The sequence below is a fragment of the Trichoplusia ni genome, chromosome 15, assembly GCF_003590095.1.
Source record: "Trichoplusia ni isolate ovarian cell line Hi5 chromosome 15, tn1, whole genome shotgun sequence".
NCBI lineage: Eukaryota > Metazoa > Arthropoda > Insecta > Lepidoptera > Noctuidae > Trichoplusia > Trichoplusia ni.
In genome coordinates this window covers 5,232,046-5,354,941 of record NC_039492.1, presented here as the reverse complement: position 1 = coordinate 5,354,941, position 122,896 = coordinate 5,232,046, and the positions used below count along the sequence as shown (strand labels likewise).

General features: G+C 35.9%; 8 protein-coding genes and 1 non-coding gene across 13 annotated transcripts; 6 read left to right on the top strand and 3 right to left on the bottom strand.

The window, feature by feature from the left end:
- Positions 1 to 12,351: 12,351 nt before the first annotated feature.
- Positions 12,352 to 46,807, top strand: LOC113501201 (tyrosine-protein kinase transmembrane receptor Ror-like). 2 transcript variants are annotated; one of them, XM_026882269.1, is made up of 9 exons: positions 12,352 to 12,649; positions 12,906 to 13,338; positions 41,099 to 41,180; positions 42,131 to 42,274; positions 42,653 to 42,750; positions 43,817 to 44,008; positions 44,236 to 44,446; positions 44,559 to 44,717; positions 44,800 to 46,807. In XM_026882269.1, exons 2-9 carry the CDS (start codon positions 13,261 to 13,263, stop codon positions 45,594 to 45,596), a joined length of 1,761 nt encoding a protein of 586 aa, XP_026738070.1. In that variant the 5' UTR covers positions 12,352 to 12,649; positions 12,906 to 13,260; the 3' UTR covers positions 45,597 to 46,807. The 2 variants fall into 2 exon arrangements, with proteins under 2 accessions (XP_026738070.1, XP_026738071.1); XM_026882270.1 differs by lacking the exon at positions 12,352 to 12,649 and having other exon boundaries at positions 12,741 to 13,338; positions 44,290 to 44,446.
- A 288-nt stretch (positions 46,808 to 47,095) lies between these two features.
- LOC113501430 lies at positions 47,096 to 49,147 on the top strand. 2 transcript variants are annotated; one of them, XM_026882559.1, is made up of 2 exons: positions 47,096 to 47,500; positions 48,035 to 49,147. In XM_026882559.1, the coding sequence occupies exons 1-2, from the start codon at positions 47,320 to 47,322 to the stop codon at positions 48,778 to 48,780; spliced, it is 927 nt and encodes a 308-aa protein (XP_026738360.1). In that variant the 5' UTR covers positions 47,096 to 47,319; the 3' UTR covers positions 48,781 to 49,147. The 2 variants fall into 2 exon arrangements, with proteins under 2 accessions (XP_026738360.1, XP_026738359.1); XM_026882558.1 differs by having other exon boundaries at positions 47,096 to 47,536.
- A 617-nt stretch (positions 49,148 to 49,764) lies between these two features.
- Positions 49,765 to 88,568, top strand: LOC113501518 (dedicator of cytokinesis protein 9). 2 transcript variants are annotated; one of them, XM_026882700.1, is made up of 34 exons: positions 49,765 to 50,033; positions 51,077 to 51,196; positions 51,478 to 51,650; positions 52,729 to 53,026; positions 53,214 to 53,388; positions 53,874 to 54,081; positions 54,278 to 54,581; positions 54,706 to 54,923; positions 55,150 to 55,340; positions 55,762 to 56,006; positions 56,089 to 56,288; positions 56,847 to 56,967; positions 57,047 to 57,319; positions 57,522 to 57,638; positions 57,821 to 58,003; positions 58,701 to 58,838; positions 59,195 to 59,390; positions 60,609 to 60,679; positions 60,791 to 60,950; positions 61,092 to 61,334; positions 61,639 to 61,759; positions 61,835 to 61,978; positions 62,399 to 62,616; positions 62,758 to 62,994; positions 63,301 to 63,461; positions 65,185 to 65,305; positions 65,467 to 65,562; positions 65,772 to 65,902; positions 66,216 to 66,357; positions 79,754 to 80,166; positions 81,501 to 81,714; positions 83,218 to 83,383; positions 83,649 to 83,774; positions 84,450 to 88,568. In XM_026882700.1, exons 1-34 carry the CDS (start codon positions 49,986 to 49,988, stop codon positions 84,661 to 84,663), a joined length of 6,186 nt encoding a protein of 2,061 aa, XP_026738501.1. In that variant the 5' UTR covers positions 49,765 to 49,985; the 3' UTR covers positions 84,664 to 88,568. The 2 variants fall into 2 exon arrangements, with proteins under 2 accessions (XP_026738501.1, XP_026738500.1); XM_026882699.1 differs by lacking the exons at positions 65,467 to 65,562; positions 65,772 to 65,902; positions 66,216 to 66,357; ... (3 more) ...; positions 83,649 to 83,774; positions 84,450 to 88,568 and having other exon boundaries at positions 63,301 to 64,749; positions 65,185 to 65,299.
- Positions 66,376 to 73,453, bottom strand: LOC113501520 (venom acid phosphatase Acph-1-like). 2 transcript variants are annotated; one of them, XM_026882702.1, is made up of 10 exons: positions 73,256 to 73,453; positions 71,628 to 71,749; positions 71,133 to 71,200; positions 70,682 to 70,789; positions 69,833 to 69,914; positions 69,456 to 69,613; positions 68,831 to 69,013; positions 68,271 to 68,391; positions 67,407 to 67,654; positions 66,376 to 66,650 (listed from the first exon to the last, which is right to left on the bottom strand). In XM_026882702.1, exons 1-10 carry the CDS (start codon positions 73,285 to 73,287, stop codon positions 66,498 to 66,500), a joined length of 1,275 nt encoding a protein of 424 aa, XP_026738503.1. In that variant the 5' UTR covers positions 73,288 to 73,453; the 3' UTR covers positions 66,376 to 66,497. The 2 variants fall into 2 exon arrangements, with proteins under 2 accessions (XP_026738503.1, XP_026738504.1); XM_026882703.1 differs by lacking the exon at positions 73,256 to 73,453 and adding an exon at positions 71,941 to 72,602.
- On the bottom strand, positions 74,365 to 78,777 carry LOC113501521 (venom acid phosphatase Acph-1-like). Its single transcript, XM_026882704.1, has 7 exons — positions 78,541 to 78,777; positions 78,156 to 78,269; positions 76,824 to 77,063; positions 76,033 to 76,215; positions 75,748 to 75,868; positions 75,092 to 75,306; positions 74,365 to 74,591 (listed from the first exon to the last, which is right to left on the bottom strand). Exons 1-7 carry the CDS (start codon positions 78,676 to 78,678, stop codon positions 74,433 to 74,435), a joined length of 1,170 nt encoding a protein of 389 aa, XP_026738505.1. The 5' UTR covers positions 78,679 to 78,777; the 3' UTR covers positions 74,365 to 74,432.
- A 2,190-nt stretch (positions 88,569 to 90,758) lies between the features above and the next one.
- On the top strand, positions 90,759 to 94,369 carry LOC113501519 (protein phosphatase 1L). Its single transcript, XM_026882701.1, has 2 exons — positions 90,759 to 91,903; positions 92,192 to 94,369. The coding sequence occupies exons 1-2, from the start codon at positions 90,899 to 90,901 to the stop codon at positions 92,573 to 92,575; spliced, it is 1,389 nt and encodes a 462-aa protein (XP_026738502.1). The 5' UTR covers positions 90,759 to 90,898; the 3' UTR covers positions 92,576 to 94,369.
- Positions 94,370 to 96,547: 2,178 nt separating this feature from the next.
- On the top strand, positions 96,548 to 96,621 carry Trnai-aau. The gene has a single exon. It is a non-coding gene; the product is annotated as a tRNA-Ile (tRNA).
- Positions 96,622 to 96,750: 129 nt separating this feature from the next.
- On the bottom strand, positions 96,751 to 103,139 carry LOC113500967 (cysteine protease ATG4B). Its single transcript, XM_026881925.1, has 9 exons — positions 102,893 to 103,139; positions 102,626 to 102,821; positions 102,018 to 102,164; positions 100,818 to 100,897; positions 100,157 to 100,302; positions 99,727 to 99,861; positions 99,395 to 99,493; positions 98,958 to 99,123; positions 96,751 to 98,279 (listed from the first exon to the last, which is right to left on the bottom strand). The coding sequence occupies exons 1-9, from the start codon at positions 103,011 to 103,013 to the stop codon at positions 98,221 to 98,223; spliced, it is 1,149 nt and encodes a 382-aa protein (XP_026737726.1). The 5' UTR covers positions 103,014 to 103,139; the 3' UTR covers positions 96,751 to 98,220.
- Positions 103,140 to 103,393: 254 nt separating this feature from the next.
- On the top strand, positions 103,394 to 119,781 carry LOC113501394 (large subunit GTPase 1 homolog). Its single transcript, XM_026882524.1, has 14 exons — positions 103,394 to 103,682; positions 103,980 to 104,146; positions 104,296 to 104,455; positions 105,473 to 105,651; positions 106,074 to 106,221; positions 106,515 to 106,707; positions 111,684 to 111,800; positions 112,397 to 112,622; positions 113,432 to 113,929; positions 114,282 to 114,434; positions 114,950 to 115,088; positions 115,738 to 115,937; positions 117,506 to 117,594; positions 119,410 to 119,781. Exons 1-14 carry the CDS (start codon positions 103,526 to 103,528, stop codon positions 119,531 to 119,533), a joined length of 2,550 nt encoding a protein of 849 aa, XP_026738325.1. The 5' UTR covers positions 103,394 to 103,525; the 3' UTR covers positions 119,534 to 119,781.
- Positions 119,782 to 122,896: the final 3,115 nt, after the last annotated feature.

The window sequence follows — 122,896 nt, the reverse complement described above, 5'->3', positions numbered from 1 at the left end:
ATCTTCTGTCAAGACGAACACCATCTCAGTCTGCCCGTGACCATGATACCTGCAAAGGTTTCGAAACGTCGGGAACTAAAATCTAAAATTAAACCGCGATAAAATCCGTAAAAGTAGTTTCATTTCAATATCTCTGATAGATAATGACAGATCCATTGTTTTTGGAAAAGGTTTTGTAATAACGATTCATCCGTTTCAATATCAAATAAGTCAGCAAAACAATTTGTCAAAAAGCCTTAATGGACTAGAAAAACTATAATCTGGTTCAAACTGTCATACATAAATCGTCTTATTTTCTTTAAAAAAAATAAGCTTGATGCACTGAGGAGTTTAATACATGTAGATACGTAAAAAGAAACACAAACACGAAAATGTTTTGCGGACATTCCACAAACATTTAAGTCACACGAACAAAAGACACCCAGACTCAGGACAAACATTCGTGGGTCACACAAACATTTGTCCTACGCGGAGATCTTCTAACCCGAGACCCGTTGCACACAGAGGGTTTCGCGTGGTGACTCAACCCTACTATCCGTGAAGTCAAAAGTCAAACTATTTTCCTAACAAACTTAACTTATCTAAACGCATGTTTTCATCGCATGCTTACGTACTTATTATAAATTAAATAGGTACGAATATATCGTCGTGTGTGGTCAAAAAGTAATGCCGCCACGATTAATAACGTAATGTCCACCGAAAATGGTTGCTAATTTATTTATGTCATCATTTGCGTCATAGTGCCAAACATACATTGTGTTGCGGCTAATAATGACTTTACTAAAATATGGATGAGTTCCGGGTATCAGCTGGTATCAGTTTCTTGAGAGGTAGGTGAATGTCCCCGAGGCGCCAAAATGTCAGTATCAAGACAATAATATGAACTTTGTGACCCTTAGTTGTAGCTTCGACAAAGGTATGACTGCTATGTATATATTTTTATCCTACACATATAAATATATTAAATATAGCTTTTAATATAAAAATATTCTAAATACACAGTACCTGCCAATGTAATCCTATAATTATGATCCATGCTGTTATTGCTTCACCTAGCTTTAAAATTCGTAAAAAAAAACTTTTTCTAAATCTATTATCGCGTAGTTACCTTTGCCTATCATAATTTTAAAATATGAAATTTAGTAATTTTTACCTTTGAGGTTGGTAATTTTTAATTCGCAATTTATCATTTAAATCTTATACGAAGATACAAATAGCTTGAACACATGCAACAAGATGGTAATTTCGATTGCTTACTTCATCCAGAGCATAGATAACAGGCTTCTCCTAAAGCTTTGTCTATGATCGTATTCAGATAACCATTTCCGTACTTGGCTTTAAGTTGTTCGATTACTCACTTATTAACATTTCATCTGTTTGTATAATAGGAATCCTTTACCACCGATTACATAGACATCTATAAATTAAATCTGAATTATAGATACTCAGCTCTTAAAACTCCTTGCCTAATTTTCATTGTATTTTTAATGAATCCATGATTACGATGTTACGAAAAATCAAATTATGGTGGTGTAGGCAGGGCCAGATCTAGGGGCCCAGGGGCCCCGAGGCCTCGGGCAACAAAGGAGCCAGCTTGGTTCAAGTTATTTTCTTTCAGTGGAAAATTTATCGAGCTTTTTAACCGACTTCAAAAATAACTGATTTTAAAATGTAAATAGTATGCATAAGTATCAATAATTTCGTTGATTTTCCTTTAGTGTTCTTTGGCTTGTAATTAAAATATTATTTTATACTTTTTAGTTCAATTGTATATATTGTTAGTGTAGTCTTGAAGATGGTTTTTATTTTTTTCAAAAATTAATTTTATTGTTCACTTTTAGATGCATAGTGTCAATAATGTGGGCTTCTACCGTGGTTTCAAATTTTTGTTTTATTTCATCGGGAGTGTTGGGCCCCTAGTCATAGTGGTGGGCCCCTGGTCGTAGGGGGCCCTTGGCACTGGCCTAAAGTGCCTTATGGATTATACGGCACTGGGTGTTCGCTTACAATCTGAATCGGAATGAACGCAGCGACTGTATGAATGAACTGTACATGATTACCGATAGTATAATAGCCCTCTCGCCAAGTGGTAATCTAAAATCGTTAATAAAAAAAAACCAAATGTATGGACAGTCCAAAGTCACGTTACTTATCGACATGAACAGTCATTTCCATACTTTTGAACGTCACCTGGCAACAGGGACTAGTCAGAATTGTAATGAGTTATCAATTGTATATGGCTGTCAAAAAATCATTTTTATTTATCTCTCTCTCTTTTTTTTCATCGGTCAGTATTTTCGTCTATTATTGGCTTAGATATCAATTGTATAAGGCTGTCAAGAATTTTTTTTTCTCTCTTTCTTTTTTTATCCTGTCAGTATTTTCGTCTATCATACATTATTATAATCAAAGTTCAGCCAGTTATAAAACAAGGACAGCAACCCCTTGTTTCATTGTCTCGGTCATCAACCCCGTCTCATTCTTTTATGTTGGTACTCCTATGGACATAACGACCTTTCTTTTAGTAAACACGTCGTTTTAGATAAGCCTCAAAAATGTTAATTAATGGTCATAAAATCGTTAAAAATTCATTGTCATAATTTGTAGTACCCTAACTCAAAATACTTAAACGTGTCTTTAGAATACTAAAATGCTTGTCTTTTCATATTTATTATTTTATACCTTGGGATGTGACAAACTACTACACATACTATTGAATTTGCTTTATCCGTTTTGTAATTCTAAAATATGCAGTGCTGAAAAAACTTTAAAAATATTTATAAATCGTAAAACTGGGTGAAGTAACACACCATTGAAAAGTTTATTTATTGGCAATTATCTTGTCTCTCAGTTAAATCAGGTTGAGTTTGTAGAAATCACTCCCACATTGTGTTGCCGAATTCTATGTGTGACCTATATTCAACAATGAGGTGGCTGTCTGTAAACCTTACAGTCTGTTTTGATTAAAATACGTAATCTGTTCCATGTTCAAATTCAAAATCTATCGTTTGTTATTTTTATTTTGTAAATAATCGAATTTTAAATTTAAATCTGAGTAAGACTTTATTATTTTGGATTAAGAACTATGTTCAATTGTGAATTATTCTTGCATTTGACGAAGAGGTTTATACATAGCTTTAATTCTTGTCATTGAGATGAATGAGAAAACAACACCTACCATCACCTCTTAAAGCAAAACATCTGCAGTAACAAAAGCGGGACAGCGCTCTACAAGCAGTAGAGCGGCATCTCCTTTTCACTACGACAGCATTCTTACTTTACACTGTAGACGTCAATTTTGTAGTATGCAGAAAACCTTATAACATACTTACCTAACAACATTACTCCATAATGAAGACCTCATTCGTGATCGATTAACCTAAACATGCAGTAGTTTTGTTTACATACGGGTTAATGAATTACCATTACAACTTTTGCTGGATCATTAGTACGAGTTCAATTACCAATTTATCTTAACTACCTCGTAACTATATTATGCTAATAGATCGTAATGTTTGACATTCTATCATTTACTTTACACTAATAGAGATTCGTAATGAACAGTTTCTATGTTCTTAAGGTACGATGGAAAGTTTTAAAAATGGAAACAGAAACTGCTGAGAATTTGGGGAAATAAATCGTTTTTTAAGGATATTATTTTGTTTACCTTTAATTTAAGACTGCTTCTCACCACGTTATTATTTTATATTAGCCAGAGTTGCGTAGGGCATGAACGAGTTATCCCGTGACTCAGGCTCAATCAGCTGAATGGGTTGTAGTAAGGTAAAAAGGTAATGAAAGGATTCTAGATTTCTAGTACATGAGGATTCGACAAATGCCAACGCCGTGCCCTCGACGGGGGTTGAAGATATTATAGATTCATCCCGAAAGAAGATTGGGATTACTAACATAAGGCTACCGTGTTCAGGGAAGCTTAGTCCCCAGGAAAAGCTTAAACAAATGAAGACAACATTATGAAATGTTCATCAATTTTGAAAACAAAATATAATACGGGATTTTACTGAATTTAGCATATTTACTTCAAAAGAGAAGAACATTTTACATAAATATGTATGACGGAAGATTTTCGTAGAAATTTGAAGATGTCTTTATAGGATAATTGAAAGTACTTTGAATCTTTGCATGATTAATGTGAACGACGACATGACAGGATAAGAGGCACACGGCATTATATATTTACCTTTTAAAATCATAAGAAACGTTAGCAATAAAAGTACCTACTGAGTCCGTAGAGATCTTAAAGAGGAAAATGAATCTGGAATGAGGAAGTTTGTTCCCATTTCTCATATTGCAAGCTATTTGCCGACCTACCATCCCTAGCGAAGGTTCATGAGCCGAATAAGTACGCGGCTATCGAGGTTTCCATGTGAAGTTATATATACCTGCACTAAAGATATTCAGGAGAAAAGACAATATATAATTAAATGATATAAAAATAATAGTCTTAAATAAAACGCAAATTGTCGTAGTCATAATTAAATGACGTTTATTTAAAAAAAATAACGACTTTAATGAAAGAATCTACGGTAAATTATATGTTTGTTCACAGACGTTTGACCCTCGAGAGTCGCATTATTATTTCATGTCAGAACTTTAAGGACTCTTGCACGTAGGACAATTCATGTCAAACAATCCTGTGATAATAAAAATAGATACTTGAGAACCCATACAATAAAACAATATAACAAAAAAAACTGACGTTAAACGTCAACGTATTGTTAGAATAAGAAAAAAAACTTTTGTAGATTTTCGAGGAAAATGAAAAGATATATTTTATCTTGTACAGCCTGAAGCCAGACATAGCGAGGAAAATGAAATTACAATCCAAGATTAGTAACTCAGCTTTCCTCTCGATGTTCTCCTTCTACATTTATGAGTGACGTAAAAAAGTTACATTGATTCATACCTACTTTTGCAGGTACAGAACCTGAACCACGAGCGTAAAAATCCTTACGCAGAGTCACAGACCCGCAATTCCACATTGAACAACACGAAAAAAACTTGATATTATACTGTTCAAAAATTACCAGAGCTTAACAGCGAGTGTAAATTAGCGTTTGTCTTCAAAGTGAGGCTAAGGAGGCATTAGTGTGAAGTAAATAAAGGGATGTCGAACAATAGTAACAGACCGTGTCGTTAAGAGCGAGGATCGGAGATATGGAAGCGTTTGCGTGCGTGCGTGCGTGACGGGCCCGACCTACATGCGCGAGCCAAACGCCTGCCGCCACTTGACTATTCAAACCACGGATAGTTCGGAATCTAATTACCATTATTTACCTACTTGATGCTGCGAAGGGATCGCACATCTGCGAGCCTTTTGTGGACGACGATCGTTCTCGAGATAGCTTCGGTTTTCTGTGAACGGAGTAAACAATGCCTACACTATGAGCTGGACCCCAATTCCGCTATTTACAATGGCCGATGAACCTTAAGCATTTTTCCGACATGCATATAATTGGAAACTCAGTACGAGGCTGAACACTCTCGGTCAATACAAAGAATTTCCAATTATTGTGTGGCCAAAATGCTTACGAGAATACGAATAATGTCAAATTAAATCCAATTGCCATTCATTCATCAGCCATTGTAAATAGCGGAATTGAGGACCTGTTAAAAGACCTTCATTATCAAAGTGAGACCGCAAGCTAAACTCGATAAAGCAGTGTCTCTCTTTCACATCAGCAATAATCCATTAGGGGTTCAGAGTAAAACCTCTGAAGCATCATTATACGTCATTGACTTGTTTATCACAATGAAGGTTAACGAGCTTGTAATTAACAGATCATACATAATTAAGGGCGTTATTACTTGGTGTTAAAATATCTTAGTTATGTGTAGGCATCAAATACTTTACTTAGACCACGCATCTGTATTTCTTCTGTTTATAAATCAAAGCTAATTGCAATACTCAAACTTACCCTGACGATTAACATAGACTTTCTTATTAATATTGAGTAAGTAGATTCCTTCGTAGAGTATTGGTTGATCAATGAATTAATGAAGTAATCACAACGTTGACTGAGATGAAATATTTGATTTGGAAAATCTAGGATTTATGGAAAATAGAGTAAGGCGTTCTTAGAATTATGTAGAATTAACAAAACTCTTATCGATGTACCTCATTCTTCAACCAGGACTCCCAACCAACGTCCACGACGTATTGCAAATAGGAATGATGACTGGGTATAGTGGGTATAAAGAAAAAAAAGAAGGGAAAAGAAAAATCTATTTAATCCTCAGTGAGACAAAAAATATTACACACTTTCCATTCACTGAAATTTGATAAATTAATGATTGCGGGACAAAAAAAAAACAGCTTTTATTATGGATTTAGCTCCAAGTATTATCGTCCAATTAGTGGGAGCAGGACGCCGCGTCAACAGCTGCAACAACTGCCTTTAAGTGTTAAGCTCGTAGGCTTCACAAATGAAACCATTTTCAAGTCCGGCACACTTCTTCTACTTTACATTTCTCTTGTAGGTACTTGTATTTACAACTTTGTCGTAAATACTGAGAAAGGAAATAGAGAACAAAAGGTTTTCACACCATTCTGTAATGGTAATTGTTATAGATAAGTAAAAGTTTATTTCACTGTAAGTTTCCAGTTGCTACACCGTGGTTCTAATCAGTACTCATAAATAAAGTTAAAGGGTTAAATTGAACTGTATGTTTTAAAGTAAATAACAATGAAATTAGGACGAAAAATTGATGGGGATAAACTTCGGGACTTAAATAGTAAAAATTGCAAATTTTTTAGTAGTTGGGTCCCGCGGTTTTAGCCCCGATGCAAAAAGAGGTTTGTTACAAGTTGAATCTGTCTGTTTGTAGCATAATAGCTCCCGATCAGATTGAGTAATTAATATCTAATTTTGTATTAAAGGTACATTATAACGTGCAAGTGTTTTAAGACATGTATGATAAAAATTGGTCGAACTATGAATTCGATTATGAGTATTAAATGTGGCCCTAGGCAGAACAACTAGGGCTATATTTACTGGCTAAATGTTAGTTTCAATTTTTGGCTAAACTAGTTTGATCTTTTAACTTTCTCGATCAAAGCAATACTACGGGGCATTGAAAATACAATCGCCCGAATCGGCAGAATCAAATCGACTACTTACAATTTTGAATATTTGAATATCGGGTGCGCCGAAATCCCCCGTTTTTAAATTAATTTTTAGTATAAATTTTTAATAGTTTCAGGCGAATCTACCCCTAAAAATATTCAAAATTGAAAGCAGTCTCAGAAAGGCTTAGAAGTTTTCAATTTGTTTTTCTGTACCATATTGATGCAGAACTCTCAAAGGCAAAATCGAATCGCACGTGACCGTTTATTATAATTCTTAGGTACCATATTTTTAAGGAAAAACGTCAGAAACAATAAAGATAATATTAAAGAAAAAAAAATATAGAGAAGAATCTAATTTCGGTTTAATTAAGTTAACAGAACACACAAAGTAAAATATCATAAACTTTATCTTTACATAAAACTAACAGCTTGTAAACGTATTAATTAAGGCAACACGTGTAAGCCGAGAATTATTCAAATTATTCACATGTTCCATAAACGTTTCCAAAAACTATTTAATTTATGGCTCAGTCTTCAATACTACAAATGGATCTAAACATTGCGACCTACATACTAAGTGATACACTGACCAAAAAAATTAAAACAACGTCACAAACTACATGTAGAAAGCATAACTCAAAAGTAATAAAATTAAATACGTATTGTTACAGTTCTAATTTGCTTTCCTGTTACGTACTAAAACTATCAAATAAATCAGTTTGAATAATCGCCGAAAGCTCGCGGTCGCGGCTACACAAGAGGCCTACCAAGACTCGAAGTCAAACTACTGATAAAGAGCGTGACGGAGTACTATACCGCATAGAGTGCCATCTCTTTTCCACAACTGAGCTAACGTCAGTTTAAGGCGTGTTGGTAGCCCTCCAAGTATTCTACTTATTCTAGTATGCGTTGCATACTTATCAGATGCACCGTAATATTTTAATTTGTTACACGAATACACGTCGTTAAGGTTTGTGGGAAACAAGCGAGCTTGCTTGTCACGAAGCGAAGGACTCGTGTAAATCTATTTGTAATACCAAACATTTCTAATTAAAAACACATTAAATCACTTACAATTTCTATGAAGTGATGTCAAATTAGTCTCGCCTAGTTTATATTATTATCTGTTCTGCTGAGTAAAGTAAATACTTTTGGGCTTTGGGATTCAATATTTTGTTTATTAGGACGATATTGCGGTATTTTTGTGCATTCGCGAGTTGAGAATGTTCTTTAACATAGTACATAATTATGTCTAAACGGTATATTTAAAAAATTGTGAATATCATCATTTCTATAATATTTTTTTTCGTGGAATTGTGTTTTGAAATTGTTTTTTTTTCACTTTACCACCAAATAAAATACGTGTACAATTGTTAATATGACATATCCAAATCTTTAATCCAAAAATAAACAATATCTTGGTAACGATTAAAGGCTAGTCGTAAAAATAATTCAATTATGGATTATTTAAGAAGAAACTTAGTGGTTAATTAAATTTAAAACTTATAAGTGTAGTAAATCTTATAAGCTTTGTTACAAGTCTGCCTTTAATGCTTAAAGGCAGACTTGGCTACTCGGCGTAGTAAATACAAATTATAATTAATTACATTACTGACGAATCCCGTTTCCATTAATCACTGTCCGTCGTTTTATCAATTTGTATGGTAATGAAATCCATTTTCAATTTTGACATCACTATTGACTATGTCCAAGCAAAAGCTGCAAGAACAAGTCACAGTAATAACAGCAGTATTTGACACAAATACTCGACATAACTCTTCATTACGATGATAAATAGTCTATATCGATTCGGCTGGCTCATGGTAGTGGCCAGTAATGGCACTTCTTGGTCACCGCAGTGGCCACCATTCAACCGATTTATGGTCAAAATGTATTGAACATTGCGTTTACAGTAAGTAATTCTAACAAATGACAGTTAACTGCCCGTTGCATAATTGATTAAATAGCTTTCCAGCGAGCCTGTTCAGACGATTAGTTATTCGTACCCGTTGTATAAAAGTCTGGAGTTGAAGATTGATTATAATAATTCCTTTGCCTTATGGGTCCTATTCAAAATACTTGAAGGAAATTCTTTTGCGAGGCACTATAAGTTAGCAATCTCTCTCGCCTCGGGAGTTATTGAAAGGATAATCTTTACAATGTGCAATCTATCGTTAAAATATGCAAATGGTATGATAATTCATTTTAAATATGGAGGTATCAGCGGCGAGATCGGGCCCACGATCCTAATTAGCTATCCTATTCTGGATGTAGGGATGCATGCAGACTGCATTATGTAAACATTCAGCAAGAGTCCTGACACTACGCGGAATAGACACGACCGGCTCGTTTACAAGTAACGCATACACTGAAATAAAACAGATATCAGAAGCAGATATGTAACACTTCTATCTCATTACGACAATTTATGCTATAGACTAAACTTTAACTGATATTTTGGCGAGAGGAGTCATGGTGTGGAACACAACTAGAACTTGGTGAATAACAATTTGTTTCCAAGTCTAAGTAATGGACTTCCTTATATCTAAGTAATCGTGATAAATAAATTGTCTGTTGGTTTGTCTTCCTTTTCATTAACCTACTGCCCACTAATATCACCTATCTAATTCATACTGGTCTTTCCTATTCGCAAGGACAGTCGGGCGGACAATGAAGCCTCAGTAACAGAGTTCAGTTTTTACCACTTGGGTAAAGAACCTTCAAACAACCCTATGGCTGTATGTAATTATTCTGTTAAAATAAAATAAATAGGAACAAATCGTCAAAAGATTTTCATTTGGGAATCAGATTTCAATCGAGCAAGGTTTCCGGGTTCGGGTTTGGCAGAGCATACATAATTGTTATCATTAATTATATACGCGTCCAATTATCGTATATACAGTTATTATAACTTTAGAAATATGATAAAAAAACGTAACGACTTATTTTTGTTCACCGTTCATTGTTCATTTTTAATTGTGAACGTATTTATTTTCTTGATAAATGGTTTTTCCCGAGCAACGAAAATATGACAAACCTTTTCTATTGTATTTCCACATTGACATTCAATTATTTATTTACATTTTATTAAATTCTATCTATTCATACATTCATTATAGGAATGGCAATTTTTCTAGAGCTGTCTGATAAATTTTATTTGCGTTAAATAATATGCGGTTCCATACGTGACGAATTAAGTACCTAGGTTGAAACATTTGTGCGAAACACACTTATGAAATTCGCATCTATGGATAATTTTAAAGTTAATATTTAAATTAGAGTGTTTATTTTGTTTCAAGTCAGTCAATTTAAAATATATTTAGCATTATTCTATAATAATCCTCGGATGACGATTAATCAACTCGTTTTCGTAACATTCACATCACAAGTGTTTTGAGAAAAAAAAAATTGTCATCCGTATTCGTATTACCTATTCGAACCACCATTTTAAAAGTAAAGAGACACGCCGCTCTACCCAGTATAGTAAGCTGTCTCCTTTACACAATGGCAATTATTTTAAAAGGTGGTCGTACTCCACCTTTGGTAAACACAGCTTATTATATTCATAACTCTTCATGAAAACTAGTGGAAAGTCCTACTTTCACATATTCTGGTAAAGATAGTTCCTGAATAACTTCAGTATATGCAAATACTCTTACAGTCTACATACATACCTATATATATATATACACGTAGCAAGCGTAGATAATAAACGGCGTTCCGATAAAAAATAGCTCTAACTCTGAGACTACAGTTGAATGCATCCTCAAGCGAACCGTGAGTGTGGATACGTCACAGATTATAAAAGCACGATCGTTAAAAATATTGCAGAGCGTAGCTGGTCGCATAGCTAAAACTAAAATTATTTGTGTTCTAGAAACAAAATTTGAAATGAGTGAATTACGCTACAATTTTTCTGAGTTATTAAAAATGAGAGTAATTATAGTTGAGATCAATCGGTATCGTGATAAAATCTGTTTTGTTTATTGAATAATTTTTATCTTTCATATCTTATTTATCTTTCACCCTATTCAGGCTCATTTGAGTTTTCTAAAAGATAAATTTATATGCCAAGAAAGTAGACAATTGAATTAATATAAAGCGTTGATTTGTATTTCGAAAACTGATTATTGTACAATCTAATAGCAAATTTTCTGAAGAAAACTCGTTAAGTAAGATAAGTATTTTTACAATTTTAGTTTAGAGATAATGTAATACAGTCTCGTTTCAAATACATAACAAGCTTAATCTTTCCATATCTACGTACTTACTTTTTACCAATTGATATCCGTCCTCATACATACATAATATATATCGATAAATCAGTGTGCCCACGCCCTATAATCCTGCGTAATTTACATAGTGTTCCATAAATCAGAGCATCGCGATCACTGGGATAGACAAGTATTTTAATACTATCCGCGTATTTGACGTACATACCACTCAATCTGTGAGCTTTGCGTCAGAGCTGACATCACGAAATTTTCCACAGGCTTTCAGTTACATTGAGAAATAATAAAACCTTTTTGGGTCATGTTGATAAAATGTTTGCTACCGTGTTTCGGAAGGCACTTTGAATTGTGGGTTCTGCCTGTTATTTACACATCTTTGACAGTCGTTACGGGTAGTCAGAGGCTGGAAAATCTGACAACCAGTCTAACCAAGGGGTATCGTGTTGCCCAGGTAACTGGGTTTAGGAGGTCAGATAGGCAATCGCTCCTTGCAAAACACTCGTATTTTGCTGCATCAGGTTAGACTGAACTGCGTCTGGGAAAAGGCTAGGGTTATGAAATTGATGTTAAAGTATAAAACTTAATTGCCAAGATGAGTTCATTAAGCTCGTATAGATGTACAAATGTTTTTGCTAGAGTATCCACCACCTTCCTTTAACACTTTCGATGCAACTCTTCTACACCCGCAATAATAGAACTTTAAAATATGTCAGGCCTCTGGGCATAAGAAATGTCACTTGGATAACAAGTCAAGTGATATTTCTGCAACCGTGAAGAGGTATGGAAATTACAATAAGTCGTGTGATTTATGTCATTATTCACTGTCGCAACACGACTCGACAGGCTTGTCATTTAAACATTGTTTAAGTCTGATAAACTAAAAAAGTAACGGCATATAGCCGTTGCAACAATCAGTGAAGACGTAACTTATCGTTAACATAACTACCTAAGTAATAGTCAACGTGATATGAAGCCTGGCAACACAGACCGATAAAATTCCAAATTCAAACGATTATAATAACGATGGCTGATGTTTATGTCAAATAGCATATTAAAATTTTGCACTTAGAGCTACGGTAAGCAAATATCCATAATGTCCTATAAAATGACTTTTCAACTTATACGTTAAAAGCTTAGGTAATTTGTATTCGATGTCGATGCCAGCCGACGTTTATTACAACCTCACAGTGGAATCATTAGATGTTTGCGAACGGTGCATGCGACACTAAAGTGGTTACAGCCTACCTCACTTTCATTATGAACAATTAACATCTAAATCTGCTGATTCATTTGAATATAGGGCAATACTCCGGCAAATTATGCGAATGTAATTATAACTCTATTTACATAGCAACATAGATGCAATCGCGACTTGTAAACTTTGAGATAAGTGAATTAAAAGTTATGCCTTGCCATTTAGTGATTACGTGAAAGCAAACGTTAACCCAATGAGTTCATAATTCAAGTGAAGTCAGTGAGGATTATGATTATCACTTATGGGGTCGTTATCTTAAGTTTTAATTAGGGGTGAGTTACTAAGGGTATTGTTATCTCAGAAAGAATTTTGTTTACTTATTTTGTAGCGGGGCGAGTGGGCGGCGGCGGGACGCGGCACGACGGCGTGCGCTCGGAGGCGGGAGCGACCGCGGAGGATCCCACTTCACGTCAAGTTGGCACCGTAGCGGACGCCTCACGCGACCCGGCGCCGCTCCTACACGCACCGCGCGGGAAAATACGCGTACAGTATCTACTACACACTCTGAAAAACAGTGAAAACTGATACCCAAACCTGGATCCCATCCCACCCCCTTGGATTTCTATACGTTCAGTGTTTGTGATAATTCGAACATACAACGTTTAAAGGATGTGTGTTGGGGACACTATAGTGTTATTGAGTGAAAGTATTTTGCAGTCGTATAATAAAATGCTAGTTCAATAATGAGGGAATTTAAAGCTGGTAATATGAAGAGGAGAAATCATAGTCAGACGTCGGAAAAGCCGAAAGGAAAACGAAGGGTAAGTTTGTAGAGTCGAATGAACTCTGTTAATACCTAGAAGTACCAAGAGGCTGAATGGCTAGTTTTTTAGACCGCAATCTTTCAATGACAAGTTCTTTTTAAATTATATTTACCGGTATTGAATCAATAATCGAAAACATGTTGAAGTCTCTAACGCTGTTAGAAGATAATCGCTGCATTTTGTACATAAATATTTATTTTATAACATTCCTCAATACCAAGTCGATAATAGAACATAATTTTGACTTAGTCCTTAGTAACTACACGTACGAAATTAAACAAGATTTCGACTCGTAATTGTAATGAAACGAGCCTTCATTGAACGTCTGCACTAACTTATAGAATAAACAAATAACATAAAACAAAATATGATCGAACTTTTGCTGTTAAATGGAAGTAGCAATTTTTATTTTTATTTAAAACACGTGACTATAATACCTATAGGTATCTGAGTAAAAATAAAACCGAAAGATAACAAAACACAGTAGGTATGTGGATAAGTGCTAGTATTATCTTCAGACCACACAAGAAGATCATTATTCTGAATTAATTAACTAACGTTGATAGTTGTACAGTTTCAAGGGAAATACTCTAGTATTCGCTACAGACACTATACCTACTTTATTTCTATATACTATATATTATTTTCTTATAATAACACCACCGTCCTACTATATGCGTTCCACTGCTTGGCATACAGAAAGTCTCATCTCCTCCCATACAGGAAAAGTACGAATTTTTGATCTATCATGCTAGCTCACTGCACACTGGCGCACATCACTGCAAGTATTTAAATTTGAAGATTTTTATAGATGATGAAATATCTTCAATCAACTCAGCCTAGACAGCCAAAAGTTACTAAATATCTCTGTATTTAATAAGTTATATGACGCACATATTATAATAATGACAATGCAATAAGTTTTATGATGAAGTACATAAAGGGTTTTAATTTAAGTTGCGAAAGAATAAAATTATCTCCCTTATTTCAAGTACAATGCAGGAGTTACCGTTTGTTTATTGTTAACGTTTGGTTGACTGGACCGCAAAATGGTTTAAGATCTAACTATCTTAGTTCCTACTGATGCACCAATTCAACAAAGCGAAATACTATTAATTATTGCAATTACACTGATTTTTCAACTCCATTTACTGTTTTAAGAACTTAAAATACTAAAAACTTTAAATTCATTTTGTGTTTTTATTAATAAATTAGTAATTACGTTGAATGTATGTCTATTTATTTATTTAAACTTTTACATGATCAGTTAACAACGGCGGACATAATGCCTGAGGCATTCTCTATCTGTCAACATCTAAAATTCAAAATATGATTATGATAAAATACAATGCATTATTCTAATATGTTTGTTTCTAAAAGGCAAAGTCTAGCAAGAAGGGATGTATGCGCTCTCTCGCAGCTTTTCCACATGGTTCATTGTAAAATGGTTTTATTCATTGTTGATTTTGTTCGGTTCTTGATTCGGTCCTGAAATGATACCTGAACCAAACTAACATAGAGTGTTATCAGTCATTAGCCGTCAATAAAGTGTAGTTCCAAATTGAACCACTAATTGGCGCTAGTGTCCGGTTCCGGAGTATAAACTCAATCTCAATTTGATTGACACAGAACTCCATTCGGTCCGCAGAAGCCTATTCGCTTCATTATCAGACCACTATTTATTGTTATTGTTACTGACTAACACTGACTTTCAATCAGGTATCATGACGTTCCCATTCGACTTGCCAAACTTCTCAATATACGTATAAACGAAAAAAACACTTTTAAAAAGTATTGTATTAGCCGAAAAGAAACAGCCAGTAACTGATATTTTGATCGGACTGCACTGACAAGAGAATAGCTCTTAAATCTTAAATTAGATGATGATGATGTAATCTATTTCAGTACAAGTATCTACTTATATCTGTAGTTGAATCTGTTCTATGTAATAGGTTTTTTTCGTACACAAGGAAAATGCGTAAAACAGACAGTTTAAGGGGTGAATTAGCACCTCTTTAAGTAGTTATTTTTCGTGATTTAATGTTTGTTTCCGCGGACGACAATCAAGTCACATCCACAAGACACCCAGACTCAGAACAAACATTCGTGGATCGCATAAACGCTTTTCGTACGCGGAGATCAAACTGACCCTTACCACTCGGTTAACCGTTAAAAATATATTATTGCAGTTGTGGAAGAGAAAATACACTACATTAGATTCTTGCTCTGTCTCGCTTCCACAAGACAAGCCGCGAGGTATATCGCTTGATTTCTTTCTGTTCATGTATTTTCATGCCATAAATATATGGGAGAGAGAATAGAGTATCCAATCTCACTTTGTCACAGGAATCCGCAAGTCGGCCTTTGTAAAAGCATGACCAATCTTGGACTACGCGATGACGAGTAACAATACGGTTACATCAATCAAACAATAATGTACACATTCCGTTAAGACGGTCTACAATAACTTATAACATAATATCAAGTTGTCTCAAGAATAGAGGCTCAACATTAGATCAAAATGCCTAGTATATGAGGTCACTTATATTACTTTAAGTACAAGAAGCGTAGTGAAGTCCAAGTAATTTTTTGTTCTCTTTATTCTTAGAAATAAGAAACAAATAAAAGACAATAAAAAGTTAATAAACATAGATAAAACGAGATTTCACGTGGGAGTAATATTGAAAACAATTGACAGTCACATTCAATAATAAAATATTTTATGTTTGACACATGAACAAAATAAAAAACTTTGATAAATCGTTACAAAAATTACTGAATAATAAATTAAATCTATATTTAATAAAATATTATCTGACACTACAGCACAATGTCTTGTTAACGCACAATTTAAATAGACATACTTGTCTGTTTACCATAATATATTAATGTGACAACATATTTTAAAAACACGGGGACATGTAGCTCTCCTTACAAGCAATGTTGTGTAACAACATTGTATGGCGTGTATCTTAGTATATGGTGATACCTCGCGTCATGATGAACAAAAATACTTGGATACATTACGTTTTTCTGTAAACTTAAAGCGTGTAATATGTTAAGTTTGTTTCTTTGTTGCGTGGAGCAAGATGAAGACAACGCTCTACGTATTTTTTTTAACGGCCAGTTATTACACAATTTGAAAATAATACAATCGGTGTATGTTGAATATTCATCGTAGCTAATCGTATAGCTTTATCAGAATAGTTAGATAAATGCGTGAAACTTACGTATCTGCGGAACATGTAAAAATATGTTCACCTATTATATCTACATGAACGATAAAACATGCTTTTGTTTTGATGTTTTTTCTCACTTTCGCATTGAATCTGTAAAACAAATGCGTAAGCTCTTTCTCATTTACACGATTTTTGGATCTCTACTAGGAAACTTTCAAAATCATTGTAATTAAATAATATACATGTATACAGTAGTTATCCATGCACCCCGCTCTTTTTAGTATAAGGGCCACAATTCTGCTATTTACAATGGCCGATGAATTAATGAAATTTCTCTTAAAATGACAATTTTCGTTTTATCTTAATAATTTTTCTGCACAATAATTTCAAATTCAGTATGGGACGGTACACTCAAGGTCAATACAATTAACTTCCAATTATTGTATTGGCAAAATGCTTAAGAGAATGGGAATAATTTCAAATTTAATACAATTGCCATTCATTCATCGGCCATTGTAAAATAGCAGAATCGGGGCCCTGCACTTATCTTCTTTTGCCTCGATGACGGTCAGCGTGGAAAAATGCAGTGTGTTACCATTCTTGAGGTTCAAGCTATCCTCTTACCAAATTTATAACAATATTTAGTGTGATTTTAGTCGTGAAAGCTAACATAGGACAACCACAGTAACAACATGAATAGTTATGGACAGGGCAGTATGTTATTGTGTATCATTAAATGCCACTTGTTGACAAATAAATGAGCTAAAATATTTTATTACTAGGGAATGTTTTTGCATATATATGATAATTTCTAATGTAGAAAGTTAGTCACAGAACATTTTATACTTTTACACAGGTTCGTCTAAATGTAGACGCTCACAAGTATTAGGTATTGTCGTTGCAGGTAGTCAGAAGAAAGGAAGTCTGACAACCAGTCTGACTATGGGCTATCATGTTGCCCAAGTAACTGGGTTGAGGAGGTCAGATAAGCAGTCGCTCCTTGTAAAACTCTGGGACTTAGCTGAATCCGGTTAGACTGGAAACTTACAACATATTTGGGAAACAGCTGATGATGTGAAGAACTCCAGTGTCTCGAATCGAATTTAATGAACCGATCCTAACATCAAATTATCTATTTTCGCCAGTTTGTATAATCAACTCTTTTCTCGCCGTCGACTGATTCGGTTATTAAAGAGTATTCTGATGAAATAACTGGCTAAGCTGCAACAGCACCAGTTGATCGATCAATGGTTAAGCGACGCTTGATGCGGTCGATACTTGGATGGTATCGAAATGTTGAAAGTACTGGCCATTCCCGATTGACTTAAAATAGCTAGAATGGTTGCCATGAGAACGCGACCACTGCTCCACGGTATCCCGGCAGTAAAGGGGGTTTCTAAGGGTATCTATTTCTTGTCGCTACGAAAAAAATAACAACGAGAATTTATGAAACGCCTAGCGCTTGGATGAGAACAAAAGTCACAGCCTGGTGTATATACGCTGACAGTAGTAAGAAAATAAAATAATACAGGTCTTTCAAATATTTTTTAAAATACCTGGTAAAGTATGGTTGTTGCTATTGCACGCGGTATAATATTGAGTTCTACTCTAGCCGAGGAAAAGAATCAACTTCGCTTGCTTCAAGCTAAATCTATCACTAACATTATCATCAGCCTTGAATAACCCACAGCTGAGCATAACACATAGATAATCAGATTTACTTTCTCATACAAGATATCAAGTTGGTATTGATTGCTTTTTCCAATAAACAACTATGTTTAATTATTTGTTATTGTTTCGTGATCGCTCTACCAAAACAAACCTACTAATTGGATGTCTATTTGTGTTATTAGTAATTAAGTAAGTATAGAAGGTACAGGGGGCCTTCCATGTCAGTTATATTATGGCGTGTGTGGAAAGGAGATGCCACTCTACACCATGTATCGTGCTATCACGTTTCCACAATCATAATATAAAAGGCTTTAAGAGATAGTGGTAGAGTTTCAGTTTCCTGTTGATGAAAAGTTTCTTATTATGTCTGTTATTTCTTCAGAAGGATAGATAAGTAATAAATGTTAATACTGCTTACTATTGTACTCATAAACGGTTTGCCGTCGAGTGCATTCCGGATCTTAATAGCCAATTAAAGGATAGGATTACAATTAGATTCCATAGAGACTGGAGATAGTATCTGACTATAGCAAGAATTAATTATCGATATGAATGTTTGTAAGCATGTTTGATGTTCTTGATACTTTAAACAAATGAAATTGGAAGAATGTGGTCTTTTTTATGAAATGATGAAAGATTTTTACTTAAGGTTAAGGAAAAAAATAGCTGTTACATATAATATTTCAAGTTACGGATCGTTTTGTACAGTTATATTTTTGGTATTTATTTGTCTTTCAGTCATTTAGCTATGCATCATGCGATCGAATTATTTGAAGGCCTAGAGTGGGATATAAAAAAAAACACGTAAATAAGTACCTCATTAAACTAAAATCATTAACATAGAGCAACTTAAAACTATCCCGTACAAACAAAACAACTAATTAGACTTGTACCACAAAAATCCCACAACATAATGAGTACACAGCCAACGATAATGCTCCCATTCAAATTAAGCTAACATAAATAACAATAGTCATTCAAGTTTAGTTGAAATTACAAATAATATTATCGACCTACGACCCTTGGATTCGATAACTTAACGAATTCAGCGTTACAGTTCGCAATCGTCACATGACGTAATATTACTTCAAAGAATACCGACTCTACATCTTGCTTAATAACAATTTAAAAGCCACAACTGTTTTCATTCATTTCCTGTTCTTAACAACGTAATTAAAGATGGTTTTCAATGAATAAGTACGGTTTTAAATATCGCGGTTTGGTGGTTTTGCATAGATTTACATAAAATTTCAATTGCATGCTGTTGATTGATCGTCGCGGTACACTTACCTGCTCTAGTGCTTTAAATTCGTAGTTGAGATTAAGAAAATCGAATCGAAGTACCAGTCAAAATATGTATGATTGTTCCCTTAAGGTGTTGCCAAGATGAGTCAAAGGGTTATCAGAACACATAGACAGGCATCTAACGTCTACGTGCCTTTAATTGATGAGCTCTACAACTTAACCGAAATGCATTGCTTAGATGTTTTATTGCCGAAAAGTTCACCCACTCTTTATTCCTTTTAAATATTTTAGTTCTGTAGTACCGAATCAGCCAAACAGCGTATTTCGACTAAAATATAGAGTCTGAGATTTGAAAATAACTTGTTTGTGATATAAAGTAGTCATATAAAGTTTTTTTTTTAATGCTAATGAACCGACAATTCATACAGTACTTGCTAATGAGAGTAAATGATCCCTACTTAAGTACATTTTTCTTAAATACCAAGAAGCGCATCTGAGTGAGAGAAATTTAATATTACAGCTGGAGTATTTGCAGTCAATGAGTTGCACTTACAGTCCAGTGCATTTTAGTTGGGTACATTAACACATACGTTATATCTATTTGCATAATAAGATACTTGGCTACGCAACCTTATGTGTGAAAAGTTAATAGTTTCCAAGATTAAGTACGAGACGGACGGTGTTCCTGCTAATTAGCCTTTATACTAGATAAATGTTATTTTTTTAACAAAATGTTTAAATCATTCGTTACACTTCGTTTGCAATATAAAATACAATTATACCGGTGTAAATTGTGTTTACAAAAGCTTTTCCAAAAATGTAGTATTTATTAAAATGTAACATGAATGGATTATTTCTTCTAAAACAAATGACGTTCGGAATGACGTAGACAATAAACATGAGTTGTAGAAGTAGCAGAGGAATAAACAAAATACTTTTCTTTATTTTCAATCGACCTATAGATCGGTTTTGGAAGTCGAAAAACAGAGATCAGAGGTCAGTGATACTGGGGGCAAATATCAAAGGAGTCTTCTGATCCACAACAGGTGTCTAGGGACGTTCAAAGACTTGTTGAATACGGTTGATGAGGGATCGTTCAAAAAGTGTATACAAAGGCACAAGTGCGGAGATGAACCGATGTGCGGGCACAGTGGGCCCCAGTCGAACACGCGATGCGTCAGATCCCTATGTCCGGTGACCACGCGTCACTTTATTACCACTTGATTTATTTCGGGAACAAGTTCCTGTTCTAATATCGGATACGAATCGAAATAATCGACAACCAGCACTTTAAGGAAAGAAAATCAAACCGTGTAATCGCTAACTGCAAAGCTTATCATACGATCAATTAATTACACGGACAAGGTGGTCCGAATCGATGATCATAAACAATCGTACGACAGATCGGCATTTCTAAATTAATGGGTTTTGTAAAATACTCGGCCGATATTTATTTGCGTTGGAGAGAAGAAGTGTCCGGGTAAGATGGGCGGGCGGTGGCGGCGGAGAGCGCGCCAGATAGCGGGGTCACGTTCCCGAGATAAAACCAGAGATAACAGACGTCTTCTGTACGCGATTGTCTTTGCGCCGTGTATCGAAACGCACTCAAGTATTCGTTATTGACTACGACTTACGTCCTCCCTAACGATCTTGATAAACGGCTTAAATATGTGCTAATTACATAGATCAATGAACATATGACCGTCAATATAAACACGACACCCCGTTGCGTGGGTTTTAAGAGAGCCGTTGTTATAATAAGCGGTCTTATACGCAACGCGTCTCGAGTAACGTGAAATTGTAAATTATACAAATGTTGCCACGATATATTTTAATTATATGGCGTTATCCGCATGTTTTATAATGGTTAGCGTTGTTATGTTACAGCGTGAATAAATTTTACTGTCTACTACGATCTAAGGAGTTATCCAAACAAATACTAGTATGTAAGATGCTATAATAAGAATTTTACAATTTGTAAAGAACCACAAACTGTAAAGATTGTAGATTTTTATACAGCGTTGTGTATTGATTTCGTTTTCAGTGTGCAAAGTTCGCAATCAGATTGCAATCTTTTAACAGCTTTATTGCACGTAATTGTAGTCTATATTTTTTTATTTCTATTAAAACAAAGACGACATTATAAAGTTAACATTTTCATAGGTACCGTGCGATCAGAGTTATCGCTCCCCGTGTGAAGTTTTACATGCGAAAATATCTAATCTCCGGTTGTTAGCAGCACGGAGACCAAGGAGATTGCATAATCCGTTAATTTATCAAATAAAAGTATTTATAAGAATCGTATGTTGAGGTGTCGGGACCCGTTGTATCCCGTTTTTCAAAGAGAACGTATTGAATTATTTTGACCCTAGGTCAATGTTATTTATTGGAAGTAGAGAATACAACCTTTGAACCGAGAGAACAATATTTCCGAGATTAATGATTAGTGCATCTTGTTAATCTTTGTGTAGGAAAAGCTTGGTTTAATCTGTGGCTTTGCTTGTTTAAATTCCGATACTAATTGGCGGGCGTTGCTTTTTCATCTTCATGTGCATTGACGGTCATCGCGGACCCTGAGTCAGAGTATAAGGTCTTAAGAACCCAAACTTTGAGTACAACTCCTATAATTGGTTAGTCGACCGTAGTCAGAACAGCTGTACGCTGTTTATGGTAATTTGATTTCAGACAGAATATTGTTGAACATTCATCTAATATTTCAATTTGCTTCAACAATTTTGTTTTTTATTATAACATGTTAAACTGTTTATCATTCTTGTCGTACTAATCAGTTTATGGAGCCAATTAGGACAGAATTCCTTAGCAACATAATCCGAAAACGGAGACACCGGTAGCAAATTACAAAGATATAAATTTAACAACAACCTTAAAAAAACCTATGAATATTTCAATTTAAATTTTCCTGGTAGATATAAAATTGCAAAAGCTACGTTTTATTTAATCTAAACATGTATACATATTTTAGCGGCTGACAGTGGTCGTAAAAGCTTTTTATCACCATCATAGTATAAGGTTTTCGTAGACTTTCAACGTACGGACGGTGTGTTTAGATTTATAATAGGTATGCCGACAGCCATGTAGGGTGTTGAATCGTAATAAATCATGTCGCTAGATTGGATTGATGACGTAAAAGATACCTCTCTAATAAATCTTGACGCGAGGTGTCGTCGTGTGTACCGTCATTAAAATTCTGAATCTGACATACATTTTTGTTTGATAATGTTTTCATTATAAGCTGTACATTGTGTGCTTTTGGATTTTATCATTAATAAACCTTATTTTTTGAAATAAATTGTAGATAAACTCACCTAGTCACATTACATGGTATGTTTTCAGAAGCTCGCATTAGCCTTTGCACAATTCTTATGCGGAAGAATGAAATACGACGCAAACGTCAGAAAATCAATAAATGTAATCATCTTCAATGTTGCCTTGGATACCCATGTACTGTTTTCGTTTCTTCTTACTATAGAGATTAGATTACTATAGCCAATTAGAAGATATCACAACAAAATAACCTCAAAACATAACGCATAAACAAAAGACTCGCAACATCACGAGAAAAATTGCAAATATTCTATACGTAATTAAGTTTATTGCTTAACTTAATTAAGCAAATGGCATTTCGTCTGCAATTATTGAATTGCTATTGCAACTTCGTCGCAAGTAACGACTATATTGCACCCGTGAATACAGCGTTTACGATTGACGACGTTTTGTTGCATGAACAGCCATAAAATAATTGAATAACACTTTAAAAGGCTTTAAATTTATTAGAAAATCAAAATTTACCTCTTAAACATAATCTTCTTAATTAATTTGAGAAAATCTCTAGGTACTAACTTGGGAAATCTTAATACTTAACTTAATACATATCTACTTTTCACCAGGAACATTTTTACAGTTTTAAACGGGAAGAGTCGTGTGCTCAGCAATTGTATTGAAATGTTATATCTCTATTAACCAACAAAGCGTTTTTGCGATAGTTTTTACAAAATAAGAGGAGATAATTAGGCATTTTTGCCCCAGGAGTTTTCCTTAAAAAGGTTTTCGTCGTAAAAATCTTTTGATGGACTTCAGTTTTCTCGAGACTTAACTACTAATTTTCTAAGATTTCAGATTGTAGAAGAAGAAATTTTTGCCTCAATAAATTAGAACGAAAGCTGTTGTTCTGAACTATTCTTAAATCTCACTTTAAGAGTATCTAAAGGTACGCCGTTGGCATTAATTTTTTTATCTTCCTTAAAATTGTCGAAAAGGTTTCGTTCGATTCCAAAGAACTTACGTTACGATGTTTAGTTTTGCGCTTTCCCAGTAGAAGGCTTTGGGTAAGACAGGTGAACGAAAATGCGAAATGAATAATACCGAGGAAATATATCCTGGAAAAATACCGATATACCGACAACTTTGCAAGGAAAATATCATTAAAAAGACATATCATAAAACTGGGTAAGAAATAAAATAAATAAAACAATGAACAGAAATGAAATAAAAATATTGAAGAAAAGTAACCCCTTTATTTCCATTCTTGTGGTCCTTGTCTTGTTAAGCGACTTCCGTGACATTAGATAGAAGAATTCTTTCGTTTTTAAGAAAGGTATTTAGTACCTTAATGCCTATAAAATATCAATATGGCATTAATTTTACACTCAATGCAATCTCTTGGTCGGTAGCGACACGGCACCGGCTAAAGGCTCGACAAGTTTTGCTCACAATGTAGCGAAAAAAAACTTGCTTTTACATATTTGTTTGAGGGCCTACTCCAACGTCTTAAAGTTTATAACACAGATGTCGAAGGGAGAGAGCACGCTATAAGTCGTAGGTTGTCTCTCTTTCACAAAGGCAGTAACACTAAGCTATAGTAGTAAAACTTTGAGTCTTATATTGAAAAGGGAATTGCGACTTGCCTCCAAAGGTAACTAGTTTCTCTATAAGACAAAAAATCGTGTCAAATAACCTTTAAACGCCAAGAAATCATTTGATCCAGTCAAGACAAACCATTTTTAGGTATCATTAAAACTTTATTAAATACTACAGAACTGCTTTATAACTGAAGCTAGTTGCAAAGGAAATGGTTGTTTGATAAACGACAACTAATAAGGCTCAAGATTTCTAATTTTGATGTGAGTTATATATATCACAAAATAAATGTGTACTTTTAGCTAAATACGGTTGATTGAGTCATTAAGTTGCGTTGATAGGCGATAGTCGTTAAAAGCAGTAAATTTGTTGATCATAATGTTCAAGTTAGTAATCGGACAAATACTGTAATGTAGTGAAATTAGATTTTCCAAAGCCGGAAGGTTTACTATCACTTAATGGAGATCTATTCGGGGTGTGGGAGCAAGATGGAACGTAGAGCTACGTAGAGCGCTGTCTCTCCTCCACCGTTTTCTTCTATCGGAAGGTAATGGCAGCCAAAAAGGTTTCGTACAGCCTGTGTTAGTCGACTGTAGCTCTAAAGCGACCTCTGATAAGATAGGAATAATGATATAAAGGTCAACATTGAGATCCAAGAATGTTACGAGGTAAATGTTGCATTCAATTTCATTTCGAAGAAAAAGACATCCAAAAAGTGCCTTGAGTTTAAATTTCGTGGTTTTTGCAACAGAGGTTTTGAGAAATTAAGTTCGACAGTAGAAAATTTTATTTGATATATTTTTAATCAGTTTTAAAATTTAAGATTGAGCAACGGGCCACATTGCGGAACCCGGGAAGGTGATTTGCAATGTAGGTATGTCACCCGGAAAGCAAAAAAAAATATACATTAAAAACAAGTTTGCGATTATTTATTTATTTATGCGGCGCACGTACCGTGATCACTTGTCGTTTAAGACCGTAAAATTATAACGATCTTTAACGATAATTGTGGACATAAAATAAATTTATTTATGCTTCAGTTTGCCCATTAATTTGCAAAAGTACTTAACAAACAAAACGCATTAAAAGTGCTGGGAGTGATTTCCGACGTTTAATATTTACTAGGGCCATAACATTTTGTCTAAGGCGTATTGACACATGATAATGAATTGTTAAACAAACTCTACGCACATATATTTGTTCTATTGTCATTGCGTATCAATTTGACAGGGAATATAGCTTTCTAATAGGTACGAAATGCATTCACAATCGATTGTTCTTTAGCAGTGTTGATGAACGCACCTCAGAAGCTTAAGTAGTAATTAATAACAGAAAACAGGATTTGTTTAGGAGGAGACGATACCTAGTTGAACCCAGCGCAGTAAGAGTGCTAAAGGACCGCTGTACACAGGCGTCCTGGGTGTGTTAGTTAGAAGCCTAATTTGATATCAGTGACAAATAATTAATTTGACGCTTGTCATTGTACGATATAGGTACTTATTCAGTATAAAGGGAGAAGATTAAAACGTCAGTTTTAATTCACTGTTAATTATCGATCAAACTAGTAATACGCAGCCATTTAACAACATGCAGACATTAAAGAAGGTGCGACTGGCAGTCATTTAAAATCTTAATAGCTAAATTGTACTCAGCTATATTTTTCTGTATTTGGTTCTTAGTTCCTTACCTTTTTTCTGTCTAAGTAGCACGAGATAGCTGTAAATGGCTTACATGAATAAAACAACTGTTAACGTTAGTTCCTTATCAGGGATTACGCTAAGCAATTAAAGTGCCACACGGGTGCAGCACATCACTAGGGTCTTGTAAACAGATTAGACGTGTTTACTAAAACCTACGTGCTGGTGGTCTGAGGAAATTAAAAAAAAGTTTTCATTAAAAAAGGCTCTTTCCTGGCTTCTTTTGGTTGAACCTAAATGACATAAGTTGTATATTTACTAACATTTTAATTTACACGATATTTATTTGTTTATCAAATATACATACTTACAATACGATTATACTGCAGCCAAAAATATTTAGATGGATGACCGTAGAGTACGAGAAAACTCCGACGACACTCGTAAGAAATTTAGAAAATAAGAAAATAATTATTGTCATTAAAATAATATTCTCAGTTGCGATCTGAAAGTCGCCTCCAACGCAATTTGTAAAGGGCCAGGCAGAAACCGAAATGTAGAGCTTTAAACGATTTATCATGTTCTTCTTTTTTCAAAAACTTTATGAAGACAATATGGTTCACAAAAATAAAACTACAATTTTACTGTCACCGTCGTTTCATTCAGATGTCGTACAATAAATAAAATTGTATTCGGGCTCGTTCCTCGAAATGTTACCACCTTATACCGCCCACTCTCTTCGAATCATTTCAATTACGAACAAGATTATATTTTCGAGTAAATCCATTGTTCTTTTGTCATTCAAGGTGATATATTACAAAATAGTTTCATCAAGAACTCCTTTTTAAACACATATAAATATAAAAATAAAAGAAAGCCGTATGACTTGATCTTGTACGAAACAAGAGCTTTCTAATTTAGCAACGCTACGTTGTTACATTTAAATGTATAGAAGTGGATAAAAACCCCTTAAATATAAATAAAAATTACAAAAAAAAAAACTATAGAGCTAGTGTTCTTGTATTGTAAGTCAGTGTCATTTACTTTATAAAATTAAACGCCATCTGGAGATAGGTTTTGTACAACAGGACGGACTAAATGGTTAGAAGTCAGGGCCCCGATTCTGCTATTTTGCAATGGCCGACGAATGAATGGCATTTGGATTAAATTTGAAATTGTTCCTATTCCCTTAAGCATTTTGCCAATACAATAATTGGAAGTTAATTGTATTGACCTTGAGTGTACGATCCCGTACTGAATTTACAATTACCTATTGTGTAGAAAAATGTTTAAGAGAAAACGAAAAATTACATTTTAAGCCAAATTTCATTTATTCATCGGCCGTTGTAAATAGCAGAATTGGGGCCCTGGAAAGTGGAAGCGATTTGCGCTATAAAGCGTAGAAAGACGTCCTCAGTTCATGTTACCGTGAAGGTCTATGTAAGCAGTTTGTAAACAGATTCATAAAAAGAAACAAAACAATTATTTCTGAATTGAAAAGCTAAGCAATTATTGTAAGTCGCCAGTATTTGTTGTGATTATAGCTTTAGCGGTTAAAGTCAAGAAAACTTTTTAGTATTCGTACGTTGTTGTTTATTGACATTAAATATTTTTCTCTCGCCGAGTCAACGTTAAGGCAAAGTTCATGATGGGTAAATACTATTAAATTTACCGTTTTCGTACTTTTAATAGTTACCTTTAACCTGTCCTAGATGTGACAACTGAACGAGGAAATATCTAGCCATGTTTTACTATAATGAAAAATACAATGTACCTAACTCTGGAACGTACTATTACAGCGCTCTTACCAACTACCATCTACGACTTACAATTTCTACTAGATAATCGATCAAATCCGTAGTAGAGACATTTTTGGGTAAAGGTCTCCCCAAATCTAAGAAGATTTCTCTATCCTGAGCCACATGGAATCAGCCCACGCGGTATGCTTTTAGATCTCTTCCTATTCCGGCTACGGTGGCGCCGTACGAGTAAATCCACTAACTCCACTAACCCTTTTTTTGTTAAGGCTGGGGAATACTCATGGACACCCACTCCCTTGAGGAAGGAAATGGGTAGTGTCAGGCTTTTACTGACTAAACCTGAACCGCCGTGCTACGTCATCCGCGTTTTTATTTCGGTGTATGGCAATGCGCTGCAATCCTTCATACACCGACCGCGCTTGATATACCCTGCCCAATCAACTGTAAACCTGGCAGCCTTTTAAGCAACCTTCATTATAAACCGCAATTAATTAAAGCATAGACATAAAATTATAAGTGCCTCCTGCCCACTTGCACGTCATGTCCCGAGACTATTTCGACACAAACCAATAAAATATAAACGGCAGATAATGTAAATAACAATCATTAATTACTGGTTCCTAACTAACGTAGACAGGGGGACAGTGGCAAAACTTTGTGTATTAATTATTTCAACACTATCGTTGAAACTATACATCGAGTAAGGGGAGTCCTAAGGATCAACACAGTTAAAGAAGTTAAAGTTAGTGTGCGAGCGAGATGGCGCTCTACTTCATTTAGAGTTCCGTCTCGCTTTCTTCAGGAGGTGGTGGTAGTTGAGTGATGTCACTCGGGCACAACTTAAAGCTATATAATTTAAGGGAATTAAACTGTGAACATGGATAAAGGCTAGTCGGGTTTTCTATTTTTGATATAAAGTGCTTAGAAGAAGAGCATCAGTTATCAAAAGAAGACAACTGATGCTCTTCAGACAATCAGTTCGTGAATAATATAATATATTTTTCCACTCTTATCTAAAATCTAACTTTTCCATATCCGGATTAAATAGGAATTAGTTGCATAGGACAGATTTCATAACTTTTGTTATATAATATGGAAATATTAAATGGAAGTGTCTAAACCGACAAGTATTTACTATCACAATGATGAAATAGTTGCCTGCACATCCTCTTTATAAATAGTCAAGTGCTCGTGACTCGTGACACTGAGGGATCAATAAAAAAAAACTATTCGTTTTTTATTTTTAGGAACGTGTCACACCAGCATCAGAAATACATAATCTGTGCAAGTGTCACGGTTCTTGAGATACAACTTGGTGAAAAACGGACAGATAGTGATCCATCAGTAACAGGGTTCTATAAAACAAAAATCCTCTTTTAAATCTATTTAAAGTTGTAGACCATGAAGGCAGATTAATAACTTAAATGTTAAAGATACAGGAAACGGGAAAAATTTAATATTTATGCTGGGTCATAAAAATCAATCGGTTCTCATAAGCTAAGGCTTTATTTATCATGACTAAGGTAAATGAAATAGGCGTGTTGAAAAAAAATACAGTGTAAATATAAAACACAACAAAGTTACTTATATTAAATTATTAAAAATGCTTAAACAATATTACTTAGTAACTGATATCAAAGTCACGTAAAGGTTACAATCACAAAAATAGAATCATGTGATAAAAGTAATACCTAATGAAACTTTACATAATGGATATGGAAATTTAAACCTCAATTGTAAAAATGCCTAAAAAGACTTCGACTCTCTACATGACAATAAACTTTTTATTATAATGCCTGCCTTCATTCCTGATTCAGCCCTTTAGCCAAGTAAGATTTACACAATTGTTAGCGGCCATAGCAACCGCTAAAATCTATACTCTATACTAATATAAAAAGCTGAAAAGTTTTTTTGTTTGTTGGTTCAAATTGAAAAAATCTGTTTTGTGTTCAATAGTTCATTCATCGAGGAAGGTTTTAGGCTATAAACCATCACGCTGCGACTGACAGGAGCAAAGATACAATGGATAATGTGAAAAAAAAACAGGGTAGATATTAATCATAACTTATATCTTCTAACCACGCGGACGAAGTCGCGGGCAACAGCTAGTGTATGGATGTGACATTTCGTTTCGATAAGTCACGTAACTTTGGCTTGTCATTTTCATAGTTTTCTGAGGGTTATGAAGCGGAATCATTTGTGTTTTGTTTTACAATTGACTTATAGGTAAAGTAATTTTCTAAATTCAAATCCAAGTTAATTTAAATTTCTTTTTTATGTAGCCTGCGGTAAACATTGATGAGTTTTAAGTTACAATATATCTAAAGAATGTCGTCCGTCTACAAGAACGTTAAAAGATGATGCAAAAGCGACTTCATGTACCTGATTGTACTCTTACATTTTATAACTTCTTACATCAAATTCCATACGTACTCAACCCAATACAAACTTGACAGTTGAATGACTACGATAATTAATTTAGTACTTAATTAAATTAACTTCGCAACTCCAACTAACTAAAATAATAAGCATTGATGGAATTCTCAGGATTTATTACTAAGCGAATAAAATTTTGTTTTGTAACGAAACGATCAAGGAGTCGTAAAGAGCTGTGTTGAGAAAATTAAAAACACGAGTTTTTCAAGCGTAATTCTCAATAGATAAACCGATACCGCACTTGTTTTTTGTATTCGATAAATAATAGTGAAATAATCAATAACAAATATACTATCGTACACTCTAAAACGTACTCAATGTTTTCGAGAAGATTCCACAGAATGCTCAGTAGACTTGAAAATGGAGAATAATTTTCCAGAGAGTGGATTTTTCGTATCGCGCAAAAATAGCAAATATCGACGTCGGCGTTAAGTGCTAGACGACAGTCGAATAAACAGAGCGGCCAGCTCAAGGGCGCTCGTTTTTGTAACCAGTGCTTGTAGCCCACGCGGATAGTACGGTGAGTCGTCCATGCCGCCCCGCTAGCGCCCCTGCCGACACTCCGGCTGTCCGGCTGCCCGTGCCTCACCAAAATGCCATTGAGTAACCTATAAAGTTCTGCAATACCGACATTTTATGTTCAGAATGATCGAACACAAACTATCTTACGACCGTAGCATCTGCTCTCCTTAATCCAGAACGAATAATGTGTTAACGCACAATACATGATATACGCTTCAATATTACAGATAATATTTACTTAAGATTAATACGATCCATTTTTTTCGAGATTGCCCTGTTTTTTATGAGCAGAATAACGAAGCGATTACTATTAGAATAACCCACACTAAATTGAATCTATATAATCGAATACCATCTTTCCGTTCACGTAAAAAATTACGTTCAAGTAATCAATCAAGCGGATTTAGTAGAGATTGAAACCCGCTTTCTAATATAAATCGTTTTATGAAATTACAGCTTATTGGAAAGTCAAGTTACTCCTATAACATCAACTTAATTACCAATTTAGGTTCAGAATGGATGCAGATCTAAGAAACTTAATAGTAACATGATCTTGATTGTAATTAGTTATTCCAAGTAAGTTAATGTTGTTACACAAACAAATATATTATTAACTCTTTAGAAATCGATCTCGATTTTATTTATAAGTTGCGACCGATACAGATTTAAATATGTACGCTCTGGAATTCCCAGTGGTTTACATGCGTAATGAAGAGATTGACCGAACTCCTGAAGTTCAAGTTTACCAACTACCAGTTCTATAAATCTGTTTCAAGAATGTTATAGTTCAGAAAAGCTAGCATCATTGTTATAAGTAAGTATATCGGTAAATTGAAGTTTGGAAAGTTGTGTATAGTTTCATAAATCGTCATCTCGACAAGGTCACGGAAAAATTGCACGCCAAGTCTGGAGCAGACAAAACTGAGTGGTTTATGTTACAAACAAAAGCTGCACGCCAACAGGTGCGTCGATACACAAAATAGAGCATTGCGTAAACGAGTCATGCAACATTAGAGCACGGTGCAACGTCTAATTAAAGGATCATTGTTCGTAGAATGTGGGTCGGGCCGGGTCTTGCAACTGGGACGTAGTTCCGAACGCACCGTGGCCAACAATTCGCGTGCCCCAAATGCACATTTCCGCATTAAGGCCCCGTGACACTGGCTGTGTGTGACAGGTGACAACGACCGACGATCGCAGTTTCACATTGTGATCTGTAACTATTAGTCATTGCGTTGGTAAGGGAAATGGTACTGTTGCCGGTGTTTAGGTGATGTTAAGGTCTCTCAGAAAAAGAATTTCAATGTCTTAGGAGTTTTTGAAGATGACCATTGCTTTCTTCTTCAATTCAAGGTAGCTTACATTATTTTTGAGTAAAGAAAATCCTTTGTTTTCATTTTTTTTGTATGTTTTTTTGCTGACGGCATAACGCAAGACTCTTGGAAACTGGCCTTAGATATGGCATTTGATATCGAGACATTGACATTTTTCTTCTAAATGAGACGCGATTGTCGATTGAATTCCTGTGCATCCTCTCGCCTCAACGCTTTCACTCGAATGGCGTGAAAGCAAAACCCTTATAAGTGCGAACACACATTCACACATACACATTCGTGTAATTTTCTCCTCATACGAGCGTCCATTGCTATTGAATTACCTTTTCGCTGATTTACGATGGCTCATTACTGTATATTGCAGGTATTACACATTATATGCACTATCATTACTGGAATGGTTTTCCAAGTACTGATAGATCTGTCAGTCTATTTTAGATACGCTTGACCTACCTTTGATTAGGTGTACCGCTTACATTACGATAGAATAAACAAACCTACCGAAAATTGAGAACAGTACTAAACACTAAAACACTGCCTAATTACATTGTTTTATTGCATCTGCTTCTGGTTTAAAAGTACCATTAAAATGCTTAAACAGTGTTACAATTGTAAATCGAATCGCAATTGAATAAATTTGTAAATTTTGTGGATGTTATCAAAGTAGTTTTGTTCGGTACATCAAAGTCAGTTCCGACCTTCGCGGAAGATTTAATAAAAATAAACACAGGATTGAGGGCTTACGGGCTGATGGTGTCATAAAAAGTGTTCTTTTTGACACCAATCTGGTGTTTATTATTTAGGACAAATGTGACCCGCCGGCCGTAACCCGACACCGCGCCGTCTGTCGACCGACACCACTCGTCTTGTTTGATCTACTGAGAGCTTTTTAAACTTTTTATGTCATAGTTTAGTGCGTTTTAGGCGCCTTTATTGCTGAGTAAACATTTCAGGATTATACGTCGCAGCCGCAGCACGAGCTTAATGAACTTTTACATTTCGTCACTTTCAGCCGCGCCTGTGTCCATACGTACCGTATAGACACGTATGTCTATAAGTAGGCACTTACAGACATAGAACTAGTTGGAATTGTATTAGTATCGCTATTTGTTAATATTATTCCCCGAACAGCCTAAGATTATTTTGACAACATCCGAGTACATTGCGCAACGCCCATGAACACTCTAAATAAAAATTATCCTTGGAATTTTTCGAATGTAATCAGAATCTGTTGAAAGTTATAATAACACAAATAAATATTAAGCTTTGTTTTCGTTTATATCTGGTAATGCGTTCATTGATATGTTGTTGATGTTTCAGGAAGAGTCTTGTTTTGTTAAAAAGCACCGTCTAAGCGGTGAAGAGGCCGCAGCCCGCCCGACACATTAGGAAAATAGACAGACCGATTGTAGACATCGGATTTGGTTATGCACGAGTACATGCGCCGTCGTGTACCTTCCTACGCGCACTTAAAAATTTAGATTTATGATTGACGCAAAAATATTGTACGTAGGTTTGTTGCTACATAATACAAATTTGTTGCTAACATGCTTAGTGTTGCGGGAAACTAATTTGATATCATTTATAATTAAAACATTAACTTATAGCTTATAACGTTTAATTCAATTATTGATAACTTATTCAATTACAAATTAGTTAACATGCGTGTTGTGACTGCTAATATTAATTAATGTGTTTAGTAATCACTTAAGAAAATATTTATAATGTCGATGTAATAAACACAATGAGATTTAATGATTCCCAACCGAAATGGTTCAGTTTCGTGGAGTGCCGGCCGACGTTAAGCGGTCGGATTTTTAAATAAACATTTTTAATGATCGCGTGCGCTTGCGCCGCCAGGTGTACGCAGACGGTGCGTCTTCTCCTCCCCTAGTGTACTACTTCTTTTGTTCCAAAAACAGTAACCCATTTATTTTGAAAAGGCTTGATTTTTGGAAACCGACAAATCATTTTAGTAAACAAATTCTTAGAATACAACTTTTGATGCTAGGTAACACCTACCATTGCTAAGCAGCTCACCAATGGAAAAGTTTACGTAGACGAGGAAATTGAATATTTCCACCCCAATGAGGAAAAGGGGCCATTTAATTGTAACAAAGCGATTTCCCGTCGTAAACAATAAAAAAAAAAACGGAAGACGATTCCCGTCAATAGCTAATTAATTGATCTAAAGTGAACCAAAAATTCGATTCCACTAAAGTGTTTGTGATAGACCAAGCGTAGTCCGGTAATTGTTTTATTTCCTTTATATTTATTTATAGTAAGATCCTTCCTCTTCCGACAGCTGTGGAACAACAACTGCGACTATTTCTAGAATGATTAAACATCCTACTCGTTGCGTGTCACTGAAATTAGATAAACGGACGATGATATAAGTATGTTCTCATACCCATGCTTTATTTGTTCATTTCTTCGTAATGTGGTAAAGCTTTGATTGGATGGTTCTGTGAGTCTTAGTAGAAGCGACTATAGACTGAAACAATTTTGTAAAGGCAAAACAAAAAAGAAATAGATCACCTCATGTAATAGATATCTATTTTGCTTTCTGATGTGGTTCGAGCTTTAATTTAATTGTAGTATATTATTAGTGTTCAAATTTGGAAGATATAAGAATAGAACAGATATTTATTTAGAAGAATATTTCTACTATAAGCGTTAGATAATAAATAAATAAAAGAAGGTCGAAGGAAAGGTACTTTATTCCAGTAATTTCTTGATGAAAGTAGAAAGCTTCTAGAAGAGGCAAAATTGTGAATTTAGTTTAATTTAATATAATATTTTAGTAAAGGTTAAAAGGAATAGGTAAATAAAAACTCAGTCCTCTAGACGGGGCAAGTTCACCGATGACATAGACTATATGTCATCGGTGAGGATTTTGTTTCAAAGAACTAATTTGTGTTCAATATTGGATTTGCTGATATTAAACGAGACGTTTGAAGGACAATATTTGTTTACTAAGAGAATTTAACTCCTATTCGAATGTAATAAAACACTGGGTAGCTCTACTTTTTAGTGGGATACACAGCAGCTCGATCACTGGTTAAGCTTCACTTGATACGGTCGGTCCTTGGATGGAGTCCATGCTGTTATTAATACATCGGTGACGGTTGTTACGGTAAGTTAGGATGCTAGAAAGTCTGACAACCAGTCTGACTAAGGGGTATCGTGTTGTCCAAGTAACTGGGTTGAGGAGATCAGATAGGCAGTCGCTCTTTGTATAGCACTAGTGCTTAGCTGCATCAGGTAGGAAGGAAGGAAGCCGACATCAAAAAAGTTCGGAAATAGGCTAGGATGATGATAATGATTCAAGTTTTTTTTTATCAACAACTAATCTGTTTGACCGATTTGGCTAATTGTAATTCGGAAACCTTTCAAAAATCAGAAGAAGGCTACGCGAAAAGACCTTTGTAATGATATTGTTTATACAAATATCTAAAGGAAGATGAACTCGGTTGTTAATCGCCGCGGGCAGAGGTGTACTTCTGCACACCCACCTTGTGCCAGACCAGACATTTCAAATCTTATACGTTGAAGTTTAAATGTAGGGGCGGGACTATTCACATTTATCTATCGGACACAATTCAGAATTAGTTTGTGCTTATTGAACCTTTGTTTTCACAAGTAAACAACAATAAGGTGTATGATTGCCACCTACTTCCACTGTGGGTGTCAGGGTAAATACAGAATTAATTAAAACCGGTTAATTAACTCTGATTTTTAGATTAAAATCTATGACACTCTTTTTGATTTTAGTGATTTTATTTATTACTTTATTTATATTTCTTAATTTACAGTTGTCTAGAGCATCAACGACAGGCATCCGAAAAGTTAATTCATAAAATATTTAATGTCTAAGCTAACAAAGTAAGGATTGATAATAGCTACCTAAAATTGTTTCAAAACAGCTTTCCAATAATTACTATTTTACTACAACATTTTAAACAAAAGTTTACGTTGAAATATTTAAGTAAAATCGAATGAAAATCATTGACCAAACAGTTCAAACACCAACATTTTTCTCCGACAATTTATTTACAAGAAAAAATATAAATCATTTACAAATGTACAATAGTTCTAATTCCATATATTCGAGCGCGCCTACATAGAATTTGTACGTAGGTGTGGGTGATGTAAGAAGTTAACAATAGTGTTTGTAATTTGTTGTATTGTTTTGCCATCAGGACGGGACGAGTCGAGCGTGGCTCTAAGCTACGGCTTGTCCGGTTATTTATAGGTACCGTAATCTATCAACGAAACTGTCACGTGGGTGCTTGGTCCGCTAACAAACCAATAGTTGTCCGAAGCGGGGAACAGAAGAACTACTAATCACTGATTACTGTAGCCTGATTTGCTATTAGTAGTAGCAAATCAGGGATCTAATTGATGTAATGGAAATTGAATTAATTTTGATATGAATTCTGCTTAGAATTTTCCCAACACAAAAATTGGAAATTCAGTACGGGGCAGTTCGACTCGCGATCCCGCCGCGTCTGCTCATGATTAAGGACTCCAGTTGGGTCCGAAACTAGTCGGGCTACCCCGATAAATAATCGTGAGTAAACCGTTACATCATTTAATAAAGAATATCCGCTGTCAATTTAATTATTTAGTAAAATTTAGTCCAATTCCCATTCATTCATCGGCAAATGTCAATAGCGGGTCCCAGTAATAAGAAAATGTTCTTCGAGTAGTGCATTTCCCTATACGTAATAATGGCCCAACAGGCTACACCACAACACAACTTGGCCTTATTAAAGCGTATCATTATGAATCATAAGCTAATGAATTATAATTTCTCCGCGTATAAGATTACCAATACAAAAAGAAGTCTTCAGTGGTTCTAAGTATAGATTGTTGCATTGAAACGAAAGCGAATCGATTTAATCCCGGACTAAACTACTGGGTAAAACTGTTTTGTTGAGACTGCTTACATTGGACGGTAATGAATATTATTGTTAAGGGCACACGTAAAGCGGCGGTCAGGCGCGTGGATATCGTTATCTCAATGGCTCAATAAAATACATTTTATCGTTTGACATTTCTGAATTTCTCATTCGCGTTTTAAACATTGGAAACGTACACGATCGCGAGATAATGATATCCGTGAGGCCTGTTATAACTGAGGTAAAATATTGTCTATCTTCTTGAAGTGAATAGTCGTAGCCTGGCGTAAGCGATGCGGACTCAGGGAGTGGTCACTCTCGGACCCTGAAGTGTCGGTATGGCAACTGTCATACACTCATATAGATAAGCTGCCGACAAATAAAGTAAACCTTTTTACGGCTGAATAATTCGCATCTCATTCTCACTTACAATATTTTAGTTACATACTTTCATCATATTTTCCGTTGAATATGAATATATAGTATATTTATTGTATATATATTGAATATTAAGTATTCCAGGAAAGTTTAAGTACAACAATAACGTTTTTTGGTAGCATAGCTACTGTAGCAACAAAGAGGTTTAAAATGTAAATCTCGAAAATATTTCAGAACAATTACGTAGCAATTTACAGTAGTTTTGAATAACAACAAATTAAATTTCATTCCACTACGAAACTATTAAATTCCTTGAATGTTACAAATGAGCACTGCTAACACCTTTTGTGTCTACAAATTAAACAAGATGAATGTGGAAGGCATCTCGTTCGTCGGCGATGTCAAAACATTCTAAAGACGGAAATAATAGACTCGGAAATATTCTCACGAACAGCGGAATCTTTTGGAGGCAATCATTCTAAACAGAGTGATTTTAAGCCACAAAGTATTTAGGTCAAGTTATAATGCTACTAAGATTTTTATTGCAAGGATCACGCTATTTATTCCTGGTTTCGAGATTCTGTATTCACATACTATTTAACTCGTCGCATCTACTTTGTTGGTCCCATGTTAAAATCGTCTTTACTTTGACCGAAAGGGGCGAATATCCTGGCAAAGAAAGAAATTTTCGTCCAATTTTTGCCTCAAGCTTACTACCAAGACACTGACGCCACCTCTTATGATACTATTAATGCAGCTGTGGAAACGTGACGCGGCGTAGAATTCTACAAGTGCATGTGATACTTTAATGTTCATGGTAGAAAGCCGTGAAAACGTAACTGACAAGACAAGTCAAAGTACAATATTATGACATAGAATCAAAATAATTTGTCATAAAAATTAATGAATTATAATTATTTCGTAAAAGCTTACCTTTATACCGATCATAACAATATGTCCGCTTAAACTGTCCTAAACGGGAATCGATTCTGTAACCATAATAGGAACTGCATATTCAACGCTTACTAGGTTACCGGCATAAAAGTCCAAATTCAAAAGCTACACAATTTACAACTGATAAAACATTTCAAACAATTATATTACGCCACATAATACTCAATCAATTTGTTTATTTGACGATTGTTGCGACTTGATTGTAGCAAGCTTGTTTACAAATAGTAAGCGATCCATTGCATTGTTTATATGAGTAAGGAACCTACATGTATATGCAAAGAAGGTGATGGACATTAAACACTTGAAGGTTACGAAACCTATACGCACTTCCGTGGTCCAATCTCGGGTTACAAAAGTACAATGAAACGGTTTCTTAAGATAAATGGGTGTCCACTGATTGTGCAAGAACCGCAATGCACCAACATGGATATTGTTACACGTATTACAAATTGATGATCGTAAATCCGTATTAACGCATTGCTTGTGTGACTATGAAGAATGGATGTGTGGGTTAACGTAATTAGTTTGTATTAAATAAGATTTTTTTTAAACGTGGTTATAGAGTGATTTGTAATACTGCAACAAAAAGAAATATAGATATAAGAAATATAAATGAAAATCTGCTTTAAGAATTTGTTTTTAATGAAGATTAAAAACAAATTCTTATACATACCGAAGGCTAAGTACATATGACCACATAAAGATTTTACGTACTTTTAATAAGGCTTTCTATGGATTTCAATCAAAATTTTGTTTGAACGAGCTCTGTTCGCAGATACAGAGACAATTTGAAACAGATAATGAGATTTGTGAGAACAAACAAGTTTTGATTTCCCGTTGGTGATGTTTGTCCTGTTACTCCTGTTTGTCCTACTGTTTACTAACAGTCAACAAAGTTACATGTGTGCTTTGCTGATTGCGTTGAGAATTAGTGATTTTCTCTACTGCATAAGTTTTAGAACTGTATGTCCATTAAAAACGATGTTTTTCTAAAAACACAAAACAAAATCTGGCTAGCTGGCTCTTTAAAGTCGAGAGTAAATCGTAGAATTGTTAAAGTTACCTATAGGTACCGGGTATTTAGCACTTGAGTTACATTGGCTGTAAAAAACGTAGGCCATTGAAATGAACAAAAAAAAAACAAAGCAGATGTAGACGTAGGTTAGGTTTATTTCTTACTAAGGCTTAAGCTGATTTGAGGCCCGACTGGTTTCCTTATTTTTCCTGAACATTTAAGGTGCAAGGCTCTTATATCTATAAGTATAGTACATTTTTTTGCGCTTGATACATCAGTGAAAATTAAAAACTTTCAACAACTAAGTTGATAAAAGCTTCACAAAATCCTTGAAACCACAAAGTCCTACTATACAAAAAGCATATGTTCCCGTTTGTGAAACATTGATTTAATTTTGTGAAACGGAAACCATATTCTCCTCTCCCAGTTGGAGAAAAGCCTATAGGTATTTCAAAGTTATTCTAAGGTAAGTATGCACAGATGGAGAAATAGAAATTCCAATTAATTTATGTGGGTAAGTGGATCAATACCACATCTGGAACACTTTTAGCTGTGAGCAATGCTATTAATGCACCGACTATTAATATTAATAGACGCTTACATATCAAAAGAAATAAGAGGTATTCCTAGGTACGTGCAAAAGAATGAAAAATGTTTTATTCAATGACACAGTTGGATAAACAATATAGAGGTTCAAATGTAGAGAAATATGACAGTAAATAATATAATTTAATATTTATATTTATTCACGTACAAATAGAGCAGGGAAATTGTCAAATGACCGTTTACTAATAGATAGTTATCTGGTACAGAACATGGTTACGCTGTATGACAGACAAACAGCCTAGCCTGGAGGTAATTGCGCAGCACGATCGTTAAGTTCGTTCCTATTAACGATAACAAATAGGCATAAAATGTAAAATATCGATAATTCACTTAGGTACATGATATTATTGATTTATCGTAACCCCAGGGCATGCCGGAGTGCAGCCACTCTCCACGATAAGGTGGCCAAAATAACTCCACGTCGAGCATCTCAAACGGTCCACAGATAACAAAACGCGGCCCATATCGTTTCATACTTTTATATTATAACTTATAATAAATTCCGAAGAAACCTGTGCTAAACCGAATTATAAGTGGAAAATGAATGTAAATCTTCTAGATACGGTTTAGCTTGAATGTGGAGCGCGCACGCAAAACGATCTGCAGATATTACGAGATCGTGGTTCGATTACAATAGCTAAAGGGCTCGAATGCATCCCGATGGTAATTAGCGATCTTATGCATGCTGCGCGTTAGTCAATTATCGTGAAAACGCATTCTAATTTAAGTTAATTGTTTAATTATGAGCTGTTTGACATGAGCGGTGTGTAGCGAGAGATCCAAGAACCCATGTTTGTAACTGTTGTTTTGTTTTTAGCTTACCATTGTTGTTGTAAGCCCTGAGTCTTATTTTTAGTCGTATTCTATTTAATTGCAGAGCTGCCCGTGTCATTTGCAAAAGGTTTTCAGGTACGAAATGGCGCCAGACCAGATCCAATTAAAATGAAATTGTTTTCTGAGTGATTCCAATCAATAGTGCAAGGAGGGTGCTTTTAAATATGATTTAGTGTAGCTCGTAATTAAAAGTTGTGGGCGTGGCTGGCTGTCAATCGGATATTGCTACGCATATCAAGGCGAAGCTGAGGGCCTGAGGGCAGAAATAAAAATGTCAATACGTCGGCCGTGCTTGTTGATACTTGAGTGCGAACTGAACTTCTAACAAGAACATAAATCGCACCTGCTCATACCTATTGTAATTATTTATATAAATTACTTATCTTTGTATTTCCTTTTTGCAGCGTTTCCGAGAAAATGCTGAAAGATTGGCGAGGGTAGCACGGGAGGAGTCCAGGTCGGAACTAGCGCAAGAACCGCCTCCAAGTAAGTACCTTTACAATAATTGTATTCTACGTACATAATTGTGAGAGAAAAAGCTTTTACATACTTAAAGTCCAAAGAAACTCAGTGAATTACCAAACAAGCATTTCAACTTAAGTGTACATTTAAAAAAAGTCGATTTAGTAGTTTGAATGCCTCTAAATACGTAATCCAAAATAAACGCATTTTTAGAGTTCCGTACAAAAATGTCCTTCCGCCGATGTCTGTCACCAAGCCAGACCAATTAGTATAAGGGTACCCATACCTATATTTATTTGTCTCCCAACAGATTTCATTATCTCTGGCCTATTTGTACTAAACTCTCAGTGCCACTAGTCTGACTCGCAATTGACCAGTTTTTATTTACATTAAACTGCACCGCATTTAACAAATAGGAGAAAACATTTACCTAATTTAACTTTACAATGAAAACGGTTCGTATTTAAATTGCAAGTATCGTGAGACTGCGTTTGACATGAATTTCTATTAGATACCCGTGTTCGTTTCAATTTGAGGACTTTAATTAAAACCGGTCAAGTGCGAGTCAAGTTAATGTCAGTTGTATTCGAATGAGCTTTCGCGAACTATTCAAATCTGTATGAAGGTTATTGTTAATTTACTTACGAACGATATTTTTTCTCAGTTCTAATGGGATTTTTTAATATACTTTATTGCTTAACATATGTAATCCATCTGTGTAAATACTTACTTAGAAAAAGGCAAATCTTCATGACGCGGCTTTTTCTACAATCAAATGTTAAATAAATAAACAACTAATATATTAGTTGTTTTGTTACATTAACCAATTTTGATTTTTCTCAATACCATGTACCTACCTATAGAGAAAGGTCTCATCTTGGCATATTTGTATCAATATCTAATCTCCCTGTTTTTCGAGTGAGTATACAAAAAGTTGCTAGTCTTATACTAAAAAATAAATTTATAATTTCCAGCGAAATACTTCCTGGGTAGCTGTAGCCTGCACTCGTGCGGTAAAGAGGCCGCATGCATGCCGTACAACAGTACCATGCACTTCTGCCGATGCACGTCGACCGGCCAGCCAGTGACCGAAGACTTCAAATGCCCCAGAAGCACAGGTATTTATTAATAACTCCAAAACAAAGCTTGATTGATCGTAATTCGTACAGTTTATTGAACCTGCTGTGTCTGTATCGATTCAGTTCGTACACAACTATCGATATGTTATTTTATTACACGTTTTAAGTGTTGAAAATATATTTTACCTGGTTACATAAATTTACAAGTGTTGATATTTAGTACGAATATAATATCTGCTTCTTTACTCGGGGCTTGTGTAACGGATTAAACAAAATTTATTAACACTTGAACTTTTCCCTATAGCAGACTGTCTTGATGTCATAATACGCACCTACGATTGCCTTTAAAAAAAAAAACAGTAATATGAAATTTATGTCAGTGGAGGTCTAACAGTAAAATGTCTTCATTAATTCCAGTTCCCGTGACTCTGAAACCCATTTACAACGTGATCCCGCCGAGAACATCGAACGTCTCCGCCGACGGCAGATACGCGCCATCACCGCCCACCGCACAAGTGAGACCATCCATCTTAATTAAGAGCCCTTTTATCGGCTTATCACTGTGTCCTACTGCTGACTGCGGCACTGATTAAAAATATTAGCCCTCAGATTGCGTTGGACTTGCATCGCTTAAAGTATTTAAATTAAGTAAGAAAAATCACACATATTTTGTTGTCTATAAGACGCTTTCCTACATTTGAGGTATTTCCTACTTCAATTAATATTATAAACGGGAAAGTATGTATGTTTGGATATTCGTAACTCTTTCACGCAAAAACCACTGAACGGATTTAGACAAAACTTGGTACACATAATTACACAGGTACACAGATTAAATAGTCAAAAATTGTTGCCTGTCAGAATGCCGTTGCTATGGTGATTACAGTTAATTAACAGGTGTTTTCATGGTTTGTTGAGTACATTACAATTTATGTATTTTTGCCTGTAGGTATTGTTATCATTGATTAAAAGAAGGACCCGTTTATATACACCGCAGGGGCACAGCTAGTACATACATACGTTGTATGTCAACTGCCAGTAATTTGTGAAAATTCAACACAAAACAATGAACATAATGAAAATAACAACCATGGAGTTTATCAATGAAAGTATTGATTATGATCGGCTCTGCTAAAATATATGGGATGGAAAATGAAATCAGTGTTTTTCCATACTAACTGATAAATATTCATGTTAGGTCAGCCCGATAACGAGCGATGTCACCCAAATTGTTAGAGTATTTCATTTAGGAACGTGATAACTCTGTAGTTACATGAAATATAACGCAATTTATAAAGGTAACATATTTATTTTTAAATAGGATTAGGTATCGGTCTGTTGATCTCAATAAATGAGCATAAGTCATTATGGTACATTTTTTTGAAATCTTTAAATCTGAAGTGAAAGTCAGATCAAGTACATCTCTTATTATAGTCAACACCTTATTCTCTAAACTTTGCATACTGTCTAACCATCTGCCTCCGACAGTCATATGTCTACATATTATTTTTTTCCAATAAAGAAGCTTATATACCAGCATTTAATTAAATACCAGTTTGAACCGGAAACTTTTGTTTGCAGGTATCCAGTGGAGAGATCATAGCGGAATCTACAACTGGAAACGGTTCCTTGTTACAGTCCGGCATGAGCCCCAGCGTGGGCACCCTCATAGCTGTCTCAATATCTGGTGCTGCAGTGCTCATACTATTGGTCTCAGTCATCTTCCTATACCTCAAAAAAAGGATTTGCCATGTGGATGGGAAAACGCAACCTGTAAGTATTTTATTGTATCGTAAACGCAAGCTTGATCCATACTAAAGCTTCCACACATACTAATAGCTACGAACACGCAACAAAACATATTCATGCATTATTACTTACGTTTTTATTGGTTCTAAAAACTTTACTACTTGCTTTCCAATTGCTTGTTTTCTTCCCAATTCCTGTTGCACACAGTGGTTTCGATCAATCGCAAGTAAATGTATTGGCTTGGTTTTTAGCGTGTGCGACCAGGAGAGCCTCTGCTTGCTGAACGGTATATAACGAACCCTCAGTATGGTGTCTACGGAGCTGGCAGCGCGCCGGTGCCCGGCACGCCTGGCGACATGGACGCCGACGACACCAACAAGTCACAAGTTCAGCTTCTTGACAGAAACGCTCTTACATTCCTCGAAGAAGTCGGAGAAGGATGCTTTGGAAAAGTTCATAAAGGTAACTAATACAAGTACCTACACATATCTTTTTGTTTTACAGAGCATGTTTTATAAGGACTTCATTTTCATTTTCACCAGCAATTAATTTAATTAATCATCGTTTATTATAGGACTACTTAAGACCACAACAGACGAACAAGTAGTAGCAATAAAGGTGCTGAAAGAAAGTGCTGGTCGCAACGCTGAAGAAGACTTCGTACGGGAAGTGTCGATAATGTCTGCATTCCGACATCCCAATATTCTTGCTCTTGTTGGCGTCGTGTACAGAGGTATGATAACATTTTTCCAACTATTTGTATATCCTGTGATAATAATATTTGTGCTTAGTAAATGTTTTTTATTCCTGTACAGATGACATCAGCGCCAGTCCTTGGATGGTATTTGAATATATGGAATGGGGAGACTTGGCCGGAGTTTTACGAGGCTCCCGTGGCGGAGGCAGACCAGGGCCTCTGTTGGACGAGCCTGCTTTATTACACGTAGCTTTGCAAATAGCCCGTGGGATGCAATATCTGGCCTCCCGAAGATTTGTTCATCGAGACCTTGCAGCAAGAAATTGTCTGGTTGGCGCTAACCTCACTGTAAAGATAGCAGACTTTGGAATGTCCCGTGATGTTTACACATGTGATTATTACAAAATGGGCGGCGAGCGGCCAATGCCCGTCCGGTGGATGTCTCCAGAAAGTATTGTGTACGCTAGATTTACACACGAATCAGACGTTTGGTCCTACGGTGTAGTTTTATGGGAAATCTATAGTAGAGGCAAACAACCCTTTTACGGACAGAATAACGATGGTGCCACAAAGCTTATTTTACGAGGCATTGTACTGGTACCTCCCGAAGACTGCCCACGTTTTGCCGGGGACTTGATGCGTGCCTGCTGGAAGGCTGATCCTCGCGACAGAATAGGGTTTGATGAAATTTGTAGAAAATTAGAGGATGCAGCAGCAGGAGGTGGTACAGTCATGCAAATGAGGCTACCGCGACCTCCACCACCACCACAGGACTCAACAGGGTATTTGATTCCGAAAGAACAGCTGCCCGTTGACTACCTTAAATTGACTTTACCGTCGCCTGAAGACAGTGCTGATATGGAAGCGGCATTTGACTCTAGTGATGAGGAAGAGGACGATGAGGAGTACACCTGACAGCCCGCGCTGGTGCCGGCCTCGCAATACGTGCCGCGCTCCTCGCCCTCGGCCACCGCCGCCGCCATGGCTCTCACCTGCACATTCCGATCTCAAGGCAGCGTCTTCTCTCAATTTCAGTGTTAACTAATGCAGACGTTCAGCAGCAACTTCAAACAGGAATGTAATTTCGACATAATAGAGTCAATACTCAACTCAACAATTACCTACCTAAGTGTGATATTTTTTTCATAATAATTCATAAGTAAATTTTTACATGGACAATTCTTGTTATAGGTAGATATGTCAATGTATTTGATATTTAAAAAAGTGTGTTGTGTATTTAATAAATACCTTAGTGTATAATTACGTAATCTATGTGCCATATGCCAAAAATAAAAGTACCTAAAATATAAGACGATAGATCAATTTACAAGTACAATATTATGTATTGAAACAAGCCATTGTGGACTTACACCTACATACCTAAATGTACATGGTTTAAGAGTAAGTATGACTGAACTTTGTATTTGTCGATAAGATGTATGTTTATAGTATAAAACGATACAATCAATGACGTAGTAATATAGATAGACATTTTATCCTAGTCTTAGGCTACGTTTCTAAAGTTGTTACGGACATCTGATGCAGAGCTTCTAGGGATCACGCTCAACTAAGTTGCAATAAATCTCATAATCGTATTAATTGCAATGTACGCCTAATAGCCTTGGCCTTTGTTCAACCACTCATTCTACCGTATTTTCTGTTGTGTAAATTTTCCCATAAGAGAAAGACACGTAGCAAAAAATGCATATATTACATTTAAAATACATCATCATCATCTCTGTCTACTTCTGGTAAAAGGCCTCCTAAAATATGTACCTCGACATATTAATGTACTCTAATGCATTTCTCTATAATACTAATTTAATGTTCAATAATATGGACAATGAAATCGGGTATTCCCATTAAATGCAAAAAAGTGTACCTATAGCTACGCCATGGCACACGAAGTGTCACAGTGATTCGCAAAAGCAAGGCGTAATCTGGTTACAGACAAAACTTGAAAATACGGTTGTAGCAGCGGACGTTAGTAGCAGCTATTTATGACTCCGGCAGCGGGCAGTGATAACTGTCAACTAATAAATAAATACATTTTAAAGAGCGTATTTGAAGTACCGATATAAGTATAATGTTGTGAATATGTATGTAAATAAAGTTAACAGTGATGACATGTGTTTATATTTATTATTCCGTGAAAAAAATATTTCGCAAATAGGCTCCGTCGCTGCAGTAGGCATGATTAAGCAATATTTTGAACACGATACGCTACAAAATATGTTTAGTCTACTATTCTACTAGTCTATTATTATCATTCTCCTGCCCTTATCCTAATTACTATTTGGGGTCGGCGCAACATGTCTACGCTACGTTAATCTTAAAAATATATTAGCTTTCACAAATGCACCGATAAAGAAACAATTTTTTTTTAGTGTTACTACAAGAATTGTTAAAAAACATTACTTAACATTATTAATTTTCAAAATTTTTATTTTTATTTTTTGCAAAAAGAAGCAAAGTGTAGGATTTTTCAATTTACGCATTGGTGAACGGTCTTTTGACAAGTTGACAGCAGTCTGTCAAAATTTCTAATGCTTGTTTTGACATTTTCGTCAGTCTGTTCTGTTGACTTGACGTCAGTTTATTATCTATCATATTATTATTTGTAAGCCTCTATTTAGAGATGCTTGAAATTGAGGAAGTTGGTATACAAATAAACTGGCCGCCAAACTACTTGAAACTTATAAATTTAATCAAAGAAAACCCGGTTATTTACACCCTGGGCGATTACCCAAAAACAAAGGCAGACAGGCAAAACGAAATATATGCTTGGGAAAACATTGAAAGGATTATGCAATGTTCACGTGCGTGCTGTGTATTTGCTGATTTCATTTGCTTTGGTTTGCATATTCCATCAGTTGTTATACAGCTATTCTTAACCAAAAGTTATATGTTTTACAATGTTTGAGCATTGATCATCATTCCAATGTTTAAAATCTGGGTTACCTCACGATGGTTTCATTCACCATTTGGCATAGGTTACATAGAAAAATTAAGGAAGTAGCCATTGGTACTCTACCTGCCTCGGGACCAAACCTGCACCTCCTGCATAACCGCCCATGCACAAAAACGCAAGACTACCCCTATGACTGTCTTTTGAATTTGTTTTAAATGAAGATCATTAGTTTACATCCTCACACCATATAAAGCACTGCTAGGGATAGAGGCAGTACCAGCTATTAACAACATAAGATAACTTTCTTTTAAGTGTATATTTAATCTAGTTTGTTAATATAATATTAGCTATATTTGTATTTAAATAAAACTAGATGAGATTTATTTATTTTCCAAATTTGGTATAATAAAATGTTGTAGTATTGAAATCTTTTTTTTTTCAGGTTATACCCTGCATAAAGTATGGAATGTAATAAAATTGCAGTACTTAAAGTTAAACATATTGATTGAAGCTGGAACACTGTCAAGAGGAATCATTAAAGAACATGCTATTGCAAATAAGTATTTTGATGGGTCTCTTAGTTTTTTAGATTCATATTTAGATGACTTGACTAACTTAAATATATTAAAAAATCCAACAAACAAAGCATTTGATTATTTTTTAGCAAGATTATGTAAAGGCAGTTCTAACCAGAGCTGTACAAAAAAAGAAAACAAAGTAAAAAAGTCTGATTTAGATCCTGATGATTTAAAGTACATAATGAATGTAGTTTCTGTTGCTGTACAAAGCAGATTTAATGCAATGTTCCTAGCTGAGGAAACTATGAATAAGGAGATGTCCTTCACCCTTGAGTCGAAGTTAGAAGTTGATAAGAGTCTAGGACCACAGTTACTGTCTACAGTTGGTAAAGACATTTTGACTGATCATAATAATGCTGATGTTAATAACATAGAAAGAGAGAAAGAAAAAGTTTTTAATGTACACACAATGATTCCTAATGATAATGAATGTAGAAAAGATGATCAATTGACTATTGATGATGCCACCAATTTGGGTGTGAGTGATGACAAAATTAGAGAATATTTTAGAAAACTAGGACTCGTGCTGAGTCAAGGAGTATCATTAGAAAAGCAAAAAAAGTTACAAATTAGAATTAACACTTTAATTAAAGGTGAATTAAGTTTGTGACCTTAATTGTGTTCTAAAAAAATATTACTTACTATAAAAATTATCACTGGTTTATTTTTTATATACCTGCTCTCTTAATCTTTTAAATGGTTATGTGGTGTTACAGACCTGACACATAAAAGCCACCTAGACTCTGAAATATTATGCGACAGGCATTTACCCCTCCATCTGCTCCTAATGGAAAAATACATTAACAATACAAAGTTGATGCATATCGTTAGTGTTTCGTGCGCTCCCGGCTACCGTGCGGTCGGGTACATTAACCGTGTCGGGCCTGCGGGTGGCGGGGAGGGCACCCTGTCACTCGATCAGCCAGCAGGCCAAGAAGGAGACGGGCGCGTCGTCCTGCGCTCCCGTTCTTATGAGGAGTGAGGAGTGGGCTTTTTACACCTATCCCTTGAGAAGGAGTCCAAAGGACTAGAGCCAGCCAGAGTCGCGCAGAGCATGTGCGAGCGATCCCATGACTCTGGCTAAAGCAGTAGAAGAGGCCCGGGGTGTTTTTAGTCGGTGTAAGTCCAACATATCCCCACGCCGTGTCCTCGACGTGGGTTGAAGACATTAGCATTTCACCCCGGAAAAAAAGAGTACATTAACCGTAGGTATAATAAATTTATAACGCAAAACGGTAAAAAAGTTAAATTTACAATTACACCGTACATCAGATGCTATTAAAACAGTTCGTGCAGCTTTTGTAGACACTGCAAGACCTGATCCTACTAAACTATAGGACATAAGTCACTTCCACAAGCAAATATGTACCTCTTGCTGCCCCTTAAATACCTTAACCTTACCATAGCCAGCCAGGTAAAGCAAGAAATATATTGTAATATAATAAAATAATGAGACTTTTGTATGATAGCATTATTTGCATTTAATAAAAAATCACATACTTTGCGCTTTTCAAGCTAAAAAGACTAGAAGTGAAAAATGTCGTTGCCAGTTTAAAAATGTAAAAGATTTGTAGAAAAATAGCAACACCATAGATCAGTGATAGCGAGCGAGTATTGAGAGATTTGCAAGCTCAATGAAATTTGTCGGCCTTGCCTGTCATAGTGTCAATATACGTCCGTGTTGCGCTTCACTCTTGTTGCGGCTTTCGGCGTTTTGTTGTGAATGAGAAATGATACTTTTTTTCCGCAATGTAAATATAAGTAGACATTACATGTAACTGCCTCAATATTGTTTGTGCAAAAGGTTTTAACGCGATGCCTCCTGTCAATTCAAAGGTAAAAAAGAGCGGCGCTGAATATGAGGTAAATAAAACAAGTTAATCCGTATTTAAATACGTTACAGTACTTTGCCTGGTTATACATATAACATGTTTACCAATTGCGAAAGTTTTTTATTCTTACTAGAAATTTTTCATTACTTTCTATTTGCATTAGAAACCCTTATAATCAACTCGAATGCACATTCATGAGTCTTTATGCAAGAATGGATATGTTAATGTGGTGTACTTATCTTCAATCTTAAAGAAAATTTCCATTTAAATATCTGTCGCATTAATAATTGACTTGCCTGTTAAAACATATTTACATAACATTAGCTGTTGAAAATTGTAAACATCGTAGGACGACATTGGGCATAGTATCTAAACACACTAAATAGTATGTTCATGACTACTGTCTCTATTTCATGCTTATATATATGAATTACTGCCAGTAGTCCATCAAATAAGTTCACCATTTTCATTAAATTATTATTAAATTATTAAAAAGCATGTTTTTAATAATTTGTGTTAAATGCATGAATTAAAAAAAAAAACAAATTCTGTGGCAGTGCAAGGAACCTTGCCATTGCCTATTTACTTCTTTTGATAATCCAAATGCAAGGCAAAAAAACAGACAGCCAGTTGAGCAGAATATTTCACATTTCAATTTATTTATAGTTCTTGTATCAAAAACTTGCATTACATAAACATTATTGGAATATGAATGTGTAAACACGTATCTACAATGACCATAAGAATTTTTATCTAAGAACAACTGAATTGGGGTTGTACAATCACAACAACAAGGATAGTATATAAACAAATGTATTTAAATGTAAAGGAAAGAATGTTTACAAACTCATACTAGTCATTTTCTTTTAATGATATGCACATGACACAAGGGAATGTATATGTAATTTTGACTTAACAATATGCAGTTATTTTTATTACCAGCCTGGAAAGTACTCTTCTACGAATAGTCCCTGAAGAGCTGCTAGTGACCAGTTTGATATGATTGTATCTCGGTCATCCTCCTGGATTTGACCCCGGATGTCATATGTAATTGGCTATTTAAATTTGTTTCAGAACATCATTGCTAAGAAGTGTACGGCACTGGATTTCGAGCAATACATTCAGGATAATAAGACCTTATTACTGAATGATCCCCTCAGGGACATTCTCTTGTATCCAACAGATGATGTGTCTGTAAGTTTAATTGTTTGTTTTTTTTTTTACAAAGTAAGAATACACTCAGGATATGGTTACAAAAAAAGTTGCATATAATCTGATAAAATGGAGTAAAGTTAATATATTGAAGCAATTTTTAACATCTTATTTCAAACAATGTTGTCTGCTTTCACTTATTACATAAAAGTTATAGAGGCAATAGATTCACTTTTGCTTTCAAAGTCTGCATGCCTTGCAACCTTGCATTCCTTGATCAAAACTATCCCTTTTAAACCAATGTTAATTAATTTGGTATACAGAGTGTTGTTCTTCCTCGACGCTGGAGGACAGTGACTACAGCAGTTCCAGATGTCAGGACGGCTGCGACCTGTCCTCTCCTCACCAGACAAGCCCTACTCAGCTATGCATCTAGTTGGAACCTCATACATTATAAATTTAGCAATTACTCGGGCACTTACCTCAACTTACCCAGGTCAGTTATTATAAATTTGAAGAGCTTTTTTACTGAACTTTTCTTCTTATGTTGGATAGTTCATTTATCATCATGGTACAATCGTTTGGAGATGGGTAAAGATGCCAGGCTAATTAGCATTAGAAAGTTGTCAATTAGTAGGAATAGTGTCATAAGCAAAGGTTTTACTGTAAGCATTTCACTGCAGCACCTATCAATAAATAAATACTTGTTTGCATCCAGTATTGGCAGTGTTGTGTAAACTATCTAAGATTAGAAAGTAAAACCTATAAAAGACATCGAAGAATCTGTCAACTCGTCGTATTTCAACACGATAAATTAATAAATATTTATGTGATATTAAAAATACATTTGAATGTAACAGCATATTGCATTGGTTTATCGGTTTCGCATCTAAACGAATGAAATGCGGTTGCAATGTGTTAAATTCGTGGCAAACAGTTGGGGTCTCATTAGCGGTTATAATTAACATACTTTGCATGGCCGTGAACATTGTATGCCCAACAAAATGTTAGCTGTATTGCCAAGGCCGGTACTTTATTTTCTCATATCTGATCCATGCGTCATATCCTAGCGACTGCAGATAAAACAATATAATTTTGTAAATATTTATTGCTTAAAATGCATTGTTATAAGTCTATAAAATGCTAATAGGACTACGACAGAAGATTTTATTGGTCATAATTACATGAAATTAGAATACTAAAATAAATTAAATACTAATATAATACTTATGAAGTTAATTTAGTTGTGTGTGTAGTTTGTTCATATTACACAACTGCCAGCTTAAAGGTGGGGTGGCCTACTGAGTTAGTTTTGATATTGAGTAATTCTTAACTATGCGCATTTTTACTTTACAAAGCTCTTAGCTTTTATGATGAGTGAATAAATGACGAGTTTGATTCCACCAAACAAATATGTTACGACATAATCTTATAGGTATTATTAAATGCTTCATCGTAAAATTGCATTACACAACTCATATGACAAAGATTTTCCTGTTCAATATTTCAAAGAAACGCATTGAATGCGTAAATACAAACAAAAAGTTATCTATTCCATTATCTTTCTTGTACAGGCCTATTGAGAACAAATTTCCGGAAGAGGTGTATGATATCGACGCCGAAACGGAGAGCGATAATGAGACTCAAGCCGCGAAGTTGGACCTCGGTACCAAAGAAGGGCACTTGCTCAAGGGACCCGAAATCGGCTCAGATAGAATATTCAGTAACCTTGCTTCAAAATCATTTAAGAAACGTTATTGCTCAATGCTTAGAGAGGCCGATGGCACGTATATACTTGAAGTGTATAAGGACGAGAAGAAAATTGATACAAAGCTAACCATCGTCATGGATTTTTGCTCAGATGTTGTCAGGGTAAGTGGTATTTAGATTAAGAAAAAAACGCAGTCCCCGAAATATAGTTCCGTCAATAAGGCAAACGTTAAAGGGTAAAATGACTAGTTATAACGACGTAAATAAATCACATTCAGATCATATATGTGTTTGTGTATTGTTTAATTTTAAAACCCATTGATAGTTAATTGTTTGATGTTTTTCACAGAACCCGAAACGGGGAAAGTATTGTTTTGAACTACGAATGTCCGGTGGCAAGGGTTATACGTTTGCAGCTGAAAATGAGGACGAAGTAACTGAATGGATTAACGCCTTTAAGGCGGCATTGAAGAAGAGCCAAGACAGCCAGGAAACACACCAAAGCGATGAAGCTTTAGATAAAGGTATGACTTAATCTTATCGTTTTAGGAACAATGCGATTGCCAATTAGTTATCGGTTGGTAAAAGTGATCTTAGCGCAAAACCATGTCTAATTGTAAATAGTCATTATTTATGATGCTATCGAATTACGCCTACTGCTTTCAGATTTTATTCCAATGAGAAATACTCGAATTTAAAATGTTAAGATTTCAAAACCAATAATTTATATAACTATCTAGAATTTTAGATAAACCAGGTATGATGTTGTCATAACAAGATTCATTGCAGAAGAGAAGTGTGAACTCATATTTCGTTATATGTAATGTAGCAATACACCAAGCATATTTCCTTAATCGATTTAATTATGACTCCATTGTGTAACCAGACGAACCAGGATTGGATACCACTGTTATTATCGAAATTATGAATAGAACTTTATAGTCGTGAATACATGGTTTAGTTTACTTTATGTCTCCTACCATCTCCATTTCTCATTACCTTTGTCCAGATGCCGACGTGTCGTTAACAGCCGAGCCTCCGCCCCCGACATACGGCACTCTGAAAGGCCTGGAGCACAGCATGAACCCGCTGCTCATGCGGTACTCCCGCGAGACAGACATGTCTATAGCCGCCGCTCGCAACGAGTGCCGTTACAATATCTTCAGCATGCCGTATAAAAGGGCGCCTTCCCCTGAACCTCAGCTCGAACCATTCAAGTAGGTGTTGTTTTTAATCTCATACCCATTATTACTATACTTTAAATCAAAATGATGCTTTTGGTGTAAACTGCAAACTGATACCGTGCACTTAAAAAAATATTTATATTTTCTTATATTGGGGCATTCTCGCACTACGTAAATAACTTATTTGAGAACTTATAAACTATTTTTGTTACCAATTTCATTGTTACAGAGAACATTTTGGCCAAAGAATCTTGCTCAAATGTGAAAGCTTAAAGTTTAGGTTACAAGCGCCGATAGATGGCGATAAAGAGCTTTTATGTCAAGTAGAGCCATATTACACGTACCTTGCGTTGTACGACGCGAGGAGTGGAAGGAAACTCACGGAGAATTTCCACTTCGACCTCAACCATGATGCTGTTAAGGATCTAGTCAAGGAGACGGAGTGCACCAAGTCATTAGTAGAAAATTTTAGTTACGATGTTAAGTTAGACGTTAAACAAATACCCGAGGAGTGGTTTCGGTCGAAGAGACAGGTATTATTTGATCTTTTATCTAATTTATTTTTGGCATTATCACTTATACTGTTATATGTCATACGTCACCAAAGGTCCTGTTTTTTTTATATTTTTACGTTAATAAAGGTAAGGTTTTTTTCAGGTTATGCTATCCGTTAACAATCCGCACCCAGATTTGTTTCTGGTTGTGAAGATAGATAAGATCCTCCAAGGTCACGTGAGCCAAGTATTAGAGCCTTATCTCAAAGCCACTAAAGACCCAAGGCTTGGCCTCAAAGTCCATAAAACTGTTCAGGCGTATGCGAACCGCGTTGGCACCTACAGAATGCCGTTTGCTTGGGCAGCGAAACCTTTATACAAGTAAGATCCAATAACATTTCCATGAATATAGAATCTATACTCGTTTTGATATTCACATTATCGTAAAGTGTTGTTTATTTAAATCAACTTAATATAATGCGATTAGTGACATTTTATCCGCGACAAATACTTTGTTTGCCTTTGTCATAAGTCACTGAAACAAGTTTATGTTAACATGTTATATATCCCACGATTGTATTATGTTATATTTCTTGCATTGTTACAGAATGTACAGCAACGATCTTGATCTGACGCCTGAATTCCCAACCATATACCGCCAAGAACCAAACAAAATGTCAGACGATGATCTGCTAAAAATATTGTCTGACTACCGCAAATCGGAGAAAATGGCAAAACTTACTGTGATACCCGGATGGCTAAGCATTAATATCCAGCAAAGCACTGAACAAGTACCAAGTAAGATAATAATACTTTTATTACGAAAGTCCATCCTTCGATAGCAAATTAGATTATCATTTAGATTTCATATTACGATCGATTCTATCAGCCCGCCCCACCCTCCACCTACATTCTCAAGCAGCGAGAGTGGGTGGGCTGGATAGATTGTCTCAAAAGTATGATGATGATGATGATGCAATGCTGTTATCCCTCATCAGGGACATAGGGTTCGCAGAAGCTTTTTCCACTCTTTTCGATCGATTCGATGTCTTCCCAGCCTAGACCAGTTGAGGCAGCCTCCTTCTCAACTGAACGCTTCCATGTGGTACGGGGGCCACCCGGCCGTCGCTTTCCATACGCTTGCCATCTCTCAAAAGTATAAATTTAAAATTAGTGTTAAAAAGATAATTCTCAAAGTAATTAAGTGGTTCACTTGCAGATTGTATGACGAACTCATACGCGGCTTTGAAGCCGTTCCCGCTCCCCCCTGCAATGCCGCTCACGGTCGAGCTGGCGACGCTGAACGTGGAACCCGAGCAGCCGTACGCGGCGTACATACATCATCTGTACGTCCGGCCGTTGTCTTTGAATTTTGAATCTCAGAAAATGTTTGCAAGAGCCAGAAATATTGCTTGTTCTATCGAATTGAGGGATAACGATACTGGGGACAATAAAGCGCTGCAGGTAATTCACAAAACTATCAAATTACAATCTTCGTCTATTTTAATAAGGTTTAGAATCGGTTGATTGAGTTACTTGTGTTCAGGCGGTGTACGGGAGATTCGGGATGACGTCACAGTACAGATGTTCTGTTCTTCACCACAACGCAAATCCTTCTTGGTCGGATGAAGCCAAGATCCGACTACCAGCTACTTTGACGCCCCAGCATCATTTGTTATTTACTTTCCATCATATATCCTGCGATCTTGCAAAGAAAAATGACACTAATGTTGAAACTTGTATTGGGTGAGTATTTCTGTTAGTTACCTATGTACCTACTACAACGTCTTAAATTGTGGAAGGGAGATGTCGCTATACAGCGTTTATTGTGCTGTCACGCTTCTACAACTGCAAAATGTATTTTTATTTTAAGTACATTGGTATTATTATCATTATGAAACGTCTAATATATGGAGAGAAAATGTTCCCGTTTGTTTATACCTCTAAATATTATACTAATGACCGACATCCGATTCTTTATCTTCAAGGCAGTATGCCATATTTGGTTGTGATAATAGTGTCGGCCCGATTGTTTATTGTATACAATACAACATAGGGACCGCTAAGTGTAGTCGCTCATAAAGGGCTATTAGTGGTTAGTGTCATTAAATACGTGTCCAATATGTTTGTCACATAACACTATCTATGAATTTCTTCAAGGCGAAATGCTATTCTCACACAAGGCTAGAAATTGTATTTAAAAATCTTTTTAGGAACTTAAAACTATTGTTTTTATGTCATTAAAAGACGATTTAGCGATTATGAAAAATAATTCAATTAATCACTATTATCATTACTTTTTAGGTACGCCTGGGTGCCATTGATCAAAAATGATAAGCTGGCGGATGAAATCGTAAACTTGCCTATAGCCACACACTTACCTTCTGGTTACTTATCTATTCAGCCGCTTGGACTCGGTAGAGGGGTAAGTCTTACTCTTTTTCGCCCATACCACAAAATAAACTACAAATCTGAAATTAATCTTTTTTATTCTCAATCCTCAGAACGCTGGTCCCGAAGTAGTGTGGGTGGAAGGGGAGAAACAGCTCTTCCGCTGCCAACTGGTTCTCGACTCAACAGTAGCAACGAGAGACATACATCTGCACAACTTGTTCAATCAAGCTGAGAGGCTGATCAAGTCCAGTTCGCCCCCCACGTCCCCCTCCCCGCCGCCTTGGAATGACGTGTGTAACGCGCTCAAAGCTGCGCACGCGATCAAATTGAACTCGCTGGTTGCGTTCTTGCCAACTATCTTGAACCAGCTGTTTGAATTGATGGTAAATATTGATTGAAGCTTATCTATCATATGGTACTAAGTTGTTTAAGAAATAACAAAATCTCATGGTTTATCTAAACATAAACCTCTATGAGGCTTAAAATCATTATGTTTAATGAGACTTAAAAATATGCACAAACAGATCCTGTTTTTTTCAAATTGTACTTTTATGCCACTTACTAATGTTTAAACTTTAATTACAGACCGTCGAAAAAAGTTACACACAGGACATGGGTTATCAGATTGTGAAGTTGATAGTACATTTTGTTCACATGATACATGACTACGGTCGCAAGGATCTACTTGATAGCTATGTAAAGGTAATAGAACATTAATCTTAGTTTTCTATAAAAATAGCCCAAATACTTACTAATTTTCTCTGAATCGACCCCACAAAGTTTCTAAGGAAAAATAATAATCCAAAATAAGTTTATTTACATATACACTCAGACTATATGTTCTTTTTTTATAATTAGAATGAAAACATACTTTCTCTTTTCAGTACGTATTCAACTGCGTGGAATTCAAACTGCATACAATGCTGACAGCCCCACTACACATGTTCGTCGACCCCAACCAGCCAGACTTTCTATTGGGTAACAAATTCATGCAATACTCTGGATTCTTCTTCGATATTATTACGAAAAGTATGGCCCAGTATCTAATCAATACCGGAAGAATTAAAGTAAGTATTTCCTTCATTATTTTTAGTTGAGAAGGAAAATAAACCAACATTAATATTTTTGCAATGTTATTTTCCTTACACGTGTAACACACGTGTACACATGTGCTATTTATGCAGAATGCATTGATACATAATTTGAAATGCATTGATTTAGGGAATTTTAGAGTAAGCTTAATACCTTTTCCCAATATGGATGATATTATAAAACCTGAAGTATCAACTCGTGCCTTTTCCTCCCGTACTAAGGTATTGAGTAGGTTTTTAATCTTTCTTGATAAGTTTTAATATCGACCCAAAGCTGGACAAACACCGTGACCGACGACCTCCGTGGTCGAGTGGCGTACGCACCGGTTTCAAGGTGTCGCTATCTCTGAGGTCCCGGGTTCGATCCCCGGTCGGGTCAATGTAAAAATTCACATTTCTACATTGTCTCGGGTCTGGGTGTTTGTGGTACCTTCGTTGTATCTGAATTCCATAACACAAGTGCTTTAGCAACTTACTTTGGGTTCAGAACAATGTATGTGATGTTGTCCGCATTTATTAAAAAAAAAAACATGTTTTTTGTTTATTCATTTAATAACGGCTACCGCATCAGCTTATGATTAAGGACTCCGGTTGGGTCCTAACTACCAGCCTAACTATTCCGATATAAACGCGTGAAAACATCATTTTAATTAACGCTTCGTATTTGTTTTAGATGTCACGACACGAAAGATTTCACGGTGATTTATTGGAAAATATTGAGAAATTAGTTTCAACGGTAGAGCCTTCATACATATTACAACAACCGATGCAAACCCATATATTTAATAAGAATCTTGCCACGTTTCTAAAGGTAAGGCGCAAACACTTTATTTTTATATGTTGTAAAAGTACTATAGACGCCTCGCCTCCTGTCTTGACTTCACTATTCTTATGTGAATTTACAAAGCAGTGTGCGAATACGGCTCACACAGACCAAAGATCGCAACTATTGGTGGACAATGTCCAACAGTTTATACAATTTTCTACAAGTGGTTACTTGAAAATTGTGTGAACAATTTGTTGCTGGGCACTGGACACTGGGTTAGATGGTCCAACATACAGCAATGCAGCCGTACAACCCCCCCCCCTCTCTCCCGCGAATTTACGTCATTAATGTCACCATTGTAGCACCACGCTGTATATACAACCTTTTTTATGTTATTTCAGTCTTGCCTATCATTTATGGATCGAGGGTTTGTGTTCCGGCAAATAAAGAAATATCTCGACAAGTTCAAAGCGTGTGACCCAAAAGCTCTCTTCGACTTCAAATTCACGTTCCTACAAACAATTTGTTCTCACGAGCACTTTGTGCCTTTCAATCTACCGTTACACGCTAATAAATTGTCGAAAGATGGCGATGAAGGTATAGTAATGATTAGAGATGCGCCGAATAGTGGTTTTACCGAATAACCGAATGCCGAATACTATTCGGTTTAAAATTTACCGAACCGAATATTCGGCCGAACTATTCGGTTCAATTTTTTTTTGCCTCGTTGCTTAAACAGGTTTTAACATGTCCTTACTTGCTGCCCGCAAGATTAAACATTTTGAAAACTGTTATTTTTTAAGTGTTAACTGTTTAGTTTCAGAAATAAATATTACTAGCTTTTCGCCCGCGGCTTCGCCCGTGTCGAGGACGGTTATATCACGTTTCCAAGAGAACTCTTCAAAAGTCCGGGATAAAAACTATCCTATATTCTTTCTCAAGGTCAACTCTATCTCTGTACCAAATTTCAATAAAATCAGTTCAGTGCTTTAGACGTGAAAGCGTAACAGACAGACAGACAGAGTTACTTTCGCATTTATAATATTAGTAGGGATTATTATCTTGTCCTATGGTTGAAATATCTTTTTTAAATAAATATTGACTAGAAAGTTGTAAGTAAAATGTTGTTGTTTAAGAAAGAAACATGTTGATTTTTGGTTAAAAATTAACACTGAGTTAAAGTTATTTGCTTTTATTTTATTATCTTAATTCAACATTTTTTTCATAGTATTCCGTAGACTTAAAATAGAATAAGTTATATCTTTTAGTTCTACATCGGGTAATGTGGCGGAGAAAAAAAGAACCGAATATATTCGGCACCAAACCGAATAATTCGGCCGAATACGAATAGTGAAAAAATTGCCGAATACGCCGAATACCGAATACCGAATAGTTATTCGGCGCATCTCTAGTAATGATTTAATTACTGAAGAATATACTTTGCTAACTTTTTTGGGTTTTCGCTAATACGACGCATCTTTATGGTCCTGCGGATAAATTATCTTCAAAATAAATTACTAACAAAAAAAATACTGTAAGTCAATTATTATTAACTGAGCAATGTGTCTATGATTCTACTCTTAAACCAAGTAGCTGTGGCATGTAGCTGACGATATAACTAAAGAAAATTATTAAAATGATATTTTGTCACTGCCCTAAACCTACCATCCAATGCCTCCATTGATAAGATACCTATCTAATATAAAAACGAAAATATACAACGTTTTTGCTAAGAATACCCAACACGTATATAACATGCGTCATTTAGCGACAGCCCACAAACCCTTCATCTAAACGTATGTTACTTTCACACAGATCCTGCGCAGCTGAAACTCTGCGAAGAGTTTATAATGCGACACTTTCTTGCGGGAACCCTACTCAATCAAGTATTCCCTTGTTTCCAAATACATTGCTAGCAAGCTTTGAAGCATGACACATGCTTTTATTAATTGTTAATTATCCTCCTTACAAGTTCACTTAAAGTTTTCTCTGTTTAGGTTGAGCAGTCGTTACGTGAAGCGCCGTTAAAGCGTAAAGCTGCTTTAAGTGTCTTGCGGGCGTTGTTGACTAAACATGAACATGATGACCGGTATAGAAGCCGGCAGTGCCGAGCTAGGCTTGCGTATTTGTACTCTCCGTGGCTTACTATTGTTCTTGGTGAGTATTTTTGTCTAATCGTATTTCCACTTTGTAAAATAATTTGAGTAACTAAGGTGAGGTCACGTAACTTAAGCCATGTTACAGTAGAAAATATTGATAGGTATTCAGCAAATATCTTACCGATAATTTATTTTTTAGAAAACGCCCATCGTCTTATTACAAAGAGTCTGGCTAGTCCTCTAGTTGAGAATGGGCATGACAAAGTAGATGGCGATGGTACTGTGAACCCAGTGTTAAACAGTACGCAGAAGGAAGCGGCGTCAGCTAACAGTACGCCGAGACGGAATCGGCTGACTCTACACTTTGAACATACGCCGGTCAGGAATTCTGCGCATTTTAAAGAACCGCCGTCTATACCATTGAATAATATGTATGGAAAAGGTGAGTGGGAGACTAGATGGCGCTATGGCCTTATCCAGCCACTATTTTTAATAAGTATCTATAGGTATCTATTGCCAGTTAGCTATTTGGATTCTAAACTCACTCGTGTACTGATCTTTTTATTTTGATAAATGGCACTTTCGCTTGAAACATGTTAGTTGTGAGAGAAATATTTTTTTGTTTTATAATTCTCAATTACAAAAAACTTCAACAAGCAAGCTTTGTTAATTTTACTATTAATAATCTTTAAAAGTCGTAATTTAAATATTATATCGAGAAAATAAATAATGTTTTTTGCCATTAGATCACGCCAGCAACATGTCGCAAAGCTCTTTAGAATCCGTTTCTACAATGTCCGGTGGTGACTCTCTACCTAGAAATATGGGCCGTCTAGACTTGAGTGAACTTGGCGATCAAGTTAATAGGTAAGTACTCCCAGATTTTGAACATTTAAAAATTAATCTTATTGCTCGGTTCATAACGATCATTTTCGTATGAAGGTTTGGCGTAATGTCGGCTGAAGAAGTTCGAGACGTGCTGTTGTGTTTCCTCTTCGTGTTGAAGTATTTGGACGATGAAAGACTTGTTGATTGGTGGAAGTCTCTATCTCAGGCACAGCAACAGTCGTTCTTCAATGTTTTAGAGTAAGTTTATTTTCAATTCTGTACTAATGTTATATATAGGCTATAGACATACACCACGCTATGATTAATAGGGACAGGGCACTAATTAAACATGTTTAAAAAAACGGGGAAAAGTTGCGTGCCTTCTACGACGAAGGCACGCTCAACAGCTAGTTATTTATACGTAGACTACCCGTTTTGTTTTTCAAGTCAATATACAAGTAAAGTGTGCTTGGTAAAATTCCAAGCACACTGTATATTGATAATAATCTACTTAACAAATTCGTTTCAATGATAGTATGAATATTAATAACGCAATATAAATTTTGGGTCACTAAGCAATAGCTAGCAGCAAAGAAGGAAATACAGGCATCCAATTATTTAAAACTTTACGCATCAACATCAAAAAACTAATTGACATTTCCACTTATTCAATTACAGAATATGCGCCGAACAATTCCAATATACTGGTAGAAAGAAAATACTTTCAGAAATGAAAGCAACAACTCCTGATTGTAACGGCAAACCTAAACCTATGAAAGCGCGAACTTTACCCGCTAGGATGAGCCCGCCAGACTTCTCCAAGGAACCTCCCATCGTTGTGGAGAAGAATAATACGGTCAATAGAGAAAACCTTGTGAATCCGTCAGTTACTACTGGTGAGTTTTGAACCTTATAACAATAGCGGAAGGTGCAGTTTTGTATGGTTTTAGTAACAATAATGTTACTGTCAATCAAAATTAAACCTTATGAACTTTAAACAAAGTTCATATTTGAATATCAGGTACATCTTTCCACAGAATTGGAAGCTATAGCAGAACACACAGTGCTTTCAGCGAGTTTTCTCGCTACAGAGGTTGGTCTCATACTAATTGATCGCGCCTGTCTCTTTATGAAGAACTTGGGAGCAGCTGACGGTGTCGCCGCGAAGCCTTATCTGAAACTACTGCAATACCCGCAGAGCGAGACTTTATATAAACACTTGTTTGCCGCATTGAGAGCGTATATAAATCAGTTCTCTGAAACGTTATTCGAGGGTAAGTCATTGTATTAATTGAGATGTATTTTATATCATTTTAGTTTAATTTCAGCAATTACAATTTGTATCGTATTAAAATTGCTTGTAATAAAAATTGGTGATTCAGGGTGCCTATGGACTAAAATTGAATTTATCGATACATTAATTTAGCTGCTATATCAAGCCACTAATCTCTTTGTAAGGTAGGATAGTCGTGTGGACATTTATCGTCAAGCCCAACCATAAAATGTTACTTTAAGATGGGGTTGCTAGGACCTCCTCTTTTTTTCGTAATTACTCCTGAATAGCTGTGTTGTCCCGGCAGGCGGCAGCTCGGTGTGCTCAGGCGTGGTGGCGGCTGTGGTGCGGCTGTGCGAGGCGCGCGCCGGCTGGCTGCGGAGGGAGGCCGCCGCCGCGCTCTACCTGCTCATGCGGGCCAACTTCCAGCACGCCACCGGCGGGGACCTCACCAGGGTGCATCTGCAGGTACACTACACGCCGCCGCCGCGCTCTACCTGCTCATGCGGGCCAACTTCCAGCACGCCACCGGCGGGGACCTCACCAGGGTGCATCTGCAGGTACACTACACGCCGCCGCCGCGCTCTACCTGCTCATGCGGGCCAACTTCCAGCACGCCACCGGCGGGGACCTCACCAGGGTGCATCTGCAGGTACACTACACGCCGCCGCCGCGCTCTACCTGCTCATGCGGGCCAACTTCCAGCACGCCACCGGCGGGGACCTCACCAGGGTGCATCTGCAGGTACACTACACGCCGCCGCCGCGCTCTACCTGCTCATGCGGGCCAACTTCCAGCACGCCACCGGCGGGGACCTCACCAGGGTGCATCTGCAGGTACACTACACGCCGCCGCCGCGCTCTACCTGCTCATGCGGGCCAACTTCCAGCACGCCACCGGCGGGGACCTCACCAGGGTGCATCTGCAGGTACACTACACGCCGCCGCCGCGCTCTACCTGCTCATGCGGGCCAACTTCCAGCACGCCACCGGCGGGGACCTCACCAGGGTGCATCTGCAGGTACACTACACGCCGCCGCCGCGCTCTACCTGCTCATGCGGGCCAACTTCCAGCACGCCACCGGCGGGGACCTCACCAGGGTGCATCTGCAGGTACACTACACGCCGCCGCCGCGCTCTACCTGCTCATGCGGGCCAACTTCCAGCACGCCACCGGCGGGGACCTCACCAGGGTGCATCTGCAGGTACACTACACGCCGCCGCCGCGCTCTACCTGCTCATGCGGGCCAACTTCCAGCACGCCACCGGCGGGGACCTCACCAGGGTGCATCTGCAGGTACACTACACGCCGCCGCCGCGCTCTACCTGCTCATGCGGGCCAACTTCCAGCACGCCACCGGCGGGGCCCTCACCAGGGTGCATCTGCAGGTACACTACACGCCGCCGCCGCGCTCTACCTGCTCATGCGGGCCAACTTCCAGCACGCCACCGGCGGGGACCTCACCAGGGTGCATCTGCAGGTACACTACACGCCGCCGCCGCGCTCTACCTGCTCATGCGGGCCAACTTCCAGCACGCCACCGGCGGGGACCTCACCAGGGTGCATCTGCAGGTACACTACACGCCGCCGCCGCGCTCTACCTGCTCATGCGGGCCAACTTCCAGCACGCCACCGGCGGGGACCTCACCAGGGTGCATCTGCAGGTACACTACACGCCGCCGCCGCGCTCTACCTGCTCATGCGGGCCAACTTCCAGCACGCCACCGGCGGGGACCTCACCAGGGTGCATCTGCAGGTACACTACACGCCGCCGCCGCGCTCTACCTGCCCTGGGACTCGATCTACCGTAATGTCTAGGGAAAGGCTCGGCTCAGTCAGTAACAAGCAGTACATCCGCCTGCGGCCACACAAGTTGAGCTTCAAGTATGAAAATGTAAAGAAAAAACCTGAAGACCTAAGACTTTTTGTTGATAGAGTCTGGTGATTATGCTTAGTTGCCAGTTTTCACTAATCCTTACAGTGTAGACAAATGAGGTAAAAAAATATGAGTAAAATGTTTTATAATCATTCCCTCCCATGGTCAGCGTCGACAGCAACATCCGTCGTCCGAGTCTCCCTACGTTTAGAACTTTGTTTTCCAATGATCTGACAAACCTTACATTTATTTATTAACGTGTAAATTTTGTAACATTTTTGTCTTTCCTTCCTTGAATGTCATATTTCTGTTCAGGTTATAATGGCTGTCTCAAAACTGCTCGATAACTCTACGGCACTGAACTGCAAACGCTTCCAAGAATCTCTTTCAGTGATCAACTGTTTTGCGACCGGTGATAAAGCCATGAAAGGGACTGGTAAGCACTATAAATCATATCTTAAGTTTTCCTATCATACCGAAAGTTAATGTAAAGCTAACCTGCCAGCTATATTTTTGGCCAAGAGGTATCAGACTAATAGTTTTAATTAAGGTTTGAAGTTTTGTTATATTTAGATTTCTGTATAATTTGTCTCACAGGTTTGTCAAGTGAAGTAGCGGAGCTGATGCGTCGAGTGCGTACTGTCGTCGGAGCGCGGGCTCGTCTCGCTGGAGTAGGAGGAGCGGGGGCATCAGGTAATAAACCTTACATATTTACTTGCTTTAGCTTTGAAGGTGTTGGCCAATGGTGACCGACAGATAGAATATGAGAACCTGCGTTCGATTTGTTTATTTCAGCAAAAAATCAGATAAATCAATGAATGAAAGATCTACTTTATATTAGTGTCAGTGTTATCTCTGTATCTATAGGTTATCTAAATATGTACGTCTGTATCTATTATTAGGTGCTGGCAGCATTCAGTTAGCAGAGTTACAACACGCGCTGGCCGCGTCTTGTCGCGCCACACCGCGACTTAGACACGCGTGGCTGTCAAATCTTGCCGAACATAACGCCCGACAAGGGGACTATGATGAGGTAGGTACTTTTTTCCAACCAACATCGTGTAATCCAATCCCATTTTGTATCTTTGAGCCATAGCCATTAAATTAACTAGGTAGATTAAAATTACTGCGTAATATAGTGGAAATACATTGTATCATCCAAATCCTTAATGATGACATCACTGATGTCACCATAGCAGCGACACTCTGTATACAAAAAGTCTTCAAACAAGACTAGACTTCAAAAAAGGTGCTAGACTAGTTGTACTAAAAACGTGCATTTCTTACAGAAGTAAACAAAGTCATTCATTTTCCTCAGTTTGACTAATCAAATCCTATTATAACAGGCTATGTGCTGCCAACTACATATTGCTGCGCTGATAGCAGAATACCTAAAACTAAGAGGAACGCAACAGTGGGGCGCCGACGAATTCGCCGAGATATCACTCAACATACCTCGAGACGAAACCGGCCTCAAAATCGACGAGGGTAAGTAAAACACCACTAGCACAATAACAATAATATACTTTAATTTCAGCGACCTAAAGTCCATTTTTAAATACCACAGCCTAATCCATCGATTTGTCGAAACTCGAAAGCACTAAATCCTATTTTCCACTATCGTATGTCTATGTATTAGGAACAAGTTTGCAGTCTTTGTTATAGTTGTGTGACACTATATATTTGGTTAGTTCCTTGAACGTCTCGAGAGCGCAGAAGGCATTGCACCCGGGCACTTCCATGAGGCGTGGTTCGGCCGAGTCATCGTCCCAGTAATATATCTGAAAAAATACATTCGCAAGAGTAACTGACATTTTGTTGGAATAAAAATTGTGATTTGGAATCAATCAAGCAGAAACATCATAGGACCAAGCTGTTTACTGGGAATGACGAACAAAAAACTATTTCAATTGGGGAAACACATTTTGTACTTTTCAGGGTTTTTAATGTTATGCGTTTCATTTAGTCGTAAACTTTTCCCGGTTATTACAAATATTACAAGTATTTAGTCTGTGTTATATTACAAACCGATTTTAAAATAGAGAAATATATAAAAAAATAAGATAATTAGTGAATGGTATACATAAAAAGAAGTCCTTCGAATTAGTTTTGCAGTCTTAAGTCATTAACATATCGGTCACGTTTCATTCGGTCGAGTTCATGGCCAGTTTTCTTACAAAACTCCTTCGACGGGTCATTAATTATGTTTACATTTCAAGATATTGTCTAACGTTATTTTGTATTTATGGTATTTATCCAATTTGCCTTGACGGAAAAGTCTTTAATACTGTCAAATTCGTTTCGCAAAGCATAGCTAAACATAGTAAGTTGGTAACGAGAGGATCTCTTTTGATTAATATCTAGCCTACAATCGGACACTAGTTTACAAATCTATTACAGCGGGAGTAGGAACGCGTCTTAAAAAATATATATTGTCAGGAATCAGTACCGTCCTTAACAAGCAGTCAATATTCTACACAGTTTCTTTATGAATTCTAACACCGTCACACAAAACCAAAAAGTTAAACATACGTTACCTTAAATCCATACCGCTGTCCATCAGCCAAAACCTTCTGTTCCTTACTCGCCTGAGGCGATGGTCTTCTCTCATGTAGTTCAAACAGTAACGCGGCTCCCGGGTCGGGCAGGCGAGGGGGCGGGGCCACGCATGCGCCCAACAACGCCGCCACGGACACGGGCGTGCCCGTACGCACAACTAAACGAAGCTGGGACTCCCCTGCTATGTTGCTATCTGCTTCCTTTATTATTTGCTGGAGCAGTGCACCTGCATATACAAGAAAAAATAAATGGTTTTTTATGAAACATGTCTAAGAACACTCGCAGAGTACTAAAGAAACTTTATTGTAATCGCTGTAATGTAATATCTATTCAGGACTTCTGATGCCACATTCAGTCAGGTCGACAGATACGTCAAACTTAAAACGTCTTTCTTTTTCGTGATGGATTAAAAATATTGTATTTAAGTAAAAAAAACGACAAGGTTACCGATCCAGTATTATAATATAATAGGCATAGAAATAATAAAATGAAACTGCAGAGGATTAAAAAACTTATGGAATATGTTGTTAAACGAGTTTACAGAGATTAGGTTTTGATTTAGCGTCTCAAGGTCACCTTAGTGAACCTACATATCGAGGGGTCATGACATTAGAACATCACGTGTCTAGGCGCCTCTTAAAAAACTGATCAATATGCAAATATCCAAACTGTGTTTCCATTCAAAAACGTGGCATCGAGAAAATTGTCTATCGATACAATATTTTTTGGAACATTAACTGTAGACCTTTTTTGCCAGTACGTTGACATCTTTTTAACGTTAGGCGTACGTGCGACTGGGACTAGCTCTTGTGATTTTTATTCAAAATGCATAAAAAACTTACCGCCGCTCAGTTTCCTTAGCAGATTGTTGTGGAACATCATTGAATACTCCAGTCGGGCAATATCCATCAGTTTTCTTTTCACGTGTTTCGCCCATTTCGGATTCGCTACTTTGATGTCGTCCTAAAAAAAAAAACCTCTTACTATAAACAATAAGAACACCGCATTCGACATTCATTTTATATCTTTATTAATATTACCGTTAATTATCCTTAATGTCAGTATCAACCCATCAGAGCATTTCATTACATCCCAAATTCAATGATTAGGTAAGCAAGTAAGAAAAGACTATACCGATGAACACACACTTAAAGGCCAAAATTAACATGCAACCATACGTATACTAGCTGTTGCCCGCGACTTCCTCCTCGTGATAGGCAGGTAGAGTAAGTAGGTAATAGATAATTAATTTACAAGAAAATAATATTGCGACTATTAAGACTAAGCTATCTTATATGTCAATTTGAATTAAGCCGGCTACCCACGGTGTAAGTTCAGTAGTTTACCGACATACAACGTGACACGTAAATATCATTATAAGCATAGTAGAAAAAAAAGTTACCTGTATCAAGAATAAGTTGTTTAGATAGTAGGCTTCCTGTGGCGTGCTGAAGTTCGTGTTCGTCATTTGCGCGATCTTATGGAAGAGGTCGCGGTACGGCAACAACAAGCCTTCGTCGGTAAACGCTTTAAGTATCCTCTCCTTCTCTTGTTTGTAACGAGGACAGTTTTCTTCGTATAGTAACTACAAATAAATATCTATTGTTTAGAATTAATAACAGTATTGTTGCTAAAGTTCCTCAAATCAATGTAATATGATGATTAGAGAATGTTTTAAGGATGGGCAAACCTCGAATACTTATTTATGATATGTTGACATTGAAAAATTAAAAGAAACGATTTAATTAAAAAGAAGCCAACGTATAACGTACAACGTCAAATGTATGAAGGGTAGGGTAAGTCGTATTGGCATTTTCTTTTGGTTCTCAGTTCTTCCCTTGTCCCTTCTCTTATCCCTATGTAGATCAATATGGCTTAAGGAGACAAACTTGAAGTTCATCTACGTTTTATAATAGCTATTAACAACCACAATAAACAGGTAGCATTGAACTTCAATTTAGCATAATGTATTCTAAATTAAACGTTTTTAAAGCTATTAAAAGATAATTATTATAAATACCACTCACAAAGTCTTGTTGTCGCGGTGGATATTTATAAGGCACGGGTTGCCATGGTAACGTCTCGTTCCAAGCTTGCTCCGGCGACGGCGGCCAAAGACCCGCCGATATCAACAGAGCAGTCATCTTACTCAGTGCTGTATCCGATGATATTACGATGTTGTTCTCTATAATAAAAAAAAGTAATAAAATAGTTTTAAAATGAAAAAAAAAACATTGGATGAGCCGTTGATGGATATGAGCTGGCTCGTTTCTTTTTTCCCTGTCCTCTCTCTCTTGACTTAAAAAGTGAGTGACAGTACTATAGTCAACACCTTCTTTTGTTCATCAATCAACAGGCTTACAGACTTCCAAAAAAAATGTCACGTCGTTATTTGAATAATTACCACTCTGATAGATAGGTCCCAAAAACTCGTCATATCTCTTCCTAAGTAATGCGCCCATTTCGAATGTCAACATTTTGCCCTCCTGCAACAAAAAGAAAATATACACAGATGTCTCGATTAATAAAGTCCGCTCCCCTCGCAAATGCTTTTCTATTAGAGCTGGGTGACGTGCGACAAGCAATAAATCATTATTAGTGGTCGACAGCAATCTGCGTCTCTGCCGACACCTCGTTCCCGTTTAGAGCAGTCTGCGACCTTCGGCTATCGGGACTGCGGACTACCTCTCGCATTCGGACCGGGAAGCGGACGCTTCGTTATAAAATCATTAGTCTTCGGCCGTCCTTCTGGTCTGACCCTTGACTATAGTTCCGGAGATTCATTGCCACGGCCTCAACAAATAGATGTCACTCATCACGCTAACTATATTACGTGTCAAATAACACCATTTACCATTTCCGATGGAATAATCTCGCTTTAACTTAGGCTCGTTTTGTTCATAATATACGTAATATAGATTGGTAGTTACTGATATTTAACCATAGTTAATATAACTCAGTTATGGGTGACCTACAAGGACGAAGTAACAAGTGTTCTTTTGTGGTGGTACCAGTATTGTATGAGTACGATAGAGGAGTGCCACCGCGTATGATGTATGTATATGCAGATCATCATTGACAAAAACGAGAGCCTCGGTTATGGTTTACGTCATAATCCATTCGTTACGGTCAGCGGATACCTAATTTAATATATCGAGGTACTACGGCAAAAAATCCATTGCAAATAATATGCTGCTCTTGTAGTTCCCATGAGTAGGTTTGTAAAGTGTTCAGGCATAAAGTAAAAACTTACGTTTGTCATAGCGCCGGCCCCGTAGGGTGCAAACACGTGGTCTGATGGAGGCGTCCCGAGCATTTCTAGCTCGCCCTCGCTGGGAGTACGTTCCCCATGTGACATAAGCTGCAATAACATAAAACATATTATTTAAGGTATTTAAGCCGACTTTTTACGCTGTTATGCTTTCATACCAAGCATAATTACACTGTTATTTTATGTAATCGATCATGTAGCAGTTAATGAAAAAGAGGAGCATCCTAATCAACTAATTTTATCAAAGGCTTCGATTTTGCTCTTTAAGACAATTCCAAAGACCAAATTATTATTTTTTACTTTTGAAATTCACTATTAGGCGACTTAATGCTATTAAACGCACGTTTCGTCCAGATAGATAACGTAATGAGTACTTTATATGTTTATAACGATTTATAATTTTACTGATAATATTACATTTTAATGGTCTTACCACGTGCACTTGTCGGAGTACAGTCACTTCAACAGTGGTGTCTTTCATCAGGATCACTGCTACGAGGGCTAGTCATAAATAATGCTAAAATTACTATCTTATATATTTATAACGTAAAGCAAATAATTCTAACCATTTGTACCATTAAACTGGTTGTATCTAAAAGCGTACCATGTCTAGTTATTAGGATGTCAGTCGGAGTCATTAACTATTCCCCTTTTCATTTAATGACAATCACGTTTTCCAGTATCTCACACATGCTTACATTCTGGGAATGTTCACTATACGTGTCAGTTCTCCGAAAACTTGACAATTTCTGCAAGAACCGAAACTGACTAGTGGGAAGTTTTTTAATCGGAAATTTGGGCTACTTTTTTACCAATATACTTAGGTCGGCTCATAATTTTCAGACTCAAAAGATCTTTTAAAATTCCGGTCATTTTAGTTACACCATCATGAAATTATTAAGAAAGATCTATAAATTATCATGCATACCGGCGATGAGCGAGATGCCCACCAACACGCCGAGGCAGCAGCAGGTATGTTCGATGCGCATGCCCTGCGCCGGCGCCGCTTCTGCCGCGTTGGTCGGCTCCTCCTCGCGACCGCCCTCTTTCCTACGCAAATTAAACCACACAAAGCCACTCAATAAATCACCTAGAGGGATTTCAGTAATTATACACAGATTGCTAATGAGGATTTCACATTTCAAAGAACAAGCCAATTCCATTTATTACCTGTGCCATACAGATACAACATTTGACAAAAACATCCGCTGTATTGAATGATGTATCAAAATGTCACTTACATTTTTCTCCGCCTCGTCGGCAGTTCTACATTTTAATCCGATCTCAATCGCGCTGGAGACACTTACGGTAAATCATAATTCATACTGTTTACTGTTGACACGAAACACAAAACTGTTCTGGCATGCACTGTATGAGGGTTTGATAGGATAGACGTTAGCAGTGCGGCGTCGAGGCAGGAAGCGCTCGGTGTGCGAGGCGAGGTCCCACTGAGATCCGCACGGGACGCTAGCCATGCGAGATTCACGGTCGCGGCGACCTGTGCCCGCAGATGATTAACTTTGTCCAATCGATTGTACGACGGTGCCTATTTACACATGCGTGCTCGCATCGTCCGATGTTGATAATATATTTAGATGACGATCCGACGCCCTTGTTAACCTTAACATCAATGAAAATTCTGATTTGGTCACACAATGTGTGCTTACCGAGTATTCAGCTTAACAATTGACCATACAAAGTAGTTGTTCATTCATACCTATGTTACCGGTTATATGGTAAATTTCAAAATAGAAACAATTTAAACTTAACGTAAATCCTGATATGTAATGAAATTCTCTAAAATCCGAAATTAGTTCCCAGATTACTTTTGTTGCAGGGAATCTCCAATTAGAACAACCCTGTACTTTTTTAATCGAATGTTTGTTGGTGTTTTCATTACATTCTTTAGACGTTCTGTCGACTTATTATCAGTGGTACATTTTAAACTTCCAAAAACGCTTAAGAGGACATACCTAGCTATAGAAAAAAAAAATTGTAAACTTCACCAGTAACATACCAAGTTCTAGTTAATTTCCGGCTATATTGTGCACATGCAGTAAAACAAAGAGTATGAATAGCACGGTTACATGACAGTTTTATTCTGCATGAGGGTGCTTTGATTCGCTGATAGTGTAAATTAAAAGATTGCGCGCGCGCTGCCGTGCGAACGTACAATGCCTTCCGCCTGCCCTATCCTGGTGGGGGGGCTACTAAAAGACAATTTTGCTAAAGCGTCCTCGCATTCTTTAAGATATCTACTATTGTAACAAATGTTCTTACTTGACAGAATGAGAAAATTCGCTTCAGGACTAAGGTAACATCTTAATTTTTAAGTGGTCGTTATTGACGTCTTTGTTTTAAGACCGAATCTGAGCCAAACCCAAGGTAGTACAAAATCTAATTCTCCTGTCACACTAAGCGATAAATTAATGTAAATGGAGGAAAATAAAATCCTTATTTACGCAGAAAACATTTACATAAATTATCAGCTGGTTAACAAAACATCGCAAGATGAGTAAGTAGGTACAACAATAAATAATAATGAGGGATACTCACTTGACACATAATATATCCGTTAAAACCACCATTATACACTAAACAGAGTTAAATTATTTTTAATTTGTTTTTGTATTTTTGCTCAGCCTGTCTGCGCTAACCTCACAAATAAGATGTTAACTATGTTCTCATAATTCAATGGCCGGCTTGCTGCGAATGATAATTATCTAATCAAATTGTAAGTAAGGCAGCTTCGCGTTTTATGACATCGTTATTATTAAACTAGCATCTTTGTTTTACGTCTGTGTACTATTAGTAATAATGATAATTTCGTTTTCATTGCCTTTTAGTCGGTACTTCCCTTTCCGTGCATATACAGGTATAAGGAACTGGTACTGTTTACTTAGGTTTAATATTTTGATCTATAGAAGTAGTAGTCTCATTTTAACCCGTTTCTAGTTGGAGATGCCATCGATAACTAAAATCCTACATGATTTCTGTTTCCAAAACCATTACAAATCAAGCAAAATGCAACATAAAAAATTAGCAGAACTTTTTTATTTAGATTTTTTATACCGTTAAAACTTTATTAAAAATTCCGCTTTGAATGAATTGAATGATTAGCAGGTATTTAGTCAATTACTCAAGGTCAGATATCACGTTCGACATGACAATGTACATTCAGGAGGTGACGTCAGCATCGACACGCATGCTCAAACCCGCAAATTCATCAATGGTTTGTCCCCTGAGCCCTGTAGTGACTTTGGTAATTTATATCTACTGTTTTTCCTGAATTATTTTAGTGCGGGTTTTGTTAAATTTCTTCTGACAATTATATTTGAATTTCGCTTCGTATAAGCATTTGTGTCATGCGATTTATTTTATTAAATTGAGTAGGTTTTAATTAAGCTTTTTATATTCTTCATTGAAATAGCTATATACAGGACTCATGGGTTGAAAGTTGGTATTTGGTAGAGAAAGGGAACCTGAAGGCAATGTCTCAACTCGTTTTCTTGTTATAATAATCATAATAATAGCCTATATACTTCCCACTGCTGGGCACAGGCCTCTTCCCATATTCGGAAGATTCCAGATTTGTCATTATAAATAAAAATATGTTTCGCATATTGCATATAGGGTTTATAATTTCATTGAAATAAAACAATACATACTAATAATCACAGCCACTTTATTCGTGTCAACTATCTACATCTAAAAATGTGTAACGCCTTATGTACTATAATGGGGCCCTGCATGCTTTGTCCATGTCCGCTTGTGTCCATATCACGTCTTGCATGAGAGCAGCAAACTTATCAAACTCGCAGAACACCTGATCTTGACAACCTTCAATCGGTAGAGCCAATCCTGGACCGCCGGCATCGGGGGCGTACACAGCCTACGCAAAAAAAACCAGTTAACAAGTTAGTTACGCAGAAGCTAAATCATTAGAAAAATACAAGAAAATGGGACAAAGTAGTTTGAGAAACCCAAATGATCGAATTAAGTATCCTGAAATTAAAGTTCGAAGCCCAAGATAAAGGAAATTGTCGCCATGTTTGGACAGCAATTTTAACCAATAATTAATATTAACAAATATTTTTCTGTATGCATTCTGTTAAACTTGTTTGAATGCTATTGACATATAGTAGAGCAATAACCTGAAAAGTTTATATGTCCTCTAAACCCGCATTTCAAATACATTTTTTCTGACATTTTAGCACAGTATTATACTGTAGCGACTGTATAAATAATTCATGATTTGTCCCAAATTTTCGCTTAAAATTAATTGCATGCACTGTTTAGAAATATGGTTATATGGCTATGGAATATAGAGAGCAAATATCTATGTTGGTTAGTATTTACGCTTGTCGTTTCCTATGTAAAGGTAAACCTTACCGAAATTCCAAAATCTCCAGTTGTCTTGTTTCTTCTTAGTTCTAAAGAGAAGGTGGCTCCGTAACTGGGCTGGTGTGTCTGGTAGACTCTCGATGCTGACATAAGGGCCGCGACGTTATTTTCGTGCGCAGAATACAAGTAAAGCTTCGGCTCTCTTTCCTTATTGTCGTAAACAACACCACTTGTGATGTTCAGGATATCTTGCATTAGTACACCTTTAGGCAAGAAAATAATTATCAGTTATAATTTAAAGAATTATAGGAAGTAAAATAGGGAAACTTAAATTCGTCATAAATTGTTTTTACCCGTTCCCTATTAATTTTTTGGCAAATAATTACAACGGGCCTACTACATGTACATATTAGTATCCCACTGCAGGGCAGAAGTATCCCTTTGATCCTTTCATTCATCACAGCCTATGAAGTTTTTTGCAAAATTGTCTTGTTCGCCACGCCATCTTCTTCTGGGCATTTTTTCCTTATACCTCGGCCTGAGGAAAGGTGGTAAAATGAGCGTACCGAACTCCTACTAGCAAAACCACCCCGGTGTGTCTAATCGCACGTCTGCGCAGTACTGCGGGAACACAAACTCTTCCGCAGCACCTTCTTCTGAAACTGCCGTCTGGTCTCCTCTTGAAACTATATTAATAACCTCACCTGTCGCTATCCTGACCAGATCAGCATTATGAAATTGCGTTGCGTATTCAAGTCTTGTCACCTCTCTTATTTGCGGCATCACTTCTTGTGCCCATTTTGGAGGGTCGACACCCACATTACTCTGCAAAAAACAATTTTACCCACATTCCAAGTAAATAAACAGTATGATAGGACAGTAGTTAAGCTGTCAATGATCACTTTTGAACAACGAGAGACTTGAGGAAAGTAAACACGAAGTCAATTAAAAACAAAATAACAATAAGAACACATCCAAAAGCTACATACCAATGTTTGGAATAAGTTATCTATAAAGAAAACTTCTTCGGGTTTCGTAACATTTGTTCCAGTTTTGTTACTCAGGAATTCGAACAGGGGCCTGTATGGATCTATCTGTTTCTTGACATTTGGCAGCTCGTATGATTTGTCTCTCAACTTGAGGTATACCGGACAGTTGTACCAGTAGAGCAGCTGAAATAGATGTCTGTTGTTACTAAGTGCGCTTAAGGAGAAATCTATATGCAATATACATATCTTATCATTTTGAGAATTTGATGGCGATGACGTGCCTTATCTTAAGTCTACTGGCAAAAGAAATTTATACGTCATAGCACTGTTATAGAAAATAAATTATCCGCTTGTTTATAAGTTTGTTTCTTTGATATATTATGATGGAACTTAGTGTATTAACGTAGTCACTAAGTTCCATCATAATCGTTAATTTGTTTTTATTTATGACGTTTAGGATAACCCTTATTAAAACCAAAGAACAAGGTACAAATATACGAAATATTTGTAATTGTACCTAGTGAGTGCAAAAACTAACTGTTTCTTATATTTGCAAGTAAATTATTTTTGTACCTACACAAGAACATAAACCCCTATTGTATAAATTATTCTTAAAATTCGCGTATTTATCGGTTTTGCCTGACTAGTTTCGGATCCGAATGCAGTACTTAATCATGGCCGCGAGTCGAAACTACTGGTTTGGACACAGTTTGGGTAGACTAGTCGGGGAATCCCTACAAAAACGATTATCAAACCGTTCTTAAATAACATTATTCTTGTTAATAACTCACGTCGTCTCTATCTGCCGGTGGCGTATCATACGGTATCGGTTGCCAGTCCAAGCTCGGGTGCCACTGTTGAGCTGGTGAGGGAGGGTACAATCCTGCCAATGCAGCCAGGGCTGTCATCTGGGTCCTCTCATAATCCGTAGTACGTACCGTAATCTCGTCAGGGAGGTATAACTTGGAAATCAATCCATCGTACCTCTCCCTAAGATACTTACCCACTAAATAGGCTCGTTGTTTTCCTTTCTGTTGAAATAATAATTTATCATTCTTATTAGTAAAAGATAAAAAAATTGGCATGATATATTAACTCTACAGAATTCAGATTAAATGCGATTTTTTTTAGTAACCTAAATTGTGAGCTATTTTAATGATGGCAATTAAATCTGAGATCGTGATAGACAAAATGACCGCTAAGGTAATTTGAGAATCTTGGTATTGAACCGGTAAAGTAATAATGAAATTATAATGTAAAACGAAAACTTGCTCAGGTTTACCTAATATAATTAGGTAGTATAAAACCTTTTCATTATCCTTATGAGAGGCAAATAAACAAAAGGGGTAAATTTCTGTGACATTTCCTCGACAGCTTATATCCTACGTAATACTTATACACTTTGCAGAAAAAAAACAGCCTTTTTAAATGGTGGGCAACTCTATGTAGAAATATACTACTCTGACTAATACTGCAAGTGAAAAATAGGGGTGAAGATACAAAATATTATCAGCTGTCCAAATATTGTACTAAAAGATCGACACTGTTTCGAATGTATTGTACAGAATTATTTTTTTCCAAGCATTCAAATTTTGTTTGGAATGTCACTTTAAACATGTTTTCTTTAATAATATATTCAAACAAGTAATAGTAAATTAACGTAATAGACAAATAAATGTATGAATAAAAAAAAGCTACTGAGTGTCCACTCACAATTTCTAAAGCTAAAATCAAGAGCCCAGTTAAATGTAACATCATACTTAGATTTATAAGAATCTATTTTACCATTTCATATCGAATCAGTATAATGAACAAATTCCGGTTTCAATTTTATGACACTTCGACATAACATAAATATCAAAGGTTGTTTTAATATACACTAGATATTACAATTTGTGTCTGACTTGACAACTAATAAATTTAGTAGTACTATTTCTTGTAGAAAGGTTGTATTGCCATGCACAATGGCTCGTATGATTTATAGATCAAGAAATATAGGATATACACATTTTGAAATGTCTAAAGATAAATAGCTGTTGTCAATCTCCCTAGACCATTTTGATTACAGGAGTGGAATTAAAGAGAAAGAGGAAATGATAAATGTGTTTCTAGCATAAACTTACGTTAGTGAGAGCCTTCTTCCCGAAGGGGAAAAAAATGTTGCTGCTGACATGCTTGTCAGATGGAAATAGATCCAATTCTTCTTGGTCCGGTGTTCGGTCCCCGTGACGGAATATCTGTTTGATATCAAGTCTTATATCAGTTATAAAAGAAGCATAAAATCTGCATGATGATTGACTGATGCATTTGAATTTGTAGAGAATATTTTAATATCTAGCATATCAATAAGTTTTTTGCATGCATTTGAGAAACAAAACCGGTATCATAACTAGAATGCTATTTATTATCAAACTAACAATAATTATCTGCGATTCTTATTCGGATACCGGGAGCACGATTGTATATCGTGACAGCCTTGTTCAACACATGTATATTATTATAACATACCACAAAAGCCAGGAGTATTTCTGTGTCCGCTAGGGGATTTTCGTCAGGTAGCTGAACGGGTTCAGCTCGAACCGGGGGTTGATCCTCCCCCCACACTCCCCCCACCAGTGCAACTACCAACACTAACACCAACTCCATGATACAATCGTATTTTCCCGCCGAACAGACGCGCCGGTCTCTTATCGGCGGTCGGTACGTACGCGCGTTCGCGAACACTTTTCGACTGCAATACACAGAGCCTCTGCTCCATTTATATAGAGATACATAGAATAGTATTTCAAGAGGGCCGGCGGCGGGACAATATCGCTTCAATAGCTCTGCGAATCTCAAACGACGTAATCTATATAGCTCTCGACTATAAATATCAAAAACTACATCTTTGCGTTACCTGCACACGTCTCAAATATTAAACAAATTACAATAGTCTTGTACTTAATTATGGCTAATGTATGAGACATGGATGCGGAAAAACTACTAATTACGAGTAGGTAGGCGTTTTCAGGGTCACGATTTTATTCATTGAGTTTTTCACAATATTTTCAGTGTTTGATATACATAAACTTGGTTTATCATTGTTATCGGGATAAATAGATTATTCATGTAAATAATAAAATAGCACGGATGTGGTGTGGAAAAAATATTTTTAAAGAGAACAATGACATGGAACTAATTTATTATCAGGTACTGGGTGTCGTTTGACAAAAATAAGTAGGTATTTTAATTGATTGAGCTTGATAAATCGTATAAAATAAATAAGTAAATATTTTACCATATCTATGACAAATCATATTTGCTTCAAATTGTACAAACTATGTTCTGTGACGAATATAGTTAGAAAAATATTTTAATACTCCCGATTGGAGCGATCGAATAGTAATCACAAAGCGAAATCCGAACATTGTCTCTTTGGTATCGAATGACCATAAGCAAAAATTACAATTTGATTGATGCATCAATTGATACGTCCCGACCGATTTCGGCCTCGGCGCAAGATACCACTGTAATATTATAATGGACAAGCATGTGCGCAAACACAGGTAACCTCTCTGTTCCTTAGTCTCATAGCTCGATGGGATGGCAATCCGACACAAGCTGAGAGAGATCAGGAAGACGCACACAATATTTGATAAATTGTTGCGTGCCTTAGGACGTACGTTCTAACAATATAATTACATCAGAGTAATAATAATGGACGAAAATGTTCTCATTCCAGGTATGACAGACGTCCACTACAACGAGCAAGCCCTCCTCGACCAGCTCATGGTTTGTACGGAAGCCGTCGACAAGGCAGAGAGATATGAACTCTTGGGACCCTTATACAGGCTCATAATACCGATCTACGAACGGCGTAAGGACTACCAAGCTCTTCTCACCTGTTACCAACACCTAACCAAAGCGTATGCCAAAGTGATCGAAGTCACGAACTCGGGGAAACGACTCCTCGGTAGATTCTATCGCGTTGCTTTCTTTGGGAAAGCACATTTTGGAGAAGATGAGGAAGGCATAGAGTTTATATACAAAGAGCCGAAGCTGACCTCTCTAAGTGAAATCTCAGAGAAGCTGCAAAACTTTTATGAACAGAAGTTTGGTTCAGGAAACGTGAAAATGATTATGGACTCAGCACCTGTAAGTATATTCCTAAAATATTTATATCTAATTATTCTCCGGCAATGAGTTTGTACTATAAAAAAAAATGGCGGCTTTATTTAGCTAAGTACTTAATTGTACCTTATCACTAATAAATTAGTGTGTAGGTAAATTAGGATTGTTATACGCTATTTATTTTTATATTAATATTCGTAATTGCAGAAATTTCACACAAATTAGTTTTACGTAGAAACTTACATATAATATAAATTAATTATGCCATGAAACGATAAACTGGTTTCGATACAATTAGTTAACGAATTATAATTAAAAAAAAATACATTTGATTCAATTTGCGCAGCGACAAATGTAGCGATACGCCAAGGGAATTGCCAATATATACATTCATTAGGTTAGGATAGAATTTCTTCACCAATAAATACATACATATATTACTTTATTGGCTTTTCCTCATCTTCATAAATTGAACTTTCAGCAATCGTAGATTTAGATTTTATGCAATTTTAAATGAACTGACTATATTCCTAAGGCCCATTCATATCAGCTTAATAAGGCATGTAGAGGCTAACTGCACTGATAGCCGAGTGTCTATCCGTCGTGTCGTGTCGCGGGTTCGATCCCATCGTATTCAAGGATTTGTATGGTCCAGGATTTCTCGTCTCCGAGTCTGGATGTCTTGTGCAACCTTCTGATGACTTTTTGGGAAACATAAAAGTCGCATTGTCTAAAAAAAAAATCGAATAATTATTTAGGTTTTGATGACATGAAATTAAGACTGCGTTCAGACGTCATGCATCTCGGCACCTGCGTCCTACGCTTAGCTTTTATTTGTTAAAAGTTGAGTCTTATGACACATCAATAGATCTCAAATTACATTAAGCAAACCTCACCGTACGTGGCACGAGCTCTCGCCGTAATGCTTTGGTGATAATAACAATTTATAACGTACCATAAGATAAAGATAGATTAGAAACTAAATTGTTTTAAATATAATGAAGCCAGAAGTCACACGAAAGAGGTTAAAGGAAAAATATATATAGAAGAAAAAACATAGTTACCCATTATGAATCCCATACTCCACGGTGGGCCGATTTGGAGCCTTTTTTTGCAAACCGGAGGAATCCCCATGGACACTGGACGCTCCTTCGGGGAGGGTACGGAAGTGTCAGACTCTTACTAAGTAAAACTGAACCGCCGTGCTGCGTCATCCTTGTTTTTATGTCGGTGTATGGCAATGAGTTGCAAATTGCAATCCTTTAGATGCCGATTTGGAGCCTATGTGTGGAAAAAGGGAGCCATTTAACCCTCCTCGACTTTGCATACACTAATTATACTCTTAATATTATTAAAAGGTAAATCGCGAGGAACTGGACAGTAAACTAGCATACATCCAAGTGACGTGGGTCCGGTCGGCGGGCGAGGGCGTGGCGGCCGCCGGGAGCGGGCAGGGCTCGTTCGAGCGCGCGCATAACGTGCGTCGCTTCGTGTACGAGACGCCCTTCACCAGGGACGGCGCGGCGCGCGGGCCCGTGCATCATCAGCGGCTCAGACTTTCTCATCTTACTGGTAAGTCTGCTGACCTCAACTCAAACTGTTGCCCACCTTAAGAGTGTTGCATATCTGATAGGCAAAACAGGAGAGACCACTAAGCCTTGCTTGTTAACGAAACAAAAAAAAAACTAGTAACTAGTATTGATTTATTTAATACTTATAAGTACAATAGCGGACAGAAAACCAGAGGCATTCTTTACCAGTTAAACAAGAGGTGCTGCAGGTTCAAAGATTCATGAGCCCATGAACTTAGACCAGTGCAAAACTCAGGCACTATCAGTATCTGTAAACATAATCTAGCAAAATCAAACTCAAAAGCTTAATATTTCAGCATTTACAGTAATGCGATTGCGAAAGTGTTTTGTTTTCCTTTCACACAAAATCATGGATCCTTTTATGAATTCCGAGGTTATTCGAATAACTTATTATATGTTTTGACGCATAGGCATAACTTGCTTCGTCCTAAGAAAAATGCATTTAAATGATGGTGATGTCTAATTAAGCAATCGCGTCAATTATATTCGTAGTCTACGTCATAAAAATTATATAATTAAAAATCAACACTTCTACCGTAACCTCTACTAATTTTATCCGAGTATTGTTTTAAGAAACAGTTTTATGGATATTACGTTATCGCATATTATCTAACTATAATTTAATCGAGCACTTCTTTGACTTGTCCCTGACGGTTCTAACTCTCATGGTTATGATATATTATATACGAAGTACGTGACGACGTAGGTTCTTTGATTTTACGCTAATCTGATCATAATAAACCATAAATATTTATCGCACGTGTTCCTTTGTGTTCTACTTGCAATACTTTCTCTATAAAATACTAGGTGACCCAGCAAACGTAATGACATGTGAGAAAAAAACAGATATTCCCTTTCTGACAGGAAGTTCAATTTTTTCCCGTCATTCTTATTTTTTCATAGTGTTTATTTAAAAATAAAACGATATTAAAATAAAATGAGATTGACAGGAAAAAATTGGTTAACCTTTATATAAAAAAAATGGTATAAATGCAGACATTAGTTACTCTTACGCTTATCAGCAGTAATCATCACTCGAGCATCTCTGCTATATAATAAACTTTCCTTGAGCATGAGCCAGCTATACTATTAGAAGAAGGCCAGCTAGTTCAATAGTTCCTGTGATTACCCCTACAACGTCACTAACTTTCTGTGTAAAATATTAGTACAGATCATGGCATCACATAATAACTATTAATTATTTTGATTGCACGCATAGCCGAGTGGTTGAGGTCGCCACGCCAAACCGACTGCGCGCGTCGTTTCGCGGGTTCGATCCCCGCGTAGGACAAGCATTTGTGTGATCTACGAATTCTTGTTCTGAGTCTGGGTGTCTTTGCGCACGTGATTTGTATGTTTGTGAAACCTCCCGCGACACAAGGATTAAAAAATCATTTATGCGGGAGTCGTTTTTTTTAAAAGAAAGAATAAAAAGTAGAAAAGAAAGAATAATAATAAATTAACATTTCTTTTCTATTTACAGCGGAATCTTGGTTCCCGTACGTGAAGCGCCGCGTCCCCGTCATCGACACGCAAGTTGAGGAGAAGAGCCCGATAGAGGTCGCTGTATCAGAGATGGAGTCCCAAGTCACAGAACTAACAGAGATCGTCAACGCTAAAGCTCCTGATATAAAGAAACTGCAACTTAGGTATTATACTTATTTATGTATGTATTTAAAATATGGTAAAGGATTTGACTAGTTTGGGACCGGAAGGCCGTTATTTTAAAAATATGTATATTCCTAAGATAACTTGAGTACATTTTGCAAGAAATTAATCGTAATTTCCTGACTTTAGATTTAAAAATGTCTTATACAAATAGATGGATTACAATTAAAACAATTTAAGATTTTTTATTATTGAAATTACGAAAATAAATATATTTTGTTATAATATTTGTGTGGTCAATTATAGGTTACAAGGCAGCATATGCGTGCAAGTGAATGCCGGCCCGCTCGCATATGCTAACGCGTTCTTAGACCCGACACTATCACCGATGTATCCAGACGATATGGTTGATAAACTGAAGGCGATTTTCAAGTAAGCAATTAATTCTATTTTTAGAACACTGGTCACTGTTGTTAAATTTACGATAGTAATAGCCATAAAATAAAGTTGCTGTTTTTTTTGTGGATATTTATTCGATTAATCGGCATACCTTTAGCTGCTTCTTAACTGTCTCTTTCTGCACAAAGCTTTTTAACGTCACGTATCTATTGCGAATATTGCCGGTACAGATATGACTATTATTTTAAACAACCAGAATGAACATAGTAAATCAATTAGACTCGATCAACGCTCGATGTCTTATGTTATCAGTTAGTAAAATTATTAGTTACACTTAATTGATAAGAGTAGGCGTAATACTACTTTCCTTCCATGAGTAGCACTATCAATGTAACAAAAATTACTTGAGATTTAATTTATAGAATTATATTCGTTTGAATTAACTGAAAACTTTGTGTGGAAGCTACTTCGTTAAGGCTTGTGATCAAAACGGGGTTGTTATAAGTTAATATGACGCGTTATCAAAAGCGCTTGACTTGTAGTCTAACTTGAGTAAGTTTCTCTGCAAAGTTAACACCGAAATTATATAAATAATTCCTGCCTTTATACGTCTTACAGCTGCGCACAGCTTTCTTCACAGGGAACAGATGAACATTAACCATGGTCTGATAACATACATCTTAATAAAAATATTTCTGCATCTTTCAGAGAGTTCCTCACGGTATGCCATTCAGCGCTGCAACTGAACGCGAAGCTTATCAGCTCGGACCAGGTGTCCTATCACGAAGCCCTAGAGACGAACTACTACAAGCTGAGCCACTCTCTCTCAGGAATGCTCGGACAAGACCTACACGATATACTTCTCAACGGAAACCTCAGTACTACAGTCACCGGTGTCGAGTTAGAATCGAGTAATGCTTGAACTATGACGTCACGCGGTGCCATGTACTATCTGATTTGGTATTACTATATTATTTGGTCAAAGATACCTTTACACCTCACACTTTTTGAGCTATACCTCAAGTTTCTCAAAGGCTCCTGAACTCTTTCTTTTTTTGACATTCTCCAGCCATGCGAATCATAGATGGCGCCACGGTAGTCATCGCTTCAACATACATAACATATTCATAGGAGAGGACTATTGCTGGACCTAGAAATAATAGTCATACTCCTTCAAAACAAATATGGCACCGTCTATATTCCAATTTATTCGTAAAAAGTATGACTGCTGTACAAAATGACTTGGTAATATCCTTAAATTACCAAGATATTTCTCATACATACAGCGGGCATTCAAATAAGCACCATTGTAACAGTACCGTAACTAGTATTATTCAATGCTATTAGTAGGTGCAAGTATATAGTTCCTGCGCAGTTTTGTCTTTGTAGTTGATGAATGCGCACTTTAATAATCTCTGAAGTATGGACAACTGTCAATTTCCTCTCGAGACAAGTATTCGAAACGGTTCGAAGTATTTATGAAAGGATAATATTTTGAGAAATTTACGAATGCCAATTTTAGAATCCTCAGTGTCTTTACACAAAAAACACGACGATACAGAATTTTGAACAATTTAATTCATAATTATAAGATACGTCTCCAATAGTATTACAAATTTCACGTAAGCACTGTTTAAACAACCGGTCTTCCTTATTGAATAGGTTAAGTCTAATTAACCTTACTTGTCAAGTCTCATCTCGAAACATAGATCAAATACAGATTAGGTTCATTAATAAACAGTCTTTCGAAAGTTGAGGAAAATGCAGATCTGAAGAGATCTTAAATTAAATTCAACCTTGAAGAGGATAAAAATAGAATTATCAATCATCACCAGACACGTCTTTAAAGTTTATTGTTTGTCGGGCAGTGGTGACCGACGCAATAATAAGTACTTGTTTTTAGGCCCTACCTTTTATTATTAACCTTTCGATTCACAGTCCGTTTTGTCGTGAAGGTATATTACCGTAGATTAAGCCCGTTTTTGAGTCCTATCACTAACAATAAAAATACAATACGAAATTTGATAAAAATACGTAGGAATACGTAGGTACTTAATGTATCGACTTATAATATAGTACAGTAACGATTTTTTACAAAGCAACGTGTAGTCCAGCTAGCCTAATATTAAATTAAAAGTAAAACTATCCGGTCATAAACAATAAGCCAAGTCAATTACAACCTCCATCCTGCGACGCGGACATTTCTAAAAGAATTAAGATCTGAACAAAACCAAGTGCCATGACTGATGTTTCTCTCTTATACCTTAGACCTATTCCTAGACTAGTTTTCTAGTTACTAGTTACGAGCACAGATATCTAATTGTAGATAGAACTTTTACCCTCAGTACGACCTAAGATTATCAAGTCGAAAAATCGACTGTTTGTGACGATTGCCATGCTTAAAAATAATCTAGTTTATAAGAATTTTTCGTCCCGATTTCATGTCCTTTTATATAAATATATATACCGATTTCGTCAATAACGTTAAGTCCAAAATTTGATGTCCTATTTAAGAATTTTGTTTTTTGAAATCGCTAGTACATAGATAACTTATGTAAGTAACAAAATTTAAGATTTGTTTATAAACATATGATGTAACATTTGAAAATCTGAACAAAAAACCTGTGTTAATTGTCGTATGTTGTAAACATTTTGTTTCTTACCGATAATTTGTTATTTTTTTAATCTTTACTCTTGATTAGTTCTTCAAATGTTGGTAGGTGTATAAAAATATCACATGCTACAACTTATTATTATTATTGTCTACTTTTCCGACTGCTCTTATTGACAATAGTGCAAATGGCAAGTTAGGACGAGCCTTGATTAGCATGGGCTGATTATGGTTCTTGACGTATTGACTGTCAATTAGTATTGACAGTCATTACGTACGTACTAGCAAGTTTTATTTTATTTTTTAATATTTGAGCTGTCACGAAACGATTTTACCTCGTACTTAAAAAAAATGTGCGACCACAAACGCGTGCATTGTAACTATCGTATTTTTTTCGACGTATTAAGAACATTCTTATTATTATTTTTAATGTAAACTATAAACTCAAACCTGATGTTAAGTATAGGCGAACATTTTTATTTTTTTATCAGAATTTTAATATTCAGTTAGATACGTTTTTATTGATTTGTGTAGTTTATCACGCAAGTTGTACGTCTGATTAATTTATTTTGTTGTTTGTCGTATTAAGGTTTTAATTTTATAGTTCTAGTATGCGCTGATAACGCTATGCGCACAATTAACTACCACGGATACCACTATCAATTCTTTGATTTTGTTATAAGATGATAATTCGTATTTAGACCATATTATTTATTGCAATAGAGTGATTTAAAAACATTAAACCCTATTAATGAAGTAAAAAAAAATTGATAGATACTCATGAAATGTCATCAACATTTTTGAAAAATATAATATTATATAAACACGGAAACAGTATCAGGACAGGATTTGTCATTAGATTAAAGTCGATAATAATTTTATTTTACTACGCCTAATCATGGCAACGTAAAATAAAATTCTTTTTATACTCACATTTGTACTGACAAGGGACCGTAACTCATGAAATGAAACACGATTTGCACGCACCGTAGTTTGCCTGTACCAGCTAAATAAATAACTGCACTTTATAAATAAACTAGGAGTTACAGTCGCAAGTCATACCCTTAACCGTGGTAGTTACTTAGTTCTTAAACCTATGCTACAAATTATTCTTATTCTTACTACTATGTACTTTGCTTGATAAGGAAAACATAGGCCGTGCTATACACGACTTAACTATTTTTTTGTTTTTTTTATACCGAAAAGGTGAAAACCGACAGTATATCTAGGCTCCACTGTGTGTCTGTCCTTCCGTCCGTCTGTCACCATCAATATTTACCGTCTTTACGGATCGTAACGGACGTTTATGGATAATCCATCGACACAAGCTATTCGGCGGTTTCGAATGGTCATGGTCGCTGGGTCAAACATTTGTTGTTCCATTACATTAACGGAAAATTATGTACGGTACGAAATACACTACATACAATTCTAAACAAATAAAACAACGTGATCATGAAGTTCCATAATTAGGAATATGTTTTCCTTACCAAGCTTTGCTTAATCTACGTTTAAGTCCATAAACGTCTCTATAATACTCCATTCCATTGCTTATTTATTTAAATTATGAAACTCTTTCATATGTTGAAAGTAAAATAATATTTTTACCGTGTACCTTTTTATTACATATTTCAAAACAAAAATATATTTCTTAATGCTTCGCTTGGGCTATTATAACGTTACACAATTATTTAATTAAAAATTACAATACAATTTACAGCCACTAAATTATTTGCCTATTAAAAACTTTGTTGTCACAGCAAAAGGTACTTAAATAATATCATATATCAAACGTAACATATTTCTAAATCATATTGTAGAAGAAAATCATGTAGTCGAAATTTACTTCATAAAATTATGTACAATGGTCAATCAATATTTTAAACTAGTTATTTAATGTGATAAATATGTTTATTGGATTATTTATAAACTGTAACACCAATTACTTGTGATTAACATCTGTATGTGTTAAATTATTTATTCTTGTGTCGTCGACAATAGTTACGAAATTATATTCGATTTGATCTTTATAACTGGCTGTGTTGTGGGTAGTCAATGTATTTTCAATGCCCACAGTATCGATGAATACTGTGTGTCTAGCATGAGTTTTTTAACACTGGTTGTTATAAACTAGCAAATTTATACCAAGACTTATTCTGAATCTTACTGAAGTGTAATCTAAATTTCATGTTTTAATACATTTTATAAAAATACAATTGATGTTTTATTTATCCACCCTTTGAATAGTAGCTACATGAACATGCATGATTGATATTGATAGTTCTTGATTTTCTAGAAATTCATACTTACTTATGTGTTTATTCAGTAAACTTCGGGCATACTATAGTCTACATTTCTCGAGCACCACACCCAGTGAGTAGTAGCTACCGGTTCAATGACTTTTTCTATGCCAAACGTTATAAATTCGATTCCAGGTTCAAGTATTTCATCATCATATCCCATTGCTATGTTCAAAACAAGACTGATGCTATTGTTATATGGCATATTTCTGAAACCTCGAAAATATCATATAAAGCTTTTATAACCACTTGTCGAACTAGTATCAGCAATATTCGATAAAACAAGCTTATAATAAGACCGTGCGTCATAATGGTAGATTCTGTCTGTTTACGTCAGTTGCGGATGCGGTCTACTAGCTCTGAGTATTGCGCTTCATTTCGCGGCATGATGTCACTCATATATTCGTGGAGATGCTTTCTTCCACCTGTTATTAAGATCTCAAGTCGTCACACGACGCGTAGATTAATAATTGTTCAATGTCTAGCCAAACAAAAGCTCGAATCAAATGCCTAAATATAGGTAGAAAAATAAATAATAGGTAAGTGACTACCTACATAGGTACATAAAGCAATTGTCTTTTTTTGCAATTGAAGGTACCAACTGCGTGCTTACAACAATAACCCATAAAGCTCAGGCGAATGTCGGTACCAAGAAAAAAATGAATTATAGTTTTACTGAGTAAGTATCTAATAAAACTGAAATCGATCGTATTATAATATTAAATAACCTATCGCTGTTATAACGACCACATAACCGCAGTCAACAAGAGTATGGATTTCTACACAAAATGAACGGATTTGATTCTTTGTTGCAAATAGCGCTCCAAAGTGTTTCATTTTCTAAAATGGTATTGTTATGATATGAATAATATATATAAATATAGATATTATTCATTAATCGGCCATTACCTACTGTGTAAAAATAATAAAGCTGTTATGTGGAACAGTTCCTTATATTTACAGAAAACTATGGCATCAGGTTTACTACACATACGCTTGTAATTAAATTAGTGGCTCGCCACTCGCTAGATGGGGCCCCAATGATACTGCCACAGGTAGGAGGACCAAAATTCCGCTATTTACAATGACAATTGGATTAAAATGGAATTCACTCTTCGTATTTTAGCATTTTCCAACATAATAATTGGAAATTCATAACGGTGAGGAACACTCACGGTCAATACGATGAGTTTCCAATTATTGTGATGGCATAATGGATGCTATTCATTCATTGGTCATTGTTAATAGCAGAATTGTAGCCTAGGTAGTCAACACCAGTGCGAGCCACTGGGGGTGTCGAGAGTTTTATTACTCGAATTCGAGTATTATTTTAATTATAAGCAATCAAATAAGCGAAACCTGCCAAGATTTCGAACTGAAGTTTTCTTTCGGGGCCATAAACTTGTTATAAAGTTTAAATTTATTGACTGCAAAACTTTTACAATGCAACCTTGACAGGTATTGTAGGTTGTAGCAGCTGTGCTAACAAACTTATTTATTTATAAGATAGGTGTGTGTGTCGATGAAATCGTTTATCGCTTACAAGGCCACATTTATTACGCGTGCAATCAATTAAGTTCCAGTAACGCTAACGTTTCACCATTTGAATGTTTCCATTCAGATCTTCATTAGGAGGCGTTCGTGCGACAGGAAAACCGAAAAAATATTTCTATTTTACACAATCGTATACTTTATTGTACTCGTCTGTGTAAACTAAATTACGCTATTAATATTCTTGTTCCTTATTCAGCAGTAAGATATTTTTCAGTAAGGAACTCTGCTGCGCTGGCCAATGGCTGGCCGCGCTAATGAACACGATTCTGATATTATCTCATTTTATACTCAGACAGAATAAAATATATAAATACAGTAAGAGACCCTTAAAAATTATAACAAATGAATAAACTTAATTAAATACGTCAGTTTTGTCTGTATGCATAACATCTTTACCTTGCAAGTATTAATTAAAACAAAAACTAAACGTCTCTATGGAATCGAGCAAACTAACTTTTCATTCAATCAAAAATAATTCTTAACTCGTTGCAATACGTTCTATTATGAGTGCATGTACGAGCTCAAATTAAATGACAGAAATGTCATGCCATAATCTATATCAGTCTACGTATGTAAATGTACCTTTAAATTTAATGTAGGTATACACAAAAAGAGTTAAATCGGAGTGCACTTTCAGTGTTTTATATAAAAAAAGTTTTATTGCGTAAACATTGCAAATACTCAATAAGGATATGGAAGACGAGTTAGAAGACCGAGTTCTATACCAAACATACCTTTCATTTATGAAAATCTTGTCTCGTATCACTAGTAGTGTTCCGTTTGATACTCCCGTGAGCTATTTATGGAAAATGGTGCGTCTTTATTTACTACGATCTGAAGTTTTAGTTTTCACGCTAGCCATAATAATATTCTTTATGTATTTACAAACTATCGAGCTATGGAGCCGCACAATGTTGAGCAGATTGTCACAAGCCATGAGCCCTATAAGTGCGGTACAAAGAATCAAGCTGCTCGAGGGCTCCGATGCCGACAAACAGAGTTGGGAGTTAAAGGGTACATTAAGCGCTGCTTACGCAATCAAAGGCAGAAGAGTTCATATGGAAGACCGATTTATCATAAATGAAAATATAAATAATACGGGGGTATCGCTTTTTGCTATATTTGATGGTCACGGCGGCGAATTTGCCGCTAACTACGCCAAGGACCACCTTATTCAGAACCTATATAACAAAATAGTGGAATTAAATGATTTTAAAGATGGCAAAATAATCAGTACACCTGTAATTGAGACTCCAGATGACAAATCAATAGAAGATAATGTTATTTCTATTGATAGGAAATCCAGTTTTAAGAAGTCTGTGAGTACAGCCGATGACACATCAAAGAAAGAAATAACTGATCCCGAGCTTTTAGCTCAGCTTTCAAAAGCCAGACCAATAACAAGAGAAGTGAGACCTACAGCTAAGCCCGTTAAAAATACACCTATACCATTATCAAGTTACATAGACAAAGGCAAGATAAACTTTGGCAAGCTGTTGACTGATGAGGTGCTGGCTGCGGACCGCCTGCTTGTGGAGGCTGCCAAGAGGTCATTAAATGTAGCGGGAACTACTGCTCTCATTGCAGTGATGGAGGCCAACTATTTGTTTGTAGCCAATGTTGGTGATTCTAGGGGTGTCATGTGTGACTCACGTGGCAATGCCATTCCTGTTTCATTTGACCATAAACCACAACAGGTAAATCAATATGTTGTAAATATTGCAAGTAGTTTATAAATCAAATTACTATTGTTATATGCCTCAGTTTTGCACACATGCAGAATGGTTTTTGTAAACAATACAAAAGTTTTATTTTATTTTTTATTTCTTCCATGTTACATTTCATTTATGATTCTAGCTCTTTACTCAAGACTCATAAAGATTTTTCTGCATGAATTTTCTTTTTGTTTGTAATGATCACCGTAGATCACTGTATTAAAGTTTTTTATTGATTTAGAACTTTTTTGAACCATGCTTTTTTTGTAGGTCCGTGAACAAAAGAGAATTGAAGCAGCTGGGGGCTACATTGCGTTTAATGGTGTGTGGCGAGTAGCAGGTATATTGGCGACGTCACGTGCGATGGGAGACTACCCGTTGAAAGATAAGAAATTTGTTATCGCTGACCCTGACATTTTGACCTTTAATCTTGACGACCATAAACCAATGTTCTTAGTTCTCGCCTCTGACGGTTTGTGGGATACTTTCTCAAATGAAGAGGCTGTTAAATTCATTAAAGAAAGGCTAGATGAACCTGATTATGGAGCTAAAAGTCTAACTTTACAAGCTTACTACAGAGGCTCAGTGGATAACATCACAGTATTAGTTATTAACTTTTTAACTAACAAAATATCCGCGGCGACGTCGCAGTAAATATTTAGGTATTGTGTACACTTGTGTGTGCCTTCAAATTTTAGAAGGTTGATGTGACTTGTCCTTTAAATTTTAAGAGTTTTTACTAACTCATAATCAAGATTTCATTCATGAAGGTTTTTCTTAGTAATTCTCATGGCTGTTTTCTATGTGGTACCTAGTAACTAATGTAACAAAACTGTTGTCTTTGCATAATATATTTCATACATTTTATTGTGATTTACCAATGATAATTTAAACGAGATATTTTATTATAACTGTATATATGAGCAAGAGTACATTAAAAAGTCTTAAGAATAAATAAACTATTTCTTTTGATAATAATGTTTACTGTATTGTTCTTATTAAATGATAGATATCTGTTTTTAAAGTTTTAATGTCATAATAATTATTGTACAACTAAATTGCATTTTATATTGTGTATGTACATATAATACTTGCAAATTGATAATTGTCCTAGTATTGTCGTGTCGTATTCGTAATGTAATTCAAGTTTTCATCTCAATCAAATCATGTGTGTAGTATGATGTAAAGTTGTATCTATCACCTGGCATCTTGATGTTACTTATGAGATTACATAAAATATGTATTTAGTTACGTCCAGTAGATAATATATTACGTAGACGAGAGTCATTTATATTTTTGAATGTTAAAATTAATGTATAGCGTCGTATTTTTGAAAATCTAAAGTTTTGAATTTATGGATGGTTGTGATGTGGATACAGTTTTAACTGGTTGGTCTCTAAGAGTCATGTTTTGTTGATTACTCATCATGATATTGTCCTGTTGACAAATGTTGTTTTATTAAATAATATAAACAACGCAGATGTCATCATCAGCCCTCACAGAATGCAAACAACACATTTTCACCTCATGCTATGGAGAGTTAAGTTTTTACGATTTCCTTGGCGTGATAAGAATGATTTATATATTGACTTAGGGTTGGTAAACTCTAATTTTAAAATTTGATCCTTAAAGTGATATCAGACCAGTGATTATGTCTTTAAATAATATGTTACGCGATACCCTTAATGGTGTTGTATTTAATACTGCATTTGATTTGGTTTGAGTATTTTTACTTTAAAATGTTAAGGCGTGGATTCATATTTGCCTGTGGTGCTAGTCATATTTTCTTAGTTTTATATTCTATCTCTCTTTCATAACATTTTAGTTGCATAATAAACATTGGTCAGTGCACTTCATAATTCGAAACAAACCCTATGATTTTATTGTACTATTTTTTATGTTCAACATAACAGATTATGTATTCGAAATATTTTTGTAAGCGTATCTATACAGAGGAAAAGAAAATAATCGACTTAAGTACAAAGACATTGTTTACAGAGTGTATACCTATCGGCCTATGGGGTATAACTAACTCTTAACTACACGTTGTTGGGGCCAAATGAAACATACAACTTGATCTAATCAATGCCTACTATTAATTGGCCACGTTATCAACTACAGTAAAATTTTGATAGGTAAGGTGCCAAAATTGTGTATATATTATAAATATCATTTTTAAATTAATATTTCGACTTTTGTTTTTTACTGTTTGCATAATAATGCCTTCGGTTACTAAAATAATTGATCAGATAGATAACTTTAAGTCCTTATTGTGTTACCCATATTTTGTAGTGATTTTAACCATTGTAGGTAGTATTTTTGTACATAATCTACGTTATATAAATCTACCAAAGGTTTATATGTTGTCCAGTTGTCTTAGTTTTCCTCAGACTACCTACCAAAGTATAACAATATTGTATGTAATACTTAAATAAATGGTATTGTAAACATCTTTGTTTTAATTAATCTTCAATTTGTCATCTGACTTCGTAACATCGACTTCCTCCCAATTCACCAGTGAGTTTGCGAGTTTAATTTATTCCAACGAATACTAGTAAAATCAATCATAAACTGTAATTGATTATTATCCATACATAATCAGGTACTTGATTAAGGCAAAACAATTATGTACGTACACAACTACCATTAGAGTTATAGCCTGAACAATGTAATAAGTCTCGAATCATTAAGAAATAAATAAAGTAAAGTCATCAAACTTTGTGAAAAGTATTGTAGCGAGGTCATTTGCCACTAAAAAGTGAACTAGTAAGAGATTTAAACCGAGTGTCGTCTTCAATACCATCCTAAAAAAAACCCTTCCAATTATTTTTTTAGGCATATAAAACTAGATACAAGTTAAAAAAATGCCTCCCTCATTAAGCTTTTTAATCCACATGTCGCGGGGGTTTCACAAAAAACATTCAAGTCACATTTAAAAAATACCCAAGCTTAGGAGTCACGACAATTACTCGTGGCACATCCAAACGTTTGTCCTACGCGGGGAACGAACCCGCGACACATTGCGCATGGTAACCTCAGCTACTCGGATATCCGTGCAGTAATGAAATCGACAATCAAGTTACGTTCAAAATTGTTGTTGTTTAAGATTTAGCAAGCATAAAATGTAACACCTGTAGGCCTACCACAAATTCTCAAAGTACGTATGATGTAGATGTATAAGCGAGATACCGCTATACAGCTGAGTGTGTGCCGTTTCACTCTCACAACTACATTCTCACTTAACGTAGTGGAAGGCTCCCAGCTTATCAGTAACTAGGCGCTATCGGGAACTGTAGCGAGAGTAATAACAGATTTAAGTGCGTATGTAGGTAATTGTTGCGAAAATCTCGGCTTTTAATCAAAAGTAAGATCTACTTTCCATTTGTTTGGGTAAATAAAAGAAGGTAAACTTCTTCGGTGTGACATTTAATTTAACTCTGTTTAGAAATAATACGCGAGTAAAACTATGTTAGATAAAATATTGTATTGACCGTGAGAATTCTGCCTCATACTGAATTTCACATTATAGTGTTGGTAAAATGCTTATGAGAATACGAATAGTGTTATTTTAATCCAATTTCTATTAATTCATCGGCCATTGTGAATAGCGGTACCCTTAGGGGCCTGGTCAAGTGCGAGTCAGACTCGCGACACCGAGCCCCGAGGGTTCCGTACAAATAGGCCAAAAAAACAAATACGCAAATACAATTGGTCAACCATACAGTTTATGACCGCATTAACCTTAACGAACATTGCTTAACCTCAGTAGTTTTATATAATTTCTTGTTACAGCGCCAACAAACCTTTAACCTTTACAGACTTCAATAGACAGCGAAGTTAGGCTACCGTTTTTATGTCCTATGGGTAGTGTGTAAAATAAAACAAAATATGTACTTTGAAATAAGATTGTAAGAAATTGTATATTTTATACTGACTGTAACGTTTGTTATACTCAATTACTCATGTTGCCAAATCACTGGAAATAAGTTCGATGTTATTCCTGTTATGAAGCTCTGTATTTAACAAGAATCCTTCGCTTTGGTATGTATATACAACACCTGTGGGCTGCGGGGTTCTCATGGCATATTATGTATGTATAGCTGAATTATGTAGGCAAGTCTTATTTATAAACATAACGTCATAATGCATTGTTCTTGATTTAAAATAAACATTACCTTTGTTATACAATCGGACATCTCTATTTTCGTTTAAGAATTATGACGATTAATGCTGCTGTAAGTCATAAAAAATACTTTTTATGAATTCGTAGACATTCTCAAGTCAAAGCACATTGCAAATTGAGAGGTGAACGCTTGATCATTTTTTTTCTCGATCTACTGGGAGCACGATCCATCATCAACATCGATTATATATACATAGGTATTATTGTAGTCTCGCTTAGTAGATAGGTGTTTATTAAAGAGAACAACATAACACGCAATCAGCAGAATTCGTGGTATACGAGATGATTGGAAACAGAAAAGGAAAAATAAAGAAAATGAATAATGCTATAATTTTAGTACATTCGTGCCCCAGAAAAACATTCATCATCAATTTCTTACTTTTTGTTTTATATAGTCTTTTCGTGTTCCTATGGATCTTATATTTGGACGTTAAGTTCTCATCGGCCCATTAGCTCAGTTGGTTAGAGCGTCGTGCTAATAACGCGAAGGTCGCGGGTTCGATCCCCTCATGGGCCACAAATATTTTTGCATTTCTTTCTTGTCGTTGTGTCTTTGTAATCTTGAAACGAAAAAAGTAATTAAGCTAATACTACCACAATTTAGTGTTTTTGAAGGAATTTCTAGAAATTTAGGTAATCAAAACAATTTATCTTTTAAAACTTTTATTTATATAAAAATATTTAGGTTCGTTGCTTCACGCAACCTGTAATTTCGTAACAAAACATTATCCTACGACACATAACACAAAGTTGTATCAACACAATTAATTGGTGTTACAAAAAAAACTTAAAAACATTTAAATACATTATCATGATAAGCTAAGTCTAGTTTACTTATTTACTGCTAATGGCATATAGTTGGCTCCGTATTACAACTAACAGCTCAGCTTAGCTATTATGCAATTAATGTAAAATATAATTAAAACGACACATGCACATAATATGAACGTATTACAAGGTATTCAAAGTGTCTCTCATATTTGTTTGTGTTTATCATTTAAGCTTTAAAGTTCGTGTAATCGTGTCTATCTAAATTATGACTAGATGATACCTGAACTCTAATGAGTCGCCTATAAGATGCACTGATTATCACATAAATTTTCAACAGGAATGTCAATCAGCGTATTATAATTTCTTCAAAGAGTTTATTTACATAAATTGCACAATAATATTGTAAAGGCACTGCAAATTATAATGTAGCGGCTTACACTATTCCAGTCGTAGGCACTATCATATACATAATGTGTTCTGTTTTTGAACTTGAGAACATCTCCTACCATCTTCTTTCAAAGCGAGTGTTATAATTGTGGAAGCGCGATGCCGATACGCCGTGCGTTGTCTCTTTCACAACTGCTACAGTCTTACGTTCAGTAACGATGGTAGAGGCCACAGTAGAAAAAAAACACTCGCGACTAAATATAACTTCTGTATCGTCTTCACACAGAACATTATCAAGGTAAATTAATTAAAACCGAGTGCTTATGCAATGTTGTAATATAGAGAAAAATATTTGAACTAAGTACAAACTACATAAGAAGGACGAAAATAAATAACAAATAAACAGTTTAATAGTTGAGTAAATAATTTAAAAATTGATTAGTGATGAAGGCAAAACAAATCTTTTTCACGCCTTAGTTTTTAAGGGTCTACCGCCATAAATGCACCATAGATTACCTGTAGGCGGCGTCGTCGGTAGAAATATTTTAGATCGTAAAATTGCATTTGCTCTTGTAACTAGGGCTTTAACGTTTGATATACACATTGAAATTTATTTATAAGAGCTTACATGTAGGAATTTAATAATATTTTGTACAAAGACGACACACATATTTTGAAATAGTGAACACAATATATACGTAAGCAGTCATCAGTACATAAGTTCTAGTTACGCCGTGTCTACATTTTATAACATACTATAAACTATATGAAGACATTTGTGTGATAAATTGCATTTCAGCTCTTATATATCTAGCCTATGCAAAGGCATTTCTTTTTATAACATAAATATTAATATTTCTGGCATCGCCGTAGCAATGTACAAAACCTGTTTGCTATAATCATATTATCATATCCAGAATTTCATAAACGCAATTATATTATAATTAGTTCAAACTCTTCACAGAATTTCAAATTCATCATCCGAGTCATCGAACTGTCTGTCAACATCTTCAAATTCTGAAAAGAAATAGTTTATATTATGAAGTATAAGAAGGGTAAATCTTATTACAAATTAAAAATTAAGTCACAAGTAGTGTTACAGTGTTACCAGATTCACAACCCATTTCACTTGGTGTTTTTAGGATTAATAATTACATATTATATGTATGTATGTTAAATTGTGGGTCCCGGCTGTTATTCTTACATCTTTGACAGTCGTTACAGGTAGTCAGAAGCTTGAAAAGTCTGACAACCAGTCTAACCAAGGGATATCGTGTCGCCCAGGTAACTGGGTTGAGGAGGTCAGATAGGCAGTCGCTCCTTGTAAAACACTGGTACTTAGCTGAAACCGGTTAGACTGGTAGCCGACCCCAACATAGTTGGGAAAAGGCTAGGCCAATGATGATGTATGTATTGAATTATTAATAATATAATATTTCACAACTTTCATAAGTCGCAATCTAGTTTCAAACTAAGCAAAGCTCTTACCATGTATGAGTAATAGACAACGAAATATCATACTCATACATTTATAAATCCATATATATAATAGTTAGATGACACCCAGACAAAGAATAAATTATCGTGACAATAACACAAAAAAACGTTTTGGGTGGGAATCGAACCCACGACTTCTAGTATAGCAGGCAGAGCCAGTAACCACTAGACCAAGTACATGCTATATTAATAACCAACCTGTAAATATCGCAGTATTCTGCAGGTCAATATCAGAGGTCATCGGACCCCAGTGCGAGGGTCTCTTCTCGCATATCTCGAACAACGGTTGCGATTCACACATCAGCTTAGTTTCTATAGTCGAGCATAATTCTTCGAAATCTGTTTTGGTCCGGCAGAGAAAACACTGAAAATTTAAAGAGTAAATGGTATACAGGTATTTTGATAAATACTTATAATATGTTATGATACCAAGATAAAATTTTATTTGAAATTAAGTGTTAAAAAGGTCATCATTTATTTAAATAAACAACAATAAATGAATTAATAACTTGCAAGTCCCTTTGCTTGCTCTGCTTTTCTTAGATGGATGAAGAATATAAAAAATGTATAATATGTGAAGAAATTCAAAAGATATTTAAGTTTTTATTAAAGATATTAATGAATATGATTCTTACCACAGCAACTGAGGGGTCCATCGCTAGCATAGGTATTCGAGAAGCATATTTACAGTGATATGAGCAGTCCATTTCTTTTTGTTCATCAGTCAATTTCGTCTGAAATAAATAATTAAATATAATAATAACACTATTATACAGTTAAGGAATATCACAAATAACTCATTATAATTCTAATTTAAAAGTAAGCAATCGCAACGCAATTATATGCGCGAAAGTTTGTATGACATGGATGTGTGTTCCCTTTCACGCAAAAACCACTGAATTAATTTAGAAGAAACTTGGAACACAGATAGTTTTTTCAAATAACTACGAAGGAGTAAAATGAATACCTCAACTAATCCAGATCTTTGAGTAGTGTGTGGATCTAAATATATAACTTCATCTTCCACACAGCCAACCAGGTACAGAGCTTGGTTCGGCTTTCCGCCAATAACACCGATTGATTGAGGACTTTGAAAGCAAATCTGGAATTAGAAAACAGACTGAAATTAATAAACAAAGATTTGACAAACTACTTGGCTTAACTTCGTGAATAAGCAAAATGAGCCGATTTTGCTCATCCAGTGTGAAATTCTGAAGTTACAAATTTGAAAAACAACTAATATACAGACACATTCAGCACCTCCGAGGTTGGTTGAAAATAATGTGTTCTTCTTCATATAATGTTCTATTCATTCATACAATTTCACTAAAAGTGTTTTCATCCAATCATCAAGTCAGCACAACAAGCATTACTGGGTTATAAATCACTGTTCATACCTTCAATCCGTCTATATAAACAGGATTAATCTCGCTGAGGCCCAGCCTGAGCGGCACTATCAGCAGCAGCGGCATCCAGTCGGTGACCACGCTGTCCGGCGCCGACGACGAGTCGCCTCTGTCGTTATTCACCACACATTGCTGTACTGAATATAAACAGTAACTAATTAACAAATCATCTACAATTCATAGTACGTTGTTTAAGCGTAGTACTGTCAAACATTTAAATGTACACAAATGGGTGGTTTATATTACATGGCTGTTTGACATACAAATTACAAGACTATTCATTCAGTACAAATTAGCATGAGATCTATATAAATGCTAAAACTTTTTGCCTACTCACATTATGTTCCCAGTGTTTTTTTTTGTAAATGTGTTTAGATCTGCATGTGATTAGCCACAGAAAACAAAGTTTCAGTTCTTACTTGTTTACTATTAAAATAGCAATTACAAAATTAAAAATAAGACCTCCTATTATAGGACATAAAGCCACACATATAACAACAGACTTACTAGCAAAATAAGTAATATATTTTTAAACAAAGCTGCCGTCATTACCGATATTGCTAAAAAACGATGTCACAGTCTATTTCCTCTTTAAAAAAGTAAAACTGGCTAAAAGTTACTTATCTCATGATAACTGTTTGTTTATACTTACATATATCCTCTTTGACAACAGTATTATCTAAAGCCACATGGATCACCAAGGAGCTCCACTTGTCATAAACAACTAACTTCCTAGAACAAACAATATTATTGCAATAAGCTAAGATTTATTTATTTACAGTGTGTGTATACATAGCTAATATTATCAAATATTAATTTTATACCTACATACTATCAAACATTGTGATGAGTAAAGTTATGAATAAAGACTTTTTCACAGATTTTTGTATTGTTTCAACATAAAATTTCATAAATGAAGACCATGGCTTATAAGTTGTTGGAGATAATAATAATATTGTATAATTAAGGGTTTTCATGTTCTTGCTATTTTTCTGTGAAACTAAAGATGTTATTTTTTTTACATAGATAAGTGAGTGTCAGTCACTTTGCCAATAGGCTACTCATATCACGTTAAGCAAAGTGTAAACCTTTTTAAAGTCATAATATGGCTGTATAAACAAGTGTGAATCCGAAATTGGCTTCAATCCAAAATAAATAGGCAACACACAACCAGCATACAAACCAGCTGAGTCATCTGATTCAGCAGAATTGTCTCATTGATTGTAAACAGTAATTATCTACATTTGTTTACACATCCAACTTTAACAGATCAGAATAGATACTGTTATATATTAATGTATCATAAATATTAGTTCTATGACATTATCTGTAGTATGATGATTGGTACCTTTCACAATGATATGGAATGAGATAAAGATGAAACAAAGTAGAAATTTAAGACAGCCTTCAGAATTAGCATACAATACATTTGAAGCAATAAATTTATATTTTTAATAAATCATAAGTTATTATTGAAGTATTTGAAAATGAAACACAATATTTTTGATGATCACCTGCACTCTGTAGAGGTTAATTCATAACTAAACTGTTCAGTAGATAAGGCCACAAAGAGATTACACACACAAGATACATAACACAAAAAATCAACAGATTTTTCTACATGTACCCCATTTGATCAGGTACTAAAACTTTCAGAACCAAGTGTACTTCATATAGGGCCGATTTTTCAATCGCCAGATAACTTTTATTCGATGAATATGTTTGACGTTTTGACAGCTTTTGCATAGAAAATATGTCAAACGGCAATATTTATTCCACAAATAAAAGTTATCTGACGATTGAAAAATCGGGCCTTAGTCATATATGTAGTATGTAGCATATTGACCCTTACTTCAACACCTGTGCCACAGTGTTAGGTCCAAACCACTGCCCAACCTCCTTTCCTTCAGAGGCACCCATCAACGCCACCTGGTGGATGGAGTATGGAGCTTGCTTCCTCTCCTCAAATCTTTGGACTATCTTCAGGTATGTTGGATCTCTGGAAATAACAATATTAATTTCTGATAAACTGTAGATACATGTTTTATAAATAACTCATGTTGATGTGGTAAGTGTTCTGTTAGTACTAATAATTGGGCTTTAGAATCTAGGTAGGTAGGATGCGTTAAGAACAAAGTTATAAATGATTAATTACGTTGTTCCTATACACAAGTACTCTAGAAAACAAATGATTAAAAAACTAGTTTTTTATTTGTTTAATTTTGTCTGTCATACGACAGTTGACTTCAAGCATTACAATTTAATAGATAATGATTTATTAAACAATTAACAGTGTTCTAATACTGATAAGGATATAGTTCACATAATTGTGTCAAATTGCAAATTAATTACACACACAACTTGTTTAAGCACTGTTGCAATTATAATTAACGATTCTTTATTGCAAAAAGAACAAGTCACTGTTTTTATAGACACAATGAGGTAATAACAGCTGTTTACCTTGTTTCAGGTGTCCATACCCAGTCAGCTGACAAGTGGACCCTGACGAGTGCTACGCCGAGAACCATCTGTCCGCACCGTAGCATGCAGCCCCATCCCTTATCAGACGTTAACCCCTCATCCCCAATAGGAATGAAACCTTTCCTATATGTACACCAAATGATTGACGTTATGTCACGTCTAATCCGATCCAAATCTGTAAATATTAATTTATATAAAAAAAATACGTTTCCTGCTTAGGTAAACAACCGACGAACTTTACCTTACCCTGAATAGCGCTGTATTTTTTCCCCAATACCCAGACACTCTCCTTTGTTTGAGGAATATCATCAGGCTCAACATTGTTACCGTCTGACGATAGGTAACATATATCAAAGACGGCGTCCATGTTCGAACATAATTTGATGTCAAATACAGAGGTAACTAATAAAAAGTAGAAAAACTACGAGAAAAAATAAACACGCATACGCCTTCCGACAAATAAACACAAGTAATTTTTGAAGTGTGATTTTTTTTATCTTAACTTGGCTTGGGTGCGTTGCTTTTTAGACAAAAGACGTTTTGAAACGTCAACGAAGTCGTAGGATGAAAGAAGTCTATTTCTATTTTCACTGAGTTGTAAATAATCTTATTCAAGTATTTAATTTTCATTTAGGCTAAAGTGGGATTCGTATCAAATTGAGAGGTCAATTTTCCAGGTCCAGAAGTTCTTAGAAGTCTGTGGTTACAGCTGCATTTATTTTCTTTGTTTGTTGGCAACTTGCTCACCTTGACGTCAATGTCAAAAACACACGGGAAAATATAAAAAAGTGCAATACTGCAGAGGTGCAATTCAACGAATCATAATAGTTAAATGTATTGTGTTTTTTATCACATATTATACTAACAAATAAACATAAAATGGAGCTAAGCTCTCTAGATTATGTGGCTCAAGCCTGTATGGATTTAAATGAGGCTATGAGCACAGTTCAAAGTGAGGCTGAACGCGATACTCTTATAGTTAATCATATCAAGAAAGTTTGGCCTACAGTGATTCCGATAGACGACTTCAAGAAGAGTAAGTAATTACTATATTGTACACTCATATAATGCTATTAGTAGTGGTAAATAAGTTGTCCAGTTTACAAAAAAATAACAGAACAAATCAACTGAACAGTAAACTGGCCTAACATTATGCCTAGGCCTATTTGGCCTAACAGTAAACTCTGACTATTAGGGCATATCAACAGCCTACTTTTGAGTACCACTTACATTAATTATTTACTTAATACCCATTTTATCTTATGTTAATTCATTACTTTATCACTTGTTCTCTAAATTGAATACACCATCAAGAATAACCCTTTGTTTTCAGATTTAGAATGGGTGAATGTTTCTGAACCGATATCATTGGCACAGCATTGTGCTGATAAGGTAGTGATCTTAGACTTCTGGACATATTGCTGCATCAACTGCTATCATGTGCTGCCAGACCTGGCTCATATTGAGAAACTGCATAAAGTGGAAAATGGACTAGTTGTGGTAATTTTTTTAAAAGCTTATTAAATAATAAATTTTGAATACAATCATATCTAGATTTGACCTCATAAAGAATGTTTGAAAATAAATACACAATATGCTCAATTTCATCAAAAACCAATAAATTAACTGTTTTTTTTTAATATTTTCAGCTAGGTGTACACTGTGCTAAGTTCACAAATGAGAAAGACTCATCAAAAGTGTTGGCTGCAGTACAGAGGTACAACATCCATCACCCTGTGGTGAACGATGCAGACAGTTACATGTGGGAGACAATGGGGATCCGGTGCTGGCCCACATTACTCATTTTAGGTAATTAAAATAGACAATGTTTTTTTTACAATGTTGGTCATAAAAACCACAGTCTTTTTTTAACGAGAGTTAAATAACAGAGAAAATTTCTTTTTTGTTTCACCATACTTGCTTTTGAGCACATAAAGTGATGTTATCTTTAAGTGTTAAAGTAGAAGAAATATTTTATTTTATTTATCTTGTATTAGAAAATAATTTCGTTGTAGGACTTATTACAAAAGAGAAGATTATAAAAAAGTCAGTTTAATTATTTTAATGATTATTGTCAGCTAAGAAAATAAACCAGTAGCTATGATATCTATATCATTTGTAAATGATTTTATGTAATGTTATGTAAATTAATTCAGTTGTTACAAGATAAATTTGTTATGCATTTGATTGCTTGTTGGAATGAGGAACTAAAATCTTTATGATGATTTATGTGTTTCCCTTTCATGCTGATATTGTTTACAAGTCATCATGTTATTTATTATAATTATGAATTATGAACTAATTAAAACATGATTATAGTAAACAAGTAATATTGCACAGTTAGAACTGGGCAAATAAAAGTCTCTTAAACAAGATGATCATCATTTTTATTGATCATACCAGGTTACATATCCAAAAAACCTAGTTATTAAAAAGAATGGACAATAATGATACTAATCTTCTAATATATAAAATTCCCATGTCACAATGTTAGTTACCGTACTCCACCGAAACGGTTCGACCGATTCTTAAGAAATTTTGTATACATATTGGGTAGGTCTGAGAATAGAACAACATCTATTTTTCATACCCCTAAGTGCTAAGGGATGCTCACACTAAAAAAATATATTTTATTTTTTGGACGGATTTTTTGTTTTTATTTTTATTATAATTTGGCATTAAAAATACATACAACTAGAAAAAAAAAAATTCGGCAAAACAACGTTTGCTGGGTCAGCTAGTATAATATAAACTTATATACACACGAAATTTTAAGGAACGGATGGATGTAACTTTTGAGTTCTAAATTAAATTATTCAATAATAGGTCCCGGAAACAAGCCATTGTTTGTACTGACTGGCGAGGGTCATAAAGACGAACTGGTGTGGTTCGTGGGCAATACGCTGCGTCACTTCGGCACCCGCATTGCGACGACACCGCTCCCTATGTCGCTATCTGGACAAGTGAAACGCAAGGAAGAGGATATGCTGTACTTTCCTAGTAAGGTTTGTAATTTGATAAGTACTAATACAATTAAGACCATCTGTCAAGAATTTATTTACCCCAAAATTTTATACTTTACCATAATATCCTGAAGTAATATTATAGTGAGAGTATGAGTGACGAATTTCCAATTAAAACTGCTGGAGTGCTTTTCCCTTCCCTTCTTTCGGATGATGAGAACAACGTACGCTGAAAACTACGCGATCATACATCATAGTAATATAATATTTGAGACAAATGAGAATGGCAGAACAAAAAGAGGCCTCTAAAACGCATAAGATGATGATAATATTACTTAATTCACAACTAAAACTACTGTAAACACTCTTAAATATTTAACAAACAAACGTTAATTTTAATATATTAGATGCACCACCTTTTCTTGTTATTCTGATCTACATAACAAACCACTACATATTTTTAGCTGGCCCTCAACCCGTTCTACCGCGGTCGTACAGACGAGCCATTCCTGGCGATATCGGACACCGGCCACCATCGAGTGCTGCTCACGGATTGTTCCGGGATAGTGCTGCGGATCATCGGCGGCTGTGAACCAGGCTTTAAAGATGGCAGTTAGTATCAAGGTTTTATGGTAGTAACCAAAAAAGGGGAATGCACAAGATCCAGAAACTATTTATCTAAATCCGTGTAAGGTCAGTGGCTGAAGTCACTGGTCACCACGCTAAAACGCCATTATCGGGATTCGATTCTGCGTAGGACAAGCATGTGTGTGATTCACGTATGCTTGTCTTGGGTGTGGGTGTCTTTTTGACTTGAAAGTTAGTGAAATCCCCAGCGACCAAAGGATTCATTTCCTATTTTAAAATGTTTTTTTTTTATGTATTGTCTTTTCTTTCCTCACCAGAACTTGTGGACGCGCAGTTCGACTCGCCTCAAGGTCTCTGCTGGTTGTCAAGCAACGTGCTGGCCGTGTGCGACACTAACAACCACAGCGTGCGCGCCATACACCTGGACGAAGGGACTGTCGAAGTACTGGCGGGCACTGGACAACAAGGCGTCTATGGTGATCAAGGTACTAAAAGGTGTAAAAGATATTAGCAGACCTAGTAAAATTGCTGTAAATTGTTGTCAAAACAACTCACTGAGGGCGACGTGCCGCAGTTTCGAATCCCGCGTCAGACAAGCATTTGTATGATCCACGAATGTTTGGCCTGAGTTTTGGTGTCTTCATGCGTGTAACTTGAATGTTTGTGAAATCTGAAGTAATTTTGATATCAAAGAACCTATTATTCATATCTACCAAATATACACGATTTACTTTGTTTATCAATTTTGAAAGATAGTTAACAAACACACGAGATTCTATGATGTAAAAAATAATATTTTACTTCCTATTCTATCCTAGGTACTGCTCACGACTTTGAAATAACCTTTGTTATAACATGATCGTTGTAAACATGCTGCCCTTAACCCCAGACGAAGCTGGTTAACGGAAACTGTGGCTATTTTAGTAGTTAAAATAAATTGAACGCCCGTAGTTTACTCACCCACACATTTTATTACCCCTTCCGTTTTGGTGCGACTAGGCTATATGTATATCATCACGCTGCGACCAATAGGAGCGAAGAAAAAGTCATAACTTATATCTTCTAACCACGCAGACGAAGTCGCGGGCAACAGCTATCCTTATCCTTATCCTTACATATTACAAAACAAAGTCCCCCGCCGCGTCTGTCTGTCTGTCTGTTCGCGATAAACTAGAAAAGTGCTGAACGGATTTTTATGCGGTTTTCAACGATAGATAGAGCAATTCTTGAGGAAGGTTTTAGTGTATAATAAGTTTAGGTTTTGTGTAAACTGACGATATTACAGCGATATTAGTTAAACATGTCGGAAAAAATTAAGCCATTCGAGAGCTTTCATCGAGAACGCTGCCAAAACCTTTTGAGTTACAACAAAACAATGTATGGCGAGTTTGTACCTCTTTAATAGATCTACAAAAAAGTCCGCGGTGGTATATGTCTATCTTCCAAGGATAACCCACAATAACCAATTTTATGTGTTTTCTTAATACAGTAAAATTATTGGTTACTTACGAACCTCTTTTTAACAATACAGTATTAATCCTTATCCAAATAAATAAGTTAGATATATTATGCATGTAATATAGAACAAAATTGCCTTTTACACTACGCCAAAAATGTTAATAGGTAATGAGTTATCGTAATATTAAAATCTCCGCGCGAGAAATTAAAAATCGATGAAACGTAGCGAACATATCGTCGGCATCTATATACTAATTGTACTATATATATACTAATTACTATGTATATACTATGTATGTACTATGTATATACTAATTGTTTGTTTGATTGTTTGTTTGAAAGCGCTAATCTCAGAAACTACGGGTTCAAATTGAAAAAATATTTTTGTGTTGAATATACCATTAATCGAGGGAGGTTTTAGGCTTTATGTATATCATCACGCTGCGACCAATAGGAGCGAAGAAAAAGTCATAACTTATATCTTCTAACCACGCAGACGAAGTCGCGGGCAACAGCTATCCTTATCCTTATCCTTATCCTTACATATTATAAAACAAAGTCCCCCGCCGCGTCTGTCTGTCTGTCTGTTCGCGATAAACTAGAAAAGTGCTGAACGGATTTTTATGCGGTTTTCAACGATAGATAGAGCAATTCTTGAGGAAGGTTTTAGTGTATAATAAGTTTAGGTTTTGTGTAAACTGATGATATTACAGCGATATTAGTTAAACATGTCGGAAAAAATTAAGCCATTCGAGAGCTTTCATCGAGAACGCTGCCAAAACCTTTTGAGTTACAACAAAACAATGTATGGCGAGTTTGTACCTCTTTAATAGATCTACAAAAAAGTCCGCGGTGGTATATGTCTATCTTCCAAGGATAACCCACAATAACCAATTTTATGTGTTTTCTTAATACAGTAAAATTATTGGTTACTTACGAACCTCTTTTTAACAATACAGTATTAATCCTTATCCAAATAAATAAGTTAGATATATTATGCATGTAATATAGAACAAAATTGCCTTTTACACTACGCCAAAAATGTTAATAGGTAATGAGTATCGTAATATTAAAATCTCCGCGCGAGAAATTAAAAATCGATGAAACGTAGCGAAGATATCGTCGGCATCTTTTTTTTTTTTTTTATTTATTTATTAAAAAAAAATAGAAAATAGGAAATTACATAAAAAATCGCCAAACTGCAAAGCAGTTTGTTGGCGATAATAGCGCTCTTAATTATACATTTTCTTTATTGTGTTTTTATAGTTTACAATGAGTGTAGTTGCATTTATTATTCTTATATATAAACAATAATCACATTATATATACTTTATCTTATAACTATTACAATATAAAAATTAAATTTATATTCTAGGAACATCAACCTGTTTATATCTACCATTATTTATTACAACTAATTCTTATTGAAATTTCTATTTGGTTAACAATTGTAATGAGATCTGTTCTTACTCCTATGTTTATTTATAATATTAATACTTCTTTTAGTCTTTTCTTAATAGTTACTTTGCTTACTTCTTTGGACATATTTCTTATAAAGTCTAGTTTATTAAATATTACAGGAGTTATTACAGAATAACTCCTGTAATATTTAAGATTAAATAATATTTAAGATTTAATATTACAGAACTTGATAAAAATATTAATATTCATGATGCTCAGTTTGGTTTTCGCGCGGGACTTTCCACTGAAAGCGCAATTCTGAGTCTGAAGCACACTGTCCAATACTACACGGAAAGAAGTACACCTGTGTATGCATGCTTTCTTGACCTCTCCAAGGCATTTGACCTTGTGTCGTATGACTTGTTATGGGAGAAACTCAAGAAAACCCGCGTGCCTACACAGGTACAACGGATTTTTCATTTCTGGTACCAAAACCAGAATAATTATGTAAGGTGGGCAAATGCCTTCTCGGACACGTACAGGTTGGAGTGCGGGGTGAGACAAGGTGGTTTGAGTTCTCCTAGGCTCTTCAACTTGTACGTGAATGAGCTTATAGTTGGGCTCAGCAGCACACGAGTGGGATGCTGGATTGACAACATTTGTATGAACAACTTTAGTTACGCAGACGACATGGTGCTGCTGACCCCAACTGTAAGTGCAATGAGGCAGTTGCTTGCAATATGTGAAACATATAGCATTCAGCATGGATTGATGTACAATGCTAAGAAGAGCGAGTACATGGTTTTCAAGGCCCCCGGTAAATGTACATTGAATGTGCCCGCAATAAAGCTAAATGGCATTGAACTAAAGCGGGTAGAAAAGTTTAAATATCTTGGACATTACGTTACAGAGGACCTTGAGGACCAGGTTGACATAGAACGGGAACGTAGGGCATTGGCGGTTAGAAGTAATATGCTGGCCCGCAGTTGTGCGTTGTAGTAAACAAGTTAAAGTCACTCTATTTAAAGCCTACTGTCAGACTTTTCTACACGTGCAGCCTGTGGTTCAGATATACGCAGAGGACGCTCAATGCCTTACGTGTCCAATATAACAACGGGTTTAGGATGTTGTTGGGGTTGCCCCGTTTTTGCAGTGCCTCCGGTATGTTTGCGGAGCCAGGGTAGACGGCTTCCACGCGGTAATACGCAAGCGGCTCGTATCACTACTGAGCAGGGTCAGGAGCAGCACCAACAGCATCCTGCAGGTTATTGCGGAAAAGCAGGACTCAGACATCCTGAAAGCATTTATACGCGCACAAATTTTACTATAAATCTTATTATTTTGTAATTATGTATGGACATTGTTCTGAAATAAAGATTATTATTATTATTATTATTAAAAAAACGAAAAATATGCTTATAAAGGTTTGAAACTATTAATACGTTCCATAAGAAATAGGGAACGAGTTACTCCATGTGTTTTTATTTTCATTTCATTTCATACTTTTACAGTAAAAAAATTAAAGTAAGGTACTTATAAAAATCACACTGCACGCATAGCCGAGTACCTATATCAGGTAAATAGGTCACAACAAAACGCGCCCACTGTGCGTAACGTGTCGCGGGTTCGATCCTCGCGCAGTACAAGCATCCTTGATCCACATCCGCTGTGCGGATTTGAATATGCAGGAGGAGATTTTCTTAACCAAAAAAAATATACTTCATCAGTTCATTATTTTTGTTTTTAAAATACTCTTTAATCAGAAAAATTGCAGGCCAATGCAAGCTCATAAGAAAAAAATGCGAAAAATTTGTGAGAATTATCAGTAGTTTACGTCATAGATGTTTACTATTGCAATAGACAGCCAATTGAAGAATTATTGACTCTATAAGATTTTGGCCAAATCCACGTAAAATCAATAATTTTTCTCTTCTGTGTCAATTGAAAACGTGTTTTCGTTTTTAATCTGTTACCATGTGTTTTTACTCTTGTCAGAATGACATGTTGAGTTCGGTAGATCAGCACGTGAAAAAGCTATTTGCCTAGAAAAATACATTTACAACTTTATTGATTTTCAACAATAACTTTAAAAATGGGGGAAGAAGAACAAGGAATCTTTAGGACGTGCGCTTATTAAGGATAGATTTGCAAAGAATCGTCATCGTAAACATGTTGAAGACAACACCATGGTGAGTATTTGTTTACTTTTTAAACTGAATAATATTGAGCAATATTATAATAGGGGCTTATCTATCTTGAATATCTTGTTCCTATGTGCATAGTTTTTAATACTTATGCTCTAAGGCTTGGAGCCGATTTGGTTTAAATAACGTTTTGGTTTGGATAAAAGATAAGTGGTAATAATATAAAATATAGAGCAACTTATTTTATTTTTTATTTAAGCAAAGAAGCTGAATAAGATTATAATTAAAATATGATCGATAATCCTATTAGTTTCTAATTGAATCAGTAACCTTGAAATTAGTTTTACTCATAACATATGGAATCCCTTATAAATCTAGAGGGCCGCAGAAGATAAGGCAGAACATAGCATAGCTCGCTAAAGCAATTTCAGTACATACCTATACATTTTTTTAAAATTTATCTTTAATTTTTTTTTTCTCTAGTTACACACAACGGAAGTCAATGATGGCTTTGACTGGGGCCGTCTTTAATCTCCAATCTGTAACTGCTGAGTCCTCTCTCCAAGAGTTCCTCTCTACCGCTGAACTGGCACAGAGAGAGTTTTACCGCAGAGAAGCTTAACTTGAAATATGTTAAGTCTGTACCCAGTGAAGTTGAGGTTGCTACATCACAGCCCAATTTGATGAACCTTAACAGTGCCACGGAGGTAACAAGATGGTTTTATTTATATCCACTCTTAAATAATTAAGATAAATTATGCGCAAAGGCAAGATTCTAGTATTTGCATGAAATCAAATTGAAATGCTTTCATGGGCATAAACCATAAGCAATAGATTTTATGTATTGACATCAAATTATATTTTTCGTTTAGTCTGTTGGTCTAGTGGTGACTGCTATATAAAAGCTATGCTAAGGTTAAGATGTCTGTTAAAGTAAAAGTTAAAATGTAAAAACTTTTTATTTCAAGGAAGCTGCTTTTCACTAACTTTTAAATCATTAAAACACTGATACTGGGTACACAGTGCTAAAATTCATTTCTAAGAATGAAAACGGACAAAAACCTCTAAGTAACTCTTTTGAAAATAAGTTTAACTATAACTATCAGTGCCAGTCCAAGTAACAAAGTTTGCTTACTTGATACATCTTTTGTAGTATCTGAATCGAATATGGAGAATAATTAAATACTTGTTTTCAGGCCCACATGGTCACCAGGTATAACAGCTGAAGAAGAACAAATTACTCGCGAACGTGAGTCCTTCTTAGACTGGCGTCGCCATCTCAACGAGTTGCAAGCCAAGCTCGGAGCGGCGGTCACACCATATGAAACGAAAACATTGAACTGTGGAAGCAGCTGTGGAGGACACTTGAGAAGTCCGATGGGTTCTGCTTCTGTTAGATGCAAGGAATCCATTGTTGTTCAGGTATGAATTCTCATTTCTCTCTCTTTATTTAGCAAAACATCTCCCGCACTATGGAACTTAATCCTTGTGTCGGGGTCACAACATACAAATCGCGTGTGCAAAGACACCCCAGAACAAGCATTTGGTAGATCTCACAAATGGTTGTCCTACGCGAAGTTTAATACATGACACGACGCGCGCAGTGCGTTTGGCGGGTGACCTCCACCACTGTGGGCATGGTAGGCATGTAGTCTATTTAAACCAGTTAATGGTTTACTTATGTTCACTTTTGGGAGATATCGTCTAGTTTTTCGACATGCGGCTCCATCGGCGCAGTGCCACTTTATGTTTTTTCTAATATCTAACTTTCGTAGCAAAAGCCGTGTGAAATTATATATATTATATTGTTCATTTTCTCAAAATCTGTAAAAGTGTCTTCTGTTTTTTGTCACTGTGTCCTTTTTATTTCAGTAGTAGAATGTGTATAATTGTCTATTTTTTGATTTTACCTATAAATATTTACAGATGTGCTGATTTAGAGAAATATGCGCAAGATCCAGAAAATGCAAATGTATATTGCTGTTGAACAAAGCCGATTTGACCACCGAATATGAAAGGAAATGCTGGGCGGAAATACTTCACAAAGGAGGTAAACATCCTGACTAAGGAGTTCCATTTTGATACTGAGCAGTGAGCAGTGTCTTCCTAACAGCTATGTTGTGTGATTTGTCGCGCATTTAAGTGAATTGCCGGCTTAAAGGTACATTATACATATACTAAATTCCGTCCCCTTTTGTTCCAGAACGTTGCTATAATATTCTTCTCGGCAGCTAAACCAACAAATGAGCGTAAAAATATCAGAAGCCAGTGAAGGTTCTGCCACCAAAGAGGAAATAGATTCGGAAACCGATTCGGCAATCTCCGACCACGATCCGGAATCCGAAGATGACGTCATAGACCCGAACGACCTAAATTGTACAGAAAAAGATATAGAAATGTTCAAACAGCAATTAGGAGATTTGGACAAAGCTGTGTGCAACACTGCAAACAAAATTGACAAGATTCAAGAAGTACTGGAAAGGGTTGTCGAAAATTTAAGACTGGGTAAACCTGTTGAAGATTACCCTCCATCAGAAATTCAGGAAGAAGTCAAAGAAGAGCAAGTACAGAATTCACATGAGATATTTGACAGGGAGAAACTTCTAGAAGTGTTGAAGAGGCAGAATGTTGAGGAGAAAAAGAATCCCCCACGATTGAGCGTTGGTATGATTGGTTACCCCAATGTCGGGAAGTCTAGTACTGTCAATGTTTTGATGCAGACTAAGAAAGTAAGTATCGACGGTTAAGTTCAAGCATATCTTTGTGATACAATTCTTATTAAAAAAGAGTTTTTGTCAATATACTAGTATGGACTGACATATTCAGTATCTCAAAAAAAAGGAAATTATATTTAAATTCGATACATTTTAAAGAACTAAATAAGCAAACCAATAAAAGAATTTAGCTAAGTCCCAAAAATTTATTTTCCAAATGATTACTTCCAGTTTGATTGTCTTAGATAGGCACAAGCCTTTGTAGTCTTTAATCGTCTGGTTGGGAACTACTCATTGTTAATCAATAAGTCCTTCTATAAGTAACGTTTTAGGTTTATATTCAATAAAGAAATCTGTTAAATTTTAGGTAAGTGTGAGCTCAATGCCCGGTCACACACGACACATTCAGTCACTGATCTTAGATGATGACATCGAGCTGCTCGACTGCCCTGGTCTGGTATTGCCAGCTTACGCCGTCGCCCCGGACTTGCTCTTGACGGCTGTGTTGCCAATTGATCAGGTAAGTTACTAACATAGCAATCTCTAGTAACATTGCAAGCTTTTTGGTTTTCCGGCTTAAGAATTATGAATACTACAGCTGACTCACTACTGTGCAAAGTCCTCCTTCCGAAAGAAGAAATAACCATATACTTGCTCACTTGCTAGTTGAAGATACTAGATTTTAATATGACAGAGTAATAATGCTGATGTCGATAGCCGAGTGGCTGAGGCTACCATGCTAAATCCACTGGGCGCGACGAGTCGAGACGAGACTTGATCCACGAGTTCTTGTCCTAAGTTTGGATTTCGTTAAAAAAAATACACAATTCAGCGGCCTTATGTTGACTACATTAACAGTATGGAACTATGGATTGAGATTATGAGTAACATGACAGATATGAGTTAAGAGATAATCTTCAGCTTTTTTTATTAGAGAACAGGGTTTTAACCTAAACAATCTATTCTTATAAAACTATCTTCAATTTATATACCTCTATATTCTACGTATATAAAAGTATATTGCTGTTTACATAGATGCGTGCCCACGACGCGGCCATGGCTCGCCTGTGCCAGTTGGTCCCCAAACACACGTTCGTCGAGAAGTACGGGCTGCTGCTTCCTGATGACGGGTCCAAAGAGCCTGATTACAAGCAGATACTTACTGCTCATGCTTGTAAGTTTTATGACTGCATCATTCTGTTATTATCATTGGGAGAAATACTTATTTAGAAGAGGAAGAGAGTTTTTCATAACTGAGCAGCTTAAATTTATTAACATTTGTTTATATTATGATAACCAGATTAGCTTTTAAGCTGAATTTGTTACAAGTAAAATATTTTGTCTACGTCACACGTCAACGTACGTTGTACGTGCGAGTACGTGTACGCACGTTGTCTACGTACGGGTAAATTTAGTTTGATGCGAAAACAAATTCCACAATAATCTAAATTTAAATGATCTTAAGTACTTATTGTCTTCGTTATGGTTCGATTGATTGTGGAACTTTAAGTGTAAAAAGTTCTCTTTGGTGATTCATTCCTTCATTCTAAAACAGTACCAAGCACGCAAATATTTAAACATAACTTTGATTTCCTTTATTTAAAATAAAAATATATGCATAAAATTACAATATTAATTGCTTCCATGTTTTTAAATTCTGTGTAGTTAGGTAATATTTGTAATGTTATAATAATATTTATTTATTATTGGATCTCCAATAAAGAATACACAAAATCATGAAATAGTGTACATTTGAGTTGTGCTCCCTCAATTACAGGCTCTCTTAATTATAACATTTATTAACAATTCTCTAACACTCCCAGACAACAGAGGCTTCATGACGGCAGCGGGGCAGCCGGACCAGTCCCGCTCAGCCCGGATCATGCTGAAGGAGGCCGCCAGCGGCCGTCTGCGCTGGGCGCAGCTCCCGCCGCACTGCGCGCCGCAACCGGTGGACGACATGCTGCGGGACAGGAGGAACGAGAAGAGGAAGCCCACGCCCATGGAAGCCAGGATGGTTGAGGTGAGGACGAAGGAACGGAAACTGGGAATCGGATGTAGTAGGAGTTTGAGGTTTCTTTTTGGTTTTCCGAATAACGAGACCTGCGATTGTATGCGGATATTTAGTCCTTGTGTTGCGAGGAGTTTCACATTAACTTACTCTTTCACATTATGCTTACTTAGAATAAGCATTTTTAGATCGTGCAAATACTTGTCCAATGAGGGGATTACACTAGAACCACTGCACAATCGCTAATAGCTATAGCTGTAGTGGATTACGGGCGTATACCGCTAAAATAAGTTTGAAGTTAGTTAAATGTTTATGCTGTAAATTATGCGGCATACAATGGCAGTCTTGCCAGAAGAGATATCTTAAATCTGCTGTATTTATAAGAGCCAGTATTTCTGTGAATGAAATTGTTGAAATGCTTTGTATGCAAGAATGTTGCATGATTTTTTGGATTGAATGTATCGCGATAAAGGCACAATGGGCTTTATACTTAGTATTTGTGGGTCTAAGTCATAAAAGATCATTTAAAAATAGGTTCTACAATGGCGTTATGTTTAAGTTAGACTTTGGTAGAAAACAAACTACAGAACATACTAAAAATATATTGTGTAAGCTATTACTTGGCCAGAACATTTCCTTCTTCCTTAGTAATATAATATATCAAGAAAATCCCCTGTAACACAGACATTTTACTAAACACATAACCATCAAAATCCAGGGCAAACCCATTCACTTATACTTCTCTTCACTTTTGAAACATTAACAGTTAATGCAGTGTCCTAGAAAATCAATCTCCCATCCCGAACAGTTAACCCAAATACAAGTTTATTATAAGTAGCGGAGTAAACAGCCCATTTACCCTGTCAGTAGCTAATACTGACATGCTGAGCTTGTCTGAGTGTTCACCATTTGTTATCTTCATGTTTCTAATAATAATAGCAAGAGTTTCCATTTCTTTTCTTCTCCTAATTAGTTGTTTGTATTTTTTCTGGTATTCCTCTCATATATTCCTTGATTTATGAACCTGTTTTTGTGTTATTCTTTGACAATGTACCTATGTGTGACGTTTATAAAATTAGTTAAAGACAGTCTGGAATATAAAAAAAAATGCCAAATTAATATTCATAATCAGTATCCCATCTAGTCTCGCCTAAATTTCAATCTCCATTTCATGATAGTGTCACTTTTTTGTACTCTATCGCTATCTGCGACCTCTGGTGAATCACTGCGGGTATTACTTTGATACCCGTGGCCCTCAACTGTACTAATATGAACTAAACATTCCTAAAGACAAGGGACAATGACCGTGAATAAATTCAAATCTATCAGTGCCTAAATTACGCATAGGGGTATTTCGCATACACGATAAAAACGGTATTGCTCAGGGCCGGATCTAGCGGCCCCGGGCCTAGAGGCCCCGGGCAACAGAGGAGGGGAGGCCCCCTTTTATTGGGAGTGCCCCCTAGTCATAGTGGGCCCCTAGGCACTGGCCTAAAGTGCCTTATGGATAATACGTAACTGGTCCTGCTTTAAAGCTGGCGTGCTCTTAGTCATGTGCTAAAAGATTTCACTTTTTACAGGGATGGAAAAACAAATCATCGGAAATCGACAAGGCGTTCTTCGCGATGCAGAAGAGTGGGGCACACGTTAAAGGCAAACCTATAACCGGGTAAGACTTTCTATATAAACATCCTTAGCTGCCGACAACACCTGAGAAAAAATCCAGAATCCTGCCTTACAACGGTACGATTATTATAATATCAATATCAATGCTTTAATGTATTGTGATGTATTAAAACTATAGTTAAGAGAGAATTGGACCTGAGTTATGAATTAAGCAGTAGTTCCACAGTAGTAATAGAAAGGGATGAAGCTATATAGACAGATAGCGCCATCTCTTTTACTCAATCGGATACTGTCGTCGCTAATGTCTGCATAAGACTTCATAATGAACATTTAGTTGTCCAAGGAAAATTAAAAAGTAAACAATATCATTTCAGAATTAAGAAAACCTCTCGCTTAATGAAATTATAGTTTTAATACTTCATAATACCTCTGCAGATGAATATTTGATGTAAATTTAATGTTTAGAAACAGATATGTCTTAGACTGTCTATACTGTGCTTTTGCATGTTTACATGTGTAGGCAAATTTGAACGATCGATGTTCTATTTATATGTATTAAGAATTATATTTACTTAAACGGCGCTAATCGAAAGCGTTTCTAAGTTCGTCGTTGATATTTTTTGTTTTTCTCTTTTATTTGGCCTTGAAGTTCGATACTTCTTGATATATCTGCGTGATAATCTCATTAAAAATATACCAACTTTAACTCCATTTTATCTGAAACTTTTGAATATATGTAGGTAATTTGACTTATTAGCATATGAAATTCTAAAAGTGATGCAGTTACGCTTTCGTTTTAAAATTAAAAAGTATTTTCTTTATTTTTCGCTGAAATAAAATTATTTTTGTGAACTTTCTCATCTCGAAAAGTTTTAAAACGTTTTAATTCGACTTTGCTACTCAATTAATAAAGTATATCACGTCGCCGTAAAGAGCGAAATGGTCCTATCCGTATATAAAAAATAAATCATATTGGTTCTCATCTAAAAGCCAATAGGAAAAAGCCTTTGCCCAGTCGTGGGGTCATAAATAATATAATGTAGTAAATATGATTTTGAGATCAAGTCTTGATCACTATCAAGAATTTTCTTTGTAATTATGGTTTTCAAAATATATGCGGTTTAATTAGCTTAACCATTTACTACATTGGATAATAGTCCACGTACAAAAAAATTACGGCGATACAGCTATTTTAATTACTCGTATTATTTTCACAAGTTACTTACCAACCTCTAGCACTCAGGTGCAGTGTAAAAATACTCCAGTTATAGTTAGACAAGATGAAAGATATCTCGACGTTATTATCAATTAGAGCTAAGGGAAACCTAAATAAACTTCGTGAAGGCGAAATGGCCACCCTGGATACAAGCCAAGTGTTAATTCATAAAGTTTGAGCATCTTTATGAGCAGCGCTAACACTCGCGAAAATTGGCCTAACCTCGTAAGACCCGGTGCCTTTTCGAAACGAAATAAAACGTGTACCGTCGCTCACAAAACTAAAAAGATCATCTGAACAAGCGTTACTTTGAACTAGCCAGACGGCTTAATTAACTCGACATTATTTATGGTAGCCGTCTACCGTATGCATTTAGCTGAGAAGATTTTCTTTATTTTTTTTGCACTTTTGTATACGACTATACTTAGAGAAATTTATAATAATCCATAAACTTCTCACAGCGTGGAATGCGCGTGGGCCTAAAAATGTAGCTGTTTTGAAAACCTAATGATGATTTATTTATTCACTGAAATATACTCTGAAATGTATAAAAATATAATACTACACGTCATCATAAATCATTTGATACGCCAATGTAAAATAAGACTTATGCCCTAAGAAATAAGGTGTACTTTATTGCAGTATCGTGGGAGTGCAGTCTGCTGAGCAACAGCTCAGTAAGCCCTGGAAACAAGAAAAGAAACACGCGAATAAGAATAAGAGAGAAAAGCTAAGGCGAAAGTATTCGCATTTGGACGAACATTGATGTTAGAAAGGGACGAATGTTTGTGGTACTTGTGTGTATGAAAAGGATGGATGAAGTTTTATACGAATGTTACGGACGAAGTTAGTACGAATTAGGTGCAATATCAACAAAAATCAAACCTAGTTTTTTCGTTATATGTACACTTACCACCTAAGTCTATTAGCTTTTTCCGTAATATTCTGATACTTTTATAATTACTATTGTTGCAATTCAGGTTCCAAAATAAACAATAAATGCATTTAATGTACCGACCGTGTTTTCTTTATAACCTCGTTCGTTTGACATTAAGAGTAATTTTTCCGCGTTTGACAAAAATAAATTACTTTTTTGTTCACATCCCACGTATAAATAAATGAACATTTTAGTAGTATGTATTGCCAGAAAATTCAATTTCCTTCGTTATTTAGTCTCACATTGTATTAATTTGTAGGACTTTGTGCTTGCTTGGCGCCAGATAAATTTATTGATGTACACTGGACTTAATTTTATTGCACATAAAATTGTTGATACTTCTGATTGCATGTGTAGCTAAATTATCAAGCTTTTGTACTTGCATGTTGCCACGTAAAGAATCACTGAATATTTTTAATACGTGTTACGTGTTGTATCAGTATAGTATGAAGTCTTTCAAGAAACTCGTTAATCAAAATTCGTCTGCATTAAATCAAGATTCGATTCTCATTGACATTTTAATCGAGTTAATATTAGATTACTTGCTTTAGATATTGGCATCTGGCATTACCGTCATAATTTTAGGTGAATTCGAGTAATAGTCCCGGCAATTATATGACGTTTGCCAACGTAGCTCATAATGAGTTTACACATTACTAGTTATAATAAACATGTTCACAAATATGTGTGGTATTCTCATGGCGTAACGCTGGCCCAAATCCCTTGATTTACTGCGCGCAAGCTAATTTAAGACAAGTGCTCGATTTTGCGTTAGAGTAACATGACGACATTAATCAGCGCTCCCAGGCCACGTGCGCTTCCTTCCTGTGAGCCCTGTGACAGATCGTAGGTAATACAATAAATTGTTTTGGAAACTGTTGGACGAGTGAATATTAGTCATATGTTTTCGTTACAAATTTAGGTTTTATGTGTCTTGAAGTATGCGTTGGGTTTGTGTTCTTAGTAGCAATAAAATATTTTGGTGCCGTCTCTGATGTATTGCTTTATCCAGTCGACTGTCTTAGTGTTTGAGCTATCGCAGCAGTATCTGTTATAAATTATCGAGTCATATTAGAACTTATCGTCTTGATTTTCAGTCTCGTAAAAGAGCTGTTCCCCCTTGACTTCAATGCTCAGCTCTCATACCTATATGATCTCATTCCTGCATTTCTGTCAGTACAAAAAGACCTGAAGATTTCTTAGAATAGTTTATATACCAACCGTGTATAAATCTACTCTGACTTGGACGTTTTGGCCACTAGACTGGATATGCGCTCAAACTGATGTAGTCTCCCTATAAATCAAGTTCTTCTCAGAATTTCAAGATCTCTTGCATTTTAAATGATCATGAAGCGATGGAATGAAACTAATTATGAAGGAAGTATTAAACTGCAACCATACAGCGTTTGACCTCTTTCTTTGTGCCCTACTTGCTCGTGCCAATGTAAACTGACCTTATCTGGCATTTAGATCATCATTGCGGACTTGCACGCTACCTCTACCTAATCTCAAGGTACTACGGACATAGCAAATTGAAATCTAGATAGAAATCTACCGTACATACAAACACGTAATCATATTTTGAAATACAGTGTCTTCTGTTTGTATTCAACTTGTTCTGCATACTGAACATACTTTATAAGGATTGTATGTACCTAAGAGTTATTTTTGAATAATATTTTTTTGAAGTAGTGTTATTTATTTAATTTGTGATATATGATCACGCATATTCATTTGGTATATATCTACTTTATTCTAAAAAGTAGTTTTACAAGTAACATAAGAGAATTTCCTGGAAAGAAAATTAAACAAATTAATTTATCCAAGAAACATGAGCTTAACATAATAATTGTTCACATTAATTCTAAATTTTCACTTTAATCTTCATGTTGTATTCCGCATTCTTTGCTTTACGATGTCTAGTCACAAGTCAGTAAATTTTAATTAGTTTACGCACACTCATAAAATAAAATACTCTGAAATATAAGTGGAGTATGAGATCTTAATTCAGAGTACTACGTCTAAAAGTAATACCTTTGTATAATGGAAAATAGAATGGATGTGGAAGAGTGACAGAGCAATATACGGTGTAGAGCGCCATCTCTCTTCTACACCCGTAATGTTTCAGACAGTCTTCGTATATAAGCATTTTTTACAAGAAAATAATTGGAAATTCATTGTCTTGGCAAAATGCTTAGGAGAACCTACAAATAATGTCATTTTCCCACATTTTTATTCACTCACTTTTCTTATTTGCACATTCCGATAAGCTAGCAAGCTGCAATTTTCAGAGTAGCTTCAAACCCGATTACAATGTAATTCACAACTATAAAACGGCTGGACCGATTTTGATCAAATTTTAATAGAGTGACATTTAAAAACGTGTTTTCTTAGATGTTTATTAATAAGTTATTAATGCTATTTCCTTTCATTTATCGCCCATTGTAAATAGCAGAATTGGAGCTCTGGATCATCTCTCTTCCACTTCTCCCGATCGGTATGCCGTAAGTGCGCTAGTACATTATAATAGCAGGTGCTTCACGTTTGTGCTGAAATCTTAGATAATAAATCCCAAACCTATGTTCGTGCATGCGCTTGCAGGCAGTCAGTGCGGCTCCTGTGCAGTTACAAACATTTTTTACATTGTGTTACACCCTCACATTTTAATTTAAAATTATTGTAGTTCTGGAAGCGTGACAGGACAATACATCTGCAATTCTAGTACGTGGATGTGAGGACGTGGCGGTAGGCCACGGATCTGAAAATATTCTTACGATACACATACTTTTTCAATACAGGATATATCTCTACAGTAACTCGTGAGGATGATTCACGGGTTATTTTAATTGCAGTATTTTATTAAATGATGCAACGGTTTACTCACTCTTATTTATCGGGATTGCTCGACTAGTTTCAGACCCAACCGAAGTCCTTAACTATGAGCTTAACTAAACTAGTCGGGCAATCCCCATACATACGCGCAAGTAAAGCGATGCATCATTTAATAAGGATATATTTCTGTAGGTAATAATAAAATACTGCAGATAAAGTAAATCTTCAAAAATCATAGTTAGACTGAAGTTAAAATGGCACTGTATAGCTTACGTATATATATATTTATATTTACTTACTATATATATATTTACTATTTCTCGTATACTATAGTTTACGAGAAATATAATTACGATTTAT

Coding starts and splice junctions, on each gene's coding strand:
- LOC113501201 (XM_026882269.1), top strand. CDS start 13,261: ATGAGGGAATTTAAAGCTGGTAATATGAAGAGGAGAAATCATAGTCAG. Junction 44,009..44,235: donor TGGATGGGAAAACGCAACCT/GTAAGTATTTTA, acceptor CTTGGTTTTTAG/CGTGTGCGACCAGGAGAGCC. Junction 44,447..44,558: donor CTTTGGAAAAGTTCATAAAG/GTAACTAATACA, acceptor CGTTTATTATAG/GACTACTTAAGACCACAACA.
- LOC113501430 (XM_026882558.1), top strand. CDS start 47,320: ATGCTTGAAATTGAGGAAGTTGGTATACAAATAAACTGGCCGCCAAAC. Junction 47,537..48,034: donor TGCTGATTTCATTTGCTTTG/GTTTGCATATTC, acceptor TTTTTTTTTCAG/GTTATACCCTGCATAAAGTA.
- LOC113501518 (XM_026882700.1), top strand. CDS start 49,986: ATGCCTCCTGTCAATTCAAAGGTAAAAAAGAGCGGCGCTGAATATGAG. Junction 57,639..57,820: donor TACTTGATAGCTATGTAAAG/GTAATAGAACAT, acceptor TTCTCTTTTCAG/TACGTATTCAACTGCGTGGA. Junction 60,680..60,790: donor CGGGAACCCTACTCAATCAA/GTATTCCCTTGT, acceptor TTCTCTGTTTAG/GTTGAGCAGTCGTTACGTGA.
- LOC113501520 (XM_026882702.1), bottom strand. CDS start 73,287: ATGGTGGTTTTAACGGATATATTATGTGTCAA. Junction 69,014..69,455: donor CACCGCGACAACAAGACTTT/GTGAGTGGTATT, acceptor ATTTATTTGTAG/TTACTATACGAAGAAAACTG. Junction 66,651..67,406: donor GACAGCGGTATGGATTTAAG/GTAACGTATGTT, acceptor GTATTTTTTCAG/ATATATTACTGGGACGATGA.
- LOC113501521 (XM_026882704.1), bottom strand. CDS start 78,678: ATGGAGTTGGTGTTAGTGTTGGTAGTTGCACTGGTGGGGGGAGTGTGG. Junction 78,270..78,540: donor AAATACTCCTGGCTTTTGTG/GTATGTTATAAT, acceptor GATATCAAACAG/ATATTCCGTCACGGGGACCG. Junction 75,307..75,747: donor TCTGGTCAGGATAGCGACAG/GTGAGGTTATTA, acceptor TCTTGCCTAAAG/GTGTACTAATGCAAGATATC.
- LOC113501519 (XM_026882701.1), top strand. CDS start 90,899: ATGGAAGACGAGTTAGAAGACCGAGTTCTATACCAAACATACCTTTCA. Junction 91,904..92,191: donor TTGACCATAAACCACAACAG/GTAAATCAATAT, acceptor CTTTTTTTGTAG/GTCCGTGAACAAAAGAGAAT.
- LOC113500967 (XM_026881925.1), bottom strand. CDS start 103,013: ATGGACGCCGTCTTTGATATATGTTACCTATCGTCAGACGGTAACAAT. Junction 100,303..100,817: donor TGTTGTCAAAGAGGATATAT/GTAAGTATAAAC, acceptor GTTTATATTCAG/TACAGCAATGTGTGGTGAAT. Junction 98,280..98,957: donor GAATACTGCGATATTTACAG/GTTGGTTATTAA, acceptor ATTTCTTTTCAG/AATTTGAAGATGTTGACAGA.
- LOC113501394 (XM_026882524.1), top strand. CDS start 103,526: ATGGAGCTAAGCTCTCTAGATTATGTGGCTCAAGCCTGTATGGATTTA. Junction 105,652..106,073: donor TGCTGTACTTTCCTAGTAAG/GTTTGTAATTTG, acceptor ACATATTTTTAG/CTGGCCCTCAACCCGTTCTA. Junction 115,938..117,505: donor TGGAAGCCAGGATGGTTGAG/GTGAGGACGAAG, acceptor CACTTTTTACAG/GGATGGAAAAACAAATCATC.